At 43.2% G+C, this 124838-nt stretch overlaps 5 protein-coding genes across 10 annotated transcripts; 2 read left to right on the forward strand and 3 right to left on the reverse strand.

The window, feature by feature from the left end:
* Nucleotides 1-249: 249 nt before the first annotated feature.
* On the reverse strand, nt 250-22221 carry fkbp4 (FKBP prolyl isomerase 4). The gene is made up of 10 exons (XM_052061357.1): nt 21881-22221; nt 13220-13364; nt 12991-13133; nt 4934-5054; nt 4611-4767; nt 3905-4079; nt 3532-3717; nt 3027-3170; nt 2137-2232; nt 250-2047 (listed from the first exon to the last, which is right to left on the reverse strand). The coding sequence occupies exons 1-10, from the start codon at nt 21971-21973 to the stop codon at nt 1949-1951; spliced, it is 1359 nt and encodes a 452-aa protein (XP_051917317.1). The 5' UTR covers nt 21974-22221; the 3' UTR covers nt 250-1948.
* A 281-nt stretch (nt 22222-22502) lies between these two features.
* On the forward strand, nt 22503-35544 carry ddx11 (DEAD/H (Asp-Glu-Ala-Asp/His) box helicase 11). Of its 3 annotated transcripts, none has more exons than XM_052061345.1 (28): nt 22503-22670; nt 23713-23851; nt 23925-24140; nt 24219-24305; nt 25135-25271; nt 25349-25406; nt 25494-25601; nt 26828-26915; nt 27187-27389; nt 27498-27572; nt 27783-27860; nt 27967-28013; nt 28339-28418; nt 28493-28534; nt 28602-28669; nt 29343-29381; nt 29477-29615; nt 29905-30030; nt 30109-30221; nt 30987-31059; nt 31660-31763; nt 32081-32230; nt 32459-32527; nt 33157-33260; nt 33609-33693; nt 33836-33911; nt 33990-34144; nt 34915-35544. In XM_052061345.1, the coding sequence occupies exons 2-28, from the start codon at nt 23723-23725 to the stop codon at nt 34945-34947; spliced, it is 2682 nt and encodes an 893-aa protein (XP_051917305.1). In that variant the 5' UTR covers nt 22503-22670; nt 23713-23722; the 3' UTR covers nt 34948-35544. The 3 variants fall into 3 exon arrangements, with proteins under 3 accessions (XP_051917305.1, XP_051917307.1, XP_051917306.1); XM_052061346.1 differs by lacking the exon at nt 22503-22670 and adding an exon at nt 22771-22929; XM_052061347.1 differs by lacking the exon at nt 29343-29381.
* On the reverse strand, nt 35398-42661 carry wash1 (WAS protein family homolog 1). Its single transcript, XM_052061356.1, has 11 exons — nt 42417-42661; nt 41379-41519; nt 41163-41274; nt 40686-40832; nt 38532-38668; nt 38209-38344; nt 37759-37948; nt 37540-37689; nt 37059-37217; nt 36203-36271; nt 35398-36131 (listed from the first exon to the last, which is right to left on the reverse strand). The coding sequence occupies exons 1-11, from the start codon at nt 42587-42589 to the stop codon at nt 35989-35991; spliced, it is 1557 nt and encodes a 518-aa protein (XP_051917316.1). The 5' UTR covers nt 42590-42661; the 3' UTR covers nt 35398-35988.
* On the forward strand, nt 42627-85695 carry iqsec3b (IQ motif and Sec7 domain ArfGEF 3b). 4 transcript variants are annotated; one of them, XM_052061341.1, is made up of 15 exons: nt 42627-43362; nt 50930-51004; nt 57622-57742; nt 61062-61463; nt 63347-64059; nt 65114-65275; nt 69290-69412; nt 74998-75164; nt 76193-76332; nt 77243-77374; nt 77475-77574; nt 78198-78356; nt 79109-79201; nt 80052-80130; nt 81362-85695. In XM_052061341.1, the coding sequence occupies exons 1-15, from the start codon at nt 42812-42814 to the stop codon at nt 81762-81764; spliced, it is 3420 nt and encodes a 1139-aa protein (XP_051917301.1). In that variant the 5' UTR covers nt 42627-42811; the 3' UTR covers nt 81765-85695. The 4 variants fall into 4 exon arrangements, with proteins under 4 accessions (XP_051917301.1, XP_051917302.1, XP_051917304.1 ...); XM_052061342.1 differs by having other exon boundaries at nt 42628-43362; nt 80052-80098; nt 81345-85695; XM_052061344.1 differs by having other exon boundaries at nt 42628-43362; nt 80052-80098; nt 81362-81538.
* A 4413-nt stretch (nt 85696-90108) lies between these two features.
* Nucleotides 90109-123662, reverse strand: ptprq (protein tyrosine phosphatase receptor type Q). Its single transcript, XM_052061387.1, has 46 exons — nt 123307-123662; nt 121970-122081; nt 119404-119512; nt 119228-119342; nt 116707-116776; nt 116381-116580; nt 115532-115760; nt 115265-115393; nt 115054-115200; nt 114765-114928; nt 114052-114484; nt 113753-113914; nt 113044-113223; nt 112860-112967; nt 111757-112038; nt 111398-111679; nt 111032-111152; nt 110813-110958; nt 110585-110733; nt 110273-110444; nt 108010-108330; nt 107669-107944; nt 106261-106412; nt 105841-105982; nt 104571-104834; nt 104129-104476; nt 103734-103843; nt 103468-103654; nt 102057-102295; nt 100847-100916; nt 99795-99953; nt 99474-99711; nt 99322-99395; nt 98363-98462; nt 97703-97831; nt 97335-97379; nt 96308-96334; nt 95758-95839; nt 95589-95679; nt 95208-95284; nt 94945-95079; nt 94739-94867; nt 94080-94225; nt 93131-93266; nt 92144-92267; nt 90109-90532 (listed from the first exon to the last, which is right to left on the reverse strand). The coding sequence occupies exons 1-46, from the start codon at nt 123409-123411 to the stop codon at nt 90495-90497; spliced, it is 7254 nt and encodes a 2417-aa protein (XP_051917347.1). The 5' UTR covers nt 123412-123662; the 3' UTR covers nt 90109-90494.
* Between the last annotated feature and the right edge of the window lie 1176 nt (nt 123663-124838).

The following is a 124838-nucleotide window of genomic DNA, read 5'->3' on the forward strand; positions in this document are numbered from 1 at the left end:
AGGGGGGGGGGTTCCCAAACATATCAGGATGCTGGCCATCTCTGCTACGTTGTTAAACAGATGGTCCAATTCTACCTCTGAAAGGATATTAGCAGATATTATTTAGTCAATTTTTTGTGTATTCTGAAGAAAAAAACCCAGCAAAAATTACAAGGTCTGTTCTTTTGAGGAAGGTAATGATTTGTAATGCGACTCTGCAGATAAAAAAAGGCCAAAAACGCAGTTTTGAATGTCACACAGACATGCAAAGCAGGTTTTAACTTTATTGAATCCTTCCGCCAAGCCACACCACAACAATCCACACCCTTCCGACAGACCAAGTAGAACATACGTGGCTTTTCCACAGCACCGTCCTTTTCAACAGGCTGAAAACATCAAAACTTTATTTACAAAGCAGAAAATTAAGACGATCGAACAAGGTCATGGGTCCTGTATAGCTGCTTTGATGCTCGTTTAGGTGTTCGGATATTCCAGTTGATTACTTTTGTCGTATTCACAACAATTCAGAAATCACAAGCACAATACTTTTGGGGAGGGAAAATGATTGAAAGTACAGTCAAACCTCGGTTTTTGAACATCTCTGTTCTCGACCAAATCGGGCTTTGACCAAAAATTTCAAATTTTTTATGCCTCGGACGAAAATCGGTTCTCGACCAAACTGAGTGACTTGAATGCGCCACTTGACTCCTCCCGCTTTCCTTACACGGGGAAGTAATGTTTCCTCGTAGCGTTCTACTGTGGGCAGACATCTTCAATAAAGATTTTTTTCTAAAAGAGCGTGATTTCGGTTTTCGAACAGCCTTCTGGAACGGATTATGGTTGAAAACCGAGGTATGACTGTACACTGTCATTAGTCCTGAAAGCACTGCTGGTTTGACCCAAACCTAAACCAGCACTTCTGGAGAATTCAACCAGAACTTGAGTCCAATGGCCTACCCCCCAAAATCATGATCCCCTCCTGCAACATGCATGCAGTGTTCCCTCACTTTTCGCGGGAGGGATTCTAGTTTGGTAAGCCAATTCAAAGCAAACTTAAACATAGTTTTGAGCCATTTCATCGTCCTCGTTTGCAGTTGGAGGCAGAGCGAGCGCGTGAACTCCACTTAATTTCTGAAGGCAGATATTTACTATTCAGCTTGGGCTCCCCTTTTTTGGCACCCTTTCAATAACAGATTTGAACAACATGCCAAGTTTCTGAACGGTCTGAGTGAAGCAGCACACTGAACTTATTTCCCAATGCACCTACGATGAGGGAACGGGGTTTGGGGAGCAATGACCTAATAAGAGGGGCACACCACGCTCTGCCTCTGTGAACTCACACTCAGAGTAGTGCATGAGAAGCGGTAATTTCCAAATTGATGTTCTTGGGTCTTTGTAAAACAAATCTCCCCGCTCAAAAAAATAAAGATATTTCTTGACTGGTCCGACTTGGAAGGATGAAAAAAATAATTGAGAAAACCAGTAAAATAGTGAGGTAAAACTGCAATGGATGATGTTATGGACACAAATGACAATAACGGAACTGCGAAGTAGTGAGGGAACACTGAATAAACTTTTGGAGCATTCCAGCATATTGTATCAGAGTTCAGCCGTCGCCAATCCTGGAATTGAATTGATCACCAGGCCCATAAAAGCGGAGGCTTGAGAGAACAAATATGGTGCAAGGCACGCACTATGCGCCAATGTAATTCAGCTGTGAAACAGTTTTAATGCTGCGGGTTGAGAGTTGAAGGGGACATGAGCACAGAAATATTGAAACCACATGACGCCTGCTCAGATCGCCACCACAATTAACGACAATGGCAAGAGGCCAGGATGAAGAGCAAAGTCAGGGCTCTTGTTGACATTTGCTTCTTGCACCCACGCATACCATTACACACTTAAAACACAAAACGGCCGAAGTAACAGAAGTCAGAAGAACATGTGAACCGTGAGAATTTACGGCGTGTTAGACTTTCGCGTCACCCTCTGCTTCCTTGTTAGCAGTGTCGACCTCCATATCTTTGCTGTCTCTGTTCTCCTTGCTCTTCACCTTCTCGGACGCTTCCTGCAAAAGAACAAAATGTTGGTTGAGCTGTTAAAGATTGGTCCACATTTAACAGCAGCCTACCATTTGAGGGTGATAAGTTCCATTACCTTGGAATCCCTCTGGGCAAACTTTTGGAACATGTTGGCGTACGCGCGCTTGTCCTTCTCGTGCTGCTCCTTTATGTGCTTCTGACAAAGAACCATCTGGGTGAAGACAACAACGGAGGAGACGTCAGGGCAAGTAAATACGGCGATAGCCTCACCCGGGTGGCTTTTAAACCACCCACAGATTGGAAAAATGATCATAATATTAATACCTGTTTGGTGAGACGTGCAAAGTACTTGGACAGTGACAATGTTTTTTGTTTTTGTTGAATACCGTATTTATAAACAGCCATTCAGCCACGAATAAGGCAAAAGATCAGAAGGTGGTAATGGTGTATCATTTTAGAAATTTAAGTTTTCCTACTCTTTTCATTGGGGGAGGCGGTGTTACTCTTGAGCAGATGTGCCTATTAAATAGATTGTGGGACTTCCGGGTTGAGTGAACGCTGGCGCGCTTCGGCTGCCGATGCTCTCCCACAAACCTTTGTGTTTTCAGACTTGCCTATCCACCTTAAATCTTACTTTTTTGTTTATTATTTTATCTGTGTTTTATTATTGCTCTTGGTTGTACAGTGTTCTTGAGTGTTATGAAAGGCGCTTGCGAATGTAATGTATTATTATTATTATTATTGTGAGTTACTAGTAGCTCACAAGGGGAGTGTTGACAGCTCTCGTGGCATGAACTCAATCAGGATCATAAATAAATAATAAGCACAAAGAGCACTAGCAACAGTAACACAACTACAGGGGTTCTGATCCTACAGCGGTGATATCGCCTGAATTTTGAAAAACACCCCCATTTCTGACTCCCACGTTCACAATCTCCAGTCAAGAGAAGCAATAGTCACACATTGTGAAAACATGTTTAACTTCTTCCCTGGGTGCCATCATACCTGACTCCTAGCAGCTTTGTTAGCAGGATAAAGTTGAACAACGCGCCGAAACTCATCCCTGGCTTTGTCAAACTCTTTCATGCCGAACAGTGCCTCTCCCCTTCGGAATAGTGCCTTCTCACTGGACTCGTCCAACTCCAGGGCCTGTGACCACACACACCAAACAGGCTTTATTTAACAATGAAACACTTTGGAGGCCACATTGTTGTCAAGTGCAAAGTTTCCCATCGTTTAGTGATCCGAAAAACATTTTAAATCTGAGCGTAAAATCCCACCCAAAAATGCAGTGAAATGAAGATTTCATCTGATTTTACTTGACCACGGTTGGCATGCCATCACATTCTATTATGTTCAGGGCAACATGTTAATTGTGTACCTTATGCCACCTAGTGGAAAAGAATGTTATTGTTCTCGCTGCCACTGGCATCCTTTATGAACCACGGTAAGAGAATTTTGTAATTAAATGAAGTGAAATTGGATCGTGCCCTGTTGTGTGATGTCTTGCCTTGTTGCAGTTTTCCAGTGCTTGGTTGGGCTCTTTGAGCTTCAGGTAGCACATGGCCAGGTTGAGATGCGCAGCCAGTCGAAGCGCTTTGGCTTTTTCCTCCTCCTCCTCAGACAATCCCGACCCATTCTCAAGCCACGACACGATCCTCTTGTACTGCATAGATGCTTGCTTGAACATACCTTTCTGAAAGCCAACACAAGCAGTGACCGTTAGATAACATCCTCTACTGGGGCTGGGCAATAATTCAATATCAAAATGTATCACGACAGACGTGATCGATGTCAATAGAGAAGGCCTTTGACAAAAATGTTCGTGGTAAACACAACAAGAGTTCCTTTCCTCTGTCAAAGGTTCAGCCACCCATGCATACCTTAAAATACTGTGTCCCCTTCTCTTTGACGACGACACTCTGTTCCAACTTCTCCGACGAATTCATCTCCCACGACTCTTTGGCCCTTTCCAAGGCTGTGAGCTTGATCTTATATTGCAAAAGCGCCCCGCCGGGGATGTCATATTTGGCATTTCCCTCGCTCCCAAAGCCATACCTCCAAGAAAATAAAACAAACATTTGTTATTTGGTGCATTTTTGACCTCTTACGGTTGCAAGTTGACATTTCCCAGGTGTCTTGAAATATCGGTGAGATCCCTTTTATCAAGGGGTTCGATTCCCCGTATTCCCGAAGCATCCCCACAAAAAAAAGCACATGTGGACCCGCCCAGGGGTGTAGAGATGGTCCACTGTTCAGCGGCCGGGAGCCACACTGCTCCTGACTCAGAGATAGGACTTCCCGACAGACTCCATTACACCCGAATACATTTTACCAGGGAGGCTGAGGTGTGCGATTCCTCTGGAGTTAGAACGACAACCTCTGGTCCCCCTTGATAAAGCCCCAAACAATTCAGTTCCTAGGATCATCGGGGCCCATGAACCCCACCACCACGGCATGGTAACGGCTCATGGAGGGCTCACTTTACTCCAGTCCAATTATTTGTACAAAAGCAACTAAAATTCCTTTTTACATCAGATGTTCCTTTTATCGCTACAATTGTGGCTGCTCACTAAGCATCAATCGTACTTCGGTTTGATGTGGAACAGAGCTTCCTCTCCCTTCTTCATGGCCATGATGGCTTTCTCCACTCCAGCCGGCAAGCCAAGACACTCTCCTTCTCCAATCACGAATTTGAGTTCCCTCTCGTCAAACACGCGCCCCTCGCAGCTGCCCTCCACCGTCACTGAAGAGGAGACGATCCAAAATGCAACGCTTAGAATACTCCTATTGGATCAATACTGGCCAATTCACAAGGCTGCAATATCAGTGTTTTATCAGAAGTGAAAACATTGTATCTGGAAATTGTAATAAATACGTTTCTTGTCAAGGTAGGATGAGAAATGCGTTACCTTCAACAGAGGATCCTTCATTCGGCTTGGCATATGTCTGCCCTTTAGTGATAATGCGACGGATAATCCCTCCATCCTCATCTTCGGTTAAATCCTCTCCGCGGAATTCAAAAAGTTCCACCTAGAGGTGAAGACAGCAGGGATGGTCATCAATGGGCACAGATTGTTCCGAATTTGGGGGTTTACGATTGTTCAGTTCAGTCGTGCATGGCCCCTCTAAATATTTGCCAGCGCAATTATGATTTAAGAATTATTGATTAAAATCGCATTATTCTGTGGCGTCTCACACACACACACACACACGCACACGCACACGCACACGCACACGCACACGCACACGCACACACACACACACACAGACCGATTTATGTGATTTGTGGGGACCACTTTTTAGTTCATCACTTTCGGGGACCACCCTTTCCAAATGACATACAGTTCTGCAAAAAATCGGATACACAAGGTGGTGGTGTTAGCCTATAAACACCTTTAAATATCAGAATTTATGAAGTCGCATGTTGGACCGTGTCATATGGGGACTTCAGAAAAGTCCAGTTTACATGTGTTATGGGGACTTAATTTCAATATATTTACATCATTTACACAGTATCCACACCAAGTACATGTGATTATTGGGGACCTCACACAAAGTGCATTACTCATCAAAAATGGCAAGCATCTGAACCTAACTGTCAAATGAAAGTCAATTCATGTGAATAATAATCATTGAATTAATCTATTTTGATATGTTTTGTTTGTTAAATGTCCTGTGACTCGAATATTTCTGCTTCAGAGAACGGAAGACATCTCCGGCTTGTTCTTCCAATCAAAGAACTGGTCAATATCAGACCAATGTGATGAGTTTTTATTTAACGGTGTGTGGTAAAAAAAAAAAAGAAAAGTAAAATGTCTATCTAAAAAAAACATCAAACACACTGTTGACAATGTCTCAATATACATTCAAATTTAAATATCCATAATGGAAATAAAAGAGCCTAATCAGTGAGTTTTTGATGAAAAACTTGTTTGCACAGCAATTTCCTTTTGGCAGTCGGCATGTAGTTATAATCATAAAAAATTGAGGGTTTGCCATTTTTTAAGGGCTTCTGGTTCAGCCCTTAAATATCTTTCACACTCCATTTTTCCTGGGACGCGAAAAGATTTGACGAGTCTCATCGTGTGCCTTTATTTCACTTTTCTCCCAGGGAGTTCTCTTCCTCTTCCTTGAAGTACTGAGGAAAAAAAAATTGTTATTGAAAGATTCAAGGAGAGTACATGATTGAATTACAATCTAAAGCTCCTTACATAGATTCACACCGTCATTCTAACATCACAATGCATACCGTCATTTGGACTGACATTTTGCTGTTCAATGAGCAACATAAGCTGCGCTGTTGCATCCTTTCACAACATTTTCAGAACAAACGTACCATTCAGAGATGATTTTGAAATGCACATGAAAATGAGATAATCGTGTGTCAGTGATAAATTACATTTAAGTAAGGATGCCATCACCTGCTATGCGACTCTTGCCAACTCCAGAGTAGAGAGAATCCAACCCCTCAGAGGTGTTGTTAAAATAAAACACATTGTCGGAACATTCCTGTAAACACCATCAGTGACTTATGAGGACCACAGTATAACATTTCACTTTTTTTTCCCTCACACCGCACTACCAGCACTGGTGCCCCACAGGGATGTGTCCTCTCGCCACTGCTCTTCTCTCTCTACACAAACGATTGCACCTCAACAGATCCAGCTGTCAAACTCATAAAGTTCGCAGACGACACCACGGTCATCGGTCTCATCAAAGACGGCGACGAGTCTGCGTACCGCCAACAAGTGGAGCAGCTGGAGCTTTGGTGCGGCCGACACAACCTCGGGCTGAACACGATCAAAACTGTAGAGATGATCGTGGACTTCAGGAAACATTCTTCTCCTCAGTTGCCCCTCACACTATCCAACTGCCCTGTGTCAACCGTCGAGACCTTCAAGTTCCTGGGAATCACAGTCTCCCAGGACATGAAGTGGGAAGTCAACACCATCTCCATCCTGAAAAGGGCCCGGCAGCGGATGTACTTCCTGAGGCTGCTGAGGAAGCATGGCCTGCCACAGGAGGTGCTACGACAGTTCTACACTGCAGTCATCGAATCAATCCTGTGTTCTTCCATCACGGTTTGGTTTGGGGCCGCCACAAAAAAGGACAAAATCCGACTTCAACGGACAGTTAGGACGGCAGAAAAAATCGTTGGCACCGCCCTACCCACTCTTGAGGACTTGCACACTGCAAGAATCAAGACAAGGGCACGGAAAATCCTCCTGGATCCCCCGCACCCTGCCCACCACCTTTTTCAGCCACTCCCCTCAGGCAGACGCTACAGATCCATGCGCACCAAATCCAGTAGACACTTGAACAGCTTCTTCCCTCTAGCCATTAACTCCTTAAACAGTCACTGACAGTCACTCTTCTTGCACCACAAAATGGTACTTCAAAACTAGTGGTTACTCTAAAATGGTTCAATGATTTTGTTGTTTACGATGATACTAGTGCAGCGTGTTACACCGGAGACAAATTCCTTGTGTGTTCTACATACTTGGCCAATAAAGATGATTCTGATTCTGATTCTGATTCTGACATAAATCTGAAACGTGTGGTGTGTGGGGACACCGTGAGGGTCCACAAAAGAGACATAATTCCAGAACATAATGATCTCTGTGTCAAATTAAATCAATCTAAAATAGTCCGCTTGCATTAACCTTTCCAATGCATTATGTGAAATTCCCTGTTGTGCATAGATATAGTACTTTATCATGAAAATTAATGTCCGTCATCTCAAATGCACAGATAAAGAGATACCAAATATCATGAAACAGTGATGGATATGACTATACCTGGTGTATGTTGCTTGGACCAGCAGTATCGCAACAGTTTTCTCTTAAAGTAGTCTCATTGGGTATTGTCTTGGTCATCTGGAATACAAAATTGGAGAACATGATAGAAGAAACCGATACTTAGCCTCAAGTAAACCGTCTAAAATATAGATGCACAAATCTGACTCAACAACGTCATCTTTTAAAACTGTGTTTTCTACATGTTAAACCCAAAAACATTGTGGGGACATTCTTGTTAACACTTTGTCAGTTCTTCCCCCCTTGGACACTGTTTTTTCTCCCCTCACACACACTTGGTAAACGTGTGCTGTGGGGACACCGTGAGGGTCCAGAAAAGAGACAACTCCAGAACGTAATGATCTCTGTCAAATTAAAACGACCTAAAATAGTCCGCTCGCATTAGCCTTTCCAATGCATTGTGAAATTGCCTGTTGTGCATACATACAGTACTTTATCATGAAAATTACTGTCCATCATCCCAAATGCACAGATATAGAGATACCAAATATCATGAAACAGTGATGGATATGACTTTACCTGGTGTATGTTGCATCTGACTCTGAGGCAGTAAAGAGGGTTGAGGAGCCACATCTGTGACTGTCACGCTGGTCATCTAGAAAGACAGTCAACAATGATAGAGATTCAGAATATTATTGATGAATAGGCCAATAGCCCATCTCATCAAGTTATACAGGATTGTTATTTGCAACTCTGAAGAACTTGGATGAGATCTACAATTTGCAAGGCAGGTGGAAAACTTCTGGTAAATTTGGTCATCCATAAAGACATAAATTTTTTTTTTCTGAGAGATAAATCATTGATCGTGTAGCACTTAACTTTCTAAAGTATTTTAGAAATTGAATTAGCACTTGCTTTGAGTTTAGGTTTCGGAAAATATCCATCCATCCATCCATCCATTATCTACCGCTTATCCGGGGCCGGGTCGCGGAAAATAATTATTTGAAATGTGTACCAACCTATTCCATACACCTGCCATAAATGATCATTTTGATCCATGCATCCATCCATCCATTTTCTAATTAGTCTATCCTCACAAGGGTTGGTAGCATGCAGGAGCCTATCCCAGCTGTCTTTGGACAGGGTGTACCCCGCATGGGTACACCCTGAACTGGTTGCCAGCCAATCGCAGGGCACAGATAGACAACACCCATTTACGCTCACACTCACACCGAGGGACAATTTAGAGTATTCCATTCACCTGCTAAGCATGCGTTTTGGAATGTGGGTGGAAACGGGAAAATTTGATTCACAATACTTCGAGTAAGATTCTACTATTCTGATTCTTTCAAAAGTTACTTCCATCCTTATTACACAGAGCCATTTTTTATAATCTGCAATGTATACATACTTGTGTTCTCCATGGGCAGTCTTCGCCACCATAATCATCGGTCATTTCTTCTCCCTCTTGAATGTCATTGAAAGCAAACAAACAGGTGTGGCACACCATCCACATCAATCCTTTTCATCTGGCAATTTGGCCTCCTGTTTTCATCATTCACTGGTTGCCCAAATGACTCATCTTGTGAAGCATCATTGCTTAACAAATATGTGAAAAAGAACAACATGAGATCATTATCACAATATTGTCCATAGTGGTGCAGAATAGGTGGATAATAAGTCTTACCACCATGTTTTCCCTCTCCACTTGAATGCAAACATAAACGCAGCACATGATTGGTGGTAAACTCATCTTCTGCTCTAGTATTCTGAATCATTTATCAAATATCCCCGATATTCAGAAACAAATTGTCCTCTGCCGATTGTACTCTTGGCAAATAGTTCACATCCTGTACCAGACAGCAATAATAGTTTTTAGGGGGAAAAAACAGGCTTTGCAATCTTGTCTTCCATTATTGAGAGGTCCATGGTAATTTAGAAAACATATCTTGTCGAATAAAATTGGTTTTATTTGTTCAGTTTCACATGGTGTTCTTCTACTGAAGAAAAAACAGGCTTTGCAATCTTGTCTTCCATTATTGAGAGGTCCATGGTAATTTAGAAAACATATCTTGTCGAATAAAATTGGTTTTATTTGTTCAGTTTCACATGGTGTTCTTCTACTGAAGTAAGAAAAAACATGGAATTAATTATTTATATAACGGCTTGTTTACAAACTGAGTCGGAAACTGGAAAAATAAACTCAGTGTTCATATATAGTGTTCATCTGATAATAACTGTATATGTTTTATCTACAGTATATGCCATATTATCTAATAATTCCGCAGAATATAACATCAGACAACGCCTTACCTTTGACTGCATTTATGTACCTCGCACACAATTTGCCTGTTTTGTCGGTCCTTAATGAAATGTGACGAATGGCGTCCTGAAGGGGTCTGACTCTGTGGGAGTTCAAACTTGAGAGAGAAAAAGAGTTTGCATTGTATTCGGTCAGAATTGATTAATGTATCGAACATATAAACGCAATATGAAAGACATGAAAAAAAAAACCACAAAGGAAAAAATATCAATAAATGTCTTTGTTCAGTACAGTTTATATGCTCAAAGGAAATAGCAACAAGTAGAAAATTTGTCTGGTTGTACACCTTGATCTTGATAAATTTAGGGAGTTAGCTGCAACTTGTTTGATTGGAAATTGTTGAACTGTGCATATTAATATTATACAATTAAGTTACTTTTATAGTGTTTTCACAACAGCTGTAGCTGTCATCTAAATAGCTTTTCAACCATTTATGTGCCAAACATCTGATACCAGGGGTGCCCAACCTTTTTTGACTGACGATCCGACTTTTGAAGTGACCAAACTCCCACTATTGACCTGATCGCAAGCATGCAAGCATACACGCATTGATTGATTCTTCCACAATTCCCATTATTGCCATAGATGTTGCCCTTTTCTCTCTGAAACCGTATTGATATTTGCAGATTACATTATGCTTTGCAATACATTTGTAAAGTTTGTCTGCAAATAGTTGTTCTACAATTTTTGCCGGAAAAATATTGGTCTGTAATTTGTAAATAAGTGCTTCTCTCCGCTCTTGTAAATCGGAATAACTTTTGCGGTTTCCAGTTTTGACAGGAAAACACTAGTTTTGAAAGACGGGTTAAATAAATGTGGGAGGTTGCACAATATATTTTTTAATACTTTTTATTAATGCCATATCAACATTAAAATAGTATACTTTTTTTTTTGTGTTGAAACAATTTCCATACATTCATTTTCTAAACTGCTTATTCTTACAAGGGCTGCAGGCATGCTGGAGCCTGTCTTTAACAATATTAAATACTAAATTTACAGAACTAAGGAACATAGTGCAGGAATTGTTCTTTATATAGTTATTAATTTCGTATTCTTTGAATCTGGAATGTCACACAATTAGAAATATTGTTTCACAAACCGTGTGCGTGCCCTCCATGTATTAGATTATCACTGCTCATCTCACTTTACGAAATCGATACATTAGCTGAAGTGCTTAAACTTTTAATTGTTCATATACTCCATCATTATAATTAATGGGTAGAAAGAGCAGAGAGACCAGGCAGTGGCGTTTGAGTGTTTAGCATTTAGCTTTAGCCTAGCCGTAGCCGATCTCGGTAGCTCACGTTTTGTTTAGCTTGTCTCCATTACCTACGCTATTTGCTATACTCGACAAAAATCCACGACGGTTTCACTAGTCGCGCTAGTGCGTAATGAATTTTGAAACTGCGGTTAAAAAAAAGTTAAAAAGGAATAGTCACCGCTCGTTCGTCCACACATTTGAGTGTTTAGCATTTAGCTTTAGCCTAGCCGTAGCCGATCTCGGTAGCTCACGTTTTGTTTAGCTTGTCTCCATTACCTACGCTACTTGCTATACTCGACAAAAATCCACGTCGGTTTCACTAGTCGCGCTAGTGCGTAATGAATTTTGAAATTGCGGTTAAAAAAAGTTAAAAAGGAATAGTCACCGCTCGTTCGTCAACACACTCAGTTGTGCTAGCCGTTAGCCCGAGACTCTGCCATTAGCCCCGAGACGAGCCTAGCCCCGGCTCTCATTCAAGCCCGAGATGCGTGCACCCGAAAAAAAAAATACCCCGAGCTTCAATGTTTATAATACATTTGTCATTTAGAAGGGGGGGGGGGGGGACTTCGCCTCGTTGTAAATGTACAAACTATAATTACTGTATTTTCAGTCGCCAAATAAGTTAATAAACCATAGGGGGAAGCTCTAGCATACAATAGTATGCCAGAGCATACAATAGTAAGCGCTTACTATTGTATACCAGAGCTTAGTTATTGTCAATACAGTGTTGCCGCGATGCTTGTTAATTCATAGAGAATAGTGACAATATTCTTATTTTAGTATGTACATTTGTAACATTAAACAAATAAAAAACTTGTTAATTCATAGAAACTTGCTTACCTTGCATTTTACTTTTGCTTCTTTTGCTGCCATCTTCTAGCTTTGCAGGCTTCTTCTGATGATCACTAATTGAATGATGACCCCCTCCCACTTGTAAAAATCCTTCCATTAGGTGACAAATGGGCGGGGCATATGCAAAGTGTGTGTGTGGAGGAGTGAGTCCAATAGCACCGAATAACCATGTGGGGGGCTGCTGAGCACCATGTACACACACACAATCAGTAAAAATGGTGACACTTGGGTTTTTGCTAAAAACTTCACAGGCACATTCAGGGCAGCCCTCTGATGCTTTTTATACGTTATTCTTATGGGGACCTGCTTTTTTGTCGCACACCTAATTTGGACAGATTTCTTATTGGGTGGTGAGGGGCTGCTTGAAGAGGAGCATTTCTCTCCTTTGCAGGGCATGATTACTTCTAGTATGTCTAAAGATTACACTTGTTCAGTATTTACAAATGTAAATCAGTTAGGCCAATCCATGCCATTTAGGTACAATAGACCCTTTAGAGGCAAGGGCACTCAAGTAAATGTTTTGTCATCGTGTGTGGTCTCTCGCATTAAAAAGAAAAAAAATCAGCTAAGATGTTAAAAATTGGTGTGCATCTCGCTCGACGAAACTGAGGCAAAATGTACTGTGCAATTTATCACTGTTAATTCTCTCTCAATTTGTTTACTGCCTTAAGAGGAAGATAACATGGGAAGTTGAGTCGATACCATGTCCCAAATCCTCTGGGTAACAACACAGATAATGTAACAAGGCCAACTTGGATGCATGTCAAGGCTTACCTCAAAAATAAGTGTGGAATCAGGGGGAATTTTGGGTGGGCTGCCAGCAGACCCATACGCATACTCAGGTTTACAGATGAGCTGGCAGAGCTCCCCCTTTTTCATAGTAGCCACGCCGATGTCCCACGCCTTTATGACTTGACCTGCACACGCACACAGGGAAGACGGATGAAAACGTTGTTGTCGGGGTGACGGGGTAATGTCTTCTGCCAAATGATGGGAAACCAACATTTGCCCAGCTCAAAAGAGAACTTCTCTCCTCGGCCTCTGCTGGAGTCAAAGGTGGAGCCATCCAGGAGGGTGCCCACATAGTGGACAAAAACTGTGTCCCCAGTCATTGGCAGCTCTGTGCCAGTGCCTTCCCTTTTCACCAGCTGAGAACATAAGACAATGAGGACATACAGTCATACATTGTTTAATTTGTTCCGTGAATCAAGCTTGCGACTCCATTTATTTTATATCACATACATATTCCTTAGTGAAATGCCGGATGAAAGTGTTCCGGATAACATATGAGACTGTTTAAAAAATTGTTTTAGAAAATGCATGCATGTTATGGATTTTTTTTAGACCGGTGCCAGTTCTGATATTCACCAGAATAAAATCCCAAAAACGAATTAATCATTGGATTAATTTTAAAATTTATAGTGAATGAGATAATGTACTTTTTGGTGCCTTAACACTTAAAACGATGAACATGTGAATTACAGGCAAAAACTGACTACTGCATTATCCTTTAGTATTCATTTTAATTGGACAATTCTTTGTCGATTTTTTCATTCATTCATTTATCTGAGGGTGGGGGTGATTTTTCAAAAGCAAATTTTGACCAGCCGGTTAACAAGTCAGGCCCCATTAATTACTGTATGTACAGTTGCATCTATTTGTTGGATGTGTGCCTTTAAGGGTATGGCCTTGTCGGTAACAACAGGACCATTGGCCAGCTAATCCGTCTGTGCGTGAATGTTCTCATTTTCTAAATGTTCTCATTTTGTATGTGTGTTTGACCGTTTGTCCTATTCAATAAACAACCGAAAGACTATCGGCACCTGTGGCTCTATTTGCCCACATGCATTAGAAACCAAATTGCATCTTTTTTTTTTTTACACTTCACTCTGGTAAATTCTGACTTGGCAACACTAAGTAAATAAAATACTCTCAGCGACATTCTGTAATGTGAAAAACTCAAGTTGGCACACTAGTTGGTCATGGTTCCACCCTTCAACCAAAAATAGTGGGGACACAAAGAACACCGTTTGGCAAAAGTCTGCCATCGACATGCTCATATTTATCCATTTTGTTGAATTTGCATCACAGGCGTGTTTCAGAAAGCTCCAAGCATTCTTGGCAGATGCTCAATAACGAACATCACCAACAGGTTTTTCCATTATATGCCATTGCATTGAATAACTCATGTAGCGTTTTACCCCATCGCCAAAATAAAATCAACTAGCGTAGTATTGTGGCGCATGAACGCCACCAATTAGAAATTCTAACCACTCGCATGCCAACAACTAATGAACATTATCTGAACTTAAAAGGGTGCTGACATTGTAAGCCAATGCAAATCCGTTCCAGCCCTGCAGCCTCCTTTGGCTTTGACATGACACGTGCTGTTTCTGATGCTTCAGAGTGGTTCTTTGGAACATCGCCCAACCCATGACAGTTGGACATCTTTAACAACTGTAACCAGTGGTTCGCAGCCTGCTATGGTAGCACACAGATTGATTTCCCCTTTTGTGTGACCTGGTGCAAAACTGGTGGGCTTGATCCACAACGCTGTTTTTCAGGAAGACACAGCAGGCTCAGTCCGCCTTTGAGTGAATTCTAAACCATCAAAAACCGTCTGCCATTTTAGCTGGTCAAGTAACTGTCTAAGAAAGTCTGCGTGGGGGTGGTTATATGAATTAACCTTGTTGCTTGGTAACAGTGAGTGCTGAGCTGTTCACACAGGGCAGATTTCAGAAAATGGCAGCCAACTAAATGATTTATACGATTGTTTAATTTTACACTTTATGGCTGGCAGGCACTCCAGAGAAATATTTATAGACAAGACATCCATGCATTTTCTTTATCCTCATTTGGGTCTCAGGGTTACTCTCTAGAGACTGTTTGGCAGCCAATTCATACACACCTATGTATGTGTCTTTCTTGAACAAAATATAAAACATGTATTTTTTTGGAATGCGAGAGAAAGACAATCCAGGCAGACCTGGTTTGAACATCCGAGCTGAGATTCAAATTCCAAACCTCAGAACTGTGAGATAGACTCGCAAAGTACAAAACCAATCACCACCAAGATTCACATTCACAACATCACCAAAGCCCACTTCAACCTCTGAAAATGTTAAAGCAATCACCACAGTATTTTGGATTTTATGGACATGAAGCGGTTTCCTTCGTTTTAATATTTTCTGACACATGAATTTTGGTGGCGGTTGGTCGTTTGCTAACCTTAGCCTTGTTAATTTTTGTACCTACAGTGAATCTCTACGGGGAAGAAAAAGCTTGATGCCCATATTATCCAAAAGTTGTAAAAATATCACGGTTAAGGGTAAAGTATGAGCCTTAATGGAGACTTCTTCTTACTTTTTCTTTTCTGATTGATATAAAAATGATTTAGTAGATATAAACACAAAACGGGGTAGGACTAGATAAGTTTTTTACTTCATCCTACTCCCTTGAACATAACTGTGTTGAATGAAGACTGATTTCTTTCTTTTTACTTTTTTTATCTACCTTATTTTCTGTCAAATTATTACTGTATATGTTTTATGTTCAATAAACAAACAACAACAAACAACAAAGATTGAAAATACTGTGGCAATTTCGTCAATATTTTCAGAGGTTGAAGTGGGCACAAAGAGAGACGTGCATGTGAATTTTGGTAAACGATTGGTCGTAATTTTCTGACACGTTAAGCTTTTTTTACATGAAGCGTTTTAGACTGTCCCCGAGTGTAATTTCCCTATTTTACTTAATTGGCCCGACAGGATTTCATTGCTCCTCCGTGAGTCGTCACCTTACCGTGGTGGAGGGGATTGTGTGTCCCAAGGATCCTAGAAGCTAAGTTGTCTGGGGCTTTATGCCCCTGGCAGGGTCACCCATGGCAAACAGGTTCTAGGTGAGGGGCCAGACAAAGCACGGCTCAAAGACCCCAATGATGATAGAAATAAATGGATCTAGGTTTCCCTTGCCCGGACGCGGGTCACCGGGGCCCCCCTCTGGAGCCAGGCCTGGAGGTGGGGCTCGTTGGCAGGCGCCTGGTGGCCGGGCCTACAACCATGGGGCCCGGCCGGGCACAGCCCGAAGAGGCAACGTGGGTCCCCCTTCCCATGGGCTCACCACCCATGAGAGGGGCCAAAGGGGTCGGGTGCAATGTGAGCTGGGCGGCAGCCAAAGTCGGGGACCCTGGCGGTCCGATCCTCGGCTGCAGGAGCTAGCTCTTGGGACATGGAATGTCACCTCTCTGGCAGGGAAGGAGTCCGAGCTGGTGTGTGAGGCAGAGAATTTCCGACTGGATATAGTCGGACTTGCCTCCACACACAGCCTGGGTTCTGGTACCAGTTCTCGCGAGAGGGGTTGGACTCTTCTACTCTGGAGTTGCTCACGGTGAGCGGCGGAGAGCAGGTGTGGGCATACTCATTGCCCCCCGGCTCAGTGCCTGTACATTGGGGTTCACACCGGTAGACGAGAGGGTTGCCGCCCTCCGCCTTCGGGTGGGTGGACGGGTCCCGACTGTTGTTTGTCCATATGCACCAAACAGTAGCTCAGCATACCCACCCTTTTTGGAGTCCTTGGAGGGTGTGCCGGAGAGTACTCCTGCTGGGGACTCCCTTGTTCTGCTGGGGGATTTCAATGCTCACGTGGGCAATGACAGTGGTACCTGGAGGGGCGTGATTGGGAGGAACGGCCCCCCCCGATCAGAACCCGAGTGGTGTTTTGTTATTGGACTTCTGTGCTCGTCACGGATTGTCCATAACGAACACCTTGTTCAAACATAAGGGTGTCCATATGTGCACTTGGCACCAGGACACCCTAGGCCGCAGTTCGATGATCGACTTTGTAGTTGTATCATCGGATTTGCAGCCGCATGTTCTGGACACTCGGGTGAAGAGAGGGGCGGAGTCAACTGATCACCACCTGGTGGTGAGTAGGATCCGATGGTGGGGGAAGATGCCGGTCCGTCCTAGCAGACCCAAACGTATAGTGAGGGTTTGTTGGGAGCGTCTGGCGGAATCCCCTGTCAGAAGGAGTTTCAACTCCCACCTCCGACAGAGCTTTTCCCATGTTCCGGGGGAGGCGGGGGACACTGAGCCCGAGTGGACTATGTTCTGTGACTCTATTGTTGAGGCGGCCAATCTGAGTTGTGGCCGTAAGGTGGTTGGTGCCTGTCGTGGCGGCAATCCCCGTACTCGCTGGTGGACACCAGCAGTAAGGGATGCCGTCAAGCTGAAGAAGGAGTCCTATCGAGCCTTTATGGCCTGTGGGACCCCAGAGGCAGCTGACAGGTATCGACTGGCCAAGCGGACCGCGGCTTCGGTGGTCGCCGAGGCAAAAACCAGAGCGCGGGAAGAGTTCGGTGAGGCCATGGAAGCCGACTTCCGGACGGCTTCGAGGAAATTCTGGTCCACCATCCGACGTCTCAGGAGGGGGAAGCAGTGCACCACTAACACTGTGTACAGTAGGGATGGGGCGCTGCTGACTTCGACTCGGGACGTTGTGAACCGGTGGGCAGAGTACTTCGAAGGTCTCCTCAACTCCACCAACACGTCTTCCTTGGAGGAAGCAGAGCCCGGGGATTCTGAGGTGGGCTCTCCTATCTCTGTGGTTGAAGTCACCGATGTGGTTAAAAAGCTCCTCGGTGGCAAGGCCCCAGGGGTGGATGAGATCCGCCCGGAGTTCCTCAAGGCTCTGGATGTTGTGGGGCTGTCCTGGTTGACATGCCTCTGCAACATCGCGTGGTCAACAGGGAGAGTGTCTCTGGATTGGCAAACCGGGGTGGTAGTCCCTCTTTTTAAAAGGGGGGACCGGAGGGTGTGTTCCAACTACAGAGGGATCACACTCCTCAGCCTCCCTGGTAAGGTCTATTCAGGGGTGCTGGAGAGGAGGGTCCGTCAGGAAGTCGAGCCTCCAATTGAGGAGGAGCAGTGTGGTTTTCGTCCCGGCCGTGGAACAGTGGACCAGCTCTACACCCTTAGCAGGGTCCTTGAGGGTATGTGGGAATTCGCCCAACCAGTCTACATGTGTTTTGTGGACTTGGAGAAGGCGTTTGACCATGTCCCTCGGGGAGTTCTGTGGGGAGTGCTTCCTGGGTATGGGGTAACCCCCTGATAAGGGCTGTTCGGTCACTATACCACCGATGTCAGAGTTTGGTTCGCATTGCCGGCAGTAAGTCAGAATCGTTTCCAGTGGGGGTAGGACTCCGCCAAGGTTGCCCTTTGTCGCTGATTCTGTTCATAACCTTTATGGACAGAATTTCTAGGCGCAGCCGAAACGTTGAGGGGGTCCGTTTTGGGGGCCTCAGTATTGCATCCCTGCTTTTTGCAGATGATGTGGTGCTGTTGGCTCCTTCAAACGGGGCTCTCCAACTCTCACTGGAGCGTTTCGCAGCCGAGTGTGAAGCGGTTGGGATGAAAATCAGCACCTCCAAATCTGAAACCATGGTCCTCAGTCGGAAAAGGGTGGAGTGCCCCCTCCGGGTTGGGGAGGAGATCTTACCACAAGTGGAGGAGTTCAAGTATCTTGGGGTCTTGTTCACGAGTGGGGGTAGGAGGGAGCGGGAGATCGACAGGCGGATCGGTGCAGCGTCTGCTGTGATGCGGACGTTGTATCGGTCTGTCGTGGTGAAGAAGGAGCTGAGCCAAAGGGCGAAGCTCTCAATTTACCGGTCGATCTACGTCCCCAACCCTCACCTATGGTCACGAGCTATGGGTCGTGACCGAAAGAACGAGATCCCGGATACAAGCGGCTGAAATGAGTTTTCTCCGCAGGGTGTCCGGGCTCTCCCCTAGAGATAAGGTGAGAAGCTCAGTCATCCGGGAGGGGCTCAGAGTCGAGCCGCTTCTCCTCCACATCGAGAGGAGCCAGATGAGGTGGCTTGGGCATCTGATTCGGATGCCTCCTGAGCGCCTCCCCGGTGAGGTGTTCCGGTCATGTCCCACCGGGAGGAGACCCCGAGGAAGACCCAGGACACGCTGGAGAGACTATGTCACCCAGCTTGCCTGGGAACGACTCGGGATCCCCCGGGGAGAGCTGGAAGAAGTAGCTAGGGAGAGGGAAGTCTGCGCTTCCCTGCTAAAGCTGTTGCCCCCGCGACCCGGCCCCGGATAAGCGGTAGATGATGGATGGATGGATTTCATTGCTAAAAATAAGCCCGAGTAGGCAGCTTTCGGCAAGTGCCTTGCCTTTTTGTTCTTTTTTGCTGTTTTTGTCTTTTGTTTTGTCACATGTTTGTTGTTTCATTGTGTGGACCTGATATGGACCGTTTTCAGCGCTTTTTGGCCACGACATTCGTCAAAGGAGCAGTATCTGTGCTTGGTGGTTGCGCCTTCTCGGCAGCACGCCTCTACCAGCACAGATTTTGATTGGGAGGAATGTCTGCGCCATCGACTGTCGGTGCTGGACAGACCTGGGGCGCTTGTGTTTTTTGCGCCAGTAATGGGCAGCATTTTTCACAACCCCGATTTGTTCAGTGGCTATGTCAGCGCTGTTGGACAGTCGGCGTTGGTGCGGCTGGATGGATGGCCGCTGAAGTTGAGGATGAGGAGAGAGGAGCGTTGGCGAAGAGCGCCGTTGCGTATTTGGAACCGAGAGTCGCCGCTTGGAATTGAAATGGATTTCCATGGGACAGGAGAAGTGAACCAATCTCCTTTTTTCTTTTTTTGTCAATGGATGCTACAGCTTCTTGTTGACTTTGAAACTTAGCTTGTAGCTGACGTGTGCACATTTTGAGCATGACGTCTCTGATCCACTGGTTAAAGGACACTTCGATTCTCTCCTCTGTCATCTCAAACTGCTTCAAACAACAAAGCGTGTGATGGAAAAGTGGTTAGAACTGCATGACTGTCCGTGTTTTATGTTATGTTTATTATTTTACTTTATGTTAACTGTTTTGTAAAGCGCTTTGTTACAGCTGCCGCTGTTGTGAAATGCTACCTTTGATCTAAACCAGCGACCTAAGAGTGAATAGCAGATAAATTAACCCTCCTGTTGTCCTCGGGTCAAAATGACCCGTCACTGTGTTAAAAATGCCAGAACAGCCCCCTAAATGATTTTTTTTTAAACTTGAAATTTTATGAATTTTCCTAGGCTGGCCCCAACTGCAGAAAAATTGAAATGTTTTTATACACATTTCCATAGAAGCTGTACCAAAAAAAATACAAAGGTGGTCTTCGCGTCAAAATGACCCATGACGCAAATAGGGTTGAAATCAAGGTCACAAAGTTATTTACATACCATAGAATGTTTCAATATTTTAGTTGTGTCTCAGATCAATTAGTAGAACACGTGAACAAGACAGTAACAGACATAAACAAGACAAGATTGGTGGCGTTCTTGTAGATGGCAGAACTCTTTTTTGTGGATTTCAAGGGGTTATAAAAGGTGCTGTAGATGACAGGACTCCGAGTTCTCTATGTGCTGACGCCATGAGTGTGCGTTATGACATTAAGGAGGCTCGAGAGCTAATTTTTTTCTGCTGTCCAGCAAGACAACTGATTCAGAAGAGGGAGTACAGGATGTACCAGAAGAAGATGGGGAGGAATATAACCCAAAGTATGATGAATCGTCTTCAGAACAAGAAGAAATCCCTGAAGCTGAAAGAGACACTTTCCTTTCAAAAATGGCAAAATAACACTCTTCAGCAGCATACAACCAACGAGGCAGGCATGCAGAACATAACGTACAGGATCTCCTGAGAAACCTGATGATCCACCTTCCACAGCCACTTCCCCAGTGAGGGCAAGTAAGAAGAAGAAATGCCAATTCTGCCCTCAAAAGAAGGACTGTAAAACACATACTGTGTGCTATAGGTGAAAGAAATATATCTTTAAAGGCTGTGCACTTGCATACTGCACTACATGTGCTAAATAGTTGAATGGGTTCTTATTTTTCACATTTTTGTCTTGTATTGTACTAAATAGTTTACTGGAGGAAAAAAAGAAAATTTAGTAATTGGAATGAATACAAATGCATCCATAACTCATTTTTTTCCCCCTTTTCTTAAGCTATAGAAATCGAAGTTAAGAGGGAGAACTATATCACACATAATGTGGTGAAGGACAAGTTGTTCCTTAAAGTAATATGAAATTTGGTGTTTAAAATTCAATTTAGCTGCTTAGTTGTGGGGTTTAGTGAAGATGGGCCATTTTGACCCGAGGACACAGGGTGTGTACAGGAAATGAGGACAACAAAGTGTTCAAGTGTCTCTGTTGATGCGCCATATGATTTATTTCGTACAGATATCCATGTGCTTTTGCTCATTAAAACTTGAGAAACACAGCATCAAAAACCAACGTAAACTCGGATCTTTACACGTTTTTTTGTGGTTGAAATACATAACATTGTTGTCACGTGCTCAACAACAAACAGGACCAAAAGGTTATTTATTTATGCCACGTCTCAACATCTTATTTGGTCGCCAAAGTTGATGATTCTAGAAGGTTTACATAGACGTCGTTACATCGAAATGGTTAGACGTTCCCACGATTAGTTACTAAAGACAATAAATAAATTTTGTAAATTTCCCCAGTGTGGGACGAATAAAGGATATCTTATCTTAAACGGTAGGCAACCTGCCCGCGGTGCGTTAGCTGACGACAGCTAATGATATTAGCCCATGCGCGTAAGGGGAGCAAAAAAGAGAGAGGCTCTCAATGTGAATAATTACCTTCAAAACACCTCCATCTTTCTTGGGAGTGATGTCGTCTCCTTCCATTCGGATGGCGTGGTGTCCTTCTGCCGTTTGCTCCTCGGCGGTCATTGCAAAAATGACGCTACGCGAAACCTAAGCTTGACTTTAACTAGTACTCAAAAGCACTCAATAACACCGACCTGGTGTGTTAACGCCTAGCTTATACGACTGGTACCTCTTGTTTTGACCAAAGCGCTAGTACAAACGACGCGTTAACCGGTCACTGGGCAAAGCGCTTACGATTGAATGTCCGTAAAGCGTGCAAAGCTCACGCGTATATGAGATCCCGTCTAGCACCTCACGCAAAGAACTTTCCAGACATTCTGGGAGGAACCATAGAGAAGAACCAAGCGCTTGGGGTGTTGAATCAACAAACCGGAATCTCCAGAAATCGCGGTCTTAAACAACCAATAATAGCACAAAAATTGAATCTCCTTTAAACACAATATGTCTCAGTTTTAACTACTCACAGTACAATATATTTAAAAATTATATCAAAGCCAGACAAAACTGGAAAATGACATTTATATAATAAACCCGCCCTCGAGTGCTGCCCTGTTGTGCAAAACGCGCACACGTTATATGTACTTGTTCCTTATTGGCCCGCTTCAACGTCCTTTGTGCTCTCTTGGCGCGGGAGTTGAAATTACTCAAAACAGACAGATTTCCATATCCTTTGTCATATAAAGATGCCCTTTACTCCGAAATGATCATTTATGCTACCCAAAGTACCACTAGTTCACCTGACGGGATCGTAAAAGGGACTGTAAGTATTCCTAAAGGAGACGTTTTGTAGCGTTCAATCACGAGACGATCGTGGTTGTGAATCTTGCTAAACTTGTTCATTGTGACTGAAAAGTGCGCAATCAACCAGATCTATTCTAGGTCGACAAAGGCGCGCTGAACATTTATTTTTAGAAGTATTCACTTAGTTAACAAAGTTATACAGTATCAGGAAAGAAACAAGGAGGCGTGTGGGTGTGTGCGTGTGTCCTTTGACCAAGGTGGAGACCCCAAAAGTGAAGGTTAGTCCCTTCTTTTCGTCTTCCGACCTCCCCTTTTCCTTTCATACGATCTCACAACAGGGATTGATACCACAAGACTGACCATGACACCCTAATTTGAAACCTTAGCCTTTCTTTAAAACCCTGACCCTGGCTTTTAACCATAATTTGAAACGCTAACTACAAACTATAACACTGGTGAGAAACTCAACTTAGAAACCCGAATCTTGTCATGAAGTCTTATTTTGAAGCCCTAATACGTGCCTTTAAATCCTATTTTTAAAGAGTACAGTAACCGCTTACTACCATAACTTAAAAGTGTTAGCACTGTAGCTTTTATTTAAATTGATGCAAATTGTAATTTGTGTGTCCGGAAAAGGTTGATGGATGTTACAGTTTTGAAGGCGAGCCGAACTGTGTTTAATAAATGTAATTGTAACAAGTGTACTGTCATTGCATTGCATTTTGTTTTATAATTCAAAATAGTACCCAGGTGTCTTAAAACATGTCGGTGGCATGATTTTGTCAAAATATTTCAACCAGGATTTTTACAGCATATTCAAGAGAAAGCCTGTGTGAGGGTATTATGCTAACTATCCCCATTTTTCATAACTTTCAAACACTTTTTTTAAAGCAATAAGACGATAACTAAAGATTTCCTGGGTTGTTTAATTTCACACTTGATGGACAAACAGGCACTTCAGAGGACCAAATATTTGTCATAAAAAGTCAATTCTAGTTTTGCAATACCACATGTGGTGATGTGGCTGCCTTTAAGTGTAATGTGTCCCGTTTGGTCCTCAGGTTTGTCAGCATGGCGAATGAGAGATCCCAGTTTCCATTTCCTTTCCAACCTTACACCATCCAAGAGGAGTTCATGCACTCCTTGTACAGTGCACTGGACCAGGGCAAAGTTGGCATATTTGAAAGCCCCACAGGGACGGTACGCTGGTGTATTTGAGAGCATGATGCGTTCAAGATGATTCCAAATGAAATATGTTTTGCCACTGATCCAGGGCAAATCTCTCAGTCTGATATGCGGCGCGCTGAGCTGGCTTACAGACTTTGAAACCAAAAGAAAGCAAGAAGTGGCCGCCCTGCTGGAGAAGGGCCAGGCGTCACTTTCTCCATCCGACCCGGAGGCCTCCGCCCAAAATTTGTCCACAGAGCCAGACTGGATTACTAGTTTTGTAAAGAAAAAGGCTGAACGGGATTTAGTGTCAAAGTTGAAGGTGAGGGCGTATTAGTTAAGAAGCTAAGAATGATAGAAATCGTAATGCTCACGTTGGTCTGTTTTTGTTCCGTTTCAGGAGGATGAAATTAAAAGGCAGAAGCGAGAGGAGCGCTTAGAACTGATTAGAACGAATGTTCAACTCAAGTATGCAATAAAAAGAAAGGTAAGCTCCAGTATCTTGCTTAAAATGATTGGTTGGTTGTCTGTGAGGAGTTGGTTTGTGTTGTATGTTGTGTACGGTAGGTATGGAATAAAATCATTTGAAAACTCCGTGCATAACTTTTGCAAGTGGATTCAAAGTACTCACTGTGAAACAAGAGCAACATCTGCACCTGAGGTTTAACCAACGGAAAGACCGAGATGACTCAAGGTGAAAAAAAAATGACTGAAGCAGAGAAAAGCTGGAAAATAAATCGGACCCACAGACTGATGAGTCAAAAGTTTAACTTATTAACAAGCTCATTTGTGAAACTCATTGGAGGTAATGTGGCTTAGTCTGTCACGTCTTCTAGGACGTCAGGCTCATTAATCTTGTGACACATAATGTCAGACTCAGAAATCTACCGAAGCGTTTTGCCTACTAATTTACCTTCTTAAGGTAGCAAGCTAATGGTACAAAGGAGTTTATCCGGGGCACAACTTTAACCCCATAGAGAATGCATTTTACCTGCTGACAAGGAGACTAAGTTTATGATCGTGATATAAATACCTGGAAGTAGAAGTTTAATTGTTGATCATGTGACATTCAGCTATGGATGTCTAAACTTGATTTTTTTCCAGTCTTCAGAAATAAAGGAACTGGCCTCTGCTCTCTTCAGGTCACCCCCCCACCCCCACCCCACACACACACACACACGTTTTAAGTTGGCTCGGTCGGGCCTCCTTCTAAAACTTTAATCTTGCACCGGACTCATTCTTTTTGTTAATATGAATGTTGGTTTGTAAACAACTGGACTACTACAAGTGTATTTCTTTCTTTTGTCTGTCCGTAGAGGTGTGATGAGGATGAAGCATTCAAGTTGTTGCAGCGCACTAAAGAGGATCAAACCGACGTAGCGGCAAATCAAGATGACGAGGATCTTATTATCGCAGAGTATGAAAGCGACGACGATTCCAGGTCAAAAAGCAGGTGTGAACGGCCACTCGACTTGGAACCTTTGTGATGGAATCACACACCATAACGGCAGGATGTGTACATGTCCTCAGATTTAGCGTGGGAGAGGATGAAGAGGTTGACGAGCTAGTCGAAGAGCATGTCACAAAGGTCTTGTGATGTGTAGCATTCTGTAGTGTCCCGTCATGTGAATACTGAACAGATGCATGATGTGTGTGTGTGTGTGTGTGTAAACAGATTTACTACTGCAGTCGCACACACTCACAGCTTGCTCAGTTTGTCCACGAAGTTCAGAAGAGCCCCTTCAGCAAGGACATCAGTCTGGTCACGCTGGGCTCCCGGCAGGTGAAACTCACACACTTAACAACCGAGCCACATACCTAATTTGTCCACCCAAGATAAATACCAGCCTACCTGCCAAACAAACCAACATACCCAACTACTTGTCCAACCTACCTTTCTACCAAACTAACATACCTACCGATAGTAGGACTTCACACAGTATTGGAAAAACACGTGATATCGATATCATTGTAGTATTTAACACGTGCCTAAAGATATTGCATTTGTATTATCGAATGAAAGAAATACTTTGTTTTCATGTAGACAAATGATCAAGTTCAATGTATTCGTGTGTTATTAATTGTAATGTCCCTACGTACTGTTCACCTGTTGGATGGTGGTGCACATGACTGGTCAAATTCAGATAAAAGAATACAATTCCATGTTAAAGTTATTGCGCATATTTGTTGTACGCAAATTGCACTGGCCACTATCGCAATAAGGATATTTTTTCGATCTGTTGCACAGCGTAACTATCTAATTAACTGACCTCCTAACCTACGCTAAACCAGCTACCAACCTGTCTAACCTATCTACGGGTAATTAGCTCCCTACCTATGCTAGGTAGCTAGCTAGCTACCCTCCTACCTACTTGCCTGTCTGCCTACCTGGCAAACAAGCCTACTTACTGTACCTCCTAAACAAAGCTGCCAAATCAGCCTACTGTAAGAAATTCTTAGACGGGGAAAACAAACTATCACCCTACAGTATGAAACTAACCGACACAACCAACCCACGATTGTAATCTACCAACCTAGCTACAGTTGTGAAAATTGATGTTAGAAGCATATTCTTGCCGTATTTGGAGTAAAATTCCACACTTGTTCGTAATGAAGGGTGAAAACAGGATGTCAGCTTTTCTTTTTCATCTTTGATTTCGATATCACATTGATAACATGAAGAGTAATGTGTTTGTGCTCCAGTTTTGCATAAAATCTTTGCATAAACGATTCTCTCTTTTAAACTGAAAACATTTGATCACTTTTCTTCCTTTTTTTAATTTTTTTTTTTTTTGCCAAAACTTTCTCAATAGTCTTGCGCACAATCAGTACTTTTCAAGGGTGCAGACTAGCAACCACGCCTATCCTTGGTGCTGCATTCAACAAGAACATAATTGTCTTACTAAATAGGAAACATGATGCAATGGAACCTCAACAGCAAACCTGAAGAAAATGAGAATGGAAAATGTCAGAAGCTGCCGCTAAACACAATGTGATCTCGCTTTCCAGAATCTTTGCGTCAATGAGGAGGTGCGACGCCTTGGCAGTCTTCAACGCATCAATGATCGCTGCATGGAGATGCAGAAAAACAAACACGGTAAGAAAATACACTTTTGACAAGCTGAAGATGGTATACCATTTATTTACTAATGTTTTAAATGCATTGCTGAGGTACAGTGTCAGATTGGAGCTTGGTATCGACCGATATCCAAAACAAAGTGACTTGGACTTGGGTGAAATTCCGAGTACAAATTATTTTTTACTGTCTATCACATACAGTACATGTTTTGATAACTTGGCACAATGGGAAGAAAACAAAACTTGGTTAATTCGTACCACTGCTTTCAAGAATGGTATGTCATTTGTAGAGAGGCCACATCACGACGATGACACTAAAAGGAAACGAGGCCCGACGAAGAGTGCTTGTCCCTACAACAAGATCTCGGCGCTGCAAAAGATGCGGGACGAGCTCCTGGGCAGCGTCCATGACATTGAGCAACTTCTGAAGCTGGGCAAGGAAAGCCATTCGTGTCCCTACTACGCCACACGCCTTGCTGTCCCACCGGCACAGGTTTGTACTCAACATTGTCATCCTCTTCCACCTCTCATTGCTCATTCAGGGACTTCAGGTCTTATTTGTCCAGAAGCTGAATTGCTTGCATTGCTTTTGTTTGTGCAGTTGGTGGTGTTGCCTTATCAGATGGTGCTGCATGAAGCCACCAGGCGGGCGGCAGGGATTCAGCTGAAGGACCAGGTAGTCAACAAGATTATCAAGAATACAGTATGTTCGTTTTACAATACCTAACATTAAAACGACAATGTGATGATTCCACGTTGAATTTAAAAAGTGTACACACTCTTTTTAAAAGGGGTGTGTTTTGAAAAAATAAGTGTGTGTGTGTGTGTGTACACACAGCAGTAATGAAGTGGTGCATTGGTGACAGTAGAATGTGTTTGTGAACAGGTGTTGATCATAGACGAAGCGCACAACCTGAGTGACACACTCTCCTGCATACACAGTGCAGAGCTCAGCGGCGCACAGGTAAGCGCACGACTTGCACACGGTGTGTAACCAACCTTTTTTATTTTTATTTTTTTGTGAATGTACTGTACGCAACCTTGAGATGTCTTAATATTGTCACTTGCAGCTTTGCCGGGCTCACTCCCAGCTCAGCCAATATGCCGAGCGCTTCAGGTGAGTAATTTTGACATGTGTACTTCTTAACTAAAGGAGACGTATGATGGAAAATTAAAATGATTAATTTTCCCGCATTGTGATGTCACAAGCGTGTTTTTTGACACCATCCCGCCCCTACACAGAGTGTCTCCACCCACAATTTTGATGCTAGTTTTGGCAAAGATTAGGGCTGGGTGAAATATTGCTGTTCTGCCGCCGTTATTTAGATATGAACATTCAAGATATTATTATCGAAAATTAAATCACTATAAGTCAACTATGAGATAAGATAACTACTTATCCAAAATTAATCCACAATATGTCTCCTATTCTTCTACATCAGGAGCCGGCTGAAGGCGAAGAATGTCATGTACATCAAACAAGTTCTGTTTGTGATTGAGGGGCTGGTGCGAGTGCTGGGAGGTGAGTGAAAGCATTTGTTTTTCCTTTGGCGAACTTTGCTGTCACACATAATGATGTAAATCCTATCCTCTCAGGCAAGGTGGGTCAGAATCCACAGAGCCAAACCACGGAAGCAGGTCAGACAACACTCACAGGCAAAAATCAGAAGGAAACTTGATCTGAAGAATTCTTTATTTTTTTCAGCAACAGAGATGCTCACCATCAACAACTTTCTGTTCAGAGCTCAAATTGACAACATCAACTTGTTTAAGGTAATCGTTAAAGCATTGAAACTTGAATATAGTGAATATTTTTTCTAAAATATATTTTTTATGTATTGTTATTTGTTTATCTCCAGCTGCCTCATTATGTAGACGTGCAGAATCGGAGACAACTGGTTTGGGGAAACCCCCCCAAAACATCTTTTTCAGATGAAATCTTCACACTATTTGCAGAATGCTATGAAGGAGATAACGAAATTAGCATCTATGTTGTCATGTGATAACCCTGAAGGCAACAGATCTTTAACCACAAATGGTGCAGAAACACATGTAGACAAGCACTATACACACAGGAATATTGTTTTTCGTCTGCAAAAAAAACTCAAATAATGCTTCTTTAGATTCTATTCAATTGTTATTGCTGTATGTTTTTATGAAGTACAACACTGCAGAGTGTTATTTTTTCATATTAAAAGGGAACAAATTAAAAGCCTGTCCATTCATTTCAATGGAGAAAGCCAGTTTTAGGTATGTAGTCAAGACACCACTGTGATATATTTTTTAAATCCAAATTTGCATACAGCTGTTGAGGCCGGTGAATGCGTTTCAATACAACTCAAACTGAGAATGATGAGTTTGAGTATGAGTTAATGCATTATATTGCGTAATTGATCAATTTTGCTATAATATAACCTAAAACTTGTCTTTCTCTTTGTTTCGCTAGCTGCACATATATTTTGAGAAGAGCATGATCAGCAGAAAAGTAAGACAGCAGGGAGTGATGTTCTATGTGCTGCAATTGCAACAAAAAAAGCAACCCAAACAAACTCACAATGGTCTCTCCTTTGTTTTCCACAGCTAGGTGGTTTTGTGGAGAAATATGTGGGTTCGGGCGTGACTCCGCACACTCCCATTGGCTCCAATAAGGAGAATCGGCGCACGGAGGGCTTGAACCGCTACCTTCAGTCCCTGCACGGCACCCAGAGCACAGCAACAGGTTGGAAATCAGAAACATGTCAAATAGAACAATGTAATATTGCTTGAACACCCCTGTTGGTGTAGCACTACACCGGATCAAATTCAAATGTGCTGTGTTTATATTTGATGCAGTTCGACAACTAATATGATCGCAATATTGTTAAATTAAATGTCAAAATGGGACTTATTATGGAAAATTGCTAGGATAGACTCCACCTGATTTGCAGACATAATAAAGGGCACGCATTGCAGATAACTGAAGACTAGAACCCTTCTCAAGTTTGTAATTCAGCTCCTCCTGTCTGCAGCTCCGCCAAATGACCAACAGGGGTCATCAGATGTTCTGGCCGCTTCCCCCATGATGCAAGTAGAGGGCTTCTTCATGGCTCTCACCAGCAGCAACACTGACGGCCGGGTGGTTATACACAGACATGGTACTGTCTTAAAATCACAGCACTATAAACAAGGTCAGTAAAGGCACCAATAGTAAATTGAAGTGTGCAAATGTGCAGGAAATCTGTCGGAGAGCAGCGTCAAGTTCCTTCTCTTGAACCCGGCCGTCCACTTTGCCCAGGTGTTGAATGAGTGCAGGGCCGTCATCATCGCGGGAGGAACTATGCAGCCTGTGAGTTCCTCTTGGGGAAAAAAAAAACATCATAAAATTCAAGGCAGGGGGCATTTTACAGAACGGTTAATAAGAAACAAAAATTCATATTGTTTAGATGTTTACCCCTACCTAGGCAAGACCTATAGGTTGTAAAAAAAAAAAAAATAGCCACTGATTTATAGTGCATTTCATACACAAAGTAACTCAATATGCTTCACATATTGTAATTAAAAGTACATTTAAAATAAGTTATAGATTTAAAAGAAATGGAAAGTAAAATTACTAAAAGACAATACAGTGCAAGAACAAGATTTTGGAAAACATGATTTTTAAAATATTTTGAAAGGCCTTAATCAGGGATTTTTGAAAAAATACGCGGCTTTGTGTTATTCACAGGATTTTACAGTACTCATCTTAACTTTATTTACAAAGCATTTATAAACAACCATTGTTGTGTACAAAGTGCTGTACATGGAGCAAAAATTAGTCATGCAATAACAAAGACAGTTTAAATGACAACAACACAGTAAACACAAAACAGTCAACACTATAAAACAGTAAAACAATGCTAAGCCTCATACTGAGTCAAAAGCCATGGGATAAAAATATCTTTTAAACATGGAAGTCAAGTCAAAAAAATTTCTTTTCAACATTTTCTACACAGCCCCACTAGGATTTTCATTCATCGCTGGTGAGTCTGGAATGTATACCCCACAATAAACGGGGGTTCACTGTCATGACAAAAATCTGGTTTCCCCTAATACTGAAAGCTGCTCTGTGCAGGTGTCAGACTTCAAACAAGAGCTGCTGTTTTCCGCTGGAGTGCGAGAAGAGCGCATCACCGAGTTTTCCTGTGGTAAGTGTGACCCCATTTGCATCACGGCCACTCTGCTAAATATCCGTTTGCCGTTATTTCTGCTTTTGTGGCAAAGGACAGTTAAAGCGCTTTTAGTATGCGGAGGGATTCTCCTTTGTCCTCATGAGCATCAAATCAATACTTTTTGAGAGCCGTGAGGGCAACATCACTCAATATTGAGCCCTTGTTTGAGAGGTGAACTAATATTGGGCAATAAACATTTGGCTCATCCCATTCTATTTTTTTGAAAGAGGGTTGTTTTATTGCATGTTTTTACGCCAGGCATAGTAAAATTCTTGGTTGCACCCTGATGACTAGATCATGTCATGACATCTCAGTAAAACTGCATGGAAATAAGGTATTTTGTTGCAAAAGAAGAATAGAAATTGACAGAGCGTGGGACAAAGAATCGAGTGTCTAAATAAAGCATGGAAGCCATTGTTGGAGCAGACACAGTAATTTTATTCAAGCACAAGACCTGACACCATTATGCTGAAACTGATTTTAAATGGTTTCAAATGCCCTTCCATATATTAAATTAAGGGCACCATTTTTATTTATTTATTTATTATTTCGTGTTCCATTCTTTTGTCTTTGCAGGCCATGTCATTCCACCTGAGAACCTCCTTCCCATTGTCCTGTGCAGCGGTCCATCCGGTCAGGAGCTGGATTTCACATACCAAAACAGAGACTCTCCTCGCATGGTAACGCTCAAACATGCATACACAATACGTTTTTTTTTTTCTCTCAAGTGGCACAATTATGTGTCATGGCAAAAGGAGAACGAAAATGGAATTTGATATCTTCAGATTGGGATCAGAGCTCTTCTAAATGATTAAAATCCAGTAGGTGTTGGATATGGGACATATGTCTCTTGAAATGTACCGGTATATGAAATAGAAGAGACAATCAATCGGATACAAACATTACCGGTAATTAGGAATTAGGCACTTGGCCCTGCTGTTTAAATCAAGGCTGCAGTATATGTAATTTTTATGAAACATGTTGTACTTAATGACAGATGGACGAGACTGGCCGCATCCTCTCAAACATCTGCAACGTGGTGCCAGGTGGTGTGGTGTGTTTTTTCCCCTCATACGAGTACTCGAAGCGCGTTGTGGCCCACTGGGAGTCTGCCGGCATTCTGACCCGACTCGCCAACAAGAAGAAGGTAGGCTTTGTTCAAGAGTCAAGCTGCCTTCATTTAAAGGTGTTGTTTTGTTTCACATTTTTACATTCAATCAAAATTAATTATGCTTTGGCCTTTCATTTGCTTTTGGTTGAACTCTAAATTGTATGACTTCTGGGGGCGTCCACTGCATCAGGAGAAAAAAGTAAAACAATCCACTTGAGGTTGCTTATAAAATTCTCATCGTATAGCCAAATTTGATTTCCTCAGATATTCCAAGAGCCCAAGAAGGCCAACCAGGTGGAGCAAGTACTGGGCGAGTTCTCACGTTGTATCCAGGTGAAAAACACTAATTTCCCATACTCAAAAGTGGAACTGCTGAATATGAACAATGGTACCCAATTAATGGCATTATGAACTGTATCACGGCCATTTTTTGGTCTGTTTTTTATTTTTGCTTTGTGTTGCAAGCAAAAGTTTGAAGTATACTTTAGCCATTTTGCCGCTAGATGGGGGCAGCAAATTTTCAATAATTTAGCCACTCTTAATTCATGTGGTTTAGCAGTGAAAGTACACGTTCAGTTGAGTTTTGTGCAGCTTTTCAGACAAATTCTTTTTTTTTTTTTTTTTAATTGTAGTTCCAAAGAAAATGAGTGCCCAGAAGAAGCAGCTAACAACGTCAATTGAATTAAAGCTTGAATTTTTAGTAGAAGGGGTAGGACACTTTATAGCTGCGTACTGTCTAGTCTAATGTAAGCATGTACAGACTGACCAATAGGGGTCCCAGGATTGACCCCTGGAGAATCCCTCAATTCATTCAATTTGGTATTGACGTTGTGGATTTCAAATAATTTCAAAGGGAAAAGCTGGTTTGAGTTACAAGTGATTTAAGTTACAAGCATGGTCACTGAGCGAGTTAAACAGGCATCACTGTACACTATGTCCATAAATTTCATGTCTCTTAACAGAGATGCACTCAACAAGGAGGCGGCAGCCTAACGGGGGCACTGTTGTTCTCCGTGGTGGGCGGAAAGATGAGCGAGGGCATCAATTTCTCTGATGACCTCGGCAGGTATGTGCTTTGGGAAGACAGGTCACTCTTGCAAAAGAGATTGTCAATCTCAATGAGTTTTTGACCTGGTTAAATAAAGGTCAACAAGTTTTTCCATGAAACAAAAAAAAAAAATCTATCTACCAAGGATCATGTTTACATACATGCCAAAGGGGGGGCCATTTTTCGAATACAAATACTTACTTTCACATTATTTGTAAATCATCTCGATCTCTCTCTTCATAGATAGATCGATATTTCTATGCCAGCTAAATCATTTAAAATTCTAAATATGATTGAGATTTTGTCCAAGCTATGTCGTTCAGCCCTATGTAAATGACTTTTGTCTCATGTACTTATGACTTCCAGGTGTGTGGTAATGGTGGGAATGCCTTATCCAAATATCAAATCACCGGAACTGCAGGAAAAGATGTCGTACCTGGACAAACACCTGGTAAGACATCATCCTGCTTTCCATTTCCATGTATTTTTTTTAACATGACATTTCTTCGTGGCTTTTTAAAAAGACACCTCTGAATGGCTTTTGGAATTGAGACAAAAATGTATGTCTCCTTTAAAACCTTGGAATATTCCAGACTCACAGCGGGGGGAAGAGCCCAGGCCAAGCACTCATAGAAAATCTCTGCATGAAGGCTGTCAATCAATCAATAGGTGTGGTAAATCCTTTGATGTCTCCACGAGTCATTCAACTTGTCATCAACAAGAGTTTTTCTTTCCTCTTCTGAAAAGGCAGAGCTATCCGTCACCGTGGTGACTACTCTTCCATTGTGCTGTGCGACCGACGCTACTCCCGTCCCGCCACCCTCGCAAAACTTCCTGCATGGATCCGGAGTCGCACCAGCACACACCAAAGCTTCGGCCCCGCATTCGCTGCCTTGCGGAAGGTGAGGAGCAGGCAGAGCTACAGGGGTCACTTGACTTACTCTAGGGAGGCCAAAACTTTTTTTTTTAATGTCACATAGAGTAATGCCTCTACATGTGGTTAAGGAAAGCCACAGCTGCCAGTGCACATTCATCCGTTTATTGAATGGGGGAAATATAGAGGAGCTGCTGCAGGCCACTACTTATGCTCAGACACCAACACGCAGAATAAATGGCCAACCCGACACCAGATACTACAGTCACTCACTATACACCGCAACCCTTATTTTTATTTATCTTCCGTACCGCTTGATCCTCACGAGGGTCGCGGGGGGTGCTGGAGCCTATCCCAGCTGTCTCCGGGCAGTAGGCGGGAGACACCCTGAATCGGTTGCCAGCCAATCGCAGGGCACACAGAGACGAACAACGATCCGCGCTCACACTCACACCTAGGGATAATTTAGAGTTTTCAATCAGCCTGCCACGCATGTTTTTGGAATGTGGGAGGAAACCGGAGCACCCGGGGAAAACCCACGCAGGCCCGGGGAGAACATGCAAACTCCTCACAGGGAGGCCGGAGCTGGGATCGAACCCGGTACCTCTGCACTGTGAAGCCGACGTACTATTATTTTTATTGAATGACATTTTGACACAGTGCATGCTATTTCAGTTTATTTCATTGGGGAACATTGAATTACTGATCAAATGAACTTGAAATTCAAGGTAACGGGACTTAATTAGGTCTCGATTTACAATCAACTCATTCTCATTGTCCAATGTTCTTCCTTTTCAGTTCTTTGTGGAGAAGAAGCAAAATGTCAACTAGTTTTAACCTGCACTAGATTCCGAGGACTGCGATTCTGGTGTTGGCATGTCCTTCACAGCCACTATTTGCCAGAAATTCCTGCTGCACCTTCAATGTTGCCGTCGGGTTCCTTGACCAGTGTTCTTCTCGTCTTTGGATGATTTTGGTAGAACATCCAGTTCTTGGTGCCTTATTTTCTCCACTTAATGATGTCTTCTACTGTCTTATTCTTATTTAAAAGAAGTGTACCCTTTTGCTGACTTAAACCTTTGAAAAACAAGATCCTGATGCTATGGAAGCTCTGCACATCATAGCTTGTGCTCTAAGATCTGACAACAAACATGTCAGGAGAAGCCAATGTTTGGTTTATCAGAGGCACTTGAAATGCTGGCAGGTGTATGCTGACTTATGAATTTGAATGAATGTGAATTATCTGAACAAAGCCCCTCACTTATAAAAGCGTGCACACACTTGTACAACCACATGATCTCATTTCTTTATTTTTAATTTGCCACCGTAAAAGCTTCCACATGTTTATTCGGTTGAGGGGTACAGGTCGCATGAGTTGTAGGGTAAAAGGATTTAAATGATTTATCTTGGTCTCAAAAAAAAACAAAACCCCAGCATATGAACATGGGTGTGTAGACTTTTTCTATCCACTGAGTCTGCAACATTGTTGGAACATTACTAGTTGCTGCGTGTCCAACTGAATTATTGAAGCTGCGACAATGCTGCACGGCTTTCATTTGCCACATTAAATATTGAAGGGGCATTGTTACGTAATGCAAACATTGGTTTATTGAAGAGAAAAACGTGTGAGCGAAATGCGTCGACGACTCACGAGCATTGCTACTCGTGGTGAAATTCTGAAACTTGTACACTGACACCATTTTACAGTCAAACGTTAGATAATACTTCTAGTTTGGTACATTCTTTCTGTAATAAACTTAAGTGCTTTTGTATTGTTCATAGATTTGTAAAATTGCAGACAATTTTCAAAGTTAGAAATGAAAATTTCCCAACCCTAATTATCTGTACATTAAATCTTCATTGTCCACTTCTTCAGACCTCCCAGTCGTCATCATCTGTCGTCGTTTGCGGGGCGGGAAGCGGTGGGATGACGTCAGACATTCGCGCAAACGCTCCTCCGGTGCTGGTGGGGGGTTCGGTTGAATCCCCACCAACCGGGCCCTTCCCAGAAATACCTGAAGAAAGAGGGGATGAGTCATTTTCCATCTCCGCCAAATAGGCATCACGCTTGCGTTTTTCTGTGTACCTTTCCTGCGCATGGCGAGTTTGTTGAAGAGATCGGACATGAAGTCCCCACCGGTTGTTCCTGCTACGACTGCTCAGAGATGACAAATAACAAGCATTTGTTAAGTGATTGTCTGACTCTGATAACAGATGCGCAGTGGAACACGTGTTGCATTGACTGAGGTCTCGTAGACTGGTGAGTGATGTTTCATAGAGTACTGCTTCCCTCTAGTGGCTAAATGAGTAATAGCATTCACTAAATGAGTAATAGCATTTAGACACTGGAGGGCATCACTCACGAGTTAACAAGACATCACTCCGTGTTTATATTGACTGATATGTCATATTTCAAATGATCCTTGCAGTTGTGGATATGTGTATTGCTTGTTCATTTCCCTGTTGTTCGAGTCAAAGGTTTTGTGACTATTGAAAAGTCATGGTGATACATTTTATGTTTCAAATCAATCAATTTGCACTCAGGAGACTTCTGTTTGAGAAAAAGTCAAGTGAATAAGCAGTTGCATGTGATATACCTGTTTCAAATGAACCAAAAGAAATTCTTAAGATTGTTGAAATTAAAATAAAAATGGAAATGTGAACAGACTGGCTTACTAAAATTTGTTGAACAATATTGTTGTTCAATGTAAAGAATGTCAGCCAAGGTCGGCCCCCCGACATTTTACCACATAAAATCTGGCCCCCTTGGCAAAAAGTTTGGACACCCCCGTATTATTGGAATAACCACAAAACGGAACGAGAGCGACTCACGTCACAAACCCGAGTTTGCTCGCCAGTTACACTTCACTCTCAATTGCACATCGACGATGCTAAAAGCTGCCTTTGGTGTCGCTGTGAATAAAACATGCCCCCTTTGCCACCTTGTTCCTGCTCCTTCTGTTTCTTCTTCTCCATCTTGCGCTCCTTGACGTTGCGCAACTTGGCTTTTCCAATGCCGCCAGCATTGCGGATAGACTCAAGGAGGCTGGCTCGGCCATCTGAGGGCTGGACCACCTCGCTGGGTGCCACTGAAACTGGGCCTATGGAGTCAGGGGAAAAAAGGTGAGGGAGTGTTTGGAATGGTTAATCTCATGAAGCTTGATTAGGTCTGGGTGATCTTGACTTAAAAAAAAGAAGAATCATGTTTTCTTTTTTGGGGGAGATGTAATTTTGGGTTTTTTTTCCCCACATTATAGCAATTAAAAAAAAGCCTTTTCCGTTTGACCAAGATCTTTTATCAACTTACCTGCACACAGAAATACCGCAATGGAAATCTATGTACTGTATATTTTCCTTTAAAAAATACAATCGATCATCACCCAGCCCTACGCTTGATGTAGAGTTCTTTTATGATTGGCAAACCTGAACTTGGAACTTCGACTCTGTCTGAAGTGGTTTCTGCAGGAAGCGGCGGAGGGGGTGGCGGAGGAGGTGGACCTGCGGCCGTGGTAGGTGCAGGAGGAGGAGGTGGCGGCGGCGGAGGAGGAGGGAGAACACTAGGATGAAGCTCACCTAAAACAGGATGTGGTCAGTTGAGGGACACTTTGGCTGGTTTCACACTTTCTCCGACTATTTCAATACTTGCGCTGTCCTCCGAGAAGGCCGGAAGCTCAGGAATGATGTGCGTGGGTCCCGATGGGGCGAAGCCGGGACCCAGGTCGGCGCTGTAGGACAAGTCGTCGGCGATGCCCGGCAGGTCTGGCAGATACGACGGCACGTCAATCTCTGGCACCTGACCCAAGTCTGGCACGTAGAAGTAGTTCTCTGCCGTCTGTCAAAACATCATCGACCATCTTCAAAGCAAAGCTTTGAAATATCATCCTGGATTTATACTACATGGTTGAAGTGACAATAACGGGAATATTTTTGCTCCCAATTGGCCAGGATTAAAGGCATCCACCATTCATTTCAATTCCATTTATTATCAATGGAGAAAGTTGATTTTATACATAAATAAGTTTCTGCCCAGTACCATTTGAGTTTTTGGTTATGGAGTCTCAATACTCTGGGAAAAGGGCCGTTCTCAGTTACCAGTCTCTCAAGCTGCTCTCTCTTTGTGATGGACAACGGAGCGTCAAAGGGTTTCTCCTGTTTTTCTGTCTCGATGGTCGTGTGCGTCTTGATCACAGCTCCCGCCAGAGGATCGAGGAAGACGTACTTCTTGTAGCTTTAACACATAATGGAAGGAGGGAATTAAACAATGTGTTTTGTATTTTATGTGCGTACGTGAGGCAAACTAGGGACAAATATTTTGTTTTTGTACTGAAGTAGATTTTTCAGTTTGCTGTACTTTTGAGTATTTACGGTACTTCACGACTGTTCGTGTGTGCATGTGTGCGTGCACGTGGACTCACAGGTTTTCGGTGGTGTTGAAGAGTAACAACGAGCTGACGGAGGAGATGTTACGTGGCAGGCTGCCCAGCCCTTCTTCCGTCTCATCCTCTGATTTCTTCTTGTTGCCGGCACACACAGGGAAGTAGACCAGCTTCTCCTACCAGGGAGACAAACGACAGGAGATGAGGTGACTTTTATCAATTGCGTTAACAAATGTTTCTGTGGAACCTATTGAAGTATTTGATGAAAAACAAATATTGTGAATTTTTGTGCCCTCTCTACAACACCCAATCACATTGCAACTTTTAAAGTGTCATGTCAGTGTTGAAGTAGCTCGCGTTAGCCATATTATTTTGGCCATGTTTTATTCCAAAACATTTCATAGCATGAAAGTTAAAGAAAAAACATGAAAGTAAAATTTTAACAAATATTTTCATATTAATCATACAATTTGAAGGCTAATGGTGGAAGTAGGCCAACGTTAGGCTTCCTTTGCTCTTTCAATGCTATTTATTGTTTAAATAATAATCTTCAACATTGAAAGCCAACATGGACACTAATTGCAGAAGCTAGTGTTGAACCGAACATTGGAAGCTCTGTTCAAAGTAACCTAGAAGCTAACTCGAGAAGCTAACTCGAGAAGCTAACTCTAGCTTTCAATGCTAAAAGCTAACATGGAAAGCTAACATTAGAGGTAACAATGGAAGCTAATTTGGGACTTTAATGGTGGAAGCCTTTGTTGAAGTTAATGTTGAGAGCTAACATTGGAGCATTCTTTGAAAGCTTACATTGGTGCTAACATTGGAAGCTAACATTGACTTTCCTTAGCTCTAACACTGATGGTGACATTGGAAGGTAACTTAAGACGCCCACGTTAAAAGTAACGCTTCAGAAAACGTGAGGTATTTCTAAAGGTCATGGAAACTAATTTTGGAATCTAAAGATAAAACGTTGTTTGCAAAATAGGTATTTATAAATGATAATATTTGTCACAAAAATGCAACAAAATTGGGAATAGGAAAGAAGGAATAGTACTTTTAAGTGTTGTAAAGTGGCAACAGACCCCAACGTCTTCATACTTAAAAAAAAATCTAGAAGCTATTTATTTTTAAGGCTAATGTAAGATGAGTTCGAATTATATTTAAGTGTTTTATGTCCATAGTTTGAAGTACCGTACATCTCCGGTTGAAACTATTAATATTCGCAATTTTAAACATTTTTAGGAATTGCAAAAGTGTTGCCATTTCGGTCAGAGCTTGGTTCCAAACCTCTGTAAATTGTGAAGGTTCACTGGAAAAGTCCAGGTAAATGCAGACAGAACTGAAACAGATGTGTCTCCATGTGGGAAACTGAATAATGCATGTGTGCACCAAAGGAAATTGCACAATGTTTTCTTCTGTCTCTAGACAAGACACTTGGAAAAATCTTATTACAAAACAAAGCAGTGCTACAGATGGAAACACTGCATGTGTTTCTTTTTCTTAAATGGCAAATGGAGTTCCCTGATATCGTGCTTTATCTAGGGAGACATATTGTGCATTTTTTGCTCCCAATTTAAAACAGTTCCCGGGTGTCTCAACATCAGGAATTCTAGTACTTTTCACTCTCTTTAGAGCCTTGCTGAAATCGGCCTGTTTAGAGGGAGTTCAAAAAAGCCACTGCCCAGACCCCGAGTATGGCTTTCATTACCATGACAACTAGGGACCAAGCTACTTAAAACAAAGCGAGCACAAACTGCTGTGTTCATGTGAGCCCCCATAAACAAACATGGATTGGTTTTTCACTTCTGATGCCAGCACTTAATGACCAAGTCACAACTTATAATAGTCATTTTGAGCGTCTAGATGCAACGGACACCTTCCTAAACAATTCCCAACCACCGTGTTCACAACTTCACTCAACATTCGTATGTGCAGCTTATCAGAAATTAACACCAATCTGCACATCCAAACAACACTACAGCTTTACTTATTTTGGCTTTGACATGATAGATGTCATCGCGTAGTCCATCTATCGCTTGAAAATGAGAAAGCCTCACCCAGCCTAGTTTCCAAATCATGGGTGGAGAAACTTGGTGTGGCAGTTGCATTTTGGAAATTAACTGCTGTGTCACATCATAATCTGATAGAATTCATCACAGACACATTCACATTAGGGGGAAATAGGGAGATGACCTGTAGAGTCTTCTCATCAAAGGGTCGAAGTTTGTTCTGTATTCTTTGTCGAGGGCGGGCTTGCGATGAAGGGTCGGAGGCTCCGGTGAAGATAGACAAGTAGTCCTGGAGTCGGTCTGGGGCCGGGTACTTGGCACTGGAGAAGACCTAGAAAGAGAGAACTTTTTAAAGGAGACATTTAATCTGTTCTCCCTCACTCCTTGAAACATTTTCCAGATGTCCATTTCCAGTTTCTCTGACGACCAGGGAAAAAGAGTGTTGTGACATAGCAGCTCAGAATGTTCAGGAAAAAAAGTTTGTCCTGCATGTAATTAATCCCATCAAAAATGAATTGCTCTTGTTAACTAAAGGTTGAGCAGATTTCAAAACTATGGCGTTGGATGTTTCTCTTCCAACGCCACTGAAGAAGTTACCGTAGCTTTACAGTCACGTCTGCCCAAATCAAGAGTGTGTTTTTTCCATTTGTTTAGACTTTACCTTGGTGGCTTTTTTACTGCCTTTGATCCGGTCAACACGAGCCTGAACCAGTCGGATCCGGTTGTTGACGTTCTGCAGTTGGCAGCGATTTTTCTCGACACTTTCGGACACTCTATAAACACCACACAAGGCCAAAAAATATCTCGGTTCTTTTTAGAAAAAGAGTTCCTGAAACTTGAATGTTGAGAATTGTATGCAAAATTGTGTGGAGCTTACCTCCGAAAGATGTCAGTAGATATGGTTTCCAGGAGGAACAATGCATCTGCTATCTGGTGAACGGCCTCCTCTCTTCTCAAGTCTGGCTGGATGAGAGGCACTGAGTACACCTGACCCTCCAGGCAGAGCTTCTGGGTCATTCTGCATTACAAAGGGTAAAAATAACCAGAGGTGAAGTCAACATGGGTCACATCATCTTCATGTTACCTGGTTATGACAGTGAAAGAACACACACGCACACCAGCGTAGGTGTGTAAGAGTGGAAACCCTACGAAGTGCTCATGTGTGGGTGTTTTAGGTGCGACAGAGCGTACATGCGACAGTAGCAAGTACGAGTCTTCAGGGAAATGCACATTGGGTTCATCAGCTCATTTCAATAGCATTCGCACTCAACTGACTCTCACATGACTGTAGCAGCAACTGCACATGATCCCGTAAGAGTATTTCGGTATGTCAACCCTTTAAATGCATCATCGAACGTCTAAACGGGCAATACACACTCATATCAAACGAATTAAAAAATAACATATTATACTCTTTTTACACCGTCGTGGCGATCAAAGCTTATGAAATTTACAGTAATTGGAAAGAAACGCTTTATCAGTCACATTGCAAAACAATTAGAAAACTGCGCCATATGAAAAACAAAATCCTTACCTGACCATTGATTTAGTGTAATTGCTAACACATTTGTATATGGAAAACCGCTATGCTAACAGCACTAGCAAAACAACGGTCGGTTTACTTCCGCGTCTACGTGCCATGTGACTTCACAATTCTTCATGTTGCGTTCATGTACCTTCGGAAATGTTTGTGACAGTTGAATCAAGATGCGTGAAGCAAAGGCGACACTAGACACTAGTTACACTGGAAATGAGATTTAAAAAAAAACCCACGTTCTTACAAGTTCCAGGCCATGTATGTGGAGGGTCAAAACTCTGTTAACGCGAGCAAAACAATTCTCCCTTCACTTGAGCGCTACGTGTTACGTTATTTTTACTCTGCACGTCTAAACGATGTGAGTACTTTTTTAGTCACCTTCGAACATGCGTAAGCACGTTTTGTGGCCGATGTGTAACCTTCAGGTGCTGCTTTGATGTCTCACCGCCTGTAGGGTTCGTGTTTGTCCTGAAGTTTGATCGTGCCTGTGCGTAATGGCGCATTAGTGCCTCCTTCTCCTCCTCCTCTTCCCTCTCCCCCCTCCCTTCCATCACAGCTGGATCTAGTTCCTCTCTTCAGCACCTCTCAGCGCAATGAGAGAGGGAGACAGGAGGGAGGGAGCAGGAGGCGAGCACTGTCGCTACATCCTTTAAAGAGACGAAAAAACAACAACAACAACAACGCAAGGAGAGCTCGTCTCTGTACATTCTCCCTCTCCTCCGCGTCCTTTTTGCCCCTCTCTTTCTGGCCATTGTCCGAGCCTCGTGTGTAGGATGAGCTCCAGCCTGCTGGAAAATCCGGTGCAAGCGATCTTGTACCTGCGGGAGCTCACCACAATTGTGCAGAACCAGCAAAGTCTCATCCAGACGCAGCGCTCCCGCATCGAGGAGCTGGACCGGCGGGTGGATGAGCTCATCGGGGAGAACAGGCACCTGCGAGATGTCCGCGTGCAGCAACATCAGCATCCTTACCCCGCTTACGCTCACCACCTCCTCCATCATCACCATCAGCTTCACCCCGACGTGGGCTGCCTCCATCACCTCCACCTCGCTCAGGACCCCCAGACCAAGAGCTCCGCGACGAGTTCCGCGCCGGAGCAAGCGGCTGCACCGGCACAGCAAGTCGACGGGGCCGCGGTGGTCCAGCCTCCTTCCGCGGAGCCTCTGGACCCGGGGGAAATGCAGCTGGTTCCGGCCGAGCCGACCACTAATTCACCGGTCGAAACCGAGCCGGAGAACGGCGGGAGTTGCAGCGGCTGTCGCTCCTTAGTTCCGATGACCCCGACTACCCTGTGTCGGTCGCTGGCTCTCACCAAGACATCTGAGTGAGTTCATACGCATACAATTCATGCATTAAAATACAAATGGGCTGTATCCCATTGCTTCACATCCCAACAAGGTTATCCCCTTACATTTATTTTGTAGTTGACCAAAAATGTTGTTTTTATCATTATTATCATCATTAGCCTTCAAAGACGTTTGAACATTTTGTGCGTGTGTGTGTGTGTGCGTGTGTGTGCGGCGTGCGTGCGCGTGTGTGTGCGCGCGCGCGCGTGTGTTTGTGTGAAAGAGAGAGAAAGAGAGAGAGGTGGATTATTTAAAAGCAAAACTGGGATCATTACGTAACAAACAGCTGTGGGCCTGCTTATATATTTTGCTATGCATAAGCCTGTATGTGATTGTGTGAAGCATTTGTCTGTCGTGCATGTATGTTGTTAAAATGTGTGCCTTTGTGTGTAATCCACGAGTTTGCGTGCGTGTGCGTGTAGTAATAGCAGCCTGGCGTTTTTGTGATGCATGTATTCGTGCATGCGTTGTACATGCTTGAGTGAATGTGGGTCCTATAAGTGTTTGTGACGTATGCTTACGTGTGTGTAGTAATATCAGCCTGGCGCATGTGTGATGCACGCATTTGTGCATGTGTTGTACATGCTTGAGTGAATGTGGGTCCTATAGGTGTTTGTGACGTATGCTTGCGTGTGTGTGTGGGTGGGGGGGCAGCCTGGCGAGTGACGGTATGTGCTGCGTCCACGTTGCTGCTTGCCGTTAATGAATGTGCGGCTTGTTCACGTCTCATGGGGCAACTGACGGGCCTCTGATGTTTTCCTGTTAGATGTCCTGTTAGACCCACGTGCACCACGTGAACATGAGCACCCCCCATCACACCTCTTCCCCTGGCATCATTGTACACCACTACATCATCTAATGAGAGGAAGGCACTCTTTTTAGCTTCTATAACACATTTGTCAAAAGTCTTGTAGGCCATTTGCAGCACGCCATCCATATTTTAGCACCCTGCTGTATATTGCTGGCGTCACAATTTGGTATAATTTTCCACATATCTATTACATTGGTCATTCCACATGTGTGGGTGTTATTTTTTAAAATATATTATTGCCTGATCTAAAATGTTGAAACATGCTGTGCGCCGTTTGACGTTTTGTTGGTCTCCTGAAAAGTGATTATTTTTGAGGTACAAGAATGCTAAATATAATAACTGATATGGCCCACCACACTATTTAAAACAAATATGGGGGTGTGCGGGGGAACAGCATGAAAAATGTGGGTGTCAGAAAAGTGAGGGTGTGAGATCTAAAACAGGCAGGATATGGCTCTTGAGGAACCAGAGTTTCCTACCCCTGGCCTGCCACAATGCTAAACTCATGTCCATGCTTTCCAGTAACTTTTATAATACCGTTGCCCGAAGTGATATGGCCACCACATATCCATGCACGCCCTTTGATGGGAAAGCCTCCCCTGCTAACATGGTTGCCATTTGTAGGCACATCTATTAGCCACCTCCAGTCTACTGTACAGTATATCCGTGACAATACATCTACCTGTTCTGTTGGATGAACCTCAGTGCTGTGTACTGGTGCTGCGGTGAATTGCGGCCAATTGTAGAACTAACAGACTTTGACAGCTGCTGTACAAAAGTGTGGTTTGAGTCACTGGACACAGTTTTTTTTTGGGTTGGTTTTTTTGGATCTTATTTCTAGACATGCAAAGACGCAAAAAAATTAAATAACTATAGCTAGCTATCTGACACTTGCTAGCTAGCTAGATGGATAGATTGAAATTGAAGTGCAATAGAAATTGTAGTGCAATTAGTCATTGTCGATCCACAGCTCATGAAAGCTTGTGTACCCTCAAAGCGTTTCTTGGAAATGGAAGGGAGTTGAAAATGTTTGTTTTAAAATTTTCTGGATGAAAGATGACAGCATGGCAGCATGGCTTTGAATCCCTTAACACCATTTGTTACATCATGCTTTTTTTGTTTTTAATCGCTGCCTCACATTTGAAGCTCACAGGGTTCCGCCACTCTCTTCCTCAATGACTACCTATCAATAAAGAAATGTCAAGCAGACCCTCCCACTCACTCACACAACACTTGAAAGAGATAGTTCGAGTGTGTTGAGGATTTTTCGTAATATAGTGTCAAAAGAGTCCTTCTCTGTTGGAGTCAAATACTGTTGGAGACAACAACAACTTTGTGTCCTGTAGTATTGCTAAAACACACCTACTTGTAGTGTACTACCCCCGCTGCTTACTACTTAAAGACTACTATGACTTGTGTGATTTACTACTATTACTACTTCTCCTAGGGCGGCCCGGTAGTCCAGTGGTTAGCACGTCGGCTTCACAGCTCCGGCCTCCCTGTGTGGAGTTTGCATGTTCTCCCCGGGCCTGCGTGGGTTTTCTCCGGGTGCTCCGGTTTCCTCCCACTTCCAAAAAACTTGCTTGGCAGGCTGATTGGACGCTCTAAATTGTCCCTAGGTGTGAATGTGAGCGTGGATGGTTGTTCGTCTCTGTGTGCCCTGCGATTGGCTGGCAACTGATTCAGGGTGTCCCCTGCCTACTGCCCAGAGACAGCTGGGATAGGCTGGGATAGGATTGAGCGGTTCGGAAAATGGATGGATGGACTACTTCTCCTATGACTCTACTAGTATAACTAAACAATCAACTACTACCACTGCCATCAATACTACTACTCAGTGTAGTAGTCTACTACTCCTACGTCTACATTACTATTACTGTACTGTACTACTACAGTACTTGTAATCATCATCATCATCACAATGAATAAAAATAAAAGCATAACTACTATTACTCCTCATCCTACTATTATCGTATTATTACTGTAATCATACTAGTCTGACTCCCACAAACGTAAACTAATAAAAAAAATTACCAGGAAAATGCGAAACAAAGAGTCATGAACAAAGGGCATAATAATCAGTCAGCCAATTGCCGGCGTAGCACAGTCTTTCAAGGCAGCTGGTAAAAAGAGGCATGAATACAAAAAGGTGTGGCTTATGACGGAAAGCCCTCCTACGCCACCTAGTGGAGACAAACAGAAACAGGATTATGGCACTACCACTCCTTGACTTTGACTACATTACTACTTCTAGTAATATACTAATCCTACTACACTCTTCCATTATTCTCACACTACTATTAGTACTACGACTACTACTGCTAAACAGCCAAATACTACTATGACTGTTTTTGCCACTGCTTTTAGTCTACGACTCCGATCTGTACTCGTCTTTTACAACATTACTTTACTATTCTGTTAATCACAATACTGATAATACACTTCTCCTATTGTAGTGTGCTGCTGCTACTACTACTTTCACTCTCCTACTACTGCTATACTGTACTTCTATTTCTACCACAAGGCTACTACTATTACCACTATTTGTCTACTACTGGTACTAATAATACGACTATTGCGCTACTTTGCGTCTAGTACTACAACTTTACGATGTCACGGATATACAGGACTTCATGAACTACGACTATGTTAAATAAATAATGCCTTTCACAGGACTCAAAAATCACTCTTGCACTGACAAAATGTAGCCAAAATATTAGAAACATCCACCGGCGTGATGTTCTTCTATCCCACTGCAAACGCCAACCTCAACAATACATGTGCAGTACAACAGTAAATGTTGATGCATGAAAACCTCTCTGTCAAGGAAAATATGGCATTGATATTTCTTATGACAATCTCTGGGTTAGCTTATGTGGCGAGGTGCTTCTAATGAAGCGGCCTGTTGGCCTCACACACCGCATGAGCCTATCAGTGTGTCTCCATCAAAATGACACGTGGACTGGTGTGTAATCTTTTTTTGGCAGCGTGTTTGTATATCTTGCATTGTTGCCAGTGTTGCCGGTGCACGTGTATGCACCCTGGGGGGTTGCAGGGAAGAAAGAGGTTCAGAGAAAGGATTCTCTCCCCTCTCTTTCCAGCTGAGCCTTCCCTATCTGGCCCACTTAGCCCGTGGAGCGAACGGTAATCAGCCATTCTTAGGATGGGAGGGGGGGAGCGAGAAATAGAAGATGCACGCTCACTAACGCTCTTTGATGGAAGCCTCCTCCGAGGAGGTTTGCGGAAGGAGCTTGAGGCTGACTTTGGAGTGGACCAGGTCAGGTGCAGGGAGAGGACCATGCAGGAAAGGGAAGAAAAGGAAGCGTGGGCTACATTTTGGGTGAGCTGTCGGCTTGCTTTATCTTTTCTGAACAAACAGTCCACGCCAAGGGACTGAGGGACATCCCGTGGTGTTAAGGGAAGGTGCACAAAATGTACTGGCGTCATCCTGAGCCTGAGTTGCAAGAGAGCCTCTTGGCAAGCGACTGATGACTGAACATACTGCACTTGAAGTAGCGGTATAAAAGAGCAAGGCCGTGTAGGCATAACGGCAACACTGGCCGACAGCAGAAGGCGTGTACTCTTAAAATATTCACCTGCTCTATTTGTACGCCGCCTTGGCTGCGGAAGGCCATTATGTGTTCGGTTTTTCATAAACAAATGGATGGGAGAGCGTCTCTGTGTCAGACAGCCACCATGACCACAAATAAAACAATAAAAAATGAGCAGGAATTGAGATCTTATACGACAATTCCCTCACTAATGATCAACGTTTGCTTTTCAAATCACGGTGGCATCTCTGTCAAGGGATGCTGGCTCAATTTCTCCCACGGGAAATCACTGAAATGGGCAGCACCGCCAACTGCGGTTTAGCACGTCTACTTCATAGTTCTGAGGTTGGAAGTTTGAATACCAGCTGCGGCCTTCCACTGTGTAGTTTGAACGAAATGTTCATAGGTGTAAATATGAGCGTGAATGCTTGTTTGTCGATATGTCCTCTGAGATCGGGTAGCGACCAGTCCATATTATACTCCGCCAAGAGCTCCAAATCAGATGAAGCAGGCTCAAGAGAGATGGACTATCGAAAATAAATGTCCAGAGGAAATCCATCAGGTCTGCCTGGCAGTTCTGAGGTTCTGTGTTCTAATCTCGTTCGGAGTTTGCATGATTTTCCTCTCCTTGCATGGGTTCTCCCCAGGTAGTCTTTCACTCACATTCCAAAAGCATGCATGTTAAGTCTTGAGACTTTGAAGAAGCATTTCTTATTTGATCACATCATACAGTTGAGTGACTCAAACGTACATTCATTGTGCTAGCAAGAGGAGCTTGGAGGAGGAGCTGCATGCCAAGACATCAGCATGTGATTTACATTTCATTAGAGGCTCAAAATTGTCTATTGGTGTGAATGTTAGTATCAGTTGTCATTTATATGTGCCCAGCAACTGGCCGCCGACAAATTTGTGCTGATTCAAACAAGCCAATTAACCTTGGTCACCACACACAAACAAAAACAAACACTTGGGGCCCTGTTTTTGAGGCCAGTGCAAGTCTAGTGCAAAGTACTGCACATGGGTGTATTTTATTTTTCTTTTGGGATTTTTGTAGACAGGCACAGTTAGACACGATCATTTGTGCCGTTGTGGGGTGAACACAAATCGATTCGTGGCCAGTCGAAGCAGCAATGCTAACCTCTGGGGTCAAATCCACCAAAACCACATTACACCACCTTTTCCACAATCTAGACCTGGTTTCACCTGGTCTAAAGTCTAGTCGATTTTCTGCCACCAAATTGTCAACCTCGGTCCGTCGGAAAGCCCAGCGAGGCGGAGCGCGATCTGCCAAATTCCCAAATCTGGTAAAGTCAACTTGCTCAGGCATGAAAATGAAGATGTGGCAGTTTTTACACTGAGCGCACGTACGGCTGTCTACTAAAATGGAGCCCGATGTATCACGTTGACTTCCTCAGCAGTATGAGCTGACATTTCCTATATGAGTACGTTTAAAATCCCTCCCGCTTCTGTCGCTGTCTCCTCTTGATTAGACGTGCCATTTACGCTACGTGAACGACCTCCCCAAGGGGCTTTATAAACCTCTGAAAACAGTGGTTTCATCTCAAAATTGATTTTTCTAAATCTCTGTCTTTCTGGTGCTACTCCGAGAGACATGCCAATAAAAAATAAGTGAGTTAAGTGCACAGTCGAGTTATGTTAATCAAGCAAGTTAATTAACGTCAGTCAGTCAGGCAGATGAACTTGCGTGCTACCAGTAATCAGATAATTGGAATAGGCTAGTCATTAAACTACGTGTTACCTCGTAAGTATTACCCACACTTGTGTTTTTCCACTTGAGGTTGGCGGTTTAATCAAAGGCAAAAAAAAAAAAAAAAACATTGACATTTAGTCATTCTTTGGACATTTATGGTTTCGATCCTCACAATTGAAATGCTCGAGATGGATTGAGAACTGTTATATATAATGTTGGAGTCGTAGTTAGCATGTCCATGTCACACTTCTAAGCTCCCAATTTTCGATTCTTGGTTCAGGCCTTCCTGTGTGGGGTGTTCATTTTTCTCCCCGTGCTCGTGTGGGTTTTCTCCAGCTATGCTGACTTCCTCCCACCTTTCAAAAAACATGCATGTTAGGTTCATTGTATTCTCAAAATTGTCCAAAAGTATCAACATGTGTATGGTTGTTCGTCAAACGTATGTACACTGCAATCGACTGCAGTGACCAGTCCAGGGGTGGTCCTCCGCCTTTCAACGTATCCACCATCCCGAACGGGACACGCACTCTTGAAAATGGCTGGATGTCTGTGTAACGGTAGTTTCCTTCTGGATGTGGAAGTTGCGGAGAAAGAGGATCTTTTTATAGCTCCGACTGTCACTGTGAGATCTGGCGTTGACTCTGACTGCCTGTCACTGTGACTTTGCGTCACGTACAATATGCTGAATGCAGGTCATGAGATGCTTTTGTAGTGCAGTCAAACAAAAATACATGTATGGCGGAGAGAGCTCCGTCTCTGAAAAGTGCATCTTTTTGGTGCGAGACGTGCAGTATCCCGCAGGTGAGGCAATCCATCAAAAGTATTTACATTGATGCTTCGCCCAAACCTTTCCTGCTTGGATACGAGTAGGAGCAGGAGAACGAAGTAGCTCATGTTACTTCTTCGTGAATATGCAAATGTATCCGCTTACACCCCAGCTTCTACTCTGACAAAAACAAATTTTTTTTTTTGTTTTCGCACAAGTACACTTCAGTAGAAGTACAGATACTTCCATGTGAGTACCCCCCCACCCCCCCACCCCTCCCTGTTTACAAGTACAGCTAATGCTGGAAAACCTATTGGATTACTAAACTGAAGCAATCCTTCCAAAGTATTTTGGGGGTTGTCTCTAGCCGAGATATCATCGCTCAAATATGAATTAAACTGTTGTAAACTTGTATGCGAAGGGAAATAGCTGAAAGTGACCATCTGTCACACGGATTTGGGGACAACGGCTAAATCGCAGCCCTGAGTGATGCATCGTGAGTGTCAACATCTGGAACCTGGTATCAACGCACTATAAGCATCCTCAGCCCGGAATTGACCCACATAGGGTATTTACCAAGGGATCAGTGCCAAATAATCCTGATGAGTTTAATGAAAGTCTCTTTTTTCCGGATCTTTTGGTGTGAGCTTGTCGGAGGGACGCTGACAAAACAAACAGACCAATAAGTGTCCTCTCTGGTTTGCAGAAATGAGACAGTGCTGCATCAGTTCTGCTGCCCCGCTCCTGAGCATCCCGAGGCCGACGGGAGCGGGACGTCCAGGTAAGATGGATGAATTGTTTGTGAGCTACAGAAATTTTTGTGTTTGTGTTTTTCAAATGTGTGCGTTTTGGGGAATTTTAAATTCTTTTAATTTAGACAAGGCTGCCCGGTGGTCCAGTGGTTAGCGCGTCAACCTCACAGTGCAGTGGTACCGGGTTCAATTCCAGCTCCGGCCTGCTGTGTGGAGTTTGCATGTTCTTCCCGGGCCTGCGTGGGTATTCTCCGGGTACTCCGGTTTCCTCCCACATTCCAAAAACATGCAAGGCAGACTGATTGAACACGCTAAAAATTGTCCCAAGGAGTGAGTGTCAGCGCGGATGGTTGTTCGTCTCTGTGTGCCCTGCGATTGCCTGGCAACCGGTTCAGGGTGTCCCCTGCCTTGTGAGTATTAGCGGATCGGAAAATGAATGAATGAATAATATAGACAACATGGTGAACTATTGCAGAGTTTACCTGACGGCTGAGTAGAAGCACTTTTTACTTTCTGGACTCGGATTTGGAACCTCTGTCCTCTACTCGCGCCAATCACATCCCTCCACTCCCCACTCCCAATTTAAGAGTCCCTGTCAGCCATGACTCCACTGAGTCACCATGAGGTCTGACATTTGTATTGCAGGCAGCGGTGCACAAAACCACAATGACTATTTGACTCACTTCTGCATTACCCAGATAAGCACGGGAGCTACGGTAGCCTGGAGGGTTAGAAAATCCTGGACCGGAACACTAATGGATGAAGCTCATCCATTGTCATGCTTTATTTACGCTCCTTTATTCCTCTCCTTTGTTGGATTTATTGCTAAACTGTTTTCCTCTGCATTATTCACTTAGTTATCAGCATCCACTGGGTCAATTCGGGGTTTACCGTCATCAATCTCTATCAATGGAATGATCTCACCTATTGTCTCCTTATTTGTAACGGGCAACCGTCATCGTCATTGTAGGTCTCCAACATGGCCATCACATGAAAAAGGTTATTATCATTATGATTGTACCGAATGACGTTTTGGTCTGCGTGCAGCTGACCGCACGCATCGCGGTGTGTGTGCCTGTGTGTGTGTGTGTGTTTGTGTGTGCGCACTTGTGGTCACCGATGCAGCCGCATTAAACGCTTTATAACAAATAGCCATCAGGGCCTCGAGGTTATTGAGCCTTAGTGAGAGAAACGAGAGCCGATACCGTCGATACCCAAACGTGCCCAGCAACACGGCGATGACGCAATGGCCGTCACTGCCATAGTAACGAGGGGACGGGAAAACGAGCGATGTCGCCTTCTGCTTGGCACGTGGGTAGTTATGGTTTTTTGTCGTACAGCGATGAGTTCATGTGTGTGTGTGCGCGGGCGTGCCTTTTCCTTTTCCTTTCATTATCTTCGGAGGGCAAATTGGATTTACAGGCGGCAGTCAAAATATGCAACAACATATCAAAGTGGGGATGAGGAAATATGAATCATAATCCGGGCTGCAACGAGTGAGCTCTCGCGCCCACTTTTTCATGGCAAATCCTCAGAACGATCATTAATATTTGATATCATTAAGACGGCGCGGAGGCAGAAAAAGCACTGCAATTTGCCATCGCAGATCTCGGATACCCGCTTCCAATGAGTTTAAAAGTTGAAATGAATTCGGATCATTTCACTTGGGATGTGCATGTTACACATAAAAGATGATTTGATACATGTTGTGCTCGTGATACACATAAACAAAACCCCCCGCCCCCCCAAAAAAACCCTCAGGGGCAACAAATTTTCGATCAAATCTTGAGTGGTTCAGTTCAACAAAGTATTTTAATTGCCATAAATGTCAACAATTTCTATTGTTCTAACTTATGTTACTGTTTTAGCATATACATAGCGATATGATTCAAGGACAGCACATTTTAAAGTGGAGCCATTCGATCCCGTTCGAGTTCATGCGCTCACATCTTTTAAATCAAAGCCAATTTTCTGATTCAAATCTTTTTTTTTTGTTATGCCCCTCCATTTTATTCTTACGCTTAAAGGCACAATGATTGCGAATCGCCGGTATACAGGATCAGAAGGCAAATTTCTTCCTGATCGGATTCCAGATTTAGCAGTAATTTAAAATGAACATTGAATCTCCCATCCAATGTGTTCAGAGGCTTATATTGTATCATCATTCAATCTCGTCAGATCCGATTGCAATTTGTGGAGCTTATGAGGCATCTGATGACATTCTGCTGTCTTATGTGAGAATTTTTTTTTTGGTGTGATAATTCCATCCACAATGATATCGCTCTCATGAAAAACGTTTATGATTTGGAGGTATCATTTTTTTTCCCATTGTGTGGTCTTGCTTTCCTTACGCTGTTGTTGTGACCGCACTGTTACACGCATAATAATAACATGAGTATATCTTTATTGATATTATTTATCATTTGTGTCACCACATAATGAATGAATTATTATTATTGTTATTTTTACTCTATGAATACCATTTTTTTCCTTTGCAATAGTTGGCCAGGTATTTAACTGGACAAACATCATAAATATTTCTCATTTTTAGAATGGTAACATATACAATTACTAACATTTTAGCCTACGTAATACATCACTTATATGCAATGTTGTCGAATTTATAATTAAGTTGTTTATTGTGTGAGTATGATCAAATAATTAACTGCATCATTGATAAGGTGAATTAAATAAGTACAATGTGTATGACGTAAAACAGTAATTTTAATGATGTATCTCATTTCTGTCAGAAGATCTGTTCATGAATATCATGAATTAATGAACCAATATTTCATGAAATAAAATTTAATGTCTGTGTAAACAGGTGTATTTTACAAATACTACTTGTATTCTGTAATTTACGAACAGATCAATAAGTATTTCATGTGATGAATAAAAATAGGTAAATTGTGCACATAAAAGACGTTTTTTAACATTAATGTTAAAGTTTGAATCTTATATTTTCCGGAATTTTGAATGATGTCACAAAAAATGTGTTTCTTTTACAAATAAAATAATTAGTTATGTTCATTTTGAATCTTTACTACAGTTTTTGGAATGAAATTAATTAGAACTAGCCAACTTTTTGATAAAATAGTTTAAAAAAAATAATGTATTGTTTTTTTTGTATAAGTGTACATATGAATGTGTCTCTTTGACTCCAATGTTTTTTGACAGCTGTATGATTGTGCCTCATGTCCCACGTGCGGTGTGTGAATAGGTTGCGGGGAATGTCTCACGCAGCTTTACGGAAGCTTTTTGCAGTCCGGATGCATAAATTGCTCAACTCTTGCGTTTTAAACCCTGTAATGTATTCTAATGTACTCTAATGTATTCTGATTCGCCACCGACTTTCCCCGTGCGCGTCCTCCTCTGGTTTCCGCCGCGTTTCCGTTCTATTTGCGACTGAACCCAACTCGCTCCACTTCATTTGAGAGACACAAAGCTTCTCCCCTCGCCTTATTTGGTGAGTGGGATATTGGCTAGATAACAAGAACAATGGCACAATAACAAGAGGAACTCGGAGCTTAGTGGAGGGTTTTTAATCTTCCTGCTTTTGTTCGGCAATCGGTGTGTGAAAATGATCGTCATTTTGTAAATTCTACCTCAACTCAACTGTATTTATCGAGAACTTTAAAAACAACCACCGCTGTACACAAGGTGCTGTACATGGAGCAAATACCATACATACAACAATAAACAATAAAACAATAAATGAATAACAAAAACAGTGGAAAGCACAAAAACAGCCAAACTAAAATCAAGTCTGAGTCATACCGAGTGAAAAGCCAAAGAATACAAATGAGTTTTGAGACGAGTTTTTAAAGATGGGCAGCGAAGGGGCTTGCCGAATGCTCCGTGGGAGGTCATTCCAAAGAGAAGGACGAGCAACAGAAAAGGCTCGGTCCTCTTTGAGCCTTAGTTCTTGGTTACCTCTAATAATGTCTGGTCCGCAGACCTGAGGCACCGGGCAGGTGTGTCGAGGCGGAGGAGCTCAGAGTGGTCAGGTGGAGCGAGGCCATTTCAAGATAAGATGAGAAAATCTTTATTTGCCTCACAATGGAGAAATTCCCAATTTGCAGCAGCAAAATTATGAAAGATTTGAAAACAAATAATAGGATCTTAAAAAGAACTCTAAAATGTAGAGGGAGTCAGTGAAGGGATGTCAGTGTAGGAGTGTTGTGCTCCCTCTTACGAGTACCAGTCAAGAGGCGAGCAGCAGCATTGTGGACCAACTGGAGACGCTTAATGGAGGATTGGCTGACATCCAAAGTATTACAGTAATCCATTAGGGCTACGTGTGAATACACTGAATGAAGTGTTTTGAGGACAAGGATGCAGGCAATCACAATAGTGTCATGGATGTGCTTCATGGGTTGGACCTAAAAAGCAGAGAGGCAGGAGAAGCAGGGTACGCTCAACCAAATGAATTCACAAAAAAACACTTACAGGGGAACACTGGAAAAAAGTAACAAACAAACAAAAACCTATGACCAAAAATGACAAATGACAGCGACAACAATTCGACAAGACTGTGAATGAACCCCAAGGGAACTAAATCCAAGCAAACTGACGAGACAATGGAACAGCTGGACAATACACAAAAGGGTTGAGAGATCTGATTGGTTGACACAAGGGACCCGGATGACATGAACAGATGGCAACAAAACCAAGCAAAGAAACAAAACTATCAAACAAAACCAAATGTAGTCTGAACAAAAACAGAATCATGACACAATACATTTGTCAAATGATGATCAGAGCTCGCAGGGGACATGTGATGCAAAGTTGTCTTTTTAATTGCTCGTATAAAAAGAGTCGGCTCCCTGGAGTGCCTGCCCACCCATCAAGTGTGAAATTATACAACCAAACAAATCTTTTTTTGTGATCTGTGTATTTCCCCCCGAATATGTCTGTGAGCGACCCTTATCGCAATTTTGCCAAACTTCCTTCGCCCATGACATGGAGACTAGGCTGGGTGAAGATCCTATATTTTGGATTGATGGACAGACGACACAGAAATGCTATCGTAACAAAGCTAAAAACTGAGCAGATTTGCAGTCTTGTTGGATGCGCAAATTAGGCTTAGCCAACAGTTTTATCAACTCGCCACAAGTAATGATAATCTGTCAGTGATTGAGGCCCGCTCATCCCCAAAAAATAATTTACAGATGATTTGATTGATAAAAAATGCATTGCAACTGAGCTAGCTGTCTATGTCACTTAAAAATCGAAATTGTCCGTAGAAATAGCAATTGTCATGCAAAACCGAGATCTCTGTATCCTAGCTTCTGTGTTTGGATTGCCACTTTACCAAAGCAAAATGTTTTACCAGTAAAAATGGGGGGGGGGGGGGGGAGAGGGTGAGAGAGGATCCATAACAAGCCTCTTTTAACATATCAACAATTTTTTTGTTTCATTTTTCATTTGGCAGATTTTCAGTGCTGATGTCGTGTAAAAGAGCAATATTTGTCTTATGGATTAAATAAAACGGAGAGTGGGGAATTATTAAACGCAGCCTCAATAAACCCCGTGAAAGCCGCATTAAAATTAAAAACATTATTAATAACATCCTATATTTATTTATTTTTTATTTCCCCATACCCTCCAGCTTCCGCTATATTGCAGACGATTGTTTGTAAAATATCTGCAGAGACTGATTACGTTATCTCACTGTTTTTTATGCAAGTCGTGTTTGACTTTGAAGAGATTGTCCCACTGTGTCTCGCAAGTGCATGCAGACTTTCTCATTCTCTTGCTCTAATTCATGCTAAGAACACTGAGCTTTTGCACATCGCAGTAACCGGTTGCCATTCTGTGAGAGGGACATTGTTTCCTATGTGAAGTTTACAATGAATAGAGAGTCGTGTGCCGTTTTTAAAGTGAAGTACCGGTAAGCTATTCGGCTATTCGCTCCTTGGCCTATGAAGTGAACATGACCAATCCCGCCTAGCAACAAATATGACACTACGAGGAACAATAATTTTTGCTGGTTTATGTGCTATGTTTGGGGACTACCCGGTTACTACGTTGGAGTTTTAGTCTTTGGTGACATGCAAAATCACTAGCTTGCAACTTTGCACGCAGCTCCTCCGCAAAACTCCTCTTGATAGCCCGATTAATATATGATTAAATCTCTCACATCCGGCAAAATCTTTCTTCAAATTGAACATATGTGGAAGGAAGAAAACTTGCAAACTCCACACGGAGAGAGAATCGAACACCGACCCTTCGATTGTGAGGCAGGCGCGCCAACCACTAGGGCGATCCACCGGAACGATATCCTTCGCGAAAGATCAGAATTGTCAGTTTAGATGGGATCGTAACCATTTCCCTCCTGCCGAAATATAGATCGAATAGATAATAATACATCAGAAGGCCTTATATTATAAAACTAAATTATATGATTATACTACAAAGGCTTGAGAGAAAATTGAAATGATTTAAATGCGGCAAACTGTGATGGGATTGTGTCCTGCTATGGTCTCCGGCAACTGCAATCATTTCCCACCTGCTGCTCCTCACACACACACACGCACACACACACACACACACACACACACACACACACAGTCGGCAGATGTGTTGTGAAGGTCATGGACGGAGGCAACCGCTGATGGCTATCCGCCTTTTATTCCCACGACAGCAGCCGGTTGCTGAGCCTGGAGGACGGCTCGTCCTCGGGAGGACGCGACGCGGAGGGCAGCGCAGCCAAGCGGGAGGGGCCCAGCGACTATGAGATCTCCCTGGAGAACAAAAACAAACAGGTACGTCCTTCTCGGGCCCGCCACGGGCGCCATGCGATTCCTCTCTCACACACAGGTGAAACCCTCTCACATTCACGCATAGGTAAAATACTCTCTCGCAGCGTTGTGAAACGATTTACTGAAATTGTGTGTGTTATACTGCAATAGCTCACTGAAATTCTCTCACACATCATACTGAAACACTCTCATATAATATAATGAACTGCTTTGATGCCTTACTGAAACACAGAGTGCTTTCACACGCCAAACTAAAGTGATCTCACATAATCTATTTAAATGTTGTATTTTAATATATTGACATTCTCTCACAGTTCATGTCATATACACAGAGGCTTGCATATAATATACTAAAAGGCTTTTGTGTAAAGATAAGATAAGATAAGATATCCTTTATTCGTCCCACACTGGGGAAATTTACAGCCTCTAGCAGCAAGAATGTATGTAGAAAGAAGAAAGAGAAAAAAACAACAAACATCTTTCAATTAAATGCAATATGAACACAAAATGGATAAATTGCAGTACTATTTACAATTTTCCTTCACATCATTTAATTACTATTATTATTATGATTGTTATTTTTTATTCATCAGCCTGACAGCAGTCGGTAGGAACGAGCGTCGGTATCTCTCCTTCTTGGAGCGCGGGTGTAACAGTCTCTGGCTGAAGGAGCTACCAAGTGCTGTCAGTTAGTGAAATACTGTCATGCACCATATGTTGAAATTTTTCATATAATGTAGGATACATACATTTGCATATCATTAGTGAGCGATTGATCCTTTCAATTTGATGTGTGGAAAGCATTTTACTATTTGACATACATGCATTTTAGTGTGCTGTGTGAGCCACTTTTTTTTGGTCAATATTTTTCAAAATATTTTACACTATTATTTATGCTCCTGTTTTTTGAAAACTACTCACCCTATTTTTTAAAAGACTTTTCTGGGTTAAAATAAATAAATAATGGATGTCAGTTATATGCGGATTTTTGTTATTTGTGGGCAGGCCTGTTCTCGATGCCCACGCGAATCGCGGGGTTCTACTTCAATCCTGAATTATGTCCCTCATATCCGGGTGTGGGCGGCCCGGTAGTCCAGTGGTTAGCACGTCGGCTTCACAGTGCAGAGGTACCAGGTTCGATTCCAGCTCCGGCCTCCCTGTGTGGAGTTTGCATGTTCTCCCCGGGCCTGCGTGGGTTTTCTCCGGGTGCTCCGGTTTCCTCCCACATTCCAAAAATATGCATGGCAGGCTGATTGAACACTCTAAATTGTCCCTAGGTGTGAGTGTGAGTGCGAATGGTTGTTCGTTTCTGTGTGCCCTGCGATTGGCTGGCAACCGATTCAGGGTGTCCCCCGCCTACTGCCCGGAGACGGCTGGGATAGGCTCCAGCACCCCCCGCGACCCTAGTGAGGATCAAGCGGTTTGGAAAATGGATGGATGGATGGATATCAGGGTGTGTTTTTCGTCCTGGGCAGGAGAGAGATGGAGCGATGTTTATATTTGAGCACGAGGGGGACTGGTGGTGAGGGTAGTGGGTGTGTGAGGATGACATTGCGTGCTGCAAAAGAAGAAGCCCATTCGGATCTATTTCTGTCTCTGTTGACATGAAAGAGAGAAAAAAAAATGAACACCAGTGTCTCAACATCCACAGTGACGGGAGCATGAAAGATGCTAGGTTGCCATGGCAGCAGCTAATAACGGCTTCCGTGTGTGTGTGTGCGTGTGTGCGTGTGTGTGTGTGTGTGTGTGTGTGTGTGCGTGTGTGTGTGTGTGTGTGTGCGCGCGCGCGCATGTGTGCGCGTGTGCATTCTTGTGGGGTGTTCTCATGATATGCGGCTGCCCTCCTTTTCCCTATCGGTCTGATTTTTCTTCTTTGCTGGAAAGTTTGGCAGTGGAACTTTTTTAAACAATTCCTTCGGCGCGCATGGTAATGACATCAAGTGCGAGCGCTGAGATAAAAATGATCAGTTTTGTTCACGTGATATATATTTGCTCACCGATGTTTGCAAATGTGTGTATCAAGAAAATGAATGTGTAGTGTTAGGTGACATTCACACCACTCCCCAAAAACTCACTCATTCACTCACTGGAAATTTGAAATAAACGACACTGGTTTTACGAACATCAAACTAGATGGATATGTCATAACAAGACGCACAAAAAAGTCTCAAAGACCCATGCGCAGAATTGAAAAGGAAGGGAGTACTGCATCACCATTTCTGGAAATTTTGCCAAATCCATTCATTGAATGTGGGCAGAGCATTGCGTGAAAGGTTGACGATCATTTAAAAATGTGATTTTGGCTTGTATCAGTCATTCAGTCTGGCGCAAAAAGTCAGTCCAGACAATTTATAGCTCGCTGTGTGCGCATCATTCTTGGTGAGGCTTTTGCCCTGAGAGGCCTTGAGATGAATATCGAACATTCTTGCAAAGCTGTCAGTGGTCACATATACCGGTAATAGGTGAAATGCGACAGACATGCTAGCATGCCCGATACAGTGGCCACAGCATGGATTGTATGCCACCCTGTCTGGCCCAATAGTCCCAATTTTTTTTATTTAAAAAAAAAAATAAATTGGGACTATTGGGCCAGACAGGGGGGTGGAACAGATTAATGACATTTCAATTCATTTCAATGTCAAAGATTGCTTTGACTTTTGATTGAAATAAGCCTGGAATGAATGAAACTCGTATGTTAAAATACTACTGTACAGTAAGCGCCTTTTCTCAATAAAGTTTGGAAAACACTGCATGAGTCAGCTATAATAACCATAGGAACAGTGGTACATACTGTATATTGTTTATGCCATCCGCCTTTTCAACGCCCATTGAGGCTTTGAAAGGATAACAAATACTGCTTATCGAAAATCGTTGGCACCGCCCTACCCACTCTTGAGGACTTGCACACTGCAAGAATCAAGACAAGGGCACGGAAAATCCTCCTGGATCCCCCGCACCCTGCCCACCACCTTTTCCAGCCACTCCCCTCAGGCAGACGCTACAGATCCATCCGCACCAAATCCAGTAGACACTTAAACAGCTTCTTCCCTCTAGCCATTAACTCCTTAAACAGTCACTGACGTAGTCACTCTTCTTGTACTACAAAATGGTACGACAAAACTACTGGTTACTCTAAAAAATGGTTCAATGATTTTGTTGTTTACGATGATACTAGTGCAGCGTGTTATACCGGAGACAAATTCCTTGTGTGTTCTACATACTTGGCCAATTAAGATGATTCTGATTCTGATTCTGATTCTGATTCTGATTCTGATTTGTAAGTGGTTGCTAACATCTCCTCTCTACACCTTCCTCTGTCCAGATAGAAGACCTAGAGCAGAAGTACGGAGGCCACCTTATTGCCAGACGGGCCGCCCGCCGCATCCAGACCGCCTTCCGTCAGTACCAGCTCAGCAAAAACTTTCAAAAGATTCGCAACTCACTCTCGGAAAGCAAGCTACCCCGCCGGATCTCACTGCGCCAACCCAGCCCCTCGGGGCGGAATCGCAATAGTACCCAGAGACATAGTTATTCCCTCCATCCGGGAGGCGGGCAGATCCCGCTTCGTTCCAAGACGCCGCCACCGCCGCCTTGTCGCTCCACCTCTCTGCCCCCGTCTCCCGCGTCCGCACCGGCAGCGGCTGCCCCTCCGACCGTGGGACCGACGCCCTCTCAAAGCCCCGGACCCTCGCTCTCACAGCTGGAGGACTGCTTCTCCGAACAAGTAAGCTGGAGTTACTCGGTTTCTACACCAGAAATGTGAATCCTGTTCATCCAAGTACGTAACTGGAGTCTATCTCTGCTGACTTTGAGAAGCAGGGCACACCCAGGAGTGGTCACCAGTCAACCGACAAACAATTATTCACCCTCATTTAAACATATGGACCATCATAAGGATCAGATGAGCCATCTACCTTTTGGCAAGGGAAGCAGGGCACTGATGCCAGCCTGTCACAAGACACATAGACAAACAACTTTTCATGCGTCCACATGTCGTCATTAATATGGTCTCATATATTATATATATATATTGCGCGTCGTCCCGCACGCGGTCTGTCCTTCCGTCTGTGCCTTTTCAAAACGTACCTACTTCACCGCGCCGCCACTGCGCGCCGCCATTGCGCGCCGCCACTGCGCCGCGGCTTACCAGCCTTCCACAGGAACTAGCTGATGAGCAGCTGACGAACCAGCTAGTATGGCGGCCCGGTAGTCCAGTGGTTAGCACGTCGGCTTCACAGTGCAGAGGTACCGGGTTCGATTCCAGCTCCGGCCTCCCGGAGTTTGCGTGTGGAGTTTGCATGTTCTCCCCGGGCCTGCGTGGGTTTTCTCCGGGTGCTTCGGTTTCCTCCCATATTCCAAAAACATGCGTGGCAGGCTGATTGAACACTCTAAATTGTCCCTAGGTGTGAGTGTGAGTGGTTGTTCGTTTCTGTGTGCCCTGCGATTGGCTGGCAACCGATTCAGGGTGTCTCCCGCCTACTGCCCGGAGACAGCTGGGATAGGCTCCAGCACCCCCCGCGACCCTAGTGAGGATCAAGCAGCTCGGAAGATGATGATGATGATATATATATATATATACTAGGTGGTTCGCCGCCCTCCGGGCAGCTCATAAGCTAGTTCCTGCGGAAGGCTGGTTAGGTGGGCCTTCGGCCCACAAAAGTGTTGTTGCTTGGTTCAACTTTTTGTTCATCTTCATTGCTTATCGCGAAAATAACTAACAATTTTATTGCAATGCTTGTGAGTAGACAACATTTTTTCGCTAAGATGCCCGCGCGATCGTAGTGAGCCACTGCCTGAGCGGCGCAGTGGCGGTGCGCAGCGGCGCGGTGAAGTAGGTACGTTTTGAAAAGGGACAGACGGAAGGACAGACCGCGTGCGGAACGACGCGCAATATATATATATATATATATATATATATATATATACTGTATATGCCATTCACTGCTTGAATCACGTGATGACTTCCTCCCACAAGAATTTTAAATCTGATGTTAACCAAAGCAAAAAAAAAAAAAGCTTGTTTCAGCGGTTTTACCGCATGATCTAATTACAAAGACACTGTCGCTATTCGTTTAGACCTATTGGTATTACAAAGGGCAGATAATTAGCGACTCTGCTCAGAGTAGGAGTCCAGTTTTGTCCTTTATTCTGCACCATTGTACTTCATCATGATGAGACACTGTTCTTTTTAAAATGTGCAGGTGTGTGTATCTTAATGTGTCAAGGTGACCCAAAAAAAAAAAATCCATCCATTTTTTTATAGCTCTTTTTCTCATGAGGCTAAGACGAACATTGACATCTATTGTTTCAGTCTTCCAACTACCACATTGATTTTAACGAGTATCTCTTGACCCTGAGGCAATTATGCTAACCACTATTTCACCATCGGGTTGCACATTTAGATGACAACGGGTTGTCATCTAAAATGTCAAACAAATGAAAGAATGCGGTTGACTTTTATGCTTTTTGGGACGTTCCACCTGAGATTCAAACACAGATTTCCTCACTGGGAGTCACTCAGGCTCACCACTACCCCACCATGACAAACCCTTATACTGCTCATGCACAAATTATCCTTTTATTTATCCTTTTTTTTTGCACTTTCAGCTTCACTCGCTGGCCCAGTCAATAGATGAGGCCCTCCGCGGTTGGAGCGTATCTGAAAGTTCTGAAGGCCAGGGCCTCCTCATGGACCCGGGAGCTCTCCGCGCCGCCGCGGAGAGCGCCTGCCTCCCCCGCAGCGCCAGCTCCCTGCTCATGGCCTTCCGGGACGTCACCGTCCACATCGACAGCAATAGTTCCTACACCATCTCCTCTGCAACCACCACCACCACCACCACCTCCCTGGGCAACGCTGGCGGCGAGGCGGGCAGCAGGAAGACCTCGCTCAGCGGGATGGGCCTCGCCGGAGGAGAGTCCGCCGAGGAGCCGGAGTTCCCCGCACCTCCTCCCAGCGAGGAGCTGGAGAATTTGGATCCGGGGTCACGGAGGGGCTCGGCCGTGCCCGTCCCGGCGGGCGGCCTACCGGTGGACGGCATATCGGACATAGCCGGCTCCACCTCCACGTCTACCTCCACCGCCATCGTCACCTCGGCCCAGTCCGACCAGCAGCCCGCACAGATTTACACACAGTACCAGCAGTACCACTACACCCACCCTCAGCAGCTGGTGGCGGGCACCGGCCCAGATGCCCTCCAGGCTCTGGTGGTCTCCCTGCCCAGGGATCGATGCCAGGATCCAGCGTCCTGTCGCTCGCCCACCCTCTCCACTGACACACATCGTAAACGGCTCTATCGCATTGGATTAAACCTCTTCAATGTGTGAGTGGAACTACAGTACCCCCCCCCCCCCCACACACACACACACACATAGAAATGCACTCGTCTTTCTTCAAAGTACACTTTTTGCCCTGGGAGTTTCTTTTGTGGGAGAGGCTCACTACAGACAAGAAAATAAAGGCAAAGGCATCGAGGCGATAGAGGAGATATAAAAGAGAAGAGGCAGAGGGCATGCACAATGTGAAAGGAGCCATAAATAGAGGGAGAGCACGACTGGCCTTTCCTTCTCATCATTACTATTAGTTATTGCGAATTAAACTTGATTAAGCAGCACGCATCGCTGACAGCCGCTCTGACCTGGCCGCGTCCTCAAACTCTTGGACGCTCAGAGCATGAATGCACTCAGGTTTTCCTTTATTTCAAAAGCAATTTCTTCTTTCTGTCACGCACGCACGCAACATAAGTATCCTCTTGAATGTTCGAGCAAGCTCCCATATGAAAAAAAGCAGCAACGTTCCAATGCTACGCCGATGAAGTGTTTATAAATGGTTTATAAATGGGTTATACTTGATAAAGGTCAATGAAGATGAGCAAGACTAAAAAATACATTTTCGTTGTTCGGGTATTACATTAAATACAAAAGCAAACATTTTCAAACACATTTGAAAATATCTAAAGATTGTCATTATGTTTATGTACACGCTACAATCTTCTGTTTCTGCAGTTTCCTATTGCTCAAAACTTCATTATTACTAAAATAATTCCAAATGTTAAGTCCAGAAAATTTGCTTAATTATGTTAACATGAATGTTAGGATTTTTTGTCAGATTTTTTATTTTTGCAAATCTTATTTTTCTTTAGATTCAATGTTTTATTTTAACCTCTCAAATATGGAATCATCACGAATTAGCATATCTTTGTACTTTTAAACGGTAGTGGCTCATGTATGACGACAAGAAAATGATGATGTAACTGTCACTCACCAAACAGCGAGCCCCGCCCTGCTTGTTGGTCAATATGACCGATATTTATAATATCGTGAACCTGTGTTTTTATTGAACGATTTTTCTTAACCGTTTGCCCCTTGTGGTGACAGCAACCCAGAGAAAGGCATCCACTTCCTGATCACGCGCGGCTTTGTGCCTGACACGGCCATCGGCGTGGCTCACTTCCTGCTGCAGAGGAAAGGCCTGAGCAGGCAGATGATCGGAGAGTTCCTGGGCAACAGCAAACTGCAGTTCAACAGAGACGTTCTTGAGTGAGTCGGCGCGCTTTTCTTCCGAAATGCAAACTGTTGTGTTAAGTGTCTTCTGACACCATCGTTATTGTTTGTCTAACATGGTGGCCGATACATTTCACTCTCGTTATATCGTATAAGAGGGATGTTTTTATGGCTCAAATGTTTCAACATTTTTTTTTTACAATCGGAAATGCATGGAAACTTTTCGGAATTATTTCTTGCACTCATTTCTAATCTGCCCTGGCTTAAACGCATCACAGGTTTTCATAATTGTACTAATAATAATAATAATAATTTTAATTAGCATCAAAAATATGTTTCGGGACACAAAAAGCACATGCTGGATTAAAATTTTGCCGTTGACCGATATTCATTGATAATTTGAATTGGTGATGAAGTACTGCCTGCACAAGTGAAAATACAATCTGTAATCCGCAGTTTGCAATTGCTTTTTAAACTTGAGGCTCAATAAGAAACTTTGCCTTTTGTTGCCCTGGTAGCGAAAACTGCAGTATAGAGACGTGACTGCTCCCTCAAAACATGTATAGGGTGCAATGTGTGCAATGCACTAATCAGCAAGTGCAGTGCAGCAACTTGGCGATGAATTGCTGCCTCCTTTAGGGAAAATACGAGCCATGTTTTGACAGAGCCGTTTGTTTTTTTTTCTTCTCACACTGCATATACTCCTGCCTCATAGTAGCAAAAGCTTGACATTGACCCCGCAGTTCAGGGGGCAAGGTGAGCAGTGGCTTATTTGCATGTGACAGGGCCGCACTTGCCACGCAGACTAATTTGCTATACAGTAATTCATGTCGGTATTTATTCATTCTTTATTCCAATTTTCGGACATTCAGCTTAACATAGAATCTACTCGTCCCTAGCGTTTGGTTTCCCCAGTGGAGACAACTTCAGATTCAATCTAAATAATTCACCACTGCTTTCTAGAGTCTTTCTATTACCATTCTTTCAAGCAATTGAACCTTTGCCATCTTTCAAATGTTTCAGTGGGGATTCATAAAAGGGTCAGAAGCAAAAAAAAAAAAGTAAAGCAACAGAAAAAAGTCTGTTCAAAGGCAGCAAGAGAATGGCACGTGATGAATTCTGTTGGAAAGGGTCTTCATTTGCCTTTATTCAGGAATTCTCTATTCCTTGCAGTACTTTTGGAACAATTATAAAGTGCTGTTCTCCTGTTCTATTTCTGACTAGAAATATAAATTCTGACTAGATTGTGTATGTTTCTGAAAACTTCATTTTTGAAAAAAAATTTTTTTTTTTGCTCATTCATAAAAAAATTCTTAAAAAAGTCCAATTGAATTTTTGTGACACTGCTGTTAATCTTATTATTATTATATTTTCGATTTTTGCTCCTTGTAAATTTAACAATTGGTTGTCTTGTAGTAATGCGAATGTATTTTTATAATTTGACAAATATTTTCCTCGTATCCTTCAGGCTTTTTCTTGATGAAAAAAATACAACTTAAGTTCCTTAAAAGTACAAGTCATAGCATTAATACTTAATTTACATAACAATGTTATTCTTGTAACGTTACACATGTAATTTTGTGGTAATATTACAACTTTATGTTCGTAAAAAAATGTATTGTATGTTGACCCATAAATTTACTTCTCATAATATTTCAACTTTATTTGGGGGAATTCACAATACCGTATTTTTTGTTGGAAAAGTACAACAAATTTTTTAAATCGTACTTATAACTTTGCCGCTTTACTTCTCATAATCATACAGTTGTATTCTCATAAATGTACAATGTTTTTTTCTCCAGTCTACCTTTTTCTTTATTCGAGTCTTTTTTCACAATTCACCGCGGCCCTGAAATGCACACTTTTCTTCAAAAAGCTTCGATTTTTGCATCCATCCTTATCACATCCAAAAGGGAGGGAGAGTTTTGTTTTTCAATTTTGTTGCTGATGTTTTTGCCACGACCTTTCCTTTCAACATTTTATCAGCGACATCATTCGTTGGGATACCGGGCCAAAGACATGAATTATACAAGACCTTTTGCAGGTTTAGCACTTCCCACTTTTATTGACTTGTGCATCGACAGCTATGCTGATATTCTGGCCAGCTGCAAGTAATAAGCATGGGCGCACATGCATTTGTAGTGAGATATAGCCGTAGAGTGAGCTACTTGACACCCTGGAGTTGAATTAGGTGCAGCTCTGCTACTTTTATCTTCAGATTTCAATCAGCCTTTCTCCATTTCGAGGGCCTCCAGGACTCATTGTCATGTTTTCAAAGTTGTAGAAGGGTGACCAAAAAAAAAAGTACATAAAAGCATATAATGAAAAGACTTTTTGGAGTTGTCGTGTTGCTGAGAGCCATATCAAATTGGAATAAAGAAGGCTGGAGGGGTCGGGGGGAGCTACTTTGGATCTTAAGAGCTTTTTGTCAAATGTTTTCCAAGGTTAAGAATGAGCTGTGGCTTGTCTGACTGCAAAACTCTTCAAAAAAGAAATGGAAAGAGATCCTATCACAGGCTTCACAATGGAAGCTGTTTTACAGTAGCAAGAAGATAGCTATATATTATTTTCCCTTTGTATATTATCCTAGAATGAATAATTTACATCCTGTACGGCATCAGGCAATTTAAAGTACCAAAGAACTTTATATTAATTGTGTTAAGATGTTATGATGCCCGAAGACAGCTGGGATAGGCTCCAGCACCCCCCGCGACCCTCGTGAGGATCAAGCGGCTCAGAAGATGAATGAATGAATGAATGTTATGATGAAGGAAACACATTTGAAGAGCCGTATAACATTGTCCCGATATATGTCCAAATAGTTGGCCACTTAAAGAAGAGCTTGAGTGTCAAACTCATTTTTGTAGCGGGCCGCATTGTACGGTAGTTACAGTTTGCCTTGGTGGGCCGTTATGAATTTTGGAAAACCATATAAATGTTTCATCCCGTCCACATATTACATACACAGCACATACCAAATTGATGAATAGCTACTTTTAAAATCAGAAGTCAAGAATCATGACTGTTATTGTGGATTACATATGACAATTTGAAATTTGGGTTAGTAAGCATCGAGTTTCTTTCACAGGCCACATAAAATGAGGTGGTGGGCCAAGTGTGGCCCCTGGGCCTTGACTTTGACACCAGTGTCATAAGCGTTTCGACATTCTACTACACACCAAATTGTCAGTACTCCTCTGTTAATGAAACAAAAACCCACAGTGGTCACAGAAACAACTTGAACTTGACAAAAGCAATCATAAATAGATATTTCATGGAAATTAACCAATGAAAAGGATTATGATTCAATGGGAAAGGGGACTTTTTTCCTCATTAAATAACCTGTTCTCATAATATTGCAGCTTTATTCTTGTCGAGAAACTCATCTTTCTCTTTGGATTCTTCACATTATACTTCAAGAAATACACTTTTTCTCTCACGATTGTACAATTCTGGTCTTCAGCGTTGGCCCGATTAGTCATCACATACACGCTGGCATGCATAAATGCATGTCGATTTCATTCAAAATGCTCATGTTTTTATATCCGTCTTCATGTGAGGACACATACAGGATGGAGGGACAGGATTTTTGCTGAAGTTGTTGCTCAAATAGGTCACTACACACACACACTTGCGCACGCGTGCACACACACGCACACATTCCTGGATGTGCTGCTGCCATTGGCACATTCTAAGCCTTTCATGTACCTCTTTGAATGTCATTATGTGTCTCGCATGTCTCGTATCTCCCACTGTCATCACTTTCCTCTTTCTGTGTGTGCGTGTGTGTGTGTGTGTGTGTGTGTGTGTGTGTGTGTGTGTGTGTGTGTGTCTTCCAGGTCAGTGCCTCAGTTATGGAAGTATATGACTGTAAGAGGAAAGTTTCATCATCAGTGTGTGTGTGTGTGTGTGTGTGTGTGTGTGTGTGTGTGTGTGTGTGTGTGTGTGTGTGCGCATTGGCTCGGACGTAACTGCCCATGTCACCTCCTACGTGCTAAATTGTTTCTTCTCTTTTTTTCCCACCCTGTGTGTGTGCACGTTTGCTGGCAGCTGCGTGGTGGACGAGATGGATTTCTCGTGCATGGAGCTGGACGAGGCTCTGAGAAAGTTTCAGGCTCACGTGCGCGTGCAGGGCGAGGCACAGAAGGTGGAGCGACTCATTGAGGCCTTCAGGTGAGAAGCTGCGTGCACTCCAACGAAACATTTTCACACGACGGGTTAAAAAAATGGCAGCTGGTGTGCTCCGTGCATTTGGTATCCAGGCTGTCAAGTAGAGATTGATTATTAAAATCACGCCGATTGCAACAGGCGTGACTTGCTTGTCGGATTTGGCTTGCTCTGACCAACCAATCAGATGACAGAAACTGCTGACATCATCGGCTCTGAGACCAAACACTATGCAATGACGTGATGGGAGTGAAGTAATTGAAATTTTAGTTTTAATATTAGACATTTCTTTGTTTTACTTTTTTGAGGGCCGGGGGGAATTTATATGTAATGTTATATGTAAATATAGATATACTTCATTACAGATGGATATAGCTAGATATGTTTTTATTAAAATTGAATTTTAACAGAATTTTCTACTTCTGGGATCTTTGAGTTCAGCGTTGCTCTTGGAAAACACAACAACATAAATCCATCACACGCTCACGACCAAGAGGGCACCTTCTTTTCTGCTTTGCCGCCGGCGACCGGTGCTTACATATTCTGCACTAAATAAAAAAAATTAAAGAAACATTTTCAAAAAGAAAGAGCAAAAGGATCTTTGATGTCATGTACCAGCCTTGGCAGCCTTGGGGCTAATAGACATCCACATCCAGAGAGACACTTTAATAGCCCATAAGTGCTTGTGAGAGGTCATGGTGACAGGTTGTGATGAGAGTCTCGCTCTGGTATCATTAGCTAATTATTCTATTGCCTGCAACCGTGGGTGAACTTGCCAAATCAAGCACCGAAAAAAATGATGTAGATCACTGAGCGTACAAAAATAGATGCTCGCTACTTCACAACAACCTCCTGGCGACACTTTCCAAATACATTATTGGCAGGGTTTGGGTGTATTATGAGGATGTGCTTCAACCAATATATTGTGGAATTTTTAAGCAATCCTTTTTACAGTATTCAAGCAGGTCTGAATTTAGAGTTGCACGCCTTCTATGTAGTGTCGCATTGTGCCTCAACATGCCAGTCATTACTGAAATTCACTGGAACAGATGCAGCATAATTAAGAGCAACAGAAAGTGGCAGAGAAGGTCCCCAGCTGAGCTCCGGTGATTGTAGTCGTTCCCATTGAGCAGAGAGATCATGCGCTACAAGCTCGCCAGTTTGATCTCTCTCTCATCTCAAATGTTACTTTTGACTCCTCTGTCCATGTTCCTTATTTGACGGTGCTAGATTGCTATTTCCTTGTGGATTTTAGAGAATGTGGTTCACCAGATTAAGCCATCATTGTTCGCTCAATTTGGTTGATAAAACTTTTGTTGTTTGCCTTGGTTTCTCTTGAGTCCACCTCTGCCCCAATGTCAAATGGTGTTCCGCAGGGTTCAATTTTGGGTCCCCCGCTGTTTTCATTGGATTTACTGCAGCTGGGGACCGTTTTAAGAAAGCACAGTATTTCCTTTTACTGCTTCCCATATGATTGTCAGACCCATGTCCCGCAGAGAAAAAAGGGTATCGGTAAGAAATCAAGGCCTGGATGGCAGTGAACGTCTTAAATTTCAATGAAAAGAAAATAAATGTAATGGTGTTTGGTCCCATTTGCGCCTTTGTTCATCCTACCGTGTCGACTTTGGCTCCTTGGTGCCTTATCTAAAGCCAACAGTCTCAAGATTGGTGTTGTTGTTCAGGCCATCTTTTTTTTTTCCCTTAGGCCAGGGGTGTCCAAAGTCGGTCCTCAAGGGCCGCTGTCCTGCCTGTTTTCCAGCTCTCCCATGAGCAACACACCCGATTCAAATAATCAGGAACATTCTAATGCCTGTACATTTGAGAGGGGATTGAGCTTTTTCCATTGCCAGTCCCTCTTTTTGGACTGACCTCCCACAAAACATTAGGCTCTGTCCATCTTTAACCCTTTCATGCACTCGGTAACCTGATAACACGATAAGATGACCACTGTAGTAACCACTGTCCCTGAAATGGTTAAAATGAGTCTGAAAACACATTTGTATGATAGGGCTTTTGAGTCAGCATGAGACTGCAGTCCTGCCGTCACTCGTAAATGGCAGATTTTTGCCTGGCCCAGCTGCTGAGTCATGAGTGGAGAAATTCTGCGTGGAGGCAATATTATGTAGATTATCGCCGGTGTTACCTCACAATTCTGAAAAGCTCACTCACAAACACATTTTGGGAATTGGGTAGCTCACAAAAGCTCTTCTTGGTTTGATGATTTCACACTTGATGAGTGGGCATGAAATGCCGTGTCCTTCTATATTAGGCAAATTTAAGGCACTTTTCGATAACAATTTCCTTTCAAGAGACCAGGTGTAGTATTCACAGTGCCTTTATGCTGAGAGAAGGAAGTGAGCAAACAAAATTTCTCTGCAGTGCTGCCTTTGAAACCTCCAGGATGGGTCCACATGTTTCTCAAAGGGAAAAATATGAGAAAAATTGCTGCTGTGATTTTGGGTTGTGGATGTGCCACAGTCAATGTAATACACTGTGTGTGTCCTTTGTGCAGGAAGATAGGGTTTTTCTTTTATCATAACAAGAAATACATCAATACGGCGATAGTGAGTTCATGTTGATTGATCTTTGAAATGTACTCTGCCGGCCGCATGTTGGTAACTCTTAATTTAGGCTGTGTCACCCCACTGCAAGGGCGTCGACCAAGTAAGGAATAAGTGTAAGGGGAGCCGACTCTTGGATCTAGTTGACGGTCAAGCAGACCGCTTTGTCAATCTTTCTGGTATTAAACCTGTTGGTCTTTGACTTGCAGCCCTCCATTATGGTCTTTCATATAACAAGCATTAAAGAAAAAGAACCAGCAGAAGCTAAGCTGGAATTTATGAACACCAAACTCCTTTGTAAGAGGAGGATTTCCCCCACCCGCACCGTGTAATGTATATTAGATAATCTTTAGAGAAGAAAGGCGGTGGAGGAGAGAAGCAAATAATCATCGCACTTCTCCGCTCACTTAAATGCCAATCAGAACACTTCATCACTCGTCGCCGCGTCATAGGTACGGGGGCCCTTTGGGTGGTGCACATCACACATCTGTCAACGGTAATTGCGGACCGCACTTTGTGAGCATAGGTCACAAGTGAGCAGGCCTTGTCCGGATGTGGTGTGTGTGTTACATAACGCTTGTTATGTCATCTGTGTGCGTGCGTGTGTGTGTGTGTGTGTGTGTGTGTGCGCGCGTTGCGCAGTCATCGTGTCGGAGGCCTCTTTGTGCCAGCTGGCATGATATGAAGATGCCAGGCCACTGTTGAAACAGACTGCTGACATAAGATGCAGAGCCAAGAGTGACGTGCACAAGTGCACGTTGTTGCTGCTTATTCGCACAGCGGTGCGTAAAACATGCACAAAGTGTGCGCGTGTGTGCGTGTGGAGTCACGCGTTCAGTAGCGGAGCTCGCCTCTCCTCAATATTTTGCTGCAGAGAACGTCAAGTAAATGAGCCGGGAAGCTGCGATATCACTGCATTTGCTCACTGGGTGAAACTAGAAGGAAAACGAGTTCGCAGGATTCTACAAAAGCTAACATAAAAACAAAAATGCGTCAATAATTAAAGCTGTGAGAAGAGCTGCAGTCAGTAAATGAAGAATTTGATCACACCCTCAAAATATCCACACTCTTTCCTTTATTTGCATCTGTTCCTCTTCTTTGTGCCCATCTGCTTTTTCTTTGACAATCGCACCATGTTTTTATGGTTTCATGAAAATGATACAGTATAGTAGAGAGATTTTATGGTTACGGATTTAGATGTTTGATAGATTTGATTAGTGAATATTAGCTAATGTTAGCGAGTCAGGGATGTGGCGAATATCTTTTCTTCTGCCACATAATGAGAAACTGTCTCTTTACATCATAAACCGTGAAGTACTTTGTAATCCGATGAAGGAAAAAAATGGAAACAAAATATTCCAAATAGAGCACTTCACCTTTACCCCACTCCCCCACCACTTTTGTCATTCATTCATTCATTCATCTTCCGTACCGCTTGATCCTCACTAGGGTCGCGGGGGTGCTGGAGCCCATCCCAGCCGTCTCCGGGCAGTAGGCGGGGGACACCCTGAATCGGTTGCCAGCCAATCGCAGGGCACACAGAAACAAACAACCATTCGCACTCACACTCACACCTAGGGACAATTTGGAGTGTTCAATCAGCCTGCCAAGCATGTTTTTGGAATGTGGGAGGAAACCGGAGTACCCGGAGAAAACCCACGCAGGCCCGGGGAGAACATGCAAACTCCACACAGGGAGGCCGGAGCTGGAATCGAACCCGGTACCTCTGCACTGTAATTTATTTTATGTTTTTGCCGTCCAACCACTTAACCAAAAGCAATATGGTCGTTTATGAACCGGAATGTAGCCTACAAACAGACGAAGGGACAAATCAACAATGGTAAACATAACGGTTCAACTTACAGAGTGTCATTCTGGATGTCATTACTTATACTTTAAGCATCATGTTGTACCACCCTGTGCTAAATACATTTCAAAAACAAGATAAAAATAAAAAGCAACGTGCTCTCGTATTTCTGATCCAACCGGTTAAAGGAAACTTTGATTCTCTCCTCTTTCATCTCAAACTGCTTCAAACAACAAAGCGTGTGTTGGAAAAGTGGTTAGAACTGCAACTATTATTTTACTTGATGTTAACTGTTTTGTTAAGCGCTTTGTTACAGCTGCCGCTGTTGTGAAAGCGCTATATAAATCAGCATGTATTGTATGTATTGTATTTATCCTCTGGTGTTTGTAGCCTTCGCGCTGGCGCTGGTCGTGATAAAAAGCCCCACTGACTCCCAGTGTGTAAACGCAAGTGACAGTCAAGGAGTCGGGGAGGTGCGAGCGAGACGTTTTGAAGACTGCGGGCAGCGACAGAGCAGACAAAGTGCAGCATCTCATCATGCTCGTGCGAGCCAACGTGACGGCAGGAGTGTGACTTCATCACCGATGGCGCAAACTGCTTTGCACTGCCAAACACGTCCATTCAGCGCCGTTAATGGCCGACCGCTCCTGATTGTCAGACACCACTGACCGCAACCTTCCTCTTCTGCCTTTACAATTTTAAATGACCTATTTTTTTGCAAGGGTTTGCCTAAAGCACACGTTACCAGGTGCTGGTATTGTGCCTTTCCTCATATCCTAACCAGCTCACAATCCATATCTTAAAACAGAGAGAAACTGTGCTTGATAGCAATAATAAAAGCCATGAGCCATGAAGTCAGGGGGCCACTTCATTAGGTTAGATTGTGCTTCAGGAACTACAAAAAAAGTTTGGAGATGTGTTTCTAATATTCAGTGGAAGCCTGCAGGTCGAACTCAAGAGAGCTAGGCTGAATATTAAAGCATTTTCCAGAATTATTTAATGCAGTAGTGAAGCAGTTTTGACCAAAGCCATCCAAATAACTGAAAAGTTGAGTTTGGTCAAAATTGAGGGTCGAGTCACTGTATGGATGCTGGATGCTTTTATGTTGATTCAAACGTGATGTAGAGAGTAAGGACATTTTTCTAATTATCCTCATTCATTGAGCACACACGTGAGTAAGTGTTGATATCTTTTTATGTTGTGTCTTTTTTCTATCCCCTCAGCCAGCGCTACTGCATGTGTAATCCTGATGTGGTGCAGCAATTCCACAACCCCGACACCATCTTCATCCTGGCCTTCGCTGTGGTCCTCCTCAACACTGACATGTACTCGCCCAACATCAAACCGCAGCGCAAGATGGGCCTTGACGACTTCATACGCAACCTCAGAGGTGACAGTCATGCACAGTACGCATACATGCAGCGCCTCAAATGTCAGGGTTTTGGGATGTAGAAAAATGATACCACCATATACAATTTCAAGATTTTTTCTGCCATTGATGTGACCTATGACCTGTACAACTTAGTTGAATTTTTTTTTAAAATATATTTTCTTGCGTGAAAGATTAAAAGAGCAACTGAAAGAAATGTGGCTACACACATATGCTCATCCTCATGACTGGAATGTGACTGTGTTCAGAATCAAGAGCAAAACATAGTCCTATGCCCCGTAAGTCATTGCCTGTTCACCTGAAGTGAAAGTCTCCGGGCTCTCCTCGCTCTCCTGGTGTTCCATGTCTGATATTTCTTCAGCTCCTCGAGTTCTGCCCCAGAGAGCATGCCAAGTAATTGCGCCTCATTGCGATTTAACGATATGAGCTGGTATTTTCCACATGCGTCTCATCACCTCCGCTCGCCTGGCAGCGCTTTGACTTCTATTTACCTTTGCTCAACAACACTTTTTCTTCAGTCAACAGTGGGCTCCAAACAGACAGTTCATTGTCATGGAAACCAGGGAAGAAAACGATTAGGTGCAGCCATCCTTCATGGTGCGGCTGTGAATGGCTTGCATTTTGGGCACCGCGGGGTCACTCATTTGACGATCTGTTTGTCTGTCTGTCTCACTGTCTCTTTGTCCTTCCATGTATGTATCGCCATCTATTAGTCTGACGGTGGTTTGTGTAAGGTAGACAGGGAAAGTTAATTCCCAAGCCTTGAAAAACAAACGACCTCTATGTTCTTTGTGAGACAGTTCACGATTTATAAATGTCCTTGCAAGCAGCATCCAGCAAACAAAACAATTTGGTCAAATACTTACTTTTTCCCTCTCATAGCTCAAGCTCTCACAATCTTATGAGGTCCCAATCGATAGGAAATAAGAAGCTTTTAAATGGTCCTTCACCTGTCCTTGCAGACGGTATTGTTCAAAATGACTCAGGCAATTTTTAATTTTTTTTTTGGGGCACCTCTGCTCTTTCAGGTGTGGACGATGGAGCTGACATCCCCAGAGAGATGGTTGCTGGCATTTATGAGAGGATCCAACAAAGAGAGCTGCGATCTAATGAGGACCATGTTACCTATGTGAGCCGCGTGGAGCAGTCCATCCTTGGTCTGAAGACTGTAAGTCTTGCTAAACTCTTGTCTATCTATCTATCTATCTATCTATCTATCTATCTATCTATCTATCTATCTATCTATCTATCTATCTATCTATCTATCTATCTATCTATCTATCTATCTATCTATCTATCTATCTATCTATCTATCTATCTATCTATCTATCTATCTATCTATCTATCTATCTATCTATCTATCTATCTATCTATCTATCTATCTATCTATCTATCTATCTATCTATCTATCTATCTATCTATCTATCTATCTATCTATCTATCTATCTATCTATCTATCTATCTATCTATCTATCTATCTATCTATCTATCTATCTATCTATCTATCTATCTATCTATCTATCTATCTATCTATCTATCTATCCAGCTAGCTAGCTAGCTAGCTACTTTGCTAGCTTGCTGGCTCTCGACCCACCTATCTACTTCATCTGACCAAAGGACTGACTTACCACCCAATCTACCAAGAGTGTAAAAAAATGATTTGAATCACAAAATTGGTTCTTATTTAAGAAATGAGTGCATCGAATCAAAACAAATCATTCAACTTAAAAATATATTGAGATACGTATCGAATCGAGTTTGCTTGAAAGGAGACATCTTTGCAGGGAATGCCACATTTACGTTAACCTACTGACACATTTATTCATATTGTAAAAAAATTGGAACAAGAAACTAATTTTATCATACTCTTGCAAACTCAGCCGTATCGTATCGAATCAAACTGTTATCCCACTGAATCAAACCGACTTGTTCCATTTTCAAATAAAATATCCTTGAATCGTATTAATTCCTCACTTACCTACATATCCCACTGATGACCAACCTGCGAACATGATGACCTACTTGCCTACCTTCTTCCTAACTTATCCACGCTTTTCTCTTCCACTGCCCCTGCGCAGATCTTGGCTGTACCTCACAGACGTCTGGTGTGCTGCTGTCGTCTGTTTGAGGTTCCCGATGCCAATAAACCTCATAAACAGAAACTGTCACAGCTCCAGAGAGAGGTCTTCCTCTTCAACGACCTGCTCTTGGTGAGCACGCTCCAAAACATGTGATGCATATCAGCTCCATGTTGTTTTATTCATCCGAGCGTCATTCCGACATTTTAAACATGTTTGGGTGCGTCTCCAGATCCTGAAGCTGTGCCCCAAGAAGAAAAGCTCAGCTTCTTACACCTTCTGCAAAGCGATGGGTCTCCTGGGAATGCAGTTTCACCTCTTCAGCAATGAATGTACAATGAATTCGTACTCGCACATCAGACACACCTGCATAATGTAAACCATAACTACAGTAGACCCTGACTTGCACTCTTAAAACTGCTGAATTAAAAGTAAACCAAACTGGGTGAAATAGCTAACCCAGCGCGAGACTTAAAGGGGACATAACCATCAAAAATGGTCTTCGTACCTATTTCTGATAGCAGTATATTTGGGTAAATTTGCCCAAATATCCACAGGAAATGAAAATGGCCGACTTCTCATCTCATTTCAAACATGGGTTTGGAGACTTTTTCGTGCATTCCGTTATGGTCAAAATGTCCAAACAATTTCACATGGATCAGTGTAATTTATTGTTTATTGTGGGATCCCCCATTAGTTTTCACCCTGGTGAAGAAATTATAGACAAGTGAAACAATATTCTTTCCAAAATCCAAATCACAAAGAGAGCAATCCACCTAAACGTCACAAAAAAGAAAAGAGTACATTAAGCTAATATCCTCGTAGCTCATTGTACCACCTATCATTTCAGGATCCATTCAGTTTTATGTAAGGGGGTAAATGGGAGGCACTTCTTCCACCTACGTACTTCGCATTGAATAAATACTGTATAGCGTGTGTCTTTGTTTGGCACCAGACTACGCCCATGGCATCACCATGCTGAGCCCGTTTACCTCCGAGAAGAAGCAGCTGGTCAGCTTTTGCTCGCCAAGCGGAGAGGAGCTGCGGAAATTTGCAGAGGAGCTGCGAGAGGCCATTTCCGAAGTCAATGAGATGGAGCACATACACATCCAGTGTAAGGCTTGTAGAGGTGGCAAAACGTACACACACGCTGTACTTTCTTACCCACTGGGCATTTGATGTCAATTCAACGCCCAAATGACATCAATTGATTGATTGATTTTGCTGTCATATGGATGTACAGTAGCAATACATTTTGCAAATTAGGACTAAAATAATACCACAATTTCACTTCAACAAACTGTGGTGAATAAAGTTTATTCAACTTTAGAAGCAAACATTGTTTCTTCCACTTTGCGTCAAGCTCTGATTTATGAACATATCACATTATTGATTCTTGGGCAACTTTTCTTTTTAAAAAAGGTCAGCTACCTACAGTTTATTCTTGTTTTGGTTCGGAATGTGGAGAATCAATTTGGCTGCTGTTCAGTGCAGGATTGAATCTAGTGTAGTGGGATAACAATGGCCACCCCAAAATCTCGACATTCCTCAAAAATTTGTCTTACAACCTTCTTGGAAAGAAACCTTTTTCTGTCTGTGAGCCTTAAATGAAAATTTGGACACACCTATGCCTTAAGTAAAAGTGTGAAGTACAGACTCTGAAATGTACTGCCTGAAATTAAGTTGAAAGGTCATCAGAAAAACAAACAAAACAAAGAAACCACATATACCGGTAAGATTGACTTGAGCAAAGCCACACAATATTAGTGAATTTGTTACTTCCCACCGCTGAGGACGTGACAACCATTCACTCGAGCGTGTACAGTATATAACTCACAGTTGTGTTTGTTGTCTTGTGTTTTTAAGGGGAACTGGAGAGGCAACAGGGCATCCAGCCTCACAGCATACACACAAATGGCGGCCAAGTGGACGCGCACACGGGGCACGGATCCCCCTCAGGTGCAAAATAAAATCCCTTCATCCATTTTCTAGAGCCCTCGTCCTCATTAGGGTCACGGGAGAGCTGGAGCCCATCCCACTTGATTGTGGGTGAGAGGCAGGGTCCACCATGGACTGGTCGCCAGTTGCAAGACATGCAGACAACCTTTCACACCCAATATGTCCGCCTTCAAGCAAGCTCCAGTACACTTGACCTGGGAGTGGTTCCTTTGTTGGGTTTCAAGCCAAGCCTCCAGTGATTGACACTAAAAGGTCACGTGACTTACTCAATTCTTGATTGACCGTTTATTGAAATTCTGTTGATTGCTTAAAAAACAAAAGAATCAAATTTGGGCTGGGCCAATTCGTGTCAGTGACTAAACGTTGCAATGTTTTCACTGAGGGTCAATATTGAAAAGTGTAAATCAAATTTTTTTGCCCCACCCGCAAATAAAATAAAGAAAGTGTTCCCCCCATCCGGGAAGAAAGAACATCCAGTCCTGTCATCTTATGTGATCTACAGGGTAGCACATTTTGTGTTTTTAAATGACAAGATTTTACAAGTTTCAATTGTTTGTCATTATGTGGCAGAGGATAGGCTCCAGACGCTCCCGCAATTGTGAGAGACCAAATAAAAAAATGTACACCAAAAAATTGTCCCAACTCCCACATGCCCGAAATTCAATTTCAACTACCGTAATTACAAACACACCAAAACGTATTAAAACACACCTTTTCAAGTATTCCTCAGTGTCTGTTCTCTTTCTCTCACTCACTCACTCACTCACTCACTCACGGGTCTCCAACATCTGCAAATCGTGCTTTTGATATTCTGAATTGCGTCTAATCGATGCCTTGCGTGCTCCGGCAGGTCAGCAGGACGTGTACGATAAAAGCGGCAACAACAACGCTGTGGAGGTGAGTGCCAAAAACACTCTTGTCTCCCTCAGGTAAGTGTGTGCTAGTTCATCTCTGTGAGGTTGCTTCTCTGTGAACGTGTGTGTATGTGTGAGTCTCCAAAAGACGAAAAGTCGTGCTTGGCTTTAACAATAATAATAATAATAAGGATAATAAAAAAGCATCAAAGCTTCGCCGGAGGCTCATCACTAAGGATAGAAAGGCCGCCTAGAGGCCTTGGAGTGGATCAGCCGCCACTCGTGCTCCGGAGAAAACATCCGTTCCCCATCAGCTGCTGCTAAGCCTTGACGAGGGAAACATAAGACAGCCTGATGGTGCTTGTGTGTGAGTGTGTGTGTGTGACCACCGTGATTGTTTGTCGTCCTTTTCACCGCTTGTCATTTCTCCCGCCTCGGCCAGTCCTTTTGAGACATGTCAGTCGGTGTGTTAGGGAGGCACCACGCCCTCGGTGTCACTTTTTCCCTCGATCTTCTACCAGCCCCCCCCTCACCTTCCCACAAAACAAACCAACCCCCACCCACCTCTACTCCCCCCCACCCCACCCCACAGCCTCTCCACTTTTTCGAGGATACGGTGTTAATTGTTTTGACTGTATGCAGTAATCCTCTGCTGTTTCAAGGGGAATGCGGACCGAGCCCGATTGCAAATAAAAATTCCGGCGAATAACTGCCTATATATTGATGTATTGAAACCATTATGATTAGCGTTTGTCAGGAAATATTAAAAATATAACAGTTCAAATATAATTGTAATTCGAATACAACTTTTTACTATTTTACATGTTTCAATTTTGATCTCTTAATTTAAAAAACAGCTCATTCAATCCTTTATTACGATTTGTTGAATTTTGGGGACCGTAAAATACGGATATAGCGGTGTATCCCATTTCACGACTTTTGTGATGAAATGTTAAAACATCAAAACTTTTCTTCCTGAGCTCTTTTGTGAGTAACATTGTGTATAAATGTATTTGGTTTTGGTGGACATTTTACAGAGCATCCCCACTTTTGGGAGTCAGTCTTAAAATATAAGAAATATACATACAGTTTATACACTGTATGAATGTAAAGGCGAGAAAGCGTGTGCCCGTGTTTGTATGTATATGTGTGTGTGCCGCACGCGCTGACTGTGCACGCAACCTCCGTGCATGCCTGCATGCCCCCCGTGCGTGTCACACCAGAGGGCTGCGTAAGGCTGCGTTCAGGCTGGTAACTCCCCGTGCGTTCTCTGGCTGTTCCTAAACTAGGTGTCAATTCACAACAGGCTGCAGACCTACCAACTGAGTCCGCCCAGCGTTGAGCCGACACCCCCCCTGGCCCTGACCGCCCCGCCCGCCTTGCTGGGCCCCGTCCCGGCCGGGGAGCTCCGCCCGGAGACACTGATCCAGTGCCAGCAGATCGTCAAAGTCATCGTGGTGGACCAGAGCGGGCGGGGCCGCATGGAAGCATTCCTCAGCCAGGGCCCGGCCGCCCACCAGCTCCTGCGCTCGGCCATGTCCACGCCTGTCCATGTTCAGGGCGACGGGCCTCAGCCCCCTCTGCCGCCGCCCCCGCCCCCTTACAACCACCCGCACCAGTTCTGCCCGCCGGACTCGCCCATGCCGCTCCACCACACCATACCGCTCACTCGAAGGCGCAACTCCAGCGGCTCCCGCAGCATCGTCTGAGCCCCCTGCCCCCATGGCACACGACTTTATAGGGATGCCATTTTGTAACATCAATGGGCTTGCTCGCTGAGCATCCATCTCCCAGGTTTCACCATCCACAAGACACATTTGGACTGTTTGTGCACAGGCGGCAATCGGCAAAAAGATTCTCCTAAAAGCAGGGGTGTGCAAACCTATGTGCTCAAGGGTCACATTTGATTTTCAAAATGAACAGGTGAGCCAGCTCATTTGCGTTTGTTACAAAAATACATTCAAATTTTATGCCAAGTATGTAACCTGCATAATAATTCATGACAGATATTTATTTTCTTTATACATCATTTATTTAATGATAACTAATTTATGAATGACTAAATTAAACTTTTTACTGAGATTTTCTGTAGGGTATTTTTTGTCAAATTATTTAAATATTTATTTAATACATAAATAGAATGATTTAATTGTACAGACATATGTTTTATGTAAAAGAGTAGTAATAAGTACAAAATATATAACTATATTTATATTTAATTTAATTTGAAGTAATTCACAAAATATTTCATTGAATCAAAAGAATGTTTGAGTCATATTTTTGTTATTTAGTAATAGTTTTTAAATTATTGAAAATAAAAATAATGTAATTTATATATTTTGTTCAAAACTATTTCACTTGAATCTGTTAACAAATTATTTAATTAAATAAAATGCATTTTACTTGTACGCATTTTATTATTCATAGATTTTTATCGTTTATTACTCAATTATGTAATTAAATAAAACACCAAACCAACATTATTTTATTATTCAATTAAATAATTATTTGACATAAATGAATACACAAGAAATACATTATATCTGGCTAATTTAATACAAAATCTGTATAAATGGAAAAGTTTATAAAATGAATGAATACAGGGTGAAATGAATTTAACTAACGTAAGAGTGTTGATACCGCAAATGTTCACTAAGCCAGATTTAAGGGCCGCGTGTGGCCCACGGGCCATACTTTGCTCACCCCTGTCTGAAAACGTTATTTAAAAAAGAGGACGTTAAAAAAAGAAAAGATGACTCAGATCTCAGCACAAGTCTCACTTCTCGGGCTACAATTATTTTGTTCTTATCTACTGTGGAAAGAGAAGAAGGCTGCTTATGGCTGCAGTTGTTCCTTGTACGATCAGATTGCGTCTTCAAGGGAGGAAAAACACACACAGAGAGAGAGAGAGAGAGAGAGAGAGAGAGAGAGAGAGAGAGAGAGAGAGAGAGAGAGAGAGAGAGAGAGAGAGAGAGAGAGAGAGAGAGAGAGAGAGAGAGAGAGAGAGAGAGAGAGAGAGAGAGAAGGTGACAAAGATGTCTCCCCTACATGTATGTCACACGCGTAGGCTTGTCAAAAAAACAAAGTACAGTTTTAGTATTGTGTTAGCAAGCAGTGTTCGGGCCATGCTGGAAAGATGAAAAACAAACAACAACAAAAAAGTGAAATTATGAGAAAACAATTGTCACAATTATCAAGAGTAAAATCCAGACATTTTTTTCAGGGGGAAAAAAAACCCAACCCTAAAATATAATTTTATAGTAAGTACAGATACCAATGATCATTATTGGGTCGAGATCAGCTCTTTTTCAAGGTATGGGGTCTCCTAACGAATGCAGATACCAGCCACCGATACTAAAGACATTTTTTTTTTTGCATCGAGTAAGCCTTGCCTGTAGTCGGTGCTACACTGCGCTCATTTGACACAATAGCGAAGCATCATTTGTTTTCCAATATTTTTCCAATTTAATTTATAATGTTACTTTTCATGTTTAATTAATTGTTTATCTACCTAGTTGTCCCTTTTTAATGTCATTATCACACCTTGTCAAAATAAATCATTCATTCAGCATGTAGTGTCAGAAAGGTCTCCCCCCGCCCCAATAAAATGACCACAATCTTGTAAATCCTTCATTCAATAAAATCCAGACTTTTTGCCCTCATACCATATACAATACAACTTGAAATTTTGCCGCTTTACACATACTTTTAAAAAGAATGATTAGTTAGCCGGTGGAAAAAAATATATATTTTGGGCGGGGTGAAATTATGACCTTGTTCCTCAAAAATGGCCCCCATTGTTCCTGTAACATCACAACTTCATTTTCATAAAATGAAAACAACTTCATGTGACATTTTTTTCTTTCACTAATACTGCTTGAATCTGATCATTTTCTCTTTTTTTCAAATGACATTTTTTTTCAACCTTTGTCTCATTTAATGTCAACATGATACCTCACATGACTGTTGTATTTTTTGTCTTTTCAGTGTGGCCTTTATACATTTGACTGACATGAAGTAGCAGGAAAGGCTCGCACCTGCCTGACTTCCATTCCCCCTGCTCACACTGCGACCGGGGGCTTATCATTCATCATGAATGCCCCCCCCCCACCTCCCTCCCTCCCGCCTTGTGCATTCACTCTTACTGGTTTTCTCCACTGTGAATACTGTTGTTGTTGAAGGCCATTTATCAGGTGGCAAACTCTCACTTAATAGCTTTAGTTTGAGGAAGAAAAATAATGCCACCACACACACACACACGACTTAGTGGTCGACTTAGGTCCACTCGTAAATGCTTTTTGCACTTTTTAGCTTCCGCCACAGTGACAATGTATTGAAAAAACAAAACAAAAGAGGAAATAAGAAAAAAGCAGCGTCGGCAAGATGATTGTGGTGAAATTGATATCATGGCATTTCGGTTGGGACGCTTTGTACAGCAGACACGCACCGAAGCACGTCTTCTACTTTTTTTTTTTGCACCACAGAATATATGAAATATATAATGTAAATACATAGATTCTATTCTGAGAGCGTGATCTCACATCCGTGTGTGCGTGTCTACGTCTGCTGAATTTGTACAGAGAAGAGTCTAGTTTAAAAGCAAGAGAGACAAACACAGAGCTATAGTTCTTCTTATTATTCGGGATGACTATTGACGTCTCATATCGGGCGTTATGGAGTCCCGCAGCCGAAGTGGGAAAAACGGCAAAAGCTTTTATAGGTTTTAGAGCGGTTACCACGGCAACACCTATATTACTATTATTGTTACAATGGTCGTTACGGTAGTATTGTGTCATTAAGAGGAGCTGTGCAAAGGGCTATGCTGTTTGGGTGATTACACACACATGCACAAACGCAGTCGGCAAATCAACACAAAATCAATTTTAGGAAATGCTTGTCTTCTCTCTGCTTAGTTGTTTGGATTTTTTTTTCTTTTTTCTCGACTCTCACATTGACTTGAAGAGCGCCATTCAGCATGTAAAGCTTCCAAAGCGGCTCTAGTCTGTGTTTGTATCATAAACAATCGTGTCCGCTGATGTCATTTTCTACGATTTTTAATTTAAGGCGCGAATGCTGAAGAGCCTCCAGAATTCCACAAATTTTCATGGCAAAATTCCCCAGAGCTGTTTATACGTTTTCCAACTCCTGCACGTTTTTCGGTCGATTCAAATCACTCCAATGTCAAAATGTTCAGGACAGCTTTGTCATATTCCAAAAATGCCCACTTTGTCCTCGGAATTTATAAACATCCCAACGAATGGTGTGGTTTTAAAGATCACAATGTCTTAACCCATTTCCTACATTTTGATAACTTCTTCCGAATTTCTTTTCCGCATCAGCTCTTCAGCATTCACCTGCAAGTTCGATTGCATTTTACAGTTTTTATTATCTCTCTTCCTGTCCTGAGCCTTCCTCTGTCCCTCCTTCGCTGCGGTTGTCATGGCGCCCTCATACCCCCTCAATAAGCACTGTCATGAATATTTGCACCCACACACTATTTATAAACAAAAAAAAGAATATCAAATGGAAGATTTCTTAAAGATCAACATGTTTATTATTAAAAAAAAGCGTATTTCTATTTTTTTCTCTTTGTTCGTTTGGGGAGAATGAAAGAATAAAGTAGTTTTTACTCTCCGTGCATCTTTGTGTGTTGTCAATATTGACTCCGAAGTGTGGCGTTGGTCGAATGAAAGATTCTGCAGCAGGTGGGATGAAGGGGGCGCCCAGCATGGAGGGCGGGGGGATGGGAAAATCAGACCTGCCTTTATCACACAGGCGGCGAACTCGTTCATTACGGCACGGGGATGCAATATTGAGCATTTGGGCTACGTGTTAAATCTGACCCAAAGTAAGTCCTTCAAAATAAAAGCACCCAGTACAATAATGCAGTTTCACCACACAATGGCTCATTTAACAGCTGCACTCAATAAAGAAACATAAAATAGTTTGAATGTGACAACTAATAAGCCTAAAAAACTCTGGGGACTTCTTATACTGGTATGCTTTTATTTTGATGGTGTAACTAAGGATGTAAGTGTTGTCGATCAGAGAGGGACCCTTTTTACCTTGAGTTGTTAAATCAAAGCTTGCAAGGTGGAACATGCCTTGCTGTCTGTCGAACCATTTTCAGGCGATGGTGATAGAACGAGATGAGTGTCGGCCATTTGACAAAGAAGGTGGGGAAGCAGGATAAGATTCCAAAACTTATAGCGAAGTACATCTCCCATTAGCCATCAGTGATGTGTTCTCGAGGACCGTCTCGAGGACCGAAGAGCGGTCCTTGGCCTTGGCCTCGGAGTCAAGTCCTTGGCCTTGGCCTTGGGTTGCTGGTCCTCGGATACAACGAGGGATTAGAGCCCCTAATCCTTCGTCCACAGGTATAAAGTGGGCCAGAGGACCGCAAAAATCACAAAGAAATCAAACAAAATCGACCGAAAAAAGCGACCATGTATAGTAAGGCGTTTTTAGCCGAAAAAAACGACCATGTTTAGAAAGGCGTTTTTGGACGAAATTTTTAGCCGAAAAAAAACGACCATGTATAATCAGGCGTTTTTAGCCGGAAAAAAAAACGACCACGTATATAGTAAGGTGTTTTTGGACTAAATTTTTAGCCGAAAAAAAACGACCATGTATAATCAGGCGTTTTTAGTCGAAAAAAAACGACCATGTACAGTAAGGCGTTTTTAGCCGAAAAAACGGCCATGTATATATAGTAATTCGTTTTTAGCCGAAAAAAACGACCACGTTTAGTAAGGCTTTTTTAGACGAAAAAAAACGACCATAGTAAGGCGTTTTTAGCTGAAAAAAACAACCATGTATAGTAAGTCGTTTTTGGACGAAATTTTTAGCCGAAAAAAACGACCATGTATAATCAGGCATTTTTAGCCGAAAAAAACAACCATGTATAGTAAGTCGTTTTTGGACGAAATTTTTAGCCGAAAAAAAACGACCATGTATAATCAGGCGTTTTTAGCCGAAAAAAAACAACCATGTATAGTAAGGCGTTTTTGAATGAAAAAAAACGACCATGTATAGTAAGGCGTTTTTGACCGGAAAAAACGACCATGTATATATAGTAAGGCGTTTTTAGCCGGAAAAAAACGACCATGTTTAGTAAGGCTTTTTTAGCTGGGAAAAAAAAACGACTTAAATAAGCCTTACTTATCATGGTGGTCAAAGAAAGAAGGTATATGGTTGCAACCTCTGGGGATTGAACACCCAACCGCTAGTTTGGGACATGTTTTCTCTACCCATGAGCCAAGCCACCACGTAACATCTTTTTTTGTTTGTTTTGTGTTTTCTTCAATAAAGCTGCACATGTCAGAGAGAGATGTGACATTGCCGCAAACAGTGGGAATCGAAAAGCGAACCGCTGGTGTGGCACTCCATCACTGTACCACTGAGCCAAAGCACCACACAGATCAGTGGAGTTGTGTGTGTGTTTTTTTAATCATAGCCTTTGTTTTTCGGCTAAAAACGGCTTACTATACATGGTCATTTTTTTTCGGCTAAAAACGCCTTACTATACATGGGAGTTTTTTTTCGGCTAAGAATTTCTTCCAAAAACGCCTTTCTATACATGGTCGTTTTTTTGGGCTAATAACGCCTTACTGTACATGTTCCTTTCTCTCGGCTACTAACGGCTAAAAACACCTTACTATATATGGTCGTTTTTTTCAGTCAAAAACGCCTTACTATACATGGTCGTTTTTTTCGGCTAAAAACGCCACACTATACATGGTCGTTTTTTTCGGCTAAAAACGCCACACTATACATGGTCGTTTTTTTCGGTCAAAAACGCCTTACTATACATGGTCGTTTTTTTCGGCTAAAAACGCCACACTATACATGGTCGTTTTTTTCGGTCAAAATCGCCTTCCTTTATATACATGGTCGGGTTTTTTCTGCAAAAAAAAAAAAAAAACGTCCAAAAAAGCCTTACTATACATGGTTGTTTTTTTCCGGCCAAAAACGCCTTACTATAGATGATGGTTTTTTGGAGGCTAAAAACAGCCGTGGGCCACTGCAGGACCGTCATTCATTGAGGTATGTGGGCCGAGTGTACGAGCCATGTCGGCCCCAGAGCTGGGTCAGACCAATTTTGCTGACTGGGATATTTTGGTCTGCAAACTGAGGAATTGCACGGAAGAAAGTTTGAAATGGCGACGAAAAAAAACTCACAAAGGTCTACTAATTACGACATTTAAGAAAGGGGAATGCCAGTCTGGTTTTTCGAATGAATCGTCCAAAGGGCGTATCACTAAACTCACCTGAAATGTATGCACAGAACACGAGAGCAAGATACGACGAGAGGCACGATTAGGCTAGTTGGTCATTAGATTTGTAGTCTAATCGTTATGAAAAATATTATGAAACAGTATTGGTTATTCTATAATTTACTGGTTGTAGCATGATAACTTTATGAATAAAATCTTCATCACAAGGTGTAGTAATGCTAATCTTAACTGTTTGTAGAACTCTTGATGACGTGTGTTAAATTATTTCGTCAAATTGATTGTAGATTACACATGCATTGTCTTGGGAAGAGGATGTCAAGCCACATCAATACTTACTTGTATTAATGATGACCAGTAAATTAATCTTTGCAGTGTGAGATTGGAAAAAAATACTCTGATGATGCCACATGAGTTCACCAGTTTTTGATCCATTTATTTTTTGGAATAAACCTGGAGTACACAGCTACTGATGTAATGTTCATTGTTAATGCATCGTTTTCAAACATTTACCCTTGAAACTTTATACTTTTGAGTGTCAGAATTTTTTATTATCAATATCAGTCAAAATAGAAAAATGGGTTCCCATGATGAACGTTTACGGAACCCAGCATTAGTTACCACGGTTTCCCATTGGGTAATCCGACGGAACCGAAAAACGTTGACCATGAATTTCCGAAATCCTCAGGCCTGCTAAGGAATTATTTAAATTTTTGCAGCATTTGTTTATAAATGTATGTATATGTTGTTGTTTGTGTTATTATCATATGCAATTGAATAAGTAGACCATTTCAGAATTCGAAATTTGGGACTCTCTCAATGCACAATGGAACTCATACTTTTCTGATCAGCGAGTGAGTGCCTGGTACTCGCTGCCGGTAAACTGTAAAATTATCACTGCAGAGATGACCGCTTTTTCCGCACTCAGTGATTGACTTCTATGCAAAGTCATTTCTCAACTTCTCTTCCGTGCCATGTCATGCCTGTTGAGTGTTGATTTACTTCATATTAAGAAACTACTGCAATAAGACATTAATTCATAAATGTCTATCATAGGCTTTTATTTTTGTTTTTCTCAGTATAAATAACATGTACCCTGACTGTTCTACTCTTTGATTAAAAACACTTCATTCAAGCGTTAGGGAGTGCAAGGGGTTATGATGAAGGGGTGTTGCAAATCATGAAGACCTGCCAAGTGGTATGCTATATGGTATGATAGCATTGTGTTATACATGTCCTCAGCTTCAAAATCAGTCCTTGGTCCTTGGCCTTGGAGGCAAGTCCTTGGCCTTGGCCTTGCCTCGGAAAATTTTCCAAGTCCTTGGCCTTGGCCTTGGCCTCGGTGTCAAGTCCTTGGCCTTGGCCTCGGGTTGACGGTCCTTGGACACAACACTGTTAGCCATCAAGTCTTCGACAAAGATAATTGTGATTTGAGAAGTTCATTTGTTAACTCGCACTGATTCGAGACTCGAGTCATTTTCTGGAGATTTTTTTTTCAGATATTTTTGGATGCCTGGGATGGATTAAAAAGATTTACATGATGTCCTATGGGATACACTGCTTTTAGGCAGACCTTCTGGAACGGATTACCGGTAATCACGAAAACCGAGGTATTTAAAGTCCACTGCGGTGTGGTGCACATTGGCAACACCATAGAAACTATTTCATTATTCTGGCCCGAACCAAATGTGTGTTCAGAGTTAAACACGTTCAGAGTGTGTTCATTTTGTAATGTGACAGCACAACGTCGCGACGACCTCATTCCATCCAAGAGTCGCCAAGGGTGTATTAAGGCCGTAAAAGACATCAAACACAAGAATAAAAATTCAAGCGGCTTTACTGGTGCAAATCACTCTTGAGAAAAGGATTCAAACCCCCGAAAAATTGGACTGCCGTCAACTCCTGAACGCAGGCGGCAGAATCGACAAAGATGTCGAAAAGAAAAGAAATATGGCCGAATAAATTATCTTACAAAAACACAACAGCTTTCAATACGATACAGTCATGACAATACGCAATGGACTCAGTGTGTGCAAAAATGTGATAGGGCGCTCTGAGTGCTCCCCCTTTTTTCCTCACCATGAAAAGGAGAAAGGTCCTGGAAGGGAGCAACGTTCCAAAAACCGATTCCCGTCCATTTCATCCTTTGTCTTCTCTTTCTTCTTTGCTCCCAAAAATAACACAGCCAAGGGCAAAGGAGTCCGTCTACATTGTGGTCTCTTCCCATTCCAGTTCAACTTCTCCTGTCGACACATGCGCAGTGTGACGTATGATGGAACAAGTGTGTGTGTGTGTGATTCGGAACAATTTAACTTTCTTCCACTAGACAGCAGAAGATGCGATTAATCCTTGAAGCCGCCCGACGACAGAATAATTCCTGCTGCCTGAAAGTATATCAGCTTTGTGTTCAACTAAGCAGGTCCAGATACGAACGATACAGAATGAATGAAATCTCAAGTCATGGTACCACCATGCGGTAAATTGTAGCTATTCCCAGGTGTTGCAAAATTTGAAAAAAATGTGAGCAACCCAAAATGTTTGGAATTACTATACTTTTATGTATACTAGCTGGTTCGCCGCCCTCTGGGCGGCTCATCAGCTAGTTCCTGCGGAAGGCTGGTAAGGTGGTGGTTCGCCGTCCTCCCGGCGGCTCATCAGCTAGTTCCTGCGGAAGGCTGGTAAGGTGGGCCTTCGGCCCACAAAAGTGTTGTTGCTTGGTTCAACTTTTTGTTCATCTTCATTGCTTATCGCGAAAATAAAGAGATATTTAGCTCTACTAAATAACTAACAATTTCATTGCAATGCTTGTGGGTAGACAACATTTTTTCGCTAAGATGCCCGCGCGATCGTAGTGAGCCACTGCCTGAGCGGCGCAGTGGCGGCGCGCAGTGGCGGCGCGCAGCGGCGCGGTGAAGTAGGTACGTTTTGAAAAGGGACAGATGGAAGGACAGACCGCGTGCGGGACGGTGCGCAATATATATATAGAACATATATCTATCTATCTATCTATCTATCTATCTATCTATCTATCTATCTATCTATCTATCTATCTATCTATCTATCTATCTATCTATCTATCTATCTACACACACATATATACACTACATATATATATATATATATATATATATATATAGAGAGAGAGAGAGAGAGAGAGAGAGAGAGAGAGAGAGAGAGAGAGAGAGAGAGAGAGAGAGAGAGAGAGAGAGAGAGAGATTTTTTTTTAACAACACACACCCGTGTGTTACACACCCCTCCAAAAGCGTTTATTTTTTTTTATTTTTTCTGATTTTATGGATATTACGCTAACCCGATTTGCTGGTATCCTTAATTATCAGAGTGAATGAATGAATGAATAAAGATTCAAAACATACCAATAAAATCTTAATGCCTTTAAAAAAAATTGTGTGACAAATACCGTATTTTCCGCACGAAAAGGTGCACCTAAAAGCATTCAATTTTCGACAGTGCGCCTCATAATCCGATATATATGGATCGATATTCAGATTTTGAAAGCGCGAAATTTTTGATTGTGAAAGCGCGATAGAAATCAAGCTGCATTGTATTGTATTCCCTTGAGCGTAGCTTCATCTAGTGGATGCATGACGCACCCGCAGCCACTATTGTGGCTTCTATTCCATGCGCCTCACAATACGGGGGCGCCCTATCTATGAAAAGAGTTCTAAATTAGGCCATTCATTGAAGGTATGCCTTATACTCTGAAGCGCCTTACAGTGCGGGAAATACCATCAGTACATAGCAACAATGTAACATGAGATTTTCAAATGTAAAATATGTGCCTGGGCTCAATATAGGTTCAGAAACTTTTGACGATTATGTGTGTTGTTTGTTACCTTCCATTGCATCCAGAGAGTCCGTCTTCTCCAGAGCAGAGTAGCTGACGAACCAGATGGACTGACTGTTGCCTTTGTTGTTCAGCAATTCCAGCGTGCTCTGGTGCAAGAAGATGTATTGGGCCTGACACACACACACACACACACACGCACGCACACACACACATACACACACACACAATTTATCAGCCAATTTATCTTCTCACTATGTAGCATGCATAACACATATATTTGCCGGACACATCATTAGATGCTCCCGCACAATAGAAAGCCAATAAGAGAGCTCTTTAAAAAAAAAAAAACAAAGCTCTGCTCTGTTTTGATTGATGTATGACAGAAATACGAATTTGACACTGAAAATGTTTAGCTTTGCGCCACTAGTTTGCAAGGGTTAAAAGTGATTCACAGGTTGCCAAGTAGAGCCTCGTCTCAGTGATTACGTGACAAGGCCCCACTGTCAAGTTGTTTTATTTCAAAATGTACTCACGGTTAAGACAACCAAAACAGGAGATTTAACGGTTTTAGAGATTAAAGTCTACAACAAAGTGCGGATCCCACAATTTAAAATGAGCAAGCCAACAAATAATGAGGCGTGATAAAAAGAAGGGTGTAGATACACACCCACACCGAGACACACAAGTGATCCATAAGTAATGAGCGAGCCGGGGTGATTTTAGGATAGCGCCGTGCTTTGTCAGGATGGGGGAATCCTGCTCACAATAGACGTTTAATCCACCGCCAGACCATTTCAGTCTAAAAAGAGAATTTTCTAATAATGCCTGACAGGAAAAGGGATCACAGGGGGGCGGTGAGGGAATGAAGTGTAAAGTAGGACAACTACACGCACGTCTGCTGATGCTTGAAACTGACGGAACACAATTGAAGAGGCTATTCTGTACAGTGCATTATTTTGTGTTGAGTGTCACTTCCCTGATGGTTGTTCACTTCAATCGCCGGGTGACAAAAAAAGAGAGTCTTCTCCCTTACCAGATTCTGCACCATGCACATCCTCTCGCTGCGCAGCTCAGCCACCAGCCCGTAAACGTCCACAAAGTCGTGATCTCTGATGTGCTGAATAAGATGGTCCAGAGCGATGAACACGCCTGTTCGGCCCACGCCGGCGCTGAGTCCACAGACACACGATGAACAGATTATAGCGGGTTGAAGATGAAATTCTGGCGGACTGAAAAGTTGAATGTGCTTGCCAATATGGACAGGTGTGTACTGAAGTGGAAGTCCATTTAATGTGGCATTCTTAGAAACAGTGGATGGTGGCTGCATGGCTAAGTGGGGAATGCTGCTAATTTTGGATATAGGTCAGGATTCAAATACTGGCCAGGTTGTATGGACTAAACCCCCGACAGGCAAAAGTTGTGTCTTCTTATTTGAAAGTGTTGGGAATAAAATTTGTATTATTCTTTACCCCAGTTATACCGACAACCTGGTTTCAGCCACTTTGGACCCATTTCTGGGCTCAGTATGGTATTTCGCCAATTTTGGGTTACTTTTGACTCAGTTTTAAGAGTGCAGAGTCATGAAGCAACCATAAATTTGGCAGGTGGTCAACCACTGTCTAGAACAGGGGTGTCAAACTCATTTTTGTCGTGGACCGCATTTTAGTTACCGATTCCCTTCAAGGGCTGTTATCACTGAAACCATATGAAAATGCAATCATTATGGTTTATTCCACGATTGTTTAAGTTACTGTAATGAGGGGTTTGGTAACAACAAAATGCTGACAATATGTCAGTTATTTGTTACATTTGAGAATTTTAATTCTTGGTGGAGATTTGATCAAGTATCATGTTGGAATTGCTTTCGCGGGCCACATAAAATGATGTGGCGGGCCAGATCTGGCCCCCGGGCATTGAGTTTGACACCGGTGGTCTCGAACATGAAGACATAAAAATGCTCTCCGCCATGCGCCCGCAAATACCTGCAGTGCACCGCTATGGTGGTGTTGTGGTGCCGGTGCACTCGGACCGCCTGGACAAACTTGATGAGGGCGCCGCAGCATTCCGGGACCCCGTGCTCGGGCCACGACGTGTAGTTGAAGTGGTGGACCAGAATGTAGTGTCCATGCTGCAGGGTGAAACAAGAAGAAAGGTTTCGTCTCAATGACGGTTTAACTATTGTCTATTCTTGTTTGTACTTTGCTTCAATCGCGTGATCTGGATAAATAAAGTCTAAATTACAGTCCAAAAATAAAGAAATGAAAATAGTGTGAACATATTGGGGTTGCGGGGGAAATTTCTGTCCTTTTTGCACATTTCTGGCTTTACTAGAGTGCCCAGGAAGGGAGCTCGGGCTAACCAATGTCGCCATATTAAGGACTTTTCCGACCCCTGTAGTGACTCATTTTCCGCAAAATGAACAGCAACAAACAAATCAACTGCTCCAAATCCAAACTGCAAATGAATGGTGCTGGTGCAAAGCCACCACCGGCCAACACTAAATATATCTCATATAAATCCACTAAGATTTACTCGTATTTTCCCCCATTGAGGCAACCAATTAAAAGTCAATATTCCAAGAATGTCTTCGTTTACATATCAAGTCAGCAGGGGCTCCCATGAAATTGTTTCGGGTCGTTACCTTTTCCACTTTAAGCGTTCTGACAGTCCAATCAGGAAGGATTTCTTCAGACACTTTTGAAATAAGAATGTCACCAAACACTGACATGGGCTTGTTGTTGTCCTCTGGCCAGTACTTGTGACAGCGAATCTAGAACGGGACGTACGAGTGCGTGAAAATGGAGGCGGGATATGTGACGAAGTCAGTGAAACCTAACTGCCACTCACTCTGCCGTTTTCGTGGCACTGCGTCAGCATGGCGATGGTGCGGGTACCCGTTTCCCAGATCATCTTCCAAAAGTCAGCCACCGTGTTGGGCAGAGGACCCTGCGTGGCGATGAATTCATTCGGACACAGATAGCCCTTTGGGACCAAGATATACACATTTTTAGAAAATATACTGTATATCTAGATATAATAATTCACACGGAGAGAATTAGAACAGAAAAAAAAGGAATGCATTGTTTATTTTTCCTTCAGTTGATACTCACTGAGACAAAGCTGGCGTTGATGTAGTCCGAGCCTGCAGCTCCCGGTTCCGACAGCAGTTTCACTCGATTGTTATTATCTGGATACAACGCAGTCATTTTCAATGTATAGCTCAACTTGCAAATGATTATTCCCCCGGAAATAGAGTGCAAATGCTATTACGTCACTGAAAATCTTGTCGAGAGGAGCATGCAAATGAGCATTTTTTTTTTGCCTCATGCCCTGCATAATTAAAGACTACCATGAAAGGGTCTTGTCGCATAGGCTTTCCTTCGAGAAAAACAAAACAAGCTGTGACACTAGACGGCGCTGTAATTACCTCACACCTCGCAAATAAACCCTGTGGAACTGCAACAGGTTTCAGATCTGCCACGCGTACTCACACGGCTTTATATTGGGGAAACGGTTCTTAGTTTTGTTCCAGGGCAGATCTGCGTCCGTGGTGGCCAGGTCTTGAAGTAGTTTGGGGAGCTCCTGAAGGGGGGGAGAAAGAGAGCAAAGATTTCTTGGTTAAAATAAAATGAAATTCACTCAGATTGGATGTTCACTTACGGAAAACTCTTCCTGGAATTTGGCATTGTCGTTGCTGCACAGATCTTCAATATGTTGGAGGAACGACTTCTTGCTGATAGGCCTTGAAAAAATTTTTTTTTAATAAGGGACCATGATAGCCAGTCATGGAAACCGACCAAGTCCATGAACTGCATTTTGTTATTCTACAGAATTTTTCAGGTGTCTGTACTCTACTTGGGTATTTATTTTCCTCATGATTTTCTACCTCTGCTCACTGTATTTGAAAACAGAGGTGTAATTTCTACTCCATAACTCAGTGTCAATCCTTTTTTTGGTTAAATCAAGATTTTGATTGCCATCACTGAAAGTAAAAAATAATATTGAATTACTTTTCAACTTAAGTACTAAATGGCCTCCACAATAAATATAACTGTGGATGAGATGCGACAAGTATTTGCAGAGCGTGTGAGAGTAGTAACACTTCCAAACGGCGAGCAGCACCAAGTAAAAAACTGTGTTGGGATGCATGCAGCCACTGTCAGCATATTATTTATACACATTTATACATTATTTATGGAGGATGACTTACTTGAGCGATTTCCTGTAACTGAGGAGTCTGGATGAAAATAGATGGTGGGGGTGTGGGGGGGGGGGTGGAAAAAAGAACAAGCTCAATCACAGTTGAGTCGGTGGTATTTGTGCACAGAAAATCCAAAAAGAAACCAGGCTGTTTATCTGCTTAACTTAATAAAGCGGGGAAGGAAGGAAAGAAGACTGAAGGAATGGAAAAAAACAAGGGAGGAAAGAAAGAAGGTAGAGTTGAAGGATGGTATGGCGGGAAGAAAAGGATGGAGTAAGGAAAGAAGTAAGTGAGAGAGGTAGGACCTAAGGAAGGAAATGATGGAAAAGGGAAAGGAGGAGGAATGGGATATGGGATCTGGGAAGGAAGGAAGGAAGGAAGGAAGGAAGGAAGGAAGGAAGGAAGGAAGGAAGGAAGGAAGGAAGGAAGGAAGGAAGGAAGGAAGGAAGGAAGGAAGGAAGGGAAAATAGGAGAATTGAGGGATGGCATGTTTGAAAGGATGGAAAGGAAGGGGGATTGTGTGAAAGGAAGTGGAAAGGGGGAAGGACGGAAGAAAAGGGATGCATCAGGGTTGCGATGAGAGGTAAGAGGGGAGAAACGGGAGGAAGGAATATATCGGTGTTTCTATATAAGGAAGCAAGGGAAAGAAGGAAAACGGGAGGTACAGAAGGCTGCGACAGAAATAAAGGGCAGAAGAAAGAAAGGACACAGAGGATATGAAAGGAAGGAGGAAGGAATGAGGGGGGACAGGAAGAAAGAAAACAGCAACATTCATTTTCGTTGTCATTCTGAACCCATGAAGCGGCGGTAGCTAACCTCTGCCTGCCCTCTAAAAATACTCTACCGCCCAAATGCAGGTTGACCGTTGCGTGAGGGTAAATACACACACACACACGCAAACGCACACGCACGCACACACACACAATGTGGTTTGCAGTGTTATAGTGTAGGCCAAGCATGCCTTGAGCATGTATGAGCGAGTGGTGAACAGGGGAAACGGGGGGGCCCCCGTTACATAAACAGTAGCAGTACTTACTGGATGACGTAAATCTCTTTCTGTCTGAAGAAAAAGGATGAATACCTGCTGGCAGAAAAGTGCTCAGTGTCAAAAGTACATTTATAGGTGTGTTTCAGTGAGTGATGTATAAATGTGTGTAAATAAGGCACATTTTGTCAGGGAAGATGGTTGGAGACTCGCAGACAGCATGTCTGCGAAGAAGAAAGGAACAAATGGAAAGCCACAATGCCGCTGCGCCGTTTCGAAGACATCGCTTCTATTTTGGCTCAAACTCGGCGACAAGAAGATGATTTAGTGCTGACGGGAGCGCAACGTGTCGGCCGCCGCCAAGTCACACCAAGCGTTGCCAACACGTGGTCGACGTCGTTATAGTTTAATATCCCCACCGGTTGATTTTTTCCTGCTTCAGCTCAAGGTCTGCCACAGCAATCAGCTGATCCAGTTTACATTGGGTCTCGATGATCTCCGCTTCTCGGGGGGAATACGTTTCGCCCTCCTTCTTGCGCTGGTGGACCCTGGCAAAAGGGTGAATAACGCACAACGTTATGCTCCGATATTCTTATATAAACAGTAGAATGAATTTGCTTTACATCTGCCTTCTCAGAACAACGTGATTAAGTTCACATTTATTCAAGACGATATTATTGGTACGTTAAGACTGTTGACAAGGGGCTCGTCTACTATTATTTGTAATGTTTATTTTACATTAATATGCTCATCCTCATTAATAGATACATTTCAGAATGATTTCCTCTGGAATGCTCAATCTGTCACTCAGAACCTCTTTCGATACAATTTGCCCTTCCTTCAAATATTACATCGCCATTTTCTTTCACAATATTCTTCTCCTGGTATTCTGATTACATATTCAAGGGAAGGATACACTGAGAGCCTTTGTAATGTACACGCTGTTGTACCTTTGTTATGCATAGGTGGTTCTTGTATTTCTTACCTGCCTGAGTGCTTTGATTAGTTCGAGAGTGTTTCGTGAATTTGTTCAAAAGAAAAAAAACAAACAAAGGCCATGAGTGTTTCTGTTTCCTTACTTGACAGACGCACAGATGATGACAACCAGCAGCACTGCCAAGAAGAAAGAAAGGAGTACACCCAAGATGATCTGCTCGTCTCTGCTCAGCAGCCCATAAACTGCAGGGAGAGAAAAGGAGTGTCGAATAATCACTTATTAAAAAAAAAAAATAAATACACAGGTGTGTCTCAATACAAAAATTAAAATGATGATGATGTGGAGTGAGTCAGTTGTGAGAGCCAGCAATTCCTTTGCTGACCTAAAAAAGTGCAAAAACACAAACTTACAAACTGGCAACCTGCAGTGTAACATTTATTGATTAAATTGGGCCTATTCCCTCCCGACGGTGTCTTCTCTTCATTTTGCACTGCTTGCAGTAAACGTATGTGGAAGTTATAGAAATTGACCAATCAGATGTCAGCATCTGTGTTGCCATGTCAATCAACTCCGCCTAGTGCTATCAAAATGCTGTCAGAATCAGTCATGCTAGCTGTTGTAACTTTCACGACAATAGCAATAGGACTATTTCTTTAGCCGATCACATTTCCAATTATAGTCTCAGGTCCATTACGCCGGCTGTCGATGATGTCAGCCTTTTTCCGTCTTCTGATTGGTTGGTTAGAGCAAAACTGGTTGCAGCCCAAAACACATGTTTTGCAATCTGCGGTATGAAGACATTTAATAATCAGCATCTCTAGTGAGTACGGTAAAGGGTTTATATTTTCATCGGGTTAATTTAAATATTAATATTGATTCTGAACTGCTCTAGATGATGCGCATGGCACCACTTCCCGCAGTTATACTGCATTTTTCAATAGTATTGATGATTTCTATAATTACAACATGATAGTAATGGATTAAGTTGCGCAAGTCTCCACTGAAGACCCAGCGACCAAATTCATGACCCGCCATTGGCCCATACGATTTGAGTTTGACTTTTTGATTCTAATTTCTTCAGATCACCTATTGTAAGTATACCTGCAGTTTTAATATGGTCGGAGTACTCCGAGTCAGTGTATTGGCCGATGATGTTTGTTGCTCGGAACTTAAACCTGTTGAAAACACACAGCATATTCATAAAAACTGTTTTCATTCATTAAAAAACATTTGATCGTACACGGTCCACTCACACATAAACCGTGTTGGCCTTCAGAGGTCCGTTACACAGCACGTCCGTTCGATTCTCCACCATACACTCGTCTTGCTCTCCTATCACATACGTTTGCGCTGTGGTGTGGTTGCGTCTTTGGGACACCTTGCGAGTGTCCATCGAACACGACGGGTTGGGGAAGCCCTGGTCCGTTACGTACGGGCTGGGGCGGTGGAAGAAGGCGTCCCTCCAGGTCGTAAGGTTTGCAACATCTTTCACTGTGACATGATGAAATGGGAAACAGAAATGTTTTTTTTTTTTAATCCATGCGACTCAAAACGACATTTGCGGCGAGTCGTACCCCCTGACTCAGCCACGATGACCTGGATTTTTGCGATTGGCCCGTTGTCATCGCTATAGAAACACGCCGGCAAGCGGATGGTGATACTCTTGTGGGTAACCATGGTAACCCCTCTGTGGCCAAGCACTGCCTGGGGTCTTTGGGCGGGCTTGGCCGGCGCTGCACAACAACGAAAAATCAGCATTACTGATCCACATACAAACAAACGCACATATGCGCACACACTACCCCATGGGTGCATATGCTAAACGGGTCAAGGTACCCATTTTATATTTAACCCTTTCAGGGACAGTGGTTACGATAGTGGACAGCTTATCGAGTTACAAGGTGCCTGAAAGGGTTAAATATAAAATGGGTACCTAATCTCATGGCACACCCCAAATCAAAAATGTGAAGAAAATGATAAATTCTGAAATAATGATCAAATCCAGGTCCATTGAGCCTTCATTTAATTGTTCTCCCTGTCAGATAGATGAACAATGCTCTATTTGTAATGAATAAATAAGAATTTTCAGACAAATGAAAATGAAATTGGATCACACAAGTGTTTCACACTCCACGGCATCCAGGTTAGGAATCACTGCAGTCAATGGTGTTGACATTATGAATGATTGTTCATCAAATTTGGTAATCACACCACGTTTCCGGCAGCTGAGGATTCCACACACACACACACACACACACATAAAAAAAATAAAAAATTAAATAGGCAAATTTGTGAATAGTGGATGACAAATATACGAGGAATTACTGCATTGTGGTTTCTCATCTGTAGTTCCACAAGGGTCAAACGATGGCAAATGCTTCTCAGCGTGAACGCCAACGACATACACGAAGTAAAACAAATACTGTAACTCTCAAGCAGTGTCAATCACGACCCAGTCCCATCATCTCTGTAAATGGAGTATTTTTGCCCAAACATGACAAGCGCGGATGTGCTTTGAACCGTGACGGAAAGACTGCTCCGCCACAGGGTGCACACAGACGTGAATTCAATTTACAAGTGTCAGAAATAGACAGACTCGGGCGTGCAATAAGTGGGAATACTGTACCCTTGATTCCTGTTGCTATCTGGACATGCGGACTGGGTGGACTCCGGCCGGCGCCGTTCTTTGCTGAAATCTACAAACAAACACATTGGATGAGTCAGAACAACACGTACGAAAACCATTTAAGTTGAACAGGTTTGGGCAAACTACAAATTGGCAAGGTCAAAACTGTTCCAATGCAAAATGAGGAGTTTTAATAATTGCTCAAATGTGACTGTGGAATATGTGATTGTATGATTAGCACACAGAATTTCCATTTCATTATTCAAATGTCTTTATTTTCTCCCAAGGTTGCGCAGTAAAAGCTATATTATGCATGCCATTATGCATATCAACAATTTTTTCACAGACTGCAGATCTGGTAATCTAGATCATCTATTTTATTTATTCATCAAGAAAATATCTATCGATCTATTTGTCCATCCATCCCATACGCCGCAAATAGTGGGGGTGCACTGTTTACAAACATATACTGCTGCAACATTTTTATTTATTTGGTCTTCATTAGCATGTTTAATATGAGAGTAGGGCGGCCTGGTAGTCCAGTGGTCAGCACGTCGGCTTCACATTTCAGAGGTACCGGGTTCGATTCCAGCTCCTGCCTCCCTGTGTGGAGTTTGCATGTTCTCCCCGGGCCTGCGTGGGTTTTCTCCGGGTGCTCCGGTTTCCTCCCACATTCCAAAAACATGCATGGCAGGCTGATTGAACACTCTAAATTGTCCCTAGGCGTGAGTGTGAGTGCGAATGGTTGTTCGTTTCTGTGTGCCCTGCGATTGGCTGGCAACCGATTCAGGGTGTCCCCCGCCTACTGCCCGAAGACAGCTGGGATAGGCTCCAGCACCCCCCGCGACCCTAGTGAGGATCAAGCGGCTCGGAAGATGAATGAATGAATGAATATTAGAGTAATCTTAAATTACTTGACTTGAACCCTTTGAAGGACAGCGGTTACTACAGCGGACAGCTTATCATGTTATCAGGTTAAAAGGATTCGCATTACGTTAGTAATGCCATTTTTTTTAAAAACACGTAACGAGTAACTGCACCTGCCCGAACTTGATAATACATTCATTCATTCATTCATTCATTCATCTTCCGTACCGCTTGATCCTCACTAGGGTCGCGGGGGGTGCTGGAGCCTATCCCAGCTGTCTCCGGGCAGTAGGCATGATAATACAGTTAATATGAAAATGAATAAAAGCCTCCACCCTCTTACCTGAATACTGTAGTCGCGACCACCTTTGAGGCCATCGATGACGGCGCTCAGCATGTAGCTGTCTTTTTGGGTGGTATTCAAGCTGACGTTCCTCACCAGGAGCTCTTTCTCATAGATGTACACAAAGTAGGACGTGATTTGTCCATTGGGCTCTGCCGGTGGCATGAAGGTCACCTTGACACGGTTCACATCGTCCGGGATGACGGTCACCACCACGTTTTTTGGCGGGTCTTTTGGCTCTGCAGGCACACAAGAAGCCACAGGGAAAAGAAAAATAAATCCCTTATTGTCTCTGTACGGTAACTATGTATCTCCTTCGCAATATCCATTACTTAGATGTTATTCTGGAATAAGTAAACTAATTATTCCAACTATTTTCTCCTCCACCAAGTTATTATGCCCAAATTGTTTTATTATTTCATATTAACTGAATAACATACACATCCATATACAAAGTAAATATATCGTAAACATATACATACATACTACTGTATATGCATACACATATTTAATGAACAAGTAATATTTTCTCCATCATCTGCTTTTCTTGAAAATAAATTATTCCAGAATAGTTCATTAGGGGGCGGCCCGGTAGTCCAGTGGTTAGCACGTCGGCTTCACAGTGCAGAGGTACCGGGTTCGATTCCAGCTCCGGCCTCCCTGTGTGGAGTTTGCATGTTCTCCCCGGGCCTGCGTGGGTTTTCTCCGGGTGCTCCGGTTTCCTCCCACATTCCAAAAATATGCATGGCAGGCTGATTGAACACTCTAAATTGTCCCTAGGTGTGAGTGTGAGCGTGGATGGTTGTTCGTCTATGTGTGCCCTGCGATTGGCTGGCAACCGATTCAGGGTGTCCCCCGCCTACTGCCCGGAGACGGCTGGAATGGGCTCCAGCACCCCCCGCGACCCTAGTGAGGATCAAGCGGTACAGAAGATGAATGAATGAATGAATGAATGAATAGTTCATTAGGGATTATGTTTCTGGTATGTCAACGGTAAATATTTTTTCAACATTTTTTTTCCCATCCTCAGTTATTCTTGGCTATGTTACGATGTCCAGCTGTATTTCATCTGATCTTCTATTAATTATATTTGAACATTTATAATTATCCTCATCATTGTCAACAACATCATGATAATTGTCTCATTATATTTCTAAGGAATACATCATTTGGGGCAGTGGGGTTATTCTTCTTGTAGGTTGTACAACTGTTAGAAGGTTGTTTTTTTCCCCTCTGAGGTGGTATGTTCTCTTCTTCTCTCCATGAAATATAATTATCGTTTACGAACCAAGACACAGTATTAGTGCTGAATATATTGAAAACCCCCCACAAAATGCAAACAATTGCGATGCAGTGAGGTAGAATGTCAGAGAGCGGCAGGGTACAAAACTTCACAACTTTCCCCACACACCTTCTTCTAGTGTTTGAAACACAAAGGGCCCGATGGCCTTCCCGTGCTCGGCAGCCTCAGCCAAGGGGCCGGTGAAGGCGGTGACCATCACAGAATAGAGCGAGAAGGCCGTCAAGTTGGTTACAACCACCGTGGTCAACTCTCCCGGCGCTCGGATGGACGAGTAATTCAAACCGGGACCGTCCACCTTGTGGCGCAGGAGTTGCAAATATTACAGTTCATACCAACTTCATCAGCATTTACACTTTGTGAGTAAGAGAAATGACCTGCACGAGATAAGACGTCGGTCCAGAAATAATGTCTGGAGGGTCCCAGTCTATGCGAAGGCTGCCGGAGGTGGGTAGCACCCTGATATCACGTGGAGCAGCATCTGGGTCTGACGGATAGAAACACACATCTTTTTTTTTCCTGCTTTCCATTCCTGCTTCACTCGTGAATTCCATTCCCCCATGACATTTCAAATTTCAAAGATTATGGAGAAGCATTACAGCTGATTACAGTTACGTTGCATCAACATAAAAATGTTAACAGTGATTAATGGTTGCTACTTTTTTTTTTTTACGGGGCTGTGATGCTGGGTGTTCCTAATGACATGTTCAGTGAGAGTATGGCTCTGACTCCACTGTCATAAGGATATAAGATGTTTATATTATATTCTTACTGCCGGCGAGGGTCTGTGCATACTTCCACTCCGTATATTCTCCAACTCCTGCATTGGTCACCGCTGCCACTTTGAAACGGTAGTGTCTGTACTTAGCCAGAGGATGGACCGTGACACGAGGGCCCTCGTCTGAAGCGTTGACCGACACGGTGACACTTGACTCCACGCAACCCGAGGGCGGTTCTTCATCAAGGATTAGGACGTCGGGTTCGCATTTCGTGTTGAGCAACTCTGTGACCAGGCGGTACTCTTTTAGCAAGCCCGGGATGGAAAGTGGAGGAGCCCATTCCAGTGTCACGTTGTTGGCTGTGACCTGAGAGATGGCGATGGAGCGAGGGGCAGATGGGGCTAAACAAAACAGATCAGGATTAAGGATTACATTGAACATCCACTCTTTTGGTTTTTCGGTTCTCTGAAAGGATTACATTCGTGGTGTATGTACCTGACTCGGAAAGAGTAGAAGTAGTGCAATTGATTTGCTCTCCGTGTCCTGCGGAGTTGATCGCGGTGACACTGAGTGTATACTCCTGGTCCGGCTGCAGTCCAGTCACTGTGTATTCTGCTGTGTTGACCCGGTATGAGTCGACCTCCATTACGATCTCATAAAAGAGGATCTGGCCATTCGGGTTGACCGGATGGTCCCACGATAACTGAATGGAATCCCAGCTGATTCCGGAACACGACAGGTTCCCCACAGCTTCTGACACTGCAGAATGATATAATTGCAGGATTTAAATATTTTGAATCTGTTCCAGCCCCCCAATTATGACGGTTAATCATGATAAATCATCCTCTATTGCATAAAAACATAATCAAACATTCTAAAAGAGAATGTACTGTAAATAAACAAACTGGTTTTATACAGTGCAACTACTCTACGTACTGAAGTGTGAGAAGTTGGGTAGTGAGTGACGGAACTGGAGTTGGATTTGCTGGTTATTTCAGAGTGAGAGTCTGGGCGTGAGTGTTGCATCTTCCCACAATTGTTCTCATTTTGTATCCCGCGTGTGTTTCATTTGGTTTATTTAATAACAGAGTGCATCAGCGACTGTGGCACTCCTCAGTAATCCAAGCAACGGTTCTTTAATGCGGCCACTCAAAGTTATTTGTACTTGTTTAGCTCAAGAGGCTAAGGAACAAGAAAGTCTAATTATCCTTGTAATTTGTTCAACAATGCAGAAATTCCATTTAGTACATTTATTTTAGCACTAGCATCCAGCAGAATGACTACTGTAGTTTTGAGCACGTACTGAACCTCACATAATTAGGTAGTATTAACACAGCCAGTTTAAAAATATATATTTGCACTCAATTTCTTAACTTAATTATCTCCAACATTTACTCCAAACAAAGAAAAGCCATCAAAGTGAGATAACAATTTGTTACTTTGCTGTTGGTGTTAGCCTGCAACCGCTTTATGGCTACTAGCTCATGAATTCAAACTCAACATTAGCCTTAGAAGTACATGTCACACATGTTGTTTGTGCGAGAGCACAAGCGTGTATATCACGGCTAAAATACGAATGACAGATTTACGATTAGGTGTTTTATTTTGCTCATTTCGGTAATATATAGATAAACTCATTCTGTTTAAAAGTGGTTTTATGGAGGGGGGGGCGATCTTATGCCATTAGGGGAAAAGAATATAGCATGACATTGCTGCATCATTATTCGCAAAGTGTATATGTGATATTTTTCATATTTTTTCTTACCTGACTCATTGGTGGTGAAGGTCACCGGGCTGCTAAACTGGTTGCCATGGCCTACTCGCGTGTAACTGTAAACACTGATCTCGTAAGAACGATGAGGCTTGAAGCCGGAGATGTACCCGGCGGTTGATGGACCGGATGAATTCTTGTAATGTTGCACACATATGCACGTACACACACACACACACACACACACACACACACACACACGTTAGCCACACAATCCTGATTACTTGCTGATGATATCTTATTGTATGCGCACGTGCTGGTGAATACAATGTTAACTTGGAGAGGCATCTGGAGTGTGAAATTAGAGCCGCTAATCCGTGTGACAGGTGTGTTTTTGCCGAGCGGATCTCCTGAGTGCACTTTCATGTTTTCGTTAATACGGACTGGGCTTCCGGCGTGTGAAATTGACTGTACCCGGTGTGTGACGGTGTGTGTGATGAGTTCTCGGATCCGGAAGCCATACTGCAGGACCACCCCGTTGGGCTCCAGGGGGGGCTCCCAGCTCAGCCACATGGACACGGCCGTGTAGTTGAAAATGGTCAGGTTGCGGGGAGGGGACACGGGGCCTGGAACACAAAAATGTTATAATGCAACGGGGATTGTATTATCAATCATATTGCAAATTACTATGGTCATTATTCTTTACGGTACATATAGTAACAGTACAAGGAAGATTTGTGGCAGGCCCATGGCTGCCTCACCATGAGAATGGGCCTTCTTGGAATGCCCTGAGCATCGGACAGTTCCTGGCCTAGAAGAAAATAACAGCGCTGGAGAAACCTCCCTACTCACTTGACCTGGCTCGATGAGATTTTTCCTCTCCGCCAATCTCAAGGGGATTATTAAGTGGACTTGTTTTGAAGACATGGACAATATTAAGTTGACGGTGATGACGGAGATACGAAAGACCCTGGAAGAATCTTTCCAGGGGTGCATGAAGACGTGGCAGGGAAATCTGGGAAAGTGTGTTAGGGGAGATTACATCAAAGGGGAAAACTTTGTATTTCAAATATATACTTTGTGACACCAATCCTGGAATTTATCTCCCACATCTTGATGGATCATTTGATGGATCGTAGTCGTGCTCCGAAATGATTGCGGCAGCTAAACAAACCGTCCTGTGGTGCATTTTTCCCATTGGTATTTTTTGATTTGAGGCTACCATTGAAAAGTAAAAAACAGGCATCTGATTTTTTTTTTTTGGTGTGTCAGATTAAAATAGAACAAATGATTGAATGTTCTTAAGGATTGTGAAGTCTTTCATAAAGTGCACACATAGCCTTGCCATTTCACCTAAAGACAATATGAATGTCTGTAGAAATTCTACAAGACTGATCACGGACACGGCGGCCCGGTAGTCCAGTGGTTAGCACGTCGGCTTCACAGTGCGGAGGTGCCGGGTTCTATTCCAGCTCCGGCCTCCCTGTGTGGACTTTGCATGTTCTCCCCGGGCCTGCGTGGGTTTTCTCCGGGTGCTCCGGTTTCCTCCCACATCCCAAAAACATGCATGGCAGGCTGATTGGACGCTCTAAATTGTCCCTAGGTGTGAGTGTGGGTGTGGATGACTGTTCGTGTCTGTGTGCCCTGCGATTGGCTGGCAACCGATTCAGGGTGTCCCCCGCCTACTGCCCGGAGACAGCTGGGATAGGCTCCAGCACCCCCCGTGACCCTAGTGAGGATCAAGCAGTTCGTAAGATGAATGAATGAATGAATGTTCACGGACACACACACACACACACACACACACACACACACACGCACGCACGCACGCACGCACACACACACACACACACACACAGAGGGTCACAACATGAACACATACCCCCCTCATCAGTGTGCAGCATCAGGAGGAGCGCTGGCCCTGAGCCTTTACGAGTCGCTGCAGTGACGCTCAGGTTGTAAGCTGTATAGGGCAGCAGATTTGTGAGTGTGATGGAGCTCTCGGGGGTCTGCAAATGGTTGGAGCCTCCCGGGCCAAACAGCGTAATGGTGTACTCTGTGATTTCCCCATTGGCCTCGAAGGGGCGCTGCCACGCCACGACAATGGAGGATGACGACAGGTTCGCAGCCGAGACGAGCAACGGGGCAGAACTCGGGACTGAGAGCGAAAACACGTACATAGATCTCACATATTTATGAACAATGGCCATGGTATGAACTCACCATCATCATCCGTCCTTAGGTGCAGGGTGCTGGTGTGGTTATGGGCGGGGCCTGCCCCGGTCGCCGGGGTAACGGTCAACACATACGGAAAATATTTCCGAAGTTTGGTGAAGAGGAAGACGGTGTCGGTGGTGGTACGCTTGATGGTTTTGTTGACCAGAGGAGAGGCTTGGTTGGGTACAAGTGGTATGACGCCAGCCTCCTGCAAAGTGAGGATGTAGTGGGGACGGCCGTTGGGCTCCAGGGGAGGGTCCCAGCTCACGATGATGGCGGTGGAGCTGAAGATCTGAGCGGTCAGGTTGTGGACCGAGTCGGAGGGCACTGAAGGGAAGATGGGGTTGGATACCATTACAGTCTTATTGAATGACATTTTATATCTATCTAAATATATATATATATATGTATTAAAGAGGACATATTATGGAAAATTGACTTTTTATAGCTTGTATTCAAATAGTTATATCTCTGGAGTGCTGTGAGTTTTTGTGAAATATGACTATTCTAATTTATATGATGGTCATGGCCCGAGGTTACATTGTCTGAAACATTTGTCACATGTCAAAGCACAAAGGTAAGCAGAGCTGCATTGATTTTTGTGTCTTGGCAATTTGGCACAGATAATTGTCGTATATCCATCTGTGAAAAGTGCTCATTTTTCCGGCCCATTGTTACACAACATCCCCTACTGAAGATGCAGATACCAAATGCAAGGCCTGTCAAGGTTATTACGACCCCTGGCAACGCTTAATATGTCTCCTTTAATGTGAATGTGAACGAGTCAGTCATCATTTGTCACAATCAACATGATAGCAGCAGTCTTGCGTTTAACAGGCAACAACAGAAAACGGTGGAAATGTGGAAACATACATCAAAGAGACAGTGATAGGACAAAAAAGGAAATTTGCCTTTAGGAATGGAAAGGAAAGGTTGGGAAGACGATACTCATCCTGCATGTTTAACCTGAGAAGTATGGGAAGGGTAAATGTAATATTTAAGCTCAATTAAGGGGGAGGCCAGGTATGTGTGGAGTGAGTGCCTAGGGGAGGGGGGAGTGCTGGGCTTGGCTGAGTGGCAGAGACAAGGCGGCGTGGTGGTCCACTGCTTGGCCGAGAATGGAGCGGCTAGATCACAGGCAGAGATACATAGTCAGTTACCAGACGTCATCATTTAATGACCATTCTTAGCCAGTGCATGCTTGTCGAGTTGGGGCTGAAACACTGGACGCTGTCTGCACCCTTTCCCACAAAATCACATAAAAACAAAGCCTTTGACGTCAACGTGTTCACGCCATCAAAGTGGGGTTCAAGCGAAAACCATGCGGGAGAATGCCCGTAGCCATGGCAACAAGGCAACCTCGGCGGCACGCGGGTAGCGTGCGAATCCCACTCACGAGACCTGTCAGCCTTTGTTATTCCTCTGTCATTGAGTGCTTTTGCACTCTCACTTTGTTCTTTTTCCCTTCTAATCTCACTTAACTTTCATCCTGCTAAGCGAAAGGAAATACAAACTGGTTGTCCTCGGGGGGAAAAAAAAAACCGAGCCAGTTTGTCAGACGGAGAGTTATCTCCTTTCACTGAGCAGCCCCAGCAGAGTTTTTATGTCATTTTTTAGGGAGGTGAAAGGAGACTTTTGAAAAAGGTGTGCAGAGGCGGCCTCCAGTGAGACTACGACTGGATGTGATCATTTATACGCTCACCAGACACTTTATTAGGAACACCTACGCCATCTAATGAGAGTAAATTCAAATATTGAATTCAATTAAAAAATGTTGCTTTTGCAACGATGCTCTCTTTTGACGTTCAGGGTGGAAAAAAATAATAAATTGAAAAGATTTTTCTCTGCTGTCAAGTTACGTTCATGAGTGCATCCTAGACTGGTTGCCAGCCAATCGCACGGCACATGTCGGCATACACCGTCGACAATTTAAATTTACACTGATAGGCAATATGGACTCTATTTCGTCCTTGGAGAAAATCCATGCAAACTCACCACGGAGAGGTTGTAAAGGAGATTCAAACCTGGGTATCCTGATTGTGGGGGCAGCCAGGCCACAGTTTTAAACTAAAACAGAAAATCTTTTTTTTTTTTCACTCCCTACATCATTTATTGTTCTCGAAACAATCCGGTACAATCTTTGTAAAGACATTATTTTCATTATCTTAAATCCGCTCTCACGTGATTGTGTAGGTGATCCTAATGATGAGGCCGGTGTGGAATTCTGCCTTTTGTTTCACATCTCGGTGTTTGTGTGTCTCCGACTGACCATCGTCAGGTAAGAGCAAGTTAAGCGGCTCGCTTCGGACTCCTCCGTCCCCACGTACATTGCTCGAAGTCATCCACACTGTGTAGTTAGTGCCCCCGATAAGACCAGTTAGCGTCCAGGAGAGGAGCGTGTCGGCTGATACAGGGACGAACCCATCTGAAACCAGAACTTCCTGAAACAGAACAGAACGAGATGAGTGCCAATATTTTTTTTTTCACATCCCCAGGTGAAACGTTCAAAATCCTCCAAGTTTCTTGACAGACACTTGGAAACATAAAGCTTCGGCTCTCTCGGCGGGCTCGTGCGTCTCACCTGTTTGGCCACAGTGCCGTTGTCAGCATAGTAAATTGTATAGCGAAAAATAATGATTCCACTGGGTTTAGCCGGTGGATACCACAGCAGGGTTACAGTGGAGATTGTCACGTTTGCAAAAGTCACATTCTGGGGTGGCTCAAGGGGCTCTGAGAGACAAATGATGATCAGAGGCAGTTTCATCCAAAGTTAGCAAATGCGTTGACGACACTCTCGTTCATGTGGCACCTGCATCGGCGATAATGTAGGCCCGCATCCCTCCGTCTCCCAGCCTGGTCCAGCTGGAGACGGACGCGTTGTAGAGACCCTCAAAGTCCATATTTATAACCAATGATGTCGCAGTCACATTATGCAGCAGATCCATTGTCTCGTTCCTGACAAAAAACGGCCGCGAAACACATTGTAACCATTCTTGCTTGCACATGCAGACACCACATAGAAACTCACCATACTATGACAACGTAGTAGAGTATGTCCGAATTGGCTTCGAGCGGCGGTTGCCAGGACAACTCGACCTCAGAGTCGGATAACTTCCTGGCCTGGAGGAATTGAGGGGGCGTGTCTGGAGCTGCGATGTGGGAGAGAAACTGCCCCGTCATGTAACAACAACAACAACAATAGAATCTAGGGAGAACCTGTGGCAATTGAACCTCGAGGATCTTTTGCTGCTAGAATTGAAAAAAATAAAATGGTTAGTTGTCACCCGACCTGATGGAGGAAGAAGCATATGGAAGGAAAAGATGGAGGGAGGAAATAGAGGAATTGAGACCCCGCTCCCTGACTGCTACCCATGATTCCGTCCATCCATCTCACCGTCCTCCAGCGTGGTGATGTTGAGCGGCTCTGTGCTGAAGTTCCCCGGCCCGGCCCGTGTATGCGACTGCACCGTGACGCGATAGCGCGCATACTTTCTCAAGTGGGTCAGGTGCAGGAAGTTGGAAGGGGCGGTGAGGTTGAGGTAGTGGGTGGAATTCCACAACTCCATGCTGTAGTGCGTTATGATGCCATTAGGCACCAATGGAGGCAGCCAGGTCACGTTCACCTCGTTGGGACTGAGCGAATCATAGGAGAGGCTGTATGGAGGGCTGCCCGGCACTGGAAGCAACACAGAAGATTGTCGACTTCCTGATTCTGACGAGACATTTGATTTTTGGAATTTTCTGTAAACCCACCATCCTCCCCAGACAATATGCTTAAATAGTCTGAAGTGTGGTTGCCGTGGCCGAAACGTGTGAAGGCCATCACGGAGACGTTATAGTAGGTGAAGGGCCTCAGGTGCGTCAGAGTGACTCTGCTAATGGAGGTGTTCACTGAATTGGAATACGACCGGTTCTCATAGAGGACCCTGTATTGTTGGATCACCCCGTTTGCTTTTACTGGCGCAGACCAAGTCAGGGTGGCAGTTGACGAGCTGGTGTCCAACACGGTGAGGTTTAATGGAGGGGAATCCGGCTCTGAGGGAAAAATAATGGACAGTCGCCTCAGCTCATGTGACAGACTCATTGCAATAGAACGAAATGTGCCAGAGTGTGACCAACATTTTTCATCACTTTATGTTTTACCCCTCACCCCCAAGGTTATAATCATTAATAAAAACTAAGAAAATAAACTTCCATCCATCTATTTTCTAATTTGCTTATCCTCACAAGGGTCGTGGCTGCGCTGGAGCCTAACCCAACTGTCTTTGAGCAGTCGGTTGGGTACACCCTGAACTGGTTGCCAGCAATCACAGGGAACAACCATTGGCGCCCACCATCACACTGAGGGACAGTTTCACAAGCTTTCAGGGGCTCATTTTAAATGTATTTATTTCGGTATTGCTGATTCTCCGTACAACGGGAGGAGGGTCAAACAGTTGTTTGAGAAGAGTAGTTTATTTTACTTTAGTACACAATATCTACGGAACCTTTTTTCACTGGACAAATACTCCAAGTATTTAAAGAAAAAAATAAAACGAATACTAAAGCTAATTCACAAAACAAAATTCAAAACATGAAAATCCACTAATGAAAAATCCCAAACTATTCAAAACCTGCTTCCCATAAACTTTGAACGAAACTTGTGTGATGACTCACATCGAACTGAGTGGCGCATTTCCCCCCCATGATGTTTTGTCAGGTCCCAGATTACAAATAAAATACAACTCATTATGTTATTGTCATTTACTATTGTTCATGTTCTCTCCTTTCCTGTCAAAACCAAATTTTCTCAGACTCCCTCTCAAGACAAATGACAACGAACTCATTGTGTTCATGTTCATGTTCCAGACACATACCGTCCTCTAAGGTGAAAACCAAGATGCCACCTTCCTGGGATACCAAGCTCTGACCCGCAGCTGTAGACGCCGCCACATGTAGAATATAACCAGTATACTTTTCCAAATCTATGAATGACAGATTACAAAGTACACATCTGACACCCGTGATGAACAGTGTGTTCTCGTAGGATGAGCAACCTACCTGTTATCATTATGCTGGTAGAGTTTGTGACCCACTTCAGACTCTGACCGCTGTGCAGTGCGAGGCCGTAGACGGTGTAATGCGTGATTCGCCCGTTGGGGTTGAGTGGCTCCGCCCAGCTCACAAGTATGGAGGTGGAGCTGATGTTTTGGTAGGAAAGTTCCAGGACTGAGCTGGGGACTACATGACACACATAACCAATAAAATGATTGCTGGAAAAATAATCTGGGATAAAGTGGGGAGCCCGATCGGGTGAACCACAATATATTATCTTTTTCGAGTAATGAGGCGCACCAGATTACGGCGCATTATCTTTGTGAAGCATTGAATATTAAACAGTTTACTCAAATTCTACTTCCTCTCTCCAACCGTGTTCCATTTTTGGGCAACAGCTATTGGAAGCCGGCTGTGTTGTTTACCTTTTTGTCCCACAGTCTGCAATAATATTGTCCCACACGTTAACATGCTCAGCTCGCGTTGAGTCTGACCGTAGCATCAAGGAAGTATTTTTTGCTAGTATGTCATCATTTGTTGACAGATGTCAATTTGTAGTTGGTTTGCATGAGTAGGACTACATTTCCCAGGATTCTTGGTCACAGAAATTCCGGCATGAGGAAAAGATGTATGCCTTCCAGTAAAACAATACAGTAGTGTGGTGATACCTCAAAGTGCAGTACTTTTAGGCTGGCAAACAGTTACGGCAATATACCTTGCTCTCGGGTCTTCTCTGTGATGTCGGCGGCGGGCCCTTCGCCCACTACAGTGGAGGCGGAGACCCGAAACGTATACTCAGTGAAGGGTTCAAGGTCAGACACCAGGTAATAGAGCTCGTCCGTCGATAGGTCCGTCACCTCCTCTCGGACTGTTATTCCTGCAGCATGTCCAGGTGGATAAAAAACGATTAAGACAATCACATCTTGTTGGCCGTTTTGAATCCGGATAGTTGAGAGATTTCATTTGGTATTTCTGTGTGGTACTGTCTGTCCTGTTCAGTAGTAGAGGCTGTACCTGGACTTTCAGAAGCCACCCCACGTCCCGTATTAGATGCGAGACGAGTGGACAAGCGCAAGGTGCCCGAGGTGTGAGTGAGGTAGGATGATTCAGTTGTCAGGTGGTCGTCTGGCATCGTCAGCCAGGGCGGAGGAGTAATGGGCGGCACAGGTGTCGCAGAAAAAGCTGTGGTGGGAGGCTGAAATGAATGGTAGGTATTGCTCGGTGTCTCTGTGACCTTGAGGGCAACAGAGGGGTTAAAATCCTGGATTGCTTGAGCGTCGGTCCTTTGCTCAACGCTTCTGAGTTGAGTGAAGGCCGGGGTGACGCTGTTTGACTGTTTGGGATCAAAGGTCCGAGCAGGCTCAGCGTTCCTCTTACGCCGCTCTGGATTGACATCCTGATCGGGGGCGAGTGACTCACCGTCATAAGCACCATTTGTGTTGGTATTCTGTGGGGAAGAAATAAAAGGTTTAGAGATAATAATAATAATAATAATAATAATAATAATAATGCATTTTACTTAAAAGCGCCTTTCATGAGATGATTGTACACCACTCACAAAGAGTCCTTTCAAAGAACCTTTCAAACGTTTTGAGAACCTCAAATTAAGATGAGATGTAAAAAATATTGTGCTTATTTGTCTCATTCTGAAATCACACGCAAAAGCTGAATATCCCTAAAGTTTTGTTGGTTTTGCAGCACAATCATTCAAAAACGAGGTCGTTTACCAGCTCGCCGACGAAGGTGATATCCTGTAACAGAGTGTCGTTCAGCAGGACCTGCAGTCTGTACTGAGTGATTGGACCGTTTGGCTGCGCCGGACTTCTCCAGTTCACACGGACAGAAATGGCATCTTCTGCGATGGCCACCAGGTCTTGAACAGCACTGGGGGCTAACACCACCAAGGAGGTAGACTGTCAATTGGGGCCATTTTATTTGATTTTATTGTCTCTTTTAAGCTAATTCAGCAAATGCCTTATTATCAGTTGTCTCTATTGCTCAATTCTCAGTCGTCACCTTCAGCCGACGTCCTCACATCCTCCTGAGTGAGCGGACCCAGTTCTCCAGCCGCTTTGGCCCCCAGCTCCACTGTGTACTTGGTGTACGGAACCAGGCCGGTTAATGAGAATCGCATCTCCGCTGTGCTGTTCTCGTACAAATATCCTACGAGCAGATGTGTAATTCAAATTATTTCATTGCTTTTCATGCAGAGTCAATGAGTACTGACCTGTAGGCCCGTACAGGAAGAGCACGTAGGTGAATTTCCCAGTGATGATGGTGGGAGAGTTCCAGGCGAGGGATATCGATCGAGACGTCACGTTCAATAAGGAGAGGTTTTGTGGAGGGTCTTCTGGGGCTGTAATGCACATAGACACATACAAAATATTTTCCCCTCATATATTGAAGAAAACAAAATAACAGATAGAGCATTAAATCAATATTGGGCTCTCGGACCTGCAGCGTAAAGTCTAAAGACTCCCCCCGTCCCCCGTACCTGACTCTGGCATGCGGACCATGGTGGAGGCGATCTGTCCCTCCCCGTCAGACGTGAAGGCAGACACTTCAAAAAGATAAGCAGTGTAGGGCAGAAGCTGATCGACCCCTACCGAGATGGGCACGCTCCAGGCGGCTGCGGGGGGCACGGCAGTAAGAGTGTAAGGTGGAGACCCCGCCGTCATTTCCAAGGGGCTGATGGTCGCTTGAGACAGAATATCTGCTGCATCCTAAACAAATAAGCACACGCGCGGGTAGAAATGGTCCTGGTATTACCGGTAATTTTATTGTCTACGCTGGTGATTTAAGTGAAATGATCCATTTTGACTTAGTTGGTCCCAAAGTTAGTAGTTATTCACTGAAACTCTTTCTTGATCTATCTATGCCAGCGACGTATAGTGACAGTCGGAGCAATTACTGGAAATGTTCTTCCATTCAATTGCAGAAGGTTGAATTATGCTGAGTATGCTTTTCTTCAGACCTTGTGCCATTTTAGTGAGAAGCCTTCGTATTTGTCTTCTTCAGAGACGTTTGCGAGCAGTTTTCTTGCCAGCACGCAGCTAAGACAGGTGGCATGCGCGGAAAGGCCCAGCCACACCAAAACTGCACAATAGCTGAACTAAGTCTTTTATTGATGTTGGTTTGTTTGTTTGATTCTAGTTGTAAATTGGAAGATTAGTGTGATCTCCAAATATTAAAATACAATTATTTATATATTGCATTATTTGTCATTGCTCAAAATACTCGTCATGGTAATCTTATACTTCAAATGTGCCTTAATAGGCTCAACAAAGGTTATGAAACACTGATCTACAAATTGGCAGAGGCAGGTCAATTTTAAAGGGCGCACATTGCAGTGAGGCAGCGTTCCCGTCATGATGTCCTCTGCGTTGACCAGGAGGTTGCGCACCGTCTGGCCTGTGCGAGCGAGCTTGGCCTTTACGGCAAACTTTGTGATGAGACCGTTGATGCGGCGGGGGAGGAACCACTTGACCGACACTGAGGTGTGATTCTGGGCAATGGCGGTCAGGTTGGTCACTAGGCCTGGAGCTGCATTCAACACACACACACACACACACCCACGCACACACACACACACACACACACACACAATTGTACACACTTCCATAGAGCCATTTCTTAAACAGAGAATCATGTGTGTGTGTGAGTACTCACGGGACTCATTGGTGGTTGTGTAGACGGGTTTACTGAATGGTCCCATGCCAGGAGGAGAAGAGGCTGCCACCTAAATCAGAATCAGAATCATCTTTATTGGCCAAGTATGTAGAACACACAAGGAATTTGTCTCCGGTATAACACGCTGTACTAGTATCATCGTAAACAGCAAAATCATTGAACCATTTTAGAGTAACCAGTAGTTTTGTAGTACAATTTTGTAGTACAAAAAGAGTGACTACGTCTGTGACTGTTTAAGGAGTTTATGGCTAGAGGGGAGAAGCTGTTTAAGTGTCTACTGGATTTGGTGCGCATGGATCTGTAGCGTCTGCCTGAGGGGAGTGGCTGGAAAAGGTGGTGGGCAGGGTGCGGGGGATCCAGGAGGATTTTCCGTGCCCTTGTTTTGATTCTTGCAGTGTGCAAGTCCTCAAGAGTGGGTAGGGCGGTGCCAAGGATTTTCTCCGCCGTCCTAACTGTCCGTTGAAGTCGGATTTTGTCCTTTTTTGTGGCGGCCCCAAACCAAACCGTAATGGAAGAACACAGGATTGATTCGATGACTGCCGTGTAGAACTGTCGTAGCACCTCTTGTGGCAGGCCATGCTTCCTCAGCAGCCTCAGGAAGTACATCCACTGCCGGGCCCTTTTCAGGGTGGAGATGGTGTTGACTTCCCACTTCATGTCCTGGGAGACTGTGATTCCCAGGAACTTGAAGGTCTCGACAGTTGACACAGGGCAGTGGGATAGTGTGAGGGGCAACTGTGGAGAAGACTGTTTCCTGAAGTCCACGATCATCTCTACTGTGTTGAGCGTGTTCAGCCCGAGGTTGTGTCGGCTGCACCAGAGCTCCAGCTGCTCCACTTGTTGGCGGTACGCAGACTCGTCGCCGTCTTTGATGAGACCGATGACCGTGGTAAAGGCGCAAAGTTGGATGGTAGTGCATCACATGAACGCTACCTCTCTGATGACATCCCATGAAGTGTACCATAAGCTTCTTTTTACTTGGTTTGGTGACCGAGTAATGATTCTTAGGTCTAATATGTCACGGGGACACATGATTTGAATTTGGCTTTTTAATAGCTTGTATACAAATAGTTTGGTCTGTGGAGTTCCAACCAAAGTTCATCTTTTCCATTGTTACATAACAGTTTGATGATAAATTTGCTTAATACCAGCCTCCAGCCCAAGTTTATTCTCGTACGACCTAGTAGAAGATCCAGACCCACTTTCAAGCAAAGGCCAGAGTCCCCCATAATATAGCTGCACGGTCATAGAAACAACCACTCATGAATCTCCCATCGGAGTGATGCCCCTTCTACCATGTCCAGAGCCAAAAGGTAAGCGGAGCTGCATTGAGTTTTATTGGACACCCAGATGAGTGAAAATTTGTTTATGAGACCCCCGTCCTGCCTCCATCCCAAATACTAGGGCCCCACTTGTTCAAAATCATAGCTCCACCCCCTATTGTCATGGTGGTGAAGTATTTACGAGCCATTGGCCTAGCGGTGGTTTAAAACGGGGTGTGGACCATTCTCCCAAAGCTGGGTCATTTCAGCAAGACAACAAAAAAGCACTTTAAGTGTGTTGTAATTCTTGATCTTTGGAATAGTTTGAGGAAAACGTCATAGATATGTTCATAAAACACTTAATAAAACATATAATCACAGTGTGCCACCAAGGCTTTTACAGGACATTTGTATAAGGGTCAGTGTGGGTTAATGAATTCTCCAAACTATTGTCACTTTGTCACTGTCACATTCATTTGCTCATGTGAAAAGAGCCGCAGCTGATCCATAGCTCTGTTTACCTGATGAATAATGCAATTGGGATCAATTACCGACATTGAGCCTGAAAGAGAGGCCGCTTGCGGGATGAGTGCGAGATGGATGTTGAACACATTCCAGGTGGACTTAAAAACAACCAAACTGTCTGGTCATTCACTTCACTCCACGTATTGCACCACACTAACAGCCGATTGGCACAGAAATCAATAAGGGAATTTTGATTTCACAATTTCAGGGTTTAGTGACTTGCTCAAAGGAAGCATGAAGATGACTAAGATTTCTCCAATAACTCACCACATGTTTTTCTCATGCCCCCACAGATTATATATTTACACTGCAAACATATGACTCGGGACTACAAAACAAATGTAGCAGATGAAAGAACTTGAGACTGAAGGGTGTAAATTCACTTGCGGAACAAATGTTGTCTTTGCACAAGGAACTGAAAACTGAATGAAACCCTGCACTGTCTGGACATCAGTTTAATTTACAAAATTCTGTACCCGATAACATGGTGTGCTGTCCACTGTCGTAACCGCTGTGCCTGAAAGGGTTGAAATGTCTACTATAACATTTTGCGACCCGAAGGCCACAGATGTGATTCGCTGATGGGCAGTGGAAGTAATCTTCATTTAAATGGATCAGAAGAAATGCTCATACAAAGTGACAATATAGGAGTGAAACTAGCAAGTTTTATGTATTGCAGCATTAACATGGACCGTGTCCTCTGTCACAAGTACCTGAATGTGATATGTGGAACCCGAGATGAAATCAGTGAGCAGAGTCTCCGGGACATCCAGGTACTTGGTTACTTGTGTGAAGACGGGATCCGGGTAGGGACACACTTCCTTGTACCTAAGAAGTATGAAGACTTCTCAACTCACAGCATCCCACATGCATCACTGAGTAGACATACCTGATGACATAGCCGTCAATGTCATTGGTATCAGGAGGCATGGTCCAGGAGAGCAGAATCCCGTTGGAGCCTACAGGATGCCCTTTTAGTCTTGAGGGTGGACCAGGAACTGGAGAGCAACGGGTTACTATTCAGTCACTTGGGATGAAACAATTTATGGGTGACATAAAACCATGATTAAAAAAAAATCCAGTGGTTATAGTGTATGGTTCCTGATTATATATACATTTTATATTTCTATCATATCATCTTCAATGATTCCTATCATATATTGTCATATTTATTCAAAGGGTGGCAAATATATATTTATAGTGAATCCCGCTTGGGGTAAAAAATGAGCACATAACACCATCCAGTGAGGGTCCTTGGGCAAGATCCTTCACACTAATGCCTATGACAGCACAGAGGCACTTATCCTGGCTGCTCAGGAGCAGGCCCTGAGCACCAGAGCCATTGAGGCCCAGATATACCACACCAGACAAGACCCAAGGTTGTGCAAAGAGGCACCTGAGAAGATCCAACACATAACTGCAGGGTGTAAGATGCTGGCAGGGAAAGCCTACATGGAACGCCATAACCAGGTGGCTGGCATAGTCTACCGGAACATCTGTGCCGAGTATGGACTGGAAACCCCAAGGTCAAAATGGGAAACGCCTCTGAAGGTGGTGGAGAATGACAGAGCGAAGATCCTGTGGGACTTCCGGATCCAGACTGACAAGATGGTAATGGCGAACCAACCAGATATCGTGATCATAGATAAAGGGCAGAGGAAAGACGTTGTAGTAGTAGTGTAGTAGTTGTAAATTTCCCCAGTGTGGGACGAATAAAGGATATCTTACCTTAGTGGATGTAGCGGTCCCAAGTGATGGAAACATCAGAAATAAGGAACACGAGAAACTCGAGAAATACCAAGGGCTCAGAGAGGAGCTGGAGAGAGCATTGAAGGTAAAGGTGACAGTCGTGCCTGCGGTGGTCGGAGCACTCGGGGCAGTGACCCCCAAACTAGATGAGTGGTTGCAACAGATCCCGGGAACAACATCGGACATCTTAGTCCAGAAATGTGCAGTGCTGGGAACAGCAAGGATACTGCGCAGAACCCTCGAGCTTCCTGGCCTCTGGTAGGGGACCCGAGCTGAATTAGGGAGGTACACCACCCGAGGGGGGGTGAGACGCAGAATTTTATATATATATATATATGTACAGCAGGGGTGCCCAAACTTTTTGCCAAGGGGACCAGATTTTATGTGGTAAAATGTCGGGGGGCCGACCTTGGCTGACATTCTTTACATTGAACAACAATATTGTTCAACAAATTTTAGTAAGCCAGTCTGTTTCACATTTCCATTTTTATTTTAATTTCAACAATCTTAAGAATTTCTTTTGGTTCATTTGAAACAGGTATATCACATGCAACTGCTTATTCACTTGACTTTTTCTTAAACAGAAGTCTCCTGAGTGCAAATTGATTGATTTGAAACATAAAATGTATCACCATGACTTTTCAATAGTCACAAAACCTTTGACTCGAACAACAGGGGAATGAACAAGCAATACACATATCCACAACTGCAAGGATCATTTGAAATATGACATATCAGTCAATATAAACACGGAGTGATGTCTTGTTAACTCGTGAGTGATGCCCTCTAGTGTCTAAATGCTATTACTCATTTAGTGAATGCTATTACTCATTTAGCCACTAGAGGGAAGCAGTACTCTATGAAACATCACTCACCAGTCTACGAGACCTCAGTCAATGCAACACGTGTTCCATTGCGCCCAACCTGCGGGCCAGACGGCACTGACTTTATGACAGGGGCCGAGGGCCGGATGAAATTCGACCGCGGGCCGGATTTGGCCCGCGGGCCGGACTTTGGACATACCTGATATACAGTGTATATAACTGCTATATGTGAATCTGTTATATGAGTGCAGTTCATTGATAAGGTCATCAGTGCCGTATTGAACTACGACATCTATTTTTATCTTGTCATGTGTTTATATGTTCGATCAATTAATCAATCAATTGGAAGTACAGGTATCGTGTACTTTATTTTGATTTAGCAATGGTGTATTTAATCTCTGTTGACCTGAAGTTGCTATACCTTTTTCCCCCCATAGTTTTTTATCATTAGCTGTGAATAATTTCCATTTTATAACTGAAAGAAAGCACTTGAGAACTCAAAGGGCAGCGTTATAAACAGCGACTGAATGAATACGCGAGCGCGGGATTGCGTTTGCATTTCCGCTGATCTGAGGCTTCGCTTAAAAAAGTGACATTTTCGATACTCAGTGCTGAGCCATTCATCACGTAGTGATGACACACTCTGAAAAATACCGAAAGCAAAATATAATTGAGGAACATAATGTCTTTCCCCTGTAGAGGTACCCTTAAAAGGTTCGGCATTTTTTACACCAGCGTACATGTCCTGCGTCTGCACATGAAATTACAATCATTGATTGACTACAACTGTGAGGGATAGCAATCAGACACATCTCGCAGTCTCTTAACAGTTTACGATAAAAAGGTACACATGACGCAAACGGGAGCAGTGCCATGTCTCACCGCTCTCATTGGTGTTGATCGTGCGGCTGACTCCCGGGTTGATGTTTGTTGAAGACGTTGCAGTCAAAGTCAGCGTATATGGTGCGGACGGACTTACACTGTTGACATCAGCCTGAAGTCAATCAAACAACAACACATCATGCTTTGACAGAGATCACCGTCATCAAGATATCATCGACTTTGCGCAATGCAATTAGGAACAGTTTAAGTTGGTGCGAGCGACCGATTGAAATCACTTCCTTGTTGTCAGTTTTGCGATGAATGAGTCACCTTTTTGAGGGCCTCGACTTGCAAAAAGGGGTTCGAGGGATTCTTTGCTGTGTGAGGCGAATGCTTTACGAGGCTGACAAAACTGATCACTGCCAAATAAACATCTCTCTTTTTCGCAGAATATAAAACATAGCATATCATAATTTGTGCTGGGATATTTCTGCTTTAGGCGGGGAAAGCGGTACGTAATTTGTCAGAACATGAGAGGTGATGGGTGCAACAATAAAGCATAAAAGCAGAAATAATGGGCTGCGGCAAAAAAAAAAAAAAAGTGTCAGGGAAAACAACGGCTTGCCAAGCAAAGTGAGTGCTTCAGATGAAAAAGCACTCTCACAAAAGTGCGACAAAGGTAATAATTGATTCTGTTTGTAAAATAAGACATTGGTAACGATGGGAACAAATTGACACAATCACCACGTGGTCACGTCATCAATTGATATTAGCCATTTAGTTCTTGCGCAGCATTACGAACACATACTGTACATGACAAATTATGCTGGTTTATTGATATTGTAACAGAGGCTATTACTTTTTTCACATACGGATAATTGATGTGAATAGATTGTGCAGTTGTACTTCGTATTATTCCAATGTTATACGTTTTAGCGGGAATGCTAAGAAATGTTAATGCGCTATTGTATACTCAATAGGGCAAAAACATTAGCTGGCATTACTTTTATTCCTTATTTTGTGTTTTGGGGATCTGTCGAATTAATTTAAGTGACTCTTGCATGGATGGAGACAGATGGATAGATAGATAGATAGATAGATAGATAGATAGATAGATAGATAGATAAATAGATAGATAGATAGATAGATAGATAGATAGATAGATAGATAGATAGATAGATAGATAGATAGATAGATAGATAGATAGATAGATAGATAGATAGATAGATAGATAGATAGATAGATAGATAGATAGATAGATAGATAGATAGATAGATAGATAGATAGATAGATAGATAGATAGATAGATAGATAGATAGATAGATAGATAGATAGATAGATAGATAGATAGATAGATTGGATGGATGGATGGATTGATAGAACTTGAGTGAACTTACCTGTGAGTGAATGGGAGCCATGCAGAGTGGGAGCAGCAAGATGCGATAAAAGAAGGCCATGACGGAAAGCCCAGTAAAAGGTTTCACTCTCGTGCTGAAATGCATCCAGAGTCAATTCAAGTAATCCACGTAGCTGAAGAAGGTATACAAGCTGCTCTGTACCATGACTGAACCTGTCACAGTTAGTCATGGAGGAAGGGGCCAGAACGACAGTCTTCCAAAAGTTTGTCCTTAATGACAGAAGAATGCTTTAATTCTCTGCTTGGGCAAATGAAACATTCAGGGGTGAGCCTAAGCCAACTCAATAAGTCATGGGATCTATTACTCAGCCGTGTGTGTGTATGTGTAGGGTAGGGTTACATTTTCAGGAGTGGGGGTATGGGACACCTGGTAGCCGGTAGGAACCAGGAAGGGGTGGAGCTTGGCTTGGCTGAATGTGTGTGATACAATTCTGTGTCTGACCACCTTAAGATGTGTGATGCATTGGCTGGGGCGAAATTCCTCATGCATGTGAGTGTGAATGAAGGTCTACTCTACAAAGTACCTGAACATATCTATCACGAGCCGGGTGCACTCTGACTTTCCCCTGATTTGGCTATAGGTTGACTTGGTTATGATCCACACAGCCTGCAGTCTCTTGCCATCGCACAGAGAAAGCTCACACGAGTGGGCACTTAAGAGAAAGAAAGGAAGACATTATTGGATGTTGGAGAATTCTGTGTGCTTAACTGAAATACCATGTACTCTGCATCCCCGTGGTGATGGTCACGAAGACATCGTAAGTGCAAGCCCCCCCACCAGCCCCGTATCCACGACAACTCTCTCTTCCTTCGCTGAGTGTGCCGATGGGAAGGCAAATGTCTGCGACGGTGACTCTGTGGAAGTCAAAGTCCCCAGAGGCCATGTCCCAGTTCATGGACACGGATGTAGCGTTAACATGTACCACATGGAGGTCGCACACTCCTGCAGGGCCCAAAAAATATGCTAATTGTGCTCCGGTCCGGTTAAAATGCAGATTTCATTTTCCTATATTCAACCACAAGGTTTCTGTTGAAATTTAGGAGAATGTTTCAGTGGCTTACAATAATGTGAAATATAGTTTTCAGGTAAAAGAATGTTTCGCTCTCTCTTTCTATAGATCACACTATCCCTCTATCCTTCATTGTGCAGGAAATAATGTTGGATCCCTTGGAGAACCGCTATTGTCATTATTGCCAATCCAATGGCAATAATGGTACCCGGAGAAAACCCACACGGAGAACATTCTAACTCCACGCAGGAAGGCCAGGGCCGGAATTGAACCCTGCACCTCTGCAACTGAGAGGCCGGTGTCCTAACCAGTAGGCCACCGTGCCGCCCTATAAGTGCGAGTGTCTTTTGGAAAAATAGTTCAGAGAACAAAACGTCACAAAGTTGGCAACGCTGCAAACACAAGTCATAGCTCTTGCTCGCGACCTCGCTTGTACTAGAATCCGCATGTGCACGTAAATTAAAAACACCATTTGCAAAATAAAAACAGTTTTTCATTTTAC

Source organism: Hippocampus zosterae, chromosome 3 (genome assembly GCF_025434085.1).
Source record: "Hippocampus zosterae strain Florida chromosome 3, ASM2543408v3, whole genome shotgun sequence".
Taxonomy (NCBI): Eukaryota; Metazoa; Chordata; class Actinopteri; order Syngnathiformes; family Syngnathidae; genus Hippocampus; species Hippocampus zosterae.

What these genes read in the sequence shown, in the direction of transcription:
- fkbp4 (XM_052061357.1), bottom strand. Translation starts at nt 21,973, where the DNA reads ATGACCGCCGAGGAGCAAACGGCAGAAGGACACCACGCCATCCGAATG. An exon ending in AAGATGGAGGTGTTTTGAAG is followed by an intron (nt 13,365 to 21,880) that starts GTAATTATTCAC and finishes TTATGTTCTCAG; the next exon opens with CTGGTGAAAAGGGAAGGCAC. An exon ending in CACTGGAAAACTGCAACAAG is followed by an intron (nt 3,171 to 3,531) that starts GCAAGACATCAC and finishes GTGTGGTCACAG; the next exon opens with GCCCTGGAGTTGGACGAGTC.
- ddx11 (XM_052061345.1), top strand. Translation starts at nt 23,723, where the DNA reads ATGGCGAATGAGAGATCCCAGTTTCCATTTCCTTTCCAACCTTACACC. An exon ending in CAGAGCTCAGCGGCGCACAG is followed by an intron (nt 27,861 to 27,966) that starts GTAAGCGCACGA and finishes TGTCACTTGCAG; the next exon opens with CTTTGCCGGGCTCACTCCCA. An exon ending in GGTGGTTATACACAGACATG is followed by an intron (nt 30,031 to 30,108) that starts GTACTGTCTTAA and finishes GCAAATGTGCAG; the next exon opens with GAAATCTGTCGGAGAGCAGC.
- wash1 (XM_052061356.1), bottom strand. Translation starts at nt 42,589, where the DNA reads ATGGAAGGGAGGGGGGAGAGGGAAGAGGAGGAGGAGAAGGAGGCACTA. An exon ending in TTGATGAGAAGACTCTACAG is followed by an intron (nt 38,669 to 40,685) that starts GTCATCTCCCTA and finishes TCTCCCTGGTAG; the next exon opens with GAGAAGCTGGTCTACTTCCC. An exon ending in AGTCGAAGTTCCAAGTTCAG is followed by an intron (nt 37,218 to 37,539) that starts GTTTGCCAATCA and finishes CTGACTCCATAG; the next exon opens with GCCCAGTTTCAGTGGCACCC.
- iqsec3b (XM_052061341.1), top strand. Translation starts at nt 42,812, where the DNA reads ATGAGCTCCAGCCTGCTGGAAAATCCGGTGCAAGCGATCTTGTACCTG. An exon ending in TTCAACAGAGACGTTCTTGA is followed by an intron (nt 65,276 to 69,289) that starts GTGAGTCGGCGC and finishes GTTTGCTGGCAG; the next exon opens with CTGCGTGGTGGACGAGATGG. An exon ending in CGACTCATTGAGGCCTTCAG is followed by an intron (nt 69,413 to 74,997) that starts GTGAGAAGCTGC and finishes CTATCCCCTCAG; the next exon opens with CCAGCGCTACTGCATGTGTA.
- ptprq (XM_052061387.1), bottom strand. Translation starts at nt 123,411, where the DNA reads ATGCATTTCAGCACGAGAGTGAAACCTTTTACTGGGCTTTCCGTCATG. An exon ending in GTTTCAAACACTAGAAGAAG is followed by an intron (nt 102,296 to 103,467) that starts GTGTGTGGGGAA and finishes GTGTGCCTGCAG; the next exon opens with AGCCAAAAGACCCGCCAAAA. An exon ending in TGTGCATGGTGCAGAATCTG is followed by an intron (nt 92,268 to 93,130) that starts GTAAGGGAGAAG and finishes TGTGTGTGTCAG; the next exon opens with GCCCAATACATCTTCTTGCA.